General features: G+C 41.7%; 4 protein-coding genes across 5 annotated transcripts; 1 reads left to right on the forward strand and 3 right to left on the reverse strand.

Annotated features, from left to right (window-relative positions):
- The first annotated feature begins 456 nt into the window (after positions 1–456).
- On the forward strand, positions 457–8,961 carry RAB23 (RAB23, member RAS oncogene family). The gene is made up of 6 exons (XM_010228070.2): positions 457–655; positions 1,473–1,558; positions 5,074–5,230; positions 6,749–6,831; positions 7,683–7,775; positions 8,523–8,961. Exons 1-6 carry the CDS (start codon positions 501–503, stop codon positions 8,660–8,662), a joined length of 714 nt encoding a protein of 237 aa, XP_010226372.2. The 5' UTR covers positions 457–500; the 3' UTR covers positions 8,663–8,961.
- Positions 8,962–14,656: 5,695 nt separating this feature from the next.
- On the reverse strand, positions 14,657–22,462 carry BAG2 (BAG cochaperone 2). Its single transcript, XM_088531216.1, has 3 exons — positions 22,173–22,462; positions 15,849–15,958; positions 14,657–15,078 (listed from the first exon to the last, which is right to left on the reverse strand). The coding sequence occupies exons 1-3, from the start codon at positions 22,331–22,333 to the stop codon at positions 14,678–14,680; spliced, it is 672 nt and encodes a 223-aa protein (XP_088387342.1). The 5' UTR covers positions 22,334–22,462; the 3' UTR covers positions 14,657–14,677.
- Positions 22,463–28,441: 5,979 nt separating this feature from the next.
- On the reverse strand, positions 28,442–62,258 carry ZNF451 (zinc finger protein 451). The gene is made up of 14 exons (XM_088531223.1): positions 62,116–62,258; positions 54,066–54,149; positions 53,016–53,141; positions 50,132–50,243; positions 49,386–49,536; positions 48,479–48,605; positions 47,008–47,161; positions 44,640–44,787; positions 42,447–44,095; positions 41,379–41,513; positions 38,181–38,311; positions 37,616–37,802; positions 29,523–29,597; positions 28,442–28,552 (listed from the first exon to the last, which is right to left on the reverse strand). The coding sequence occupies exons 1-14, from the start codon at positions 62,215–62,217 to the stop codon at positions 28,497–28,499; spliced, it is 3,237 nt and encodes a 1,078-aa protein (XP_088387349.1). The 5' UTR covers positions 62,218–62,258; the 3' UTR covers positions 28,442–28,496.
- A 5,683-nt stretch (positions 62,259–67,941) lies between these two features.
- On the reverse strand, positions 67,942–90,212 carry BEND6 (BEN domain containing 6). 2 transcript variants are annotated; one of them, XM_088531222.1, is made up of 10 exons: positions 90,122–90,212; positions 87,801–87,971; positions 77,364–77,592; positions 77,106–77,251; positions 76,491–76,589; positions 75,932–76,106; positions 74,320–74,537; positions 72,488–72,680; positions 69,933–70,071; positions 67,942–68,228 (listed from the first exon to the last, which is right to left on the reverse strand). In XM_088531222.1, the coding sequence occupies exons 3-10, from the start codon at positions 77,557–77,559 to the stop codon at positions 67,964–67,966; spliced, it is 1,431 nt and encodes a 476-aa protein (XP_088387348.1). In that variant the 5' UTR covers positions 77,560–77,592; positions 87,801–87,971; positions 90,122–90,212; the 3' UTR covers positions 67,942–67,963. The 2 variants fall into 2 exon arrangements, with proteins under 2 accessions (XP_088387348.1, XP_088387347.1); XM_088531221.1 differs by lacking the exons at positions 67,942–68,228; positions 87,801–87,971 and having other exon boundaries at positions 69,917–70,071; positions 90,122–90,192.
- Positions 90,213–143,788: the final 53,576 nt, after the last annotated feature.

Below are 143,788 nucleotides of genomic sequence, written 5' to 3' on the forward strand. Positions count from 1 at the left end.
TGGTATGGTAAGTTATTCCAGTAGCAACATAATGCCTTTCAGTAAAATAATATGGGCTCAGAACCACTTACTGCTTTTTGTTGGTACTACAACATACTATTTGTAGTATGTTATTATCTGTATGTCAAAACAGACATAATATTACAGGGTGGACTCATAGGCAGTGCTTTTAGAAAAATAAAGAACCACCATCCCTCTCTTAACTGTCCTTTTGAAAATTTAGATTATTAACTGTTATTTCCATTTATAGTTAGTAAATAGTAAGTAAAAGTAGAGATTCAGTAAATCACTTGTCCACGGTCATTCACACAGGGCCTGTGGCAGAACTGGAAGTAAACTGTAAGGTTTTTATGTATCCTAGTGCATAATCATTTTTCCTCTTGCTTTCTATTTTTAGTATGTTTATACCTACTAAACATACTATACATACTAAACATAGCTATTTATTTACAGAACTGAGGTATCCCTGAGGTAGTCAGAAGATTGCCTAAGCTGCAAAGATGTTGGAAGAAGATATGGAGGTGGCCATCAAAGTGGTGGTAGTAGGAAATGGAGCTGTTGGCAAATCCAGTATGATTCAGAGATACTGCAAGGGCATTTTTACAAAAGACTACAAGAAAACTATTGGGGTAGATTTCCTGGAAAGACAAATTCAGTATGTATTGAACAGATGGCTTGTAATTTATTTGTGCCTTCCCTCTATTTCCTTTTTCTTATCTAACCTTAGGGTTTATGAAGACTTGAAAAACGATGTCTGTTGTCTCTAAAGCTAAGTAAAGGGAGTTGTTTCCTCTTTTGCAGAGTGGGCTAAAATAGCATTTCATTTTCTACCTAAGATTTAGAATTATAATTCAAACACAAATTAAGAGTGGAAGCTCTGTCATATTCAGCTTTTTAATCAGGTTTCATGCATCTTATACCACTTGTTTTTTGTGTGTTTTTTTTTTTTGTTTTAATTTCTTATCTAAAGTGGAAGAGCTTGTGATAAAATGATTGTACACATTTATTAACCAAAATAGGTAAAGTAAGTGTGGGGAAAAATAAGTTCAGTATAGATCTAAACTTCTTAAATACATAATACAAGCAGATAGAAGCCAATTATATTTGATAACAAAACAAAATATTGTAATGAGAAGCATATTCTCTAAATCATGTGAGCTGATTAAAAAGACAAAAAGATCATTATTCAGACACATAAGCTTATATTTTGATATCTTCATTTTTTTGGTAGGAAGGGAAGAGGTAGAGAAAAAGAGAAAAATGTAATGTGAATTGTCAAGAAATAGCACATGATGAAATTAAGGGCCTGTTGCCATGGCATGGAAACATCATATTAAGTTAATTACATTAAATGAAATTAAACTTGAATTAAATTACTCTTATCCAAATATATTGTGAAGGTGAAAGTATTTTTATGTCAGTTGTTTTGAATTGCTTTTGTATCAATGACAAAATTATGTCATTTATTTCAGAGTTAATGATGAGGATGTCAGGCTAATGTTATGGGACACTGCTGGTCAAGAAGAATTTGATGCAATAACTAAGGCCTACTACCGAGGTGAAAATACTGTTTGTTATTTGTTCTTTCTTTTCAGTCTTTTAAGATACTTTCCTCTCCCTTTAATAAGAATTCCAGTTGTTTGATGTATGTGGAAAGAATGTATTATTCACTTTTTTTTTTTTTAATTCAATTCTGAATGTTTTCTTTTTCATGCAAGATACCTGACTTAAATGCCACAATGCAGGATACTTAGTACTTCTCTTCAAAAAACATTGAACAAAATAAGACTAAAAGCTTAATGGAAACTGTATGTAGGCATTCCAACAACTTAATACACAATTTAACTTTATTGTTTTTGTCTTGTATTTTTGATCCAGTAGCCTCTTTAATGAATTTTAAGATAGGTGTTTTTTTTTTTTTTTAGTTGCAAGTGCAACTTCTGGTCCTGATGTGGAGTATTTATTGTCAGCAATAGGAGTGAGGAAATGGAATGAGAAATGAGATCAGAACTCAGGAATTTCTGTGTTCTAATTTTGATTTGCAGTTTCTGACTTTTCTGTCCTTATACTTTTCCTCTAAAGGCGCTTGCTTAAAGGCACTTGCTTACTCCTGTAAGAAACATACTAGTAAATGTTCCAAAAACTATGATTCTAGCACTTAAAAATTAATCCAAGGGGAAAAAAAAAATCCACCGGTCAGTCACCCTGAAAAAATACTTTACTAAGCTCCGTGCTTCAACTGCTGGTGCAGACTCTCTTCAGCATGTTAATGCAGCTGGGTAGTATTTGCTTCATATATATTTACTTCAGTATATTTCCCTATTTCAGTAAATATACTTCATATATTATGAAATGTATTTACTTATGAAGTATATTTACTTCATAAATAGAAACTACATTAGTCAGTTGTATAAAGGCAGCTTATCTTCTCTTCAATCTGTTACGGATTCCTTGCTTAGACTTCTTTGCATATAATTTAACAATGGTGTGAGTTTTGTTTGATTTTATATTTAACGTGACATGTGAATGACTAAGATAGCAAAAACTCCATGTTCCTCTCATAAACTAATTACCTGATAGCAGGAAAAACATATTTTGTGAGGTATAATATCTTAGAGAAATTTTCTTATTTGGAGACAAAAGTAATAGTTATGCCTTACTGTTTCACAGTTGTATAGTCTTCTGACATTTTAATATGATAGAGTTTTAACAATGATTTTTTTTTGCTAATGTTTCTGGCTGTCACTTGTAATTAATGATCATCATTTTTCAACAAAAGATACTTCCGCTTTTCCCATTTCTTTTTATCCTTATATGTGAAACAGGACATTCTCTTAGTGTACAGCTTACAAGTTGAACTTGTGAATTTAAAATGATTAGAAATTAGTACCTGAATATCTTTGAGTTTCCTTTTCACTCTCGTAACCTTCCGCTCAGGTGTGTGCTTTATTTGAAGGGTTTCTGAAGTGCTGAATTAAGATTGTCTTCAGTTGTTTCAGGCCAACATCCTTTTCTTCTTTCTTGCTTACTGGCCTCGCTTCCCAAATCAAAACTGGTGGTTGAAAAACATCTGTTTGGGAATCCTGAAATTCTGCTCATGGCTCAAACCCCGTGTGGTGCAGTTTGAACCCTGCCTTTAAAGTTCTTTATACTGATGAGATTGCAGTGAAGTGGAACATAAAAGTGCTTGCAGATGCACATTGGAGACAATGTTATGGATATTCAGCAGTTCGGGCTCTTTGGCGTGGTGACTGTTTTACAGTGAGCTTTGTCTCTGGAAGGATGAGGGACATGCTAAGAGCCTGGAACACAGTTTTAGTTTAGCAGCAGGTCTGCAAACAGAGTGGTACAGAAGTGCTTTGGGAAAACAAGGGTGTGCCTGGGATGCATTCCCGATTCGGGCAGGGTGCCGGTGGGTAGATGCGGGTTGTTGCCTCGGCCGTTGCCGTCCTCCTGTGCTGCAGCCTCCCTGCGGCGGCGCTGGGCCCGTCCCCTCGCGCGCGGCACTGCTGCTCCCAGGGACCCTGGCCCACGCAGGGACCTTGGCCCACGCAGGGACCTTGGCCCGTGCGCGGCATCGCAGCGTGGGGGCCGGTGCTTCACACGCTGCCCTGAGCCTCGTCTTGTCCCGGCACCGCGTGTGTTCGGCCTCACCCAGAAGCAGAACTGCAGCTGACAGGGCATTGGTTGTGTGGGTTTTCTTCAGGCAGGGGAACGTGGGAAGTAGCCCGTGTAGCTGCATAAGCAGTGTCAAGCACAGGAAGTCAAACTGTGCAGCAGCGCCAAGTTACAGTTTTGGGAAAAGCTTTGTATGTACTTTTTGTTGTGTCACACCTCCTCTTACTGTTTATCCACTTCTATCTATGTCAGTCATGCATTTCCTAGCTGGACAGGTACTTTATTCACATGCTAGCTATGCTCAGCCATGTGTTCTGGCCACGTTGCTGTCTTTCGAGGCAATATCGGACACACACTTCTCAGTCCGAAAAAAAAGAAAAGATAGAGGAAATTATGGAAGACTTTACATTGCTGCAGTTTTATTGGTAGAATTTAAGGTAAAATTCTGGGGGTGGTTCTTACCATTCTGTATAAAAAACATATCCAGCAAAACTAGGAAGGCTGGTGGAAGAATGTTAAAGAGCACAGGAAAACTTTTGTAAAACAAAACCAAGCTTGGCCCTAAACTGATAAATAAAATGAAACCTAATAAAAATCAAGCAATTTGTGTCAAAAAGATGCAAAAGCAAACAACACAGGAGCTGGGGATACTCAGTGAAACTTGTAGGTAAAATAAAAATTATATTGGTAAAATGAAATATTTTTTCAGACTTGAGCATTTGCCACAAGATAACACTGCTGAATCCCAAATATCATTTGTCAGTTTTTTTTGCAAAAATATAGAAATATTTTATTAAATACATTAAAGGAGTATAAATAATAGTTTTTCTCCATGTGTTTGACATGAAAAGAAAGTTATTTCTTGAGAATAGCAAAGAACAGTCAAAAGACCTTTATCATCTTTAGTACTGTGATAGAATGAGCATGAATTAACAATATACTTACTTTCTCCAAAGAGCTATTAAATGACATAATTCAACTACAACTTTCCCTGATATTTTTTGGTTATTTTTTAAAATCCAAAATGTAGCATTAAAAATAATCTGTAGTGAGTTTTACAAGTACTGTGAAAAAAATATTTGCTATTTAGCTTCCATTTAGCAATTTGAAACAGTAAAAATAAAACAGCGCCCTTTTCTGGTCCTTTCCAGTAATCTTTCTACTCCTTTTCCTTACATACCTTTCCTTACCTTGGAATAGCTTAAGGTAAGAGGCCCATAACCATAGTGAAGAATGAGAACAGTGATCAAAATAACATAGCAATTTATTACTTTACATTTTGAGAACTTTCTTACCTTTAGTCTGATACAAGCTGCTAATAAAAGTTAACTTTTACGTGAGAAACTGGAAAAACACTTGCATTTCAAATACACTTTATTTTGTGTGATTCTCTTTTGTTTGATTATTGGTTGATTTTTATATATTTCTCTTCATAATTGCGCTGTATATTTTCAGGTGCCCAGGCTTGTGTTCTTGTGTTTTCTACGACTGACAGAGAGTCCTTCAAAGCAATCCCTACCTGGAAGGAGAAGGTGGTGACTGAAGTTGGAGACATTCCCACAGTGCTTGTACAGAATAAGATTGATCTCCTTGATGACTCTTGTATAAAGAAGTAGGAATTTTATGATGCTGTTTTTTAAAGTACACCTTACATTCCCATATATATGTATATATATATATATACACATACACACACACTTTAAAAAAAAATATGAGATTTCCATGTGAAAGCTGATAATACCCAGGTTATCAAGCCTAGAACCTGTGTGGAAAGGTGCCATGGAAACAGTGGTGGTGTTGATCCTGTGTGAGTGTAGTTCCTTGGGCAGATGGGCTTGCCGAGCTAGGAACTTTGCTTCATGTTGTTGTCTTAAGAATCAGAGGAATGACACAAAGAGTTTGACAGTACCATGATAGGATTCTCTCCTCTCTTAAATAGGAAGCTCTAAAATTGTGAGTTTCCTGATAAAAATTCTAGTTGCTGTTAAACTCTGCTGTGCACCAGTGAATTTACAAAATCTAGTTTGGATAGTTGGCACTTGCTAAATTGATAAAAATAATTTTTGTTTTGCTTTAAAGTATCATAATAGTCTTCACCTTTCTTGAATTTCTTCTTTTGCCCATTTTTATCAAAACATAAATCTGCTATAGAAATCTGTCTGTTGATATTCTCAAACTGCACTGTGCTGATCCTTCTTCGTTTTATTTTTCTTCATAGATTTTACTGTCAGTCCGTTCTGCCTTACTTCTTGTATTTGTGCCTCATTCATTTCTGCTACAAAACCAGCTTAACAGCATACTCTGTGGAAAATACTTCATGATAAGGCTGACCATTCTCTACCTCTTTATTTCTGCCATCTTCCTGAGAGATTTAAATTATTTCTTCCTTTTGCTGTTTCTTCCACTGGCTCTCCCTGTTCTCTGTTTGCCATCACTGATGGTGTAAATCAGCTTCTACTCCCTCTGCACAGAATACTGAGGATTTTCCAAAGGAAAAGCAAAATTGCATTTGAGCTCCTCCTTTGTTTATGGTATGTCACTTAGGTTTTGTCCTCAAAATACCTCGTCTCCCTCAGCAACTTGATCTTTCTGGTGACATTGTTTCCCTTCATGAAATTCTTGTCACTTCCCTCAGCCTTTCCTTAAAATTTAGCACAAGTTGATTTTTTTTTCCTTCACAAAAAAGTAATTCTTGATTTCATTTCTATATTCATTTGATTGCATCATCTACTTTACTGCTTTACTAAAATATATCTAAGAACTGGGTGTTTTGCTTGGTTTTACTTTGCTGTAGTGGCCCCTGTTCTGAGTCTGTTGTTCAATATCGTACAGTTACAACCTCCTTTTGGTTTCACTGACACTTGTCTTGCACTTTTGGGGAATTCTAGTTGTTAAAATTAATATATGTTGAAATGCAAACACTTTTGGCCATAAGGAAATTGGCTGCAGAATATCTTCTTATTGTAGTGGAAATATTATAAAGCAATTAAGTATCAGGTACATCAGTACGTTCACAGCTTCTTAACCCGCCTTGCCATTTTTTGACTAACCACAAAGCATTTTGTCTGTAAATATTGATAAATGCTGACAGACGAAATCAGTATTTATAATGTCTTTTCCTTTTGTGCAGTGAAGAGGCAGAAGCACTGGCAAAAAAGCTAAAATTAAGATTCTACCGAGCATCTGTGAAAGAAGATCTGAACGTGACAGAAGGTGAGAGAGACGGCGAGCGGGTGTCGCTCGTGTCCCCTCCGCCCGCCGGGGCAGCTCGGAGCTCGCCTGTGCTCTCAGGGGTTTGGCCCTCCAGACACAGCCGTGCTGGGTTACCCCGGAGCGGTGCCTGCCGCCCCCGGAGCGGCTCCGCAGCCGGAGCTGCAGTGCCCGCAGGCGCTGCTGCCTGTCAGCAGGCACCGAGCTGCAGAAGTGCACCACAGGGAAACCTCAGTTGCTACAAGAGGCAATTGCTAAACAGCTTAGGTCATGATAGCTAATAAATAATTAAGGTAACTATTTAATAGTTTCATTAATAGTTAAACTGTATTTTAAAATGGGATCTGTTGCAGCCTTCTTTTCTACTGGTGATACCAACTCCTGAGTATCATTTGTTAATATATATATTTAATTTCATAACATTTATGCTTCAGCCCCTATCATTTGTGGAGTAGTTTTGAATAAGCATGAAATTCTGTCTCTGACTGATTTTTTTTTTGTTCCTTTATTTCTTTAATCAATCAGAGAAACTTAGAAATAAACTTCTTGTTTCTCCACCATTAATATCTTTCAAATCGGAAAGCAAAATTTCTACAGATTTTCTACATACACAAAAACATTTTTTTCTTATCTATTCTAAATGAGTTGGTATTTACAACTGTAAGTAACTGACTTATAAAGGTTCTGAAAATTCTCATATAAGTTGCAGACTATTAAGAATCTTAGGTCATTTATACACTTAGACATATAAGGGTCTGTCACCAAGCATATTTTGGGCATAAGGATATTTTTATTGATATGAAGACTTTTTTTAAAGCATACTATCACATACTTTTTTTTTTTTAACTTTTCAGTTTTTAAATATTTGGCTGATAAGTATCTTCAAAGGCTCAAGCAACAAACAGCTGAAGATCCAGAAGTAGTGCATACCAGCAGTAACAAGATTGGTAAGTACACTGGGGTAAGAAACGAGATGACAGTGTCATCTGCTATCACAGCACATGGTCTCTTCTGCATCCCTTTGGATTTAACAGAAATTAATTAATACTTCCCTGTCTTCGTATACTGTCTCTTTTCCTTTTGCAAAATAACTTTGGCGCTGATTAGAAAGCTCAATATATTGATTTGGCAATTTTTAAGTTCTTTTAACCAAGCATTGTGTAAGCACTTGAGATAGGATGCTCGTTTTTTTTTTTTTTTAAAAAAAAAAAGATTAGTATTAGTGTTACTGATCTTGGTGCAGGTTTACTCTGGGAAAACGTCTGGCACGCAGTCAGGGCTCTGTAAGCTCTGCCTCTTGCGAGGGAACGCTGGCCTGTTGTAGCTCTTCCCTACAGCACGCTGAAGGCAGTTGGTTTGTTTTCCTTGGGTCATTGCTGCCTGTGCAGCCTTCTCCCTTGAGCTCTCCTCAGCAAGGTTCTGACCTTGGAGCTGTCCTGCTCTGTTGCAGTGTGGTTTGGGGAGGGTGCCGTGGCTGCCCCAGGTGGAGGGTGTGTGGGTGCTGCCCCTCGGCTGCCAGGGGCTGCAGGCGACGCTTCCAGCTGCCTCCCTTCACGCTGAGGCGAGTGAGCAACCACAAGGAGAGAGAAAACCTCCAGGAGCTGGAGTTTGCCTTTGCCCTGCTGGGCCGTGGCTGTAGCGTGCTGTGCTGCAGGGCGTGAGGAAACGGAAGCGTTTTCCTTTAAACCCTGCAGGCGTGTTTAACGCGGCCCTCGGAAGTCCCTGCAGCCAGAATTGTAGCACCGTCAACGGCGGCGATGTCGTCAACCTCAAGCCGAACAAGCAGAGGACCAAGAAGAGCCGAAGTCCCTTCAGCAACTGCAGCCTCCTGTAGGTCGCTGCCGGGGCGAGCAGCGTGGCAGGGAGCAGGACAGCGAGTTGTGCCGCTCGCTCGGCGCAGGACCCCGCGGCTGCGGGGCTTTTACCGGAGCTTCGCGAGTCCCTTGTGCCTCGGGGTCTGCCCTCTGAGGTGGATTTCATTGGAATTGCTGACGCGATGCGTTTTGGTGAGTGGAGTGGGACACCTGGTGGCAGGAATATGGACCATGGCTGCCCCACGCACTTCCTGAGGATGGAGCCAGTGAGATTCTCCGGGGTGCGGGAATCGCTCACAGAGCCGGGAACTCGGCTTTGCAGAGCTACGAGGCACATTTGACATCAGGATAATGCTTACAATAGAGGTGCAGAGCAAACTGTTGTGGCCCGAGGTGAAGTAACCACTTCCAACTAAATTAAAAATAATAAAAAAGGGGGGAAAAAATAAAAACCATGACAGAATTGCTTAGCCGGGACACTAAAATGTTACATGAAGAGCACGATGAAGACGTCACACTTTACGCCGGACTGTATGTGTTCATACAGATGCTGGCAGTTCTGTTAGTGCAATATACTTGTATTATATGAATGTTAAGGTCTATGTGTAAACATTTGGTATGGATATTTAGGCTAAATTCAAGCATATACTTTATTTGACTTACTGTGCGGCCCAGCTAATGGCTTTTAAAATAGCTTTTCTGTTAGAAGCTTTCCATTTCAGATGAGAATTTCCCAGTTGGTACTGTGTAACTTGCTACACCTTGGGCCTAACAGCTTAGATTTAAAAATGTACGGTGCCAAAAATGTTACTACTTTATACCTAATGCTGCGCTAGATGTGCTTGTAGGTTTGTTTTTCTTGGTCTTAACAGGTTGAACAAATAACCCGATCTCTGACGCTAACAGTTATTCAGATCGAGCCTATAAAACTGGTCATATTCCTGTCCAAAACTTGGTGGCCAGATGCTGTTTTGTGTATGAAGAAAAGAACGTGCAAAGTGGTGTCACAGAACGTCTAAGTTCCTTGGAGAAATTTCTCTTAGATATCATAAACTGGACTGTGGGGGATCCAAGAAATTGGAGCTGGTGACTGAAATACATTAAAGAGACTTTCTTTAGTGCTTTCATGAATTCAGAGCTAGCTGTGGGCTAAGGAAAAGCTAATCAGCATCTGCAAGATGAGAGACATGGCAAAATCTTTCAAAGTGCTTAAGTAACTTGCAGAAGTGATTCAGACTTTTAGGAGCCCAAATCTAAATTTAATTTGTTTGGGCTGAGGCTCCTAAATCACTAAGGTGCTTTAAAAATGTAGATCAAGATATCTCTTATTTACCAAGAATAGACACTTTTTAATCTGCCTCCAAACATGCATCAATTTTAAAATAACGGTTTTGTTTACATGTTTCTTGAACAATTTTAACTTTCTGGGATTTGTATAACTAACTTGACAGTAACAAATGCAAAACACTCCAAGAAAAAAAAAAAAAGGATTTTTAATATTTTTTTTTAATTGTGTATGAGATTGCAGACCATTTGACTGGTCCTGTGTGTGTCGGGAGGAGAGGCTTTTCGCTGTGCGAACCCCGTGGGCAGCTCGACTTCTTGATGCCCGGGTCAGCGGGCAGAGCTGAGCGGTGCTCGTGCCCTGCAGCAGGGAGCCGCGGCAGGTTGTGCCCGACGCCGGGCGTCCCTCAGCTCCGTATTTTGCGACTTCCTGCCGAGCAGCCTCCGTGCGGACGGGCGGCCGCAGCGTCTCCCTGCGCCGCAGCACAGCCGGGGGTGCCGCAGCGCGTCGTGGGCATCGCCTGTGGAAAAGGGCCCTGACGTTGTCATACCAGTGCGTTTAGTCGCTGTGTGTGTGTGTGTAAATAGGGTTGAGTCCCTCCTGCTCTAGCAATTTGAGAAGCAAAGTATTGAGGATTTGGTGACCAAGAGACTTAAAACTGTACATAATGGGATCATCTTACTGCCTACGTTACTGCTACAGATGTTTGCAACATGGAAGCTCTTCCCTTTCACTGTCTGCTTGCCAGTTTTCTGTTCGTTTGTTTTTAAGCAAACAGAACCACCAAGTGTTTGAAACATCTTTTTTTGTTGTTTATTTAATTTTGTACAGAGTCCTGACAAGTAAGTCGCCTGAGCTTACGATGAACAGTTGTACTGTTACATATTATGCTTTAGACATTGTACTATTACATATAGTAGCCATTCATATTTGGGGTCTGTCATTATAAACCACTGTTTTAAGAACTGAAAACTGTATAGAAATGTTCATAGATGGAGACCTGAGAGACTACTTAAGGTTTAGGAGATGTAATTTAGTACTTACTGGCTTTAACCTAAGGATGTATTTGCAGCACCGGGTACCAGTCACTTAATTCTCACTGTCTTAATTCTGGAGTGGCTTTTGCTTTGTCCTGCCCAGAGCTCAGTCAGCACTGTGTGACAGAGCTGCAAGCTCCCGAGGTAGCATTTGTCAGGAGGCCTCTTGCATGCACATTGCTTAAAGTGTGTGTTGTTTCCTCCTGGCTGCAGCGTGTGGGTGTGAAGCGAGTGAAGTTCTCTGCGTGTTGTGGGCTTCTTGGGTATTCACATCCCTGCCTAGTGGGAGGTTGTCTTGACTTTCGGATGAGAAAGGCCTAAACTTTAGCCCTTGGGTAGTCCAAGTCCCTCACGAGTGATTTTTATCGTGAACATTGCCCCATTTCCCACTCAGTGCTCGTTAGCGTGTCCTCAGTTTACGTAACCGGAGCTGCTCGTCAAGGTGCCCTCCTTGAGGAGGTGTCTGGCTGGCGCTCTTGGCTTTTGGCCGGTCCTGCAGGTGGAAAAGGTCAGTGGTGGTTAAAGCCTTGGTGAGGGAAAGGTCCCTCATGGCAGGGGCGCTCGTGGGGCCGGAGGCTCCCCTGTCCAGCAGCGAGTTACCCACCTCGGGGCTGCGGGGTGGCTCGCACCGGACCTCTGCGTGTGGAACAGGTTCAGAGCTTTCTTAAGGCAAAGCTGACCTTTTTGGTCAAAATGCCCAAATTACCACACTGTCAGTCTGATTTCCTGTTTATTTCTTTTTATCCTTAAGTATGTTGTGCTTTTCTGCCACTGGGCTACCGCATACCTGACATGCAGTGTCCCTTCACGTTCCTCCTGCATCGAACGGAGAGCAAGCACGGGCCAATAAGCTGCATTTCAGCAAAACTACTCACCTTATTTCCATCAAAAGTATCGCTTGTGTCCATCTCCTTATGTGCTCAACTAGCATCTGAGGCTTACAAATGAAAATACTTCCTTCTTAAATATGGCACCTAATACATAATCAAAACTGGAAATAAAAAAGTAGGAATTATTCATTTAGGCCTAAACAGTGTTAGGGAAAAAGAAGAGAGTTTTCAAATAGTTTTAAGTAATAAATTGTGTTCTGTATGAGAGCTGAGACAGTCACCTCAACACCAGTCAAGTCCTGTTTATGCAGCACTAAATTAGCCTCATTCTCAGGGTACTAATACTATTAGGGTAATGCGTGGTTAGGGGAGTGAGTATTGTGACATTCCCCTTGTCTCTTACGGAGATAAATGTTCAGCAGAACCAACTCAACTTGGTCAAAATGTTTAAAGAAAAGAATTATCTGGACCAGGAGAAATGTTGTTCTCTTTGCTAAAATAAAGGTTATAAATTGTTCACTCTATTTTCAAGTCCATGTGAATTAGAATGGTTGAAACAGATCATGTATATAAGTGTTTTTATCATCTTCATGCACTCAAGTTAATGTAACATATTTTTAGAAAAACACATCAGTGTAACTCACAGTTAATCCTCAAGTGGAAAAATAAATGCTTAAAATATTCTGTGTATGCTGTTTGTCTGAAAACCCCCAGGAGTTAATTCTGCTTTTCTCTGTAAGTGACAGCGGTTGTTTCACAGCAGTGTATGGACATTTCTATTTGCTTCCTGCCCGCTCTGACACAGCTCCCTCCTTTCGCAGTCACGCTCCTTTGCGGGCAGTGGTTCTACCCCTGTGGCTGCTCGGAAGGGTGCGTGCCCCGTTCCGCTCCCTCTGTCCCTGGGTGCTGGAGCCGCTCCGGGGCGCCAGCGGGGGCACCTCGCTCTGTCCAGCCGAAAGGCCCTTCCGAGCTCCTGCCTCTGGGTTCCTCCTGCCCCGGGTGCCAGGGCAAACGCGGGTGCTCTGTTCCGCTCCTGGGGGCTGCCCTCTGCTTTTTCCGTGCTTTAGTGCAGCTCACAGAGTGCCCCGGCTGAGATGAGCAACCCTAGGAATGGCTGTAGGCATTGAAAAGGGCATTAGAATATTGCTGATACATCGAAGATACCTGATTGATTTTTCTGAAAATTAACAGGTGCCTAGTCCAGGGGCTTGAGGAGAGCAGAACTCACAGTGTTTGAGTCTGTGTCCTGTTGCCTCTCCTGTGTCCGGGTTTGCGTGCAAGCAGCATTGCTGGCCCAGGAGGGATTAACTTAGCCCAGTGTTACCTGTCGCTGTTCTCCACGCCACCCCCGCAGCACCTGCCATGTGGTCACCTCTGAGAGACCGTCCCATGCTTGCGGATCACTGGATTATACTGGAAAATAGAAAATAATCCCGCTGCTTTCCTCAGAAGCTACCAGAACCAACCCTTTGGCGTGTAAATGTAGTTCTTCTTTTTCTATACTCGACTTTCTCAGTTGTGCCTTACACCCGCTGAGTCTGATTGACTGCATGTTGATTTTTTTTTTTTCACGACATATCTTTTATATATATATTTTAAAACCTTCCATGTGTTTTTTTTTGATCCCTGTTACTTGCATGATGTCAAGCCTGTTTAGCCCCTTTATGTTACAGCAGTAGTAACAGATGTTGAAGACAACGGCTCTGAAAGGGCAGGGGAAGCCCTGGGAGCTGCCTACGGGAGGCCTGTTTGAGTAGAACTTTTTGTTTAAAAAGAAGAGTTGCACATACTGTAAAATTACTGACTGCTCAAACCAGTGTGAGAGTTAATGGATGTGGAAAGGCAGTCTCGTATCTTAGAAAAGCTTAGGAGAAGGTATTAAGAACTTGCAAGTCAGATGATAGATACAGATTTTACAAAGTTTAAGACAAACAGAAAGAACTTAAAAAAGCAAACACTAGTAATTTAGGCCAAAAGCAGGCTAATCTAGGCTCATCTCTTGTGATTGTGACTCTTCCCTTTTTTGTCCTTGAGAACAAAAATCCCACTTGAGTTATACTAGTAAATGGTGGAAAAAGTAGCAGCCATGAAGGGAACAGTCTGAGCAGGGCTGCTCTGCTCCCCTGAGCTCTGCGCGACTGCCAGGGCCGTGGACTCCGGCGCTCTGTTAAACGGCTGGCAGCTTCGTCTCCACCTAAAGTACAGGCACGAGAAGTTTTGTTTTTAGATATTTCTACAACTGTAATTAAAAAATCCATCTTGCTCAATTCTTAGGAACTCTTGGCAAACTCCGAGCTGAAGACCAGGGAGGTTTCAGAAGTAAAATGTAGCATCTTGCTTGAGTAGCTGCCCCAGGAACGAGCCCCCCCCTTTAACTGAAAGGTAACTCCTTCTAGAAAATACTGGACTCTACGAATTGTGCCAACCTCTTAAAGTTATAGTCAGCAAGAAGTAGGACAGTGTCTCATTTAGGAAAATACAATGCACAGTTTATTAACTGGTTTATTGCAGTGATTTGTCCTTTTGCCCCAAACAAGTTTCACACACTATGTATACAGCGCAGGAAAAGTTGTGGTAGTTGAAGTCTTAATATAGGACAAAGCTTCATTAAATAAAACAAAAAGAAAGGCTGACAGTTTCCGACAGCTCAGCAGAAGCACATTCCAAGCTGCAGCAGCAGTATCACCTCTACAGGAAACATCCTGATAGCCAGATCCTCATTGCCAAAATAAAATGCCACTAGTGCCCAAGCGCAGCAGCTGCGGGCGCCTCGCGAGGCTGTGGCGCGCGTGCGGCCGCACGGAGCACCTCCTCCGCGCCCTGGCGCTGCGCGAGTGCAGCCTTCGGCACCGGGTGCTTTCACGAAGGTAACCGAGAGGACTTCTAATCCTGTTTGCTGTTGCAAGATTGTCGAGTAGCTGATTTCTGGTGTTCTAGCAACGTGATGGACTTCTCGGAATTTTCCAAGTTTCTCAGCAGAGTCTCTAGCCTCCTCTTGATTTTCTTCTGATCCTCAATAGCGCATCCAATGACAACTGACTGGAACTTCTGATCGATGGGTCCCGCGGGCACGTCGGACGTGCATGCGCCGTACAGTGACAGCAGCCGGATCTTGGCATCTTCCAGGTCATCGAGGAGCTTGTTGACGATTTCATCGATCATCTTTGTGGCGTGCAGTAGGGATTCCTGCTGCTGGGCATTGCGGATCGTTTCCACAGAAACCTCCACTGTGAGGGTTCGGCCCATCAGACGATTAGCCGTCAGATTTAGCTCTTCCCTTTCACCTAATTTGAAAAAAAATCTAGGTTACCAACTACCACGCTGCAGTGCTGTTGACATCAAGATAACTGAAATACTACAAAAGTTAAAAAAAGGGTACAAGAGGTTGGTGCATTTTTAAGTAACTGACAATGACTAAAATTTCCAGAGGCCAGAAATGGGGTCCTTTACATCTATGTCCTACTTTCTATGGCTCATCCAATGGCTGTGCAAAGCAGGCAGTGCTGCCTGCAAACATCATTCATTAACAACACAAGCATGTTGAGGAGCCTCTGTGGTGCACAGGAGATTTATGGCACCCCCAACAGGCTGTAAGGAAAGAAGTGATTTCTGAGTATCAGTCTCAATAAGGGGATACAAAAAAAAAGTGTTTCTATTTTGTGAAAACACATGTGTTTTTTCTCCAAAATGCCAACTTGTTATATTTTATATGCTCTGAAAGAACCAATAAACTGGCAATTTAAGGCACGTCCTATAAAAGATTTGGGTTTGGCGAATATATTTAAACCAGTGTCACATAATCATGGGAACTGAATTAATGAACTAGCTCCCGCAGACTATGCACACTCTGTAACGTCCAGGTATTAAGCCATTGAAATTATTATTACTATTAGCTGAAAAACTTCTCTTGGTAGAGAGGCACTAGCATAATAAATATAAACCAAACAGTGAACTAGGCCTGGGCTTCACAAACTGGGTGATGAGGGGGTGCCAGGGCAGGAACCGCCGAGCGGCTGAGCTGCTCCCACAAGGCGAGTAGGGCAGCAGCTCCCACCTTCGCTGATGTGCCGCATGTCCTGGCTGTTCTGGATGTTGTGGATCATCTCCAGCAGGATTTCCTTCTCTTGCTCCATAGCAGACGCTGCATCACGGAAAGCCTCTACCCTGAACATGGAGGAAACAAACAAAATCTTTAAATAAAGCAATTTTTCATCTATACAGCTACCAAGAGGTTTTTTTTTAAGCTTGAGGTATAAAGTCATTTAGTTATCCATGAACAAAACAATCATGAGCCAGACTTCCGGACTTCACGCCCTCCTTCCATGCCTTGGTTTTCTTTGCTTTTCCTGACAGTTCTGCTCAGTGCTGCCCCCCAGACTCACCGTGTGGGCACGCAGACCATGCCCGTGCTGCAGGCCGGCAGCAGAACTGCTGCACCTGCGCAGCCATCACTACCCGAAGAGCCAGCAGGGCTCCAAGCAGGAGCCCAGACCCCAAGGCGGCAGTGGCACCCCCGGCGCGAGGGGCAGCGCGGCAGGGCGACGCGGGACAGGGGCCTCCTCCGCTCTGCAGGAGCTCCCGCGTGGCAGGCGCCCCCGGGCAAGCAGCACAGCCGGGCTGGCCCTCGTGCATCTCATAGGTGGCACAGCTCCTCCCTCCGGGGAGGCTCCTCGGAGCTGCTCCTGGGCTCCGAGTGAAACGTGAAACCCCGTCAGAACCCCGACACGGCCTTGTCTCATTCACCAGGCTGATACAAACCCAGGCCATGATGAGGGGAGGTGAGAGCCCATCAGAAGCTGCAGCCTCCTGTTAACTAGAGTCAAGTTCCAGTGCTCTCCTCTCCACCTGCTGCACCATGGAGAAACCAACGTGGCCAGCAGCAGAAACGCGAGCCAGACGCCTCTGGAGGTGCTCTTTCCGGCCTAGTTCCGGGCAGGTACCTTGGTAGCTGGAAAAGCGCCCAAGGGAACTGTCGAGGCTGGAGCCTGTCCCCCTGCCTGGGCCCCGCACCTGGAGACCTGGCAGGACTGCGGCCCCAAGGACTCGCCGAGCTTGGGTCCAGCGTGGAGCAACGGAGATGATCAAGGGACTCAAACATCTATTGTATGAGGAAAGACTAAGTGAGGCCTGTTTAGCCTGGAGAAGAGAAGATTGAGAGGAGATCTGATCAATATGTATAAGTACCTGAGGGGCGAATGTAAGGAGGATGGGGCCAAACTCTTCTCAGCGGCAGCTAGTGACAGGACAAGGGGTAATGGGTACAAGTTGAAACACAGAAAGTTCCATCTCCATATGAGGAAGAACTTCTTTCCTGTGAGGATGACAGAGCCCTGGAACAGGCTGCCCAGAGAGGTTGTGGAGTCTCCTTCTCTGGAGATCTTCCAAACCCACCTGGATGCCACCCTGTGCCATGTGCTCTAGGTGTCCCTGCTGGAGCAGGGGGGTTGGACTAGATGATCTCTAGAGGTCCCTTCCCACCTCAGCCCTTCTGTGATTTTGTAACTACAACATAAGTTGTGTCCAATCCGAGCGCTCTGCATTCTCCGGGCCCATGGCAGCCACGCAAGGGTGCCCCGTGCCCCTGGTGCCAGGTCTAGATGCCTTCGGAGGCTGTGTGAACAGGAGGGGAATCCATCTACCTGAAATCTTTATTAAACCTGGCCAGAAAAGGAAAACCACCCACAGTATTATTCATTCTCTTATACTCACTCCTTGAGTACAAGTCTTGGGGAGAAGAGTAACAAGAGAAAAGAGGATTGGAAAAGGCAAAAGAACAGACTAAAAAGCAGTCTCAGGGGACAGGGACCACACTGCTGAAACAGCTCGATGCTATGACAGCGTTAGTGAGAGCACAAGCTTCAGGCCTTTCCTTTAATATTAATTCTGAGGAGGAGTGGGAAAAGTTAACTCGATGCAAATTCTTGCCATGAGCAAATACACTTAATTATTATTTTGGACTAGTTTATAAGAGTAACTAGGCAGGTAGAGTCATTTCAGACTTCTGATGTGCGCACTATATAATTTAAGAAGTCTAACAATATTTCCATAATGCTTCGCCATGCCTTTTTTTAAACCTAATATTTTCACAATTAAAAAAAAAATCTATTTTGGTCACTAGAAAAGTTAACATTAAAATTCGGAAGCATCAAATTCTGATTTAATGATACTTTTATACCAACTTAGGTACATCACTGTACTATTTAAAAACTAAGGCTCTGTCTTCAGTGAGTGGATCAGCTGTTGACTTCCGAAGGGATTTTTCGAGCCCTGTAAAGAACGTGGGAAACGCTAACAGAGATGCATCTCCGACTGCTGCCACTCAAAAGCAGGCGCCTAAAATATCCCTGCTTCCAAAAGGGAGCTACTATCATGAGGGGTGGGACCTGAGAGCCAAATTAGCAAAATTAATGATCATCTACCGCATAAAAACATTAACTCAACAGTCACAGCTTTGATTGATAAAATACAAAATCCTATAGCGAATTCTTGGGAACTGTATTAGCCATTTTTGTCTGCGGCCCTACAGGCTCGTTCTACAGGGGACAGGGACGAGAGGGCAGCACGCCAGGGCTCCCCAGCCCTGCTGCCCTTCTGTGCTGGTTATTCCTGAGCGCTGCGCCAGGATGCAGTGGCTGAGGACGCAGCGTCTCGCCGTGGTGAGCGCCCCGGGGCAGGGCAGAGGCGCCGCGAGGCAGCCAGCGCTCTGGGGCTGTTGCACTCCTGGCATAAACTGTGTGTGACTTCTGTGTCCACGACAGGTAAGGGGGCCTCTGGGGACCTCTCGAATGTTGTCCTCACCGTCGAGGCCCTCTAAACTTCCACCATTTTTGGTTTCCAGGACTATTTCTGATGACATTATCATCCAGCAATACCAAAGGGGCAGGCCACCAAAACCTGCGAAAATTCATTCCATAACACGGCAGCTGTAGTTGTGAGGGGCCTAGATATCCAAACAAAACATAAAACAATAGGATGATTTCAGAACAGCAGTCCAGAAATCAAAAACAAAGCAAGCAGACCCACACCAGCCAAGACAGTCAGGAAAATACACCAGTGTTTCGTACAGAGAAGATGTTGGGCAGGATGCAACGAGGTGAGACCCTGAATTCCTACTTCTGGTTACTTTGGTGAACATTTTCCTTCCCCAAAATAAATAAAGTATTTCGATATAACCTAAACTGATTGTACTTCAACCACATTAAGAGGAGCCTGGAAAGGTTCACAGGAAGATAATCACAAACTATTCCTGCAACCCCTCTCTTTACCCTTCCCCTTCGATTTTACACCCTTCTCTCTGCTTACAGCAAGGCCACGAAGTCCACACCTCTCTGTCAGCTCTCAATTTCTTTCTCAAGTGCCTTAATTCACAGATTTGTGTAAAACTTCGCTTTCTCTGCAGGGCAAAAAAGGTCTGAAGCAAATTTCTAGCTGAAGTGACTTCAGGGGAAAAAGTGAAAACAGAATCCAAGTTTCGATAAAAATCAAACAAGAAATAGAAGGCAAACTAAAACATAAGATATTTAGATTCAGCTTGATGGAGTGGTATGGTGGTTTTCTGATAGCTGAAAATATCAGGTCATATTTTAACTCTTTGCTGTTTTGAATATCAACTAATAATTCACTGGTTTTCCTTGGCCTGGAAGGCCAGGGAGAGCACTGCACATGCCATCTACATGAGTGCAACATTCCCCTGGGGAACAGGTGGACTAGGCTCTGCTTTTGTTTCCACATGAGAAACTCGATATCCACTTTTTTTTTATATATATATAACAGCTGCAATAACTCTTTACTTTAAATTGTTGGCTTATTTAAATAATTCATTATGGAAGGCTGCATGATGAAGTTGGGGATGAATTTTCAAAGGAAAAGAAGGAAATACTTGTAGAGTGCGCCGCTGTTCAACAGAAAGAGTTAAGCCCATGATACCAAGACCAGCAGGGTTTCTCACTGTGGTGTGCAGAGCAGCTCAAAGGAGTTTCTGTTCTCTGGGGAGCTGCTCAGTGGGCATATAAAGAAATGGTGGGGGGAAGGGAGGCTACTCCAAAATTAAGACAGAATAAGTACAAGAAATAAAGGGAAGGGAGGAAAAAAAAAAAAAAACAAGCGAAAGCAGAAGCCTGACTTTGCACCTTACGAACTCTTACACTCAGAGCAACACGCTCATTTAATGCAACCACCACAACACTGTGACTCATGAACAGGGACTCAGGTCCTGCTTCCCACTGCTGCTGGGACCAGCTCTGTCCTGCACCATCTCCTGGATGATCTGGGAGCTCATCCGCACTGCCGGTCGACGGGTAGAGCGCCCGGCGACGGGGAAGGACGCGAGCAACCCTCAATGCCTTGCCCAAACACATTTCTCTGCTCACAAATACAAGTCATATTTGGCTCCTCGTGATCGAAGACCAGTTAACAAAGCTTTGCTGTGCAGGTGTGAAACAAGCTGCCCAGCGGCACAGCCACATTCACACTACTCCGGCACTGCCTCCTGCTCCTCAGGAGAGGGCATCCCGCTTCAACTCATCCCCCTTTCCTGGGGGATTTCAATAAGAAAATACTCAGCAAATGTCTTGAGGGAAGTACTATGCACCCCTATGGTGACATACCAGCAGATACAAGACAGAAATACCTTGTTACTGCTTGGGGCGGGGGGGGGAAACTCTCTTGGAAGATGGGGAGAGGGCCACAGGAAAGCTGTTCAAGAGCAGAAAATCGAGGCAACAAGGGCTGTTGAAGCATTCGTCCAAGCTTAAGTAACCTGACAAGTGAGGGTTGTAAAGGGAGTTAATTAAAGATCACAGTTTGTTTTGACAAATTTTCACTTATTATATTTACAAATAGCATCTCAGGCTAAAATAAACTGGAAAAGGAAGAAGCATGGAAGCTCTTCCTCCTGTCATTCAAATAATTTTCAAATTAGGCATGTTGATCACTCGCATATAAATCAAACACAAAAATGAACTTAGTTGACTTGAAACAAAATAGTTTCACTTCTTTCTCAAGAGCTTTGCAGTTACTAATATGCCTGTTCAAAAGACCCAAAAGAAACTGAAAACTTCCATTTGGGGTTTAACTTAGCACTGGAACAGGCTGCCCAGAGAGGTTGTAGAGTCTCCTTCTCTGGAGATCTTCAAAACCCGTTTGGACGCAGTCCTGTGCTGCGTGCTCTAGGTGTCCCTGCGTATGCAGGGGGGTTGGACTAGATGATCTCTAGAGGTCCCTTCCAACCCTAAGCATTCTATGATTCTATGATTCTATGAACTTTGGGTTAAAGTTTCTGCTTTGTTTCATTAAGTTGCTCAGTAGATGCAAAAGTAAAATTGCGCAGTTTTGCTGCTTATTTAGCACAATGTTTTGTAGCTATACATTCACACACTGGATCTATATGTCAGGAAGGAGACTGCAACCCTGCAGACAGTGACTTTCGTTAGTCAAATTCGGAGAAGTCTGCAAAGAACTTCAAAGAGATTTAATCAACCTAAGTGAAAGAATAATATAACAACGCATAAAGCTCACCCTTGATTAATGCAAAGTAATGCACGCAGAAAGGGAAAGACGCAAGTGCTGTATCTCACAGAGCTCCTGTAATTACAGCATCTTAGGGACCGGGAAAGTTCAAGGGTGGTTCTGCAAAAGCCTCTGATCAATACGTGGCTGTAATGAAGAAGGGGTGTGTCGAAATTTTTAATGGTTTTAGGTGAATCAGTGGTACTCTCATATAACCCTGCGCATCTCTCCACCTCGAAAGGGACACTGTAATTAGGGAGAGCTGAGAGGACAGGGAGCCTGATTAAAGGCAGGGAATCATCTCTTTATACAACCAAACTGGGAGAAAAAAAAAGCAATAAATGGGTTATTTGGGGAATGTCAAATAACAAGAAGAGGTGAGACGTGTCCTGACACAACAATGAAATACTCGGAATTAATGAGGAAAAAAACAGAATATGCAACTAAGCTGTGGGATGTCTGATCCCATCAGAGCCGGTGCCGGCTGCATTTCACGGGCTGCCAGGCGCCCACCCGGCTAACGAGCGCCGGGACCAGCAGCCCGCGAGCTGCGGCGGGGCCCGAGGCCGCAGCGAGGGCCGAGGCGCCGCAGAGCTCCGGGCCCGCCGCGCACCGCGATAACGGGGCTGCGGCCGCCGCCTTCCCGGCCACCACCAAGCGGGGCCCTTTCCGCGTCGCCCCCAGCTCCCAACAGCTCCCCGGGCTGCTCCCTCATGGCCCGCTCCCCACGCCGGGACCAGCGGCTCGCGAGGGGCCAATGGCTCCCGGGACACGGGGCGCTCAACGGCTCCCAAGGGGCCAACGGCTCCCGGCGCGGGGGTTGGTCAGCGGCTCCCGAGGGGCCGAGGGTTCCCGGGGCGCCGCTCCCCACCTGAGCTCCAGCTGGTCCAGGTTCTCGAGCAGGCGGCTCGAGCGATCCGCCATGGAGGTGGAGCGGTAGAAGCGGCCGCGGAGCTGCCCGCCCGCCGCCTGCTGCTGCTGCTGCTGCTGCGCGCCCTCGCTGGCCTTGGCGCTGATCTTGGCCTGGGCCATGGCACTGCCCGGCGGCTCCGCGCTGCGGCTCCTGGCGCCGCCGCTCCCTCCCCGCGCCCCGCAGGCGGCGGCCGAATGCGGGCCCGGCGCTCATGGCCAAAGAAGGAGGGCGGCCGCGCGGCGGCCCCGCGGCCACCCCGCCCCGCACAGGCGCCGCCCCGGGCGGCCCCGCGCTCCCGCGCGCCCGGGGCGGCAGCCGCGCGCGCTCAGCACAAACGCGGCGCGCGCTCCGACTTGCGGGTGAGTCAGGGAGCTCGGGCTGAGTCACGGCTCGAGCCCGCGCCGCGGCGGGGGGCAGAGCTTCTCCTCCCGGCCCGCAGCGCTGCCCCCAGCCCCCGCGCTTGTCTGTGTGTGTGGAGCACCCCTATACACAGCCCTATACACACACCTCCCTATGCAGAGGGCTGGAAAGACAAAGATAAAACTCCTCCAACACATGAAGGAGAAAAGAGGAAAACTTGAAGTGCCTTAAAAATCCAGAACCCCGTTTGAGGTGAGAAAAAAAAATAGAGCTAAGTAAACCAGAGACAGCACTTGCTACAAGCAGCACGAGAATAGTAGTTGTAAAACACTTACATGCTGCTACCAGTACAGCACATCCTTCTCATACTAAGGGCAGGAGTCACCGGGTTAGACACAGAAAACAGTTCTGCCAAACATCTTTTCCACAACAGGTTTACTGGAAAGAAAATTGTTTTAACGCTTCCTTGCTATGCCAAACAAACAAATCCACTATTTTATGATAGCAAAGACAGTGACTCTATACCTAGTAATGACTTTTTTCCCAAATCATGTTTAACTTCTCTCTATAAACCAGGTAACTCCTATCTCCCAAGAGCAGATCAAACTAACTTAGGAAACTTAAAACAGTGAAATCTTTTTTTACTCAGGTTTCTTTTGGTACCAGCAATTCAAAGCATATATAAAATTTACTTGCCATTGCTGTGACTATTTAAGAAGGAATTTGCTTAGCCCTAATTTCAGGTTTGGACAAATACTGCAGGTCTCTGACAGACCAGTCCTTGGCATCCAGTTAGCAGGGCTTTTATTGCACAGGGACGACGTTTCGATGCTTGCTCTGCATTTAGCTCTTTTCTCAGGCTTGTCTATTCAGAATGATATCATGTTCCCAACCTTCTTGCTAAATTAATTGCCTGATTTTTTTTTATTTTTATATGGCTGGGTAAGGAAGGGCTGTGGTCTGCTCAGAGAAATAATTTTGTTGTTCAACAATTGTCCTATCCATCTCACTGCAGCCTACACAGAAAGTGATTTAAAAAACACTTCTACCCCCAAACATATACAAACAGAAACCTGAGCAATAATGTTATACAATTTGCAAACAATTCCCCCAAGATCCTTCTATTCCTTCCATGCTAATTTATTAAGTATTACTAAGGTTGTGTTTAAAAAGCAACAGTGAGAATTGCTACTAGCCAAATGAGGATCTTCTGCCCTGCACAAGAGCTGAAATCTCTGCAGCTGGGATGTACGGTGACACGTGGACCCAGCACTGCGAGCTGTGTGCGACTGCATCACATGGGTCCTTTTTGATGGACAAACAGTATTTCACCCACCAACTGAAAACAGCAGAAGCAGTGCAAGCAAAATGCATTTCAAAAGCAGAAAAGTTTTTGGAAACAAACCTTATGGTTGCTGCCTGTGCAGCCTAGAATATTTTGCCATTTAGCAATTTGGAGGGGCTGCAGAAGCTGATTCTCCTACCCAACGGGGGTAGATTGCCCCCATTTTCCATTGGGTGTTTTATTGCTTGCTGAGATACATAAAGGAGCAGTTGTCACCACTTTCCCAAAATAACAGGTGCCTGGGCTAGCAAGGGGGCAGTCAGCTCTCTGGAGAAGGGCCGCGACCCACAGTTGCACTGGGGCAAGGAACAGGGAGCACAGAGGCAGGAATTAGGTGCTCCAGGGCTGCAAGGAGCTGGGGGAAGGAAGGGCAGCCCCATCTGAAACAGGACATGGATCTCATCCTCATCCTCATAGCAAAGAAAGGGGATGTTGTGAGACAGCTGCTGCCGCATCCCTCTCTTCTGGTTTTTAATAACAGCATCACAGCGAATGCACCCGGCAGCGCAGGGATTCCCATGCGCATGCAAGAGATCTACCCCCACAGGGGAGCAAAGAGCCTTCCCGGCCTTAGACAAACACAGTGAGATGACAGGCACCAAAAGCTGTACTAATGGTCACGCTGCTAAATGCCCCCTTAGTTCCAGTCTCACCTTTTTCCAGACTCCGATATACACCTTGTCACTGCCAATTGCATAGGAGCTGCCATGGGACTGGATCAAAGGCAAGTTCCTGCCCAAGAAATGCCAGGCCAGACCCTTCCTTCCTTCCTTTCTTCCTTCTTTCCTCCCTTCCTTCCTCCCCTCCATGTCCTGTTAGGAAACGCAGCCTGTCCCATGCATACCCCAAGGACGCAGCGGCAGCGCGGGCCAGTTGAGCAGGGCTGGCACTCGGCAGAAGAGGGGCCAGCGTGAGGTTCGGTTTCTATTGCACAGAGAATCAGAAAGCCAGCCTGTTTAAGGGCATGGAGCAGTTTATCCTCACTGAGAGGAAAACTGCTTAGCAAACAAGGCAGTAAATTCTTTACAGCTGTAGGTGCTGGGCAGGTTTCAGATAGAGCTCGCTGCAAAAACCACTGGAGGACTCCCAGAAAGTGGGATACTGGAGTCAGCGAAAAGAAACATCCACAGGGTTACAAACAAGGGGCACCTTACATTTACACCTACACACACAGTGCTTCAAGCACAAGCTTTGCACATACCTGCCATTTACCACACATTTTCTGATTTGTTTACGTGCATTCACATTATGTTGGACCAGATTATTGGGCCCAAAATGTTACAACTGAGCTGTAACTCTTGAAATAAAAATTCTTCAGAAGATTTTGGGGCAGTTTAGAACTGTCAGAGAACTACACAAATACAGCGTTTAACAGCCTGCATTTACATCTTGCTTCTCAACTAGAAAGAATTGCCAGAAAGGATCTCGGTGTTAAAGTCAGCCAAGTTTGCTAAATGAATTTTAAAACAATTTGTCACCCACCCTTCTCACCTCCTCCCAACTTACAGCAGTCACTATAAACATTGCTAGGACAACACAAGCAGACGACAGAACACTTTCCTTTTACGAAAAAAATGGCGTCACTTCATACCTCTATAAACTTGACCATATTTGGTAAAGATTGAGTAAAGTTTCGTGTGTTACGTAATATTTACCAGACTTGGTATTTACCTGCTGCTGAGTGTCTTAAAACTCCAATGATGTGACCACGATAGGTAGATGAGCAGCCGTTCCTGTACATTTTGAGAGCGAAGAAAATTAAACCATCATCAAATACATATCACTATTAAACAAAGCAAGTTGTTTACAATAAACTAACCTAATCCCCCCAAAATACCACATAAAAACAAAACTAAAACTCTTTTTAAGCACTTCAAAAGCAACCAGGCTGGGATGAAGTTTTAGTGCCAAGTGACTTCTCTGTTACGCTGATTTATTTGTCTTCTCATCTCCTCCTTGAACATGATCATGATTAAGCAACAAGGACAGGAACCCTGAAACAATTTTGACTTCATCTCTGAAGTTTTACAGAACTTCTGCGTGCACTGTACAGAAAACTAGAACATTAAAATGAAAGAAAAAGTGGTGGTAGTCACATAGAAATAGAGAACATTATTCTTTAAAGATGAGTGTGAAAAAGTACCAAGTAATGAATCTGGAGTAACTAAGGGTGAATTCAATCACGACCTTAGAAGCAAGTAATCTTAAAAAAAGGACAAGACAAATGACTTAGGTTCAACTGATGCTGGACAAGGCTCCTTTAACAAGTGAGTTGTTTATAAACGCAGACACATTTCAGAAGGCACATGGCAAACCTCAAAAATTTGAGCCAGTTAAGCAAGACTCCCCCAGCTGGAAACATTAAATTCAGAAACAGCATTTACAAGGCACCTTTTACAGGTGAAGAATCAGATGCCATGCCATGACATGATAGTGTCAAACATGTCACATGCCTCTACATACAATATTAAGAACTTTTGTTCTTCTGGAAATAGAGGCACCATTGGGAACTTTGGAAAGAAACACTCCAGATTGCAAGAACCTCAGAGAAAGCAAGAAAGTCAGAAGAAGTTTCAAGACATTGATCATTCTAGAGAATACTTTGAACATAAAAGTGATGCAGAGACTAGAACTCTCTTTAGCTGCTCTACAAAAGCCATAGAGGCAGAGTTCAGGATTTGCCACTCCCTTGGGGAAGCTGATGAAGAGGACAACACATGATACATTTCCATACTTTTTGGTTTCCTAATGCAACCGATTAAGCAATGACTCATCAAGCACAAAGCTTTTATATGAAAGGAATATGAACCTTTTGTGCTTGGGAGGAAGAAGAAACAAACCAGAACAAAAAACTGCCCCAAAAGCCACAACTTAAGAGTCTTTGTGGGGATGAAAATTCTCCTCTGTCCTATCTCATCCTTCATTAGGGGACACATTTAGTCAGTGAGAGGAATTCTGCAACTGATTCAGCTGAAGTATCATCAGCTAAAGGCAACTCAGACTTCTAACACGGTGCTTCCTCAGCAGCCAGGCATGCAGCACTGCCCAGGCACAGCCGGACATCACTCAGGGGAGATTCATCCTGGGAAAGCAGGCAGCAGAGACAATGGAAAGCGGAGCGTGAAGTCCGCTTTATTCTGTAATACTTCGCTTCAGAACTGCCTTTTTTTTTTTTTTTTAAATACACAGGAAATGTTCAAACTATTTTCTATTGGCAGTTTCTTCTTGCAAGTTGTGTGACTACCAAGGAGCTCTAAGCTAACACACTAGATTCTTCATCAATTTTGTTGGGCAAATGCAGGTCAATCATAATCTGAAACAAATCAGTGTCAATTTTCCAATATTTAACCATAGTGAAACACACCTGTGGTTATTTTGACTCTTTTGTACTGAGAGTCATTAAAATTTAGCTTTCTTTTTGTCTTATTCCCCTAGAATTAACTTTTTTTTTTTTTGCATAATGTAATTTATATTTACAGCAAACACAAGCAAAATCACATGCTAATGATTACAAAAATCAAATAACATTTTATTACATGGAGATTTCTTAGTGATTAACAACTGTCAACAAAAGTTAAATAAGCTGGTAAAGCTGGACAGCTTGCATAGTTATTTTTAAAGAAGGAACTAAGAAAGGTGACACAGGTGACAAGTTGAAACACACATACACACACAAAAAATCATTTACCTGAAAATAAGGAGAGTACAAAAATGTTTAACATGACTACAGTCAGGTATTCAAGGCCACCCCGCTATGAACAGAGGCAATAAAAAGCCAAGAGAGGAATGATGCAGCTCGAATTCTTTCACATCTGTTTCAAAGAGGAAATTGGAAGTTTATTTGTCTTCTGTTCACTGATAAAGTTGTTCCAGCCCTAGATTAGGGAGAGAGACTGAACCTGCCAAACTTTAAGATATCTACTACAACAGTATCACACTCTTATTAAAAAATATACACATTTATAAAAAGAAAGCTAGCAGAAACCAACCATATAGTCTGAAGTCCTGATTCTGCCATCTGTAACAAACAGGCCATAGACAAACCTGGGGTATATGAGGTGAGATCCCATCAGGGACAAGATTCAGACCACGTATTAAATTTGCAAAACTGGGACCTAACCTCTTTATAACAAGATTAGATAGGCAAGTCAGTCTAAGATCATCCATGTTCACTGGTTTTCTCCATCAGAAAGGCCACCCAAAAAGGTTTAAGAAAAAGAGAATAACCTTTTATGACAGAAGAATTAAATACAAGAACCAATAAAAAAATACATTGTAAGACCAGCCTACTTTTCAGGCAACAACTTATACAGCTAGACTGGAGAGACTTAGTCGTTGCTCGTTAGAAACAGAATTTGCAAAGACTTAAAAATTTATTTTTATCATATACAGTATATTGCAACATATATCCATAAGCCCCAGCTCCTCATCAGCATGACAGAGATCTTCAGATTATAACAAATCAAGACAAACATTTTTCAAAGCAGCATTTCTGAACTTTTGTAAATTGGTGAGCAAGCTTCTGTTTTTGCAGGCAGCTCTGATGACATGCAGTTAGTGCACACAGGTATCCTCGCCTACATTTCCTCCAGGCTCCTCTGGATAGCTTCCTCCATCTCTGCATCTTCGGTATCTGCAGGAGCAGAAGCAAATGCTTTAAAAGGAGTCTCTAAGAGGAAAACTTCAGCTGGTCCTGGCTCCTTGCCCTCTTGGGCTTTCTCCTCTTCGAGCAGCTGCCAGGGCCCTTCCTCCCTGGGGTTATTTTGCCTTCTCGCTGCCTCTCACTCCTGCCAGGGTCCCAGCGCAGGCCTCAAGTTGCCACCTCTCACACAGGCCAAACACCGCTGCTGTCACTAACACCCTGCACGAACACAGGGCAGCTTGCACAGTAACATGCAGTAATGGATCGTAGGGCTAACCGAATAAACTCTGGGAACATAACATTTAGTTATCTTAGCTTTATCACTGGCACAAAGTGTCTAATGATGCTTTAGTTCTTTTTATTTCCATCACATGGGAGGGGACAGCCAAGCCTTTAAACAGTACATTGTTTTTAAAAGGCCATCAGTCTGTCTCTAGAAATAAATGACTACACGGGCTGAACAGCACCACTAGAAGCACAACAGCAAAAGGATGACCGCAATTTCAAATAAGGTAAACTATGATGTGAGCACGTGAACAGCAAGCTGTGCTGCTGCTTCGAACTTGAGCACCAATCTCCAGCTTCCCCTTGGCAGACCAGAGTCCCCTGGTGAGATATAATACATACATCTCAACTATTATGCAGGAGTTCAATCACAGAAGTTCTGCAGGAGCCAGAGCCAGATTAAGCTGTTACAAAGTGAGCTCAGTCGAAGCCTTAATCTCACAATATTATGTGGTGCAGCAATAAAAATAGACTTTGAGTCTGCTGGCATACTTCTCAGGCTAGCTATTTTTTTTTTCAACTCATCACATGTTCTCAACTGCCTAGTGAAATACTTGGAATATTCCAGAGTACGCCCAAGATTTCATGGTCTTTTACCATGAGAATTATCTACACTTAATCTCTTTACCTTCTGTATTACTAGAACTTGAAAACAGAAGTGAAAACTAACACCCACCTTGCTGTTTCTTTGTTTCTTCTAAGCTCTTCTTGACTGTAAGTTTGATATCTTCATCCTCTTCACTGTCTGAACCTTAAACACACAAATCAAACATACATGAGGAAACCATTAACAGCCACCTCTTAACAATCCTCTTCCTACACTAAAGTTGTAGAAGAGTTTTGAAGCACTGTCCTTGTGACCTGAAATTCAAGATAAGATACATAATAGGTCAAGGCGGTAATCCAAGAAAGCTTTTTCAACCTCTTTCCTTTCTCCCTCCCAAATCCAGAAGGAGAATTTTATATTTATTTATAATTTTGTATTATTTTAAAGCAGTAGAAACTAATAATAGGTGCAGAAGCTACTGTTACAGTATTTGTTGCTTTAAAATATTTAGTTACTGGGAAGAAAGATAAACAGAGATTATTAACTTTCTACAAATTGTCACAGATTTCATTACAGGGTGAACTGCCTACATGTAGCATTAGCTAAGTTTTGCTGCATAAACACCATCCATTTTGAACAACAGAGTACTACACCTCTATTTGCTACACTGAACACTGCAATTCAGCAAACTGCTCAGTTCTTACAAAAACAAGAGACTGGATGCGCGTGGTTCAGCCTGCAAATTTCTCATTTGCTTTAAATGGAGTTTCAGGAAACTACAGGTCACACAAGTCACCAAGCCCATTAGTCACATCTTATACTTACTCTCCTGCTAGAGGTTAACTGGTATTTTGGCAGATAGTCTCCCTAATATTGGCTTACTATATTTACAACCAACTACTCTCCTAGGGTCACGGCAACATGAGAAGCATTTCTCTTAAAGTCATTACATTTACTCATATACCAATATAGTTGTGCTGCTGTTTAGGAGCAGAATACCTGGATACAAACATCTAAATTACAGACTTAAGGTTTTTAAATGACCCAAGTTAGGTTTTCAGGATGACAGGCACACTTCCTAAATTTTGTCTTCAAGCTTCTAATACACATACCTTATTTGAACAGGAATATTACTGACTCCCTCCTAATCCCAGGAATACAAACTCCCAACAGCTGGTATCGAGGGGGAGCAGGAGGTCACAGAGATGCCAGCAATGGTTGGATAGATATTGCAGATAAAATGGGTCTTTTTCCAGCCATTCAGCAGACCCAGTATGAATCATTTTTGGAGCTGCCCAGTACCTGTGGGTAGAACTACCTTCCTGTATATCTTATTTCAAAGCAAATAAAGCAACAAAAAAGGTAAACCTACAAACAAGCCTCATGACAGCAATTTCTGAAAGAGATAAAAAGTAGAAAGGAAAGACTTGGCACAAGTGGCTTCTCCATCACACTTCCTTAAACCTCCAGTCTGGAAGGCATCTCACACTATTCACATTTTTCATACCTGTCAGTGATGGAACAGCCAATGTAATGACTCTCTAGTTTCATTTTTTGGAATAAACATAATGGAAAGATTGAGACCTGGAAGGAAATAGGTGATAAGGCATTGGAGAAGAGTGTCTCTAGATTGCTACAGCTTTAAATGTAAGCCTTTTAAGAGTGCTTTACCAGCAGGAGGAAAGGGCTTCTGAGGCACCCCGATAAAAGAATGCTGGCAAACGGGAAAGGCCAGCAGATTGGCAACCTGCACAGATGGCTAAACAGCAGAGTCAGAAACGCAGCAGTTCCTTTCAGATACTATCTAAGGAAATCAATGAACGTTACCTGGTAGTCACATCAAGAACAGGTTTGCTTGCAGAAGGTTTAAGCAAGCCTATTTTATTAGTTCATACAGTTTGCAAGCTGCTGCCAATGAAAGCTCAGCTCAAACTCAGCTGGTGGTAGCTGTCCAGTCATATCACAGGGACAAAAACATTCCACAAATTGCATCTCAGTTTTATCAAAGTTTACATCGGTTAAGATGAATTCAACTAGAAGAGCTCAAAGAAACCAACAAACTTGAAAGCTACTAGTATATAAGATGATCTACTCAGTTTGAGAGGGAAGGTTCAGCTCGGAGTCACATGTAGTTGTGAAGCGTGTTCCAAATCTCGAGTTGCATCTTGCCTCCAGTGATCTAAAGCTTGGTTGTTATTTGCAAGACTTTTCTCCTCTCTAACTGCGCTAATGTGTATTTTCAGCTTCCCAAGAAGGCAGATGCTGAATTCTTCGAAATCTCTGCATTGGCGAAAGTTAATCTCTTACGAGACTAGCAAATGTCCAAACCTTAATTGGGACTTTTTCAAGCAGAAGCTTGTATCTAAGATAGCACTGACTTTCCTCTTCCAGTGCCCACTGTCTGCTAAGGCTGGTCACGGTGCCACCCCTCTACATACACCAAGAGCCAAGACCAAGGGAGTCTGGTGAGGCAGGCACGTCAGGGGCAAACACCACCACCAAAGAGTTTTAAAATGTTCCCGTAGTTTTATGGCAAGCAGGAATAAGATTGAAACAATCAGGAATTAGCCTGGCCATAAACAACCTATGGAGAAATATTTCAACAAATAAGGTTAAAAAGTGCATTTTCTTTAGGGGTTGGAAACAGCAAGAACTATGGTGCAGAACTTGGGCATCAGACAGAGAAGGAAGATCAAACAGATGGATTTTAAACCACAGGGGACCTGCTCTTTGGACAGGTGCTTCACCTATAGTGCTGGTGCTGTGCCTATATCCTGCGAGTGAATTTGCTCTCAAAGAGATCCTGCAACCTAATACTCTTCACCCCATGCAAATATACCCCTAGCACTGCTGGCATCTTCTGAAGATGAAGAGTAAATGAGATGTAACTTGCAGAAATCGGGTATGTCTGGTTCCTCTTGTTTTAAATGTTGAGCAAACTCTGCAGCTCCCAACTCCTCTGGGGTTAGACAGCAAAGGAGAAAAAGGAGAGTTTTTTTTTTTTTTGTCCAAGAAACCACAAGTTATGGCCTTTTCTCCAGCACACTTTATGAAGTACACAATAGCTGAGAAGCTCTGACTGAACCTCTTCTCTCAGAGATGTTACGGTCTCATTGTAGTCCTCATACACTGCCAAATTCTTCTGGAGAAGAAAAAAAAAAAAAAAAAAAAATCAAAACAAACAAAATCAGAAAAAAAATGTAAAAGAGCGAGGCAAATTATGCCAAGTATAGAGTTCAAAGATCAGGAAGGTTTAACTTACAGATGGGTGTGAATATGCTATTTTTCCTGGAGAGATGCATCCAGTGCCATTTCGAGAGTCCCTATTTCAGGGAAGGGACCAGTGAACTTGCGCAGACTGCAGGTGCCACCCCCTGTCCTGGACACCAAAGAGCCCCAGCTTTCGTTTAGATTCGCAGCCCACGTTACCTCAGGCTACAGCTGTGCCCCTGCTCCTGCAGCCTCCTTAGGTGCCATCATCCCCTTCACAGTTTCTGCTGTTTGGTTTCCTTCCTCCTGCCTTCGTCGTCGTCCTCCTCTGCTAAAAGCTTCTGCCACCTCCTGACAGTTCTTCACATCCTGCAGCCGCATCCCCTGTGCTCGTCGTGCTCTCTCCTGCACCACTCTGCACTTGCTCTCAGCCTCCCCGGCTTGTTTCCCGGCCCAGTGCAGGACAGCAGTACTGTGCTTCGCTCCCCGTCTCCCTCGTTGCTGCCCCACTGTTGATGTCTCAAGTTTTACAGAGCTTTTCTACTCCAAAAATACGGTGACAGTTGTTTCATTCAGAATGCTAGTGACCCCTTTGCCTAGAGCTCAGGATCAGTACTCTGTCCTTATTTTCCTTGATTTCTCAATCACATTCAGCACATGCCATCATGCTACTTTTAAAATATGCCTCTCTGGCTTGCTTAATCCATTTTTTAAAAAAATCTTTTTTTCAATATGTGCTTAGAGAATCCTCCTTTTTTTTTGTTGTTGCACTACTTACTGCTGTGATATCAGTTTCCTCATTACGTGACTTCACCTGCAATAGCAAGGACAGCCACCCACTGCTGAGAGCTCACAACCACACAAGACCTCTCTTCTTCCACCGTTCCTCCAGCTTCACCCTGGGCATCTCGCCAAGGATGTCCATTCAAGTGTAGTATGACTAAAACGAGGCTTTCCGTCTTCCCTCCTACTCCCATGGCATCTTGTGAGAGCTGTTGTCAGTACCATGATGGTCACTCAGGCTTCCACAGAGCCTTTATCTCTCTCAGAACTTCCATCCAGGTTAGCTTAAACCCTTTAGGTGTGTTTCTCTGATCTGGTGGTGAGGACTTCCCAGTTCATCCGCTTGGCTAAAGTCCTCCGCAGACTCCCAGTCTCACACATCAAAACCCTGTCTTCCCCCTAGAGGCACATGTACAAGTATGAAATGTCCCCACAGCAGATGGCACTCACACCACAGCTAATGACAACTTTCTGCGGCAGCAAAACATGAGGTTGCGACTCGACAGTGACCTTCTCATGGCTCCCTATAGCGACCTGCTGCAGCCACTGCAATAGCCGCGTAATGCAAGGAGTAGCAGGATCACATTCCCCCAGCGAGCAGCCAGGACACAGCGCGTTACCAACGCTTGCACCCTTCCAGCTCTGCCTGTTTGGACAGCAGGAGCTGCAAGCTCTTTAGTCCACTGGAGTCCGATGCCTGTCAGCAACCAAAGATCTGGGAGCGCAGGGATTGGGGTCATCCATGCCATACCACTACGCCTGCAAATGAAAATATAGGCAATTCTGCTCATCTTTTTATGTAAAACAGCTCTTGGTTCTTCTCAGATTCCTCTGTTCTCCGTATGAAAGGCTCTCTGTATGTGTAGGCTCTTGAGGATAGTGGGAGCTTAGAAACTTGGCTGCACTTGTTAGAGGGAAGCAGAATACTGATCTTCCAAGTATCATTTGTTGGAAGATAAATTCAGTGGTGCCTCACACCGTAGACAGGAGTAGTAGATGGTGCAGAGTTCTCAGCCTGCCTCTTCCCACACAGACAAAATGAACCTTATGGGTGAGTGCAAGAGGAGCACGGGCCATCAAAGAGCCCATGCGAGGCACCAACTTGCAAGTGACTGATTTTTACAGTCTCCTGAAGCAGCCTCACCCCTGAAAGAGGAGGGGATATTCTAAAACATGTGATCCTTTTTAATATATATTAAAAAAATCTGTTTATATCTAAGAGCTTGGCTAACTAGAAATCTCATGTGATGACTCTGTGTATAATATAAGTTAAAGCCTCAACTCAAAAAACTCACTTCTGTGAAGCCAGCAGGTCTGGCACTCATATTGGTGTCAGGGGGGTATGACGACCCCCGAGCCCAGCATGAGACTTGTCCTCAGCACCATCACATCAAACAGGAATCGTTAGAAGTGTGAGCTGCAGTGGGAGGAGGATAGCTAGACATCAAGTGTCAAGATATACATAACAAGTATGCTCTGAATCTCCTGTATTTGCAAAGGAAACAAAGGGAGACGTGGAAAACTCTTCTGTTCCATCCTCTCAGACCATTTTATTAATATACTTGAATCTCCCACCATGAGCCCTCCCTACAGCATTAAAGAAAATAGGTACGAAATTTTGGGGGGTTTAAGACCTCAGATTCAGCAGCAGAAGAACACAAGTAGGAATAAATGCCTTCCCTACTGCTTTCCTCATGAAAATTCATGCATCTAGAACACGCATTTCCTCAGGAAATTCACACATCTAGAACAACCAGTGGTCTCCTGAGACAGAGCTGATACCCCCCTGCAAGATTTGTTTTGTTTAAATGACTGCATGGTGCCCAGGTCCAGGAGCAGTTCTACTGAATTGGCCAGAGGGTTCACATGGTGCCACAGGCAGAGACTGCTGCAGTTCAAACATAGCCCGGCTACTTCAGAGCTACTGATAAGTAATCTGTGGAGATGATTTAGGGAAATAGCTTCTTCATTTTGAAGTTCTTCCAACACCAACAACCATCCTATGTTTTCAACACAACTATCTGTGATAACTGATTTCTCACTTCCTCTCCCATCAGAACCAACAGCCTGCAGGCTTAAAAGAGACAAAAACAAGATTTGTTTGCTCTGGAACTTGCGTGTCCTTAGATTCAGCTGCATCTCCGTAACAGGACAACAGGTTATGCCAGCCTAGAGCTTCCTGACTTGCCATCTCATTGCTACACTAGGACTCGCAAACGCTTACAGGTGCTAGTGATCCACAGTTAGGTGTGTATTTTGGGGCAATTACACCTTTTCAAAAAGACCTTCATAGACCCTTTGCAATGGTGTCATCCCACAGCACAAAGAACACAGGCCTGGTACCAAAAATTATTATTTTAAGTCTTGTGCTAATACAAGAAGACAATTTTACTACCTGGTTCCATGCTGCTGACTTGGACAGGAGAAGGAACTGAGGAAGGTTCAACATTACTATTTTGAACTTGCCTGGAAACCATGAGTGGCAAAGGATACGTGCATGATCCTGGTACTTTTGTGCTCAAAATATATTTGTTTTGATCACAACCTTGCGTGAAATTTAAGTGGAAGCACAATGATCATTGAGACATCAAGTTAAAAGGCTAAAGCCTGGGGTGTTTCCTAGTTGTGCCCATTACCATAACAGCAAAAAAAGTATTAGCATACTAAAGCATGCTGAAAGAAAGGGTTAGATTAGGAACTGATGAACGCAAGACCAATATAAATACACAAGTACAATATATACACAGAAAAACGGTTACATCAAATTCATTTCCTGTTAGCCAGGATACCCAAGTGAATAAAGCAAAACTAATCAACAGGGAACTACAGCACTCGAGTAGAACAGTCACTTCCCTCTTCCTATGCTCGCAGCTTAAGTCACACCCCCTTAACAACACCCTATAGAAGACAGTCTTGTTCGTGAATGTAAACTAACCAAGCTCTGCTGTCTAGAAGTCTGCCAGTCCTACCAATTTTCCGTAAAACCATGCAAAGCTCCCAAAACAAAAGCAACTTTCCACTTCAACAGTTCTAGCTCTAATTCTGTTCTAATTACATTAAAAAAATGCTTTCAAATCAGGAATTTTGGTATGCTTCTGGCGAGGAATTACATCCCCATAATTCAGCTAACCAATTGAGACCAGGAAATGTCTGAAGCAGCAGAAAACACCAAGGACTTCATCCCAGCTCACCGCACATCACTTTTTCAGGGAAGGCAATTCTTTATCCTGTGTTTCTGTTAACCAATTTATGTCAATTCACCACTCGGTGCTAGCACTCCGTTATAATCTTCCTGACAGAATAGCAGCAGCACACTGTCATTCTCACAAGCCTGCATCAACACTCAGAGCCTCCCTTCCCTGGAAGCAGCTTAGGGCTAATTCAGGAATGACTTCTGTAACAGGCTCAATTTGCAAGCCCTCAAAGTCAATACAGAAGCAAGGACCAGCAGCAGCCTGTAGAGAAATGGCAGGTTTTCCAGAAAAACTGTATTTAAAGGTATTTTGAAACACTCAAAGTATTTAAGCTCAACTCTGTTTCCAATATCCTTTGCTCCTTGGAAATGAACTGGATTAAATTTCTTTTGATTATTCTGCATCAAATCTCTATTTTGTATTTTGAAAGTGCAGTCACTTTAGAATATGGATTCTAGAGAGCCTGAAGGCTTTCATTGATATTCTTTCTCCATATGGACATGCGAGTCATGAAACAGTGAAAAACAAATATCAGATGACTGGTAGTCACCCAGAGGACAATCAGAATTAAAAATAGACAGAGAGATTTTTTTGAAACAGCACTGGCTCTAGCAGACTCTCTCTCAAGAACCTCATTCTCACATTTGTTTCAGACCCAGACCAAATAAAGCAAAGATTTGGGGGTGAATTAACCAAGACGTGCACTAGAGTGCTCTAAAGAGCTTTTCTTTAACCAGAAAGGAATTTACAGACTGAAATAAAATAATTTGTCTTCTCTATAAGAAAGGATATCAGGAAGACAGAGTTTGCCATAAGCATGCCAGAAATGCATAATTAAGTCCTGCTTCAAAATGGGCCATGAGAAAATTGATTCTCTGATCAATACACAATTGAAAATTGAGCATCTTAAAGAAGCACCAGAGATAACCATTAGACTCTTGTCAGCATGAGTATTCTGTTCTTTTATTGGAAAGACTACTGGTTTATTGGAAAGACTGTGCTTAATGTTTAGTTAATGTTTTGCGTAGATACTACCTTTTGTGGTATCTGAAATGCTGTTTAGCAAGGCACACATCATGTCTCCTTCAATGTGATGAGGATTTAGGATGCGAGCTGAACGCTGTGTCATTTTAAACTGAGCTTCCAGTTCTAGAAAGCTTTTGTCTCCAGAAAGTACAGTGAAAGGAATTTGTTTGGGCAGGTGCTCATCCAGACGACCAGCCTGTGTGGAGAAAAAGGACACATGTTTAGGAAAAGGAAGGATGATACCTACATTTAATATACTTAGCAATTTAATCTATGATACAACGTCTTTGAGCAATCCAAAGCTCAATCATAAGAACAAAGAGAAAAGTATGATCAGAGAATCACAGTACAGTTGAGGTTGAAAAGAACCTCTGGATATTCAAGGCACAAGGAGCAGGTTTCAAACCCACTCTTAGTAGCAGAAATACTTCTTGAGTGGCAGCTTTGTCATTCTTTTCAGTGGAAGTCATGTGTAGAAAGCCTAAGAATCTCACTTGCAACTAGTGATCATTAGCAGACCTTAGTTTTTCTAGGTGCAGAACCACAGCAGTGAAGAAAGCCTGTGCTAACGTACGTGAACGCAGAGGGCAAAGTCTACTGCTTCTCTTCGGGTGCCACAGCGTGGGTGAAGGAAGAAACATCCAATCTTCTTAAGATAATTATAGATTTTGCACTGCACTGGAGGCTTCCAGTTGCTATATCCTCCTGCACAGTCAAAGAAAAAAGAAATACATAGCAGTGTCACCGGGAATTAAGAGTTCAAGAAATCAAAAGCAAAAGTAAGTCGGGCCTATTAAGACAAATTTATTTTAATAATTGTAAAAATGAAAACAAACACTTACACAAAACCTCAAATCTCTTATTTTCAGATTAAAAAAAGAAAAACTAACTACATGGGTTAAATTTTACCTGATCATACAGAAAGCCTTTCATTCAAACTAGTAAGGACTTTTCTTCTAATCCTGAAAGAGTCATTTCCTAGAAATCCCATGTGTTTTTACATAAGCATGTATCCTTTCCATTTGAAAGGCAACTCATCTGAGCACAAAGACGAGAAAAGGTTAATGGTTGACGTGCAGAAACAGAGGAACCCTGAGAAAGGGCCTCACAGGGAATCCCATGCTAGTGCCAGTGAATTTCCAGCAAAACCTTTACAATTTGCAACAAAATCTTTATATGTCTGACATGTCAAGCCGGAACACTTTTAAAGAGAAAATCCAAGAACTTAGGCGGCAACTGAAAACAAATGCTAGAGCCCCAGTAAAGTCCTGGATGCAATGAACAATAAGCAAGACAAGGCTCTAAGGCTCTCTTTCTTGACTGCAGTGTCCTGAAACCCATGAAGAGATGAACCCATAAAAACATGTAGCTACTGGCAGAGGGATACTGACGGTATTATCCAGAGGCACTGGATAATGGAGAAGAGCTGAGTAAAGTTTGGTAGAGGATTAAAAGAAAAAACAGGTTGAAACAGGTAACAAAAGAAAGGAAAAGGGCAGCAAATCTCAAGTAGAGAGGGGAAAAACAGAGGAAGCAGCAGGGTTACTAGAACAGTATGAAAGAAAGCAACAAATGGAAGAAACTGCAGGACAGCTTGAAAGGAACAAACAGGAACTTCACAACATTCCCAGTCATGAGGAAGTAGCAAGTCTGGGGTGGGACAAGGGGTCAGGGAAGAATGGGGATGTGCCTGCCAGGAGAGGAAAAGGCAAGAAGAGAACGTGATTACACTTCATATGAGGACGTGCCATGCTAAGACTGTCACGCAAACACGCTATGGACGACTGTAGGCATTTTCCTCCTTGAGCTGACAAAGAAGTGGCAGCCCAAGGAATCTGCAACAGAATTCTCTCTCTTTTTTTTTTTTTTTTTTTTTTTGTTTCTGTTCTAATGACTAGAAGGTATCAAAAATGATTAGAAAGTTCAAAGTTTTAGTAATATGACGTGCAGAAAAGATTTAGGGGTATCTGCCCATGAGAAAAATGGCCTTTTATCCTCTCCATTGTGACTGAGGCTGTCACTAGTATTTGAGAGTGATTGCCAAGCCTGGGTTTTGGTTACATATGTTTTGTTTCATGTATAACATACACTTGACCATGACAGCTGAAAATGAGGGAGCTGTATTTACTATGGTGGAGCTGGACCATAAGCAGGTAGAGGACACTGGAATGACTGAAACCAGAAGCACTTTGGAGCCCCAGCATCTCTAATAGGGGTTCCTTACATAACACTGCATTTATGAGCAGTAGACAAGCATTTTGATAATGCAATTCAGACACTCCTGGGTTCAACCCATATTTCCTAACCAAATCAAAACAGAGCATATTAAGTTTGTTTCCTCCAACAAGCTCTTCTGCTATTGCAATCTTGAGTCAAATAATGACAAACTGGTTTTGGCTAAATTAAACAGAAGGACAAACAAAGGATGATCGAAAACAAATGTCTGAATTCAAGTGGACAAAGTTTGACATAACTATGAAAAAATAATTTACTAAAGAATACTCTATAAAACTCAGATTAGCCTTTAGATTGTTCCTCGACCAGCTGGCTTGCATAACAGTAATCAACTAGCCTTCAGCAAATGGGTAATTAAAGTAGCCAACAAAAACAAACCAAAATCACAATATTGTTATAAATCAAGGAGTGCAGAGACAGAGGGGGGAGCTTTAACTGAAAAGACCAGAAAATCCCACCCCAGGATTTTCAGGAAGTTCAGGAATTGTTCAAAATTTCTGAACAACCAGACATTAAACCACAGGGCCTGCTGTATGCCTGGCTGGCTGTTTGTAAAGCTCATGTTAATAAATGCACATACAAATCCTGCCCTGTCCTCATCAGCTAAATGAAATGCCTAGCTCCAAGAAGAGAAAAAAGTGATTCAGGCATCAACAGGCCTTTCTGTCTGACCTCAGCAGCTTATAAACTTTCAGTACATGCTTGGAAAAAAGAGGCAATAAAGAACATTAAGTAAAAAAGAGGGTGTAAGTGAATGAGGTTTTCTAAAGATAAAGCATGCCAGACAATTTTATAAGTTGGCTTGGTGTGATGACGCAGGTTCCAGGCAATAGATCTCTGGAAGCTGTTTTTTATTGGGACGTTACTGACATATTCGATGTACTACAAGGGAAATCAAGGCAGACGGTAGCAAAAGTGGCACAGTAGTGACTGACATCAGAATAGCCACGTAATGCAAAGTATCAAGTTAATGGGATGCTACTAGGGAGCTTCTTGAGAAATTTTCTTAGAAAACCTTAAAAAGGTGAATTCCATCCGTCATATGTTCCAGATGTGAGCCAAACTAATTCATAGTAAAGCATGACCAAGGGCATTCTCAAAGGCAAGTCAGAAATGGCACAAGTACAAAGAGGTAGAATCAAGTCTTTGTGACTAAGAACATTAGGATGGCAACCTGGCATTTGGAAACTAGCTATAAAGAAAATAATCTCCAAATATTACAGGTTTCCTAGCAACTACAAAAAACTAACATGGTAGAGCCTAAGTAAGTTTAGTAGCAGAAAACACCCCCTAAACTGCTTAAACAATTTTGGAACAATATTCTAGGAAACATAATAAGGACAGAAGAGCTTAAGACTGAATTTGAGAAGTTCAAAGCCACTTCTGTTGCATAGCACCTGTGACTTCGTGACTTAAGGGGCCCTACGGGCTGATTGCTCCTTTTCAATATTCTCTCAGATCCACAGAATCTCTGCTCAAGTATTTGGGTGGACTTGTTAGCGTTTTCAAACTCCTATCTCCTTCAACTGTTGCTTACCTTGAAAGCCCCAGATAAAGGTTCCCTGGTTAAGGTTAGCTGGCAGCTGCGTGAATAGGCTTCCCCAGTTGTCTAGATCCACCAACACAATATGAGTCATGGTACTCAGGTAGTCAAAATCAGGAAGTTCACGGTCTTCAGTGGGGGAAGAAAAAGGAGGCATTTTAAGTTTGTCTTACTTTCTGGGTCAACCTATGAACATCAACTCAGATATACTTTTAAAATTCCACATATTTAGCTGCTGTACGTGCTAAATGTGATCCAATTTAGTGACAGCACTGTTCCAGTACTGATTTTAAGTCAACTGACACAGCATTTAGTAGGGCACAAACCAGGCAGAAGACACAGCACGATCTGCTGATTTAGTGGAGATGGATGGTGTTTCATGGTAGGCACAGACAGCTCTTGCCCTGCACCAGGACCTTTACCAGCCCATTCACCTTTCCACTGTGCACTTTCTATCATGGCCAGTGCCTACAGCATTTAACATCTTACACACATAAAGGCAGGTAAAATGTTTAGAAACATTTTGCTGTAGAATGAACAAAAGTGTCAACAGCTTTTACCCAAAAAGCTGCCTTTAGACACCACAAATAATTAAAAAGCCCTCCACTTTTGAACATTTAGGGTACTTCCTCTTAGAGGAGGAAGCTAAACACATAAAAAGGAAGTTTCCCTTGAACATGTGTGTGTTATAGAGCGCTTGGGCATTTGTAGGAGTTCAACCTCTTTGAGATCCTTGATTGCTCTCCTTTAATCCTAAATCCATAATCACACTTTAATCCCAAATTATGCTGTCTTGTCTTTTGGGATTTACATGTTTCAGTCCCAAGGCTCTGAACTCTCCTTTTTGTTTTTGGAAGACTTAATGTGTAAGACATGTAAAGATAAAGTGCTGAATTCAAGTTCTGGAAAACTAAATACTGAGAATTCAAACGGCAACTCTGAGAAACAATGTACATCGAACAGACCAGGTTCAGGGAAATGGTATGTTACCTACTTGCACTCACATTCGAACAGAGCGTATTAAGACAGTAAGATTTTTCTAACGTAAAAAGATCTACAAACCTTCACCAGATTCTTCCATGTGTGCCAAGTTTTCTTTTTTTTCTTTCTTTCCATGTTTTGGTCCCCACAGAAGAGGAGACTGCAATCCTTCTTGAGCCCTGGCTGGATGTGCTGCAAACTTGGCTTTATCAGGTTTCTTGTCCACACATGCCCCACTAGCAGTGAACTTGAACAACGTATTTTCTGGTTCTGCCGCAAGGTTGGACAAATCCGGCTTCTGCAGGAAGCAGTGCTTCATGTGATAGTGCTGATGGGCGCTTGCGAGATCATGGAAGTTTTTGTTGCACGCAGCGCATCTGACAACGTACATCTCACCAGTGCGTTTCACAGAAGGGTGGCTACTGAGATGGCTGTTCAAATCATCAAAATTCTGCGCAGTTGCAGAACAGAAGCAGCAGCGAAACCATAAACTTCCATTTTGCAACATGACCTTCTGACAATTCACATAATCATTCCTTCTGTTTAGTCGGGAGACATAATTTGCCCGGCAACCACAGGTTAAGTAGTCTCCTTTCTCAACTGGGAGGAAGTCATCTTCCTTTTTTATTGATACTTCCACTTGCTCAGGTACAAATGCATAGTCCGTGCTATGAAGCTCTGTATAATGAGCTAGAAATTCTTCCTCCATGTCAAAAAAGAGATCGCCACAGAGGCCACAGAAGTATTTAATGTCTGTCTCATGGTTATGATGCTCTTGGCAGTGCCGCTGCAGTGTTTCCATTTTCCGAAAGTGGTTTTTGCACAGGCCACAGCAGTACCTGTGAAACGCATGGCTTTCTAAAGACAGGCAGTGCTGTTTAACGCTGTCCTCGGAGTCAAACATCTCCTCACACATGTGGCACTGCCATTTTCCCAGCAAAGGGCTTCTTTCAGGGGACAGTTCCACAGGACTAGCAACATAATATTGCATTTCCATCGAGGAGCTGCATGCTGTGCCAGAAGCAGAGGGCACAGGCTCCTCTTCTAGAGCCTCCTGCTCATAATAGTAACTGTGTCCACCGTGAAATTCAGTCACGTGCCCCATAATATCCTCTTCTCTGAGGAGATCTACAGCACATGCTCTGCACCAGAAAAGGAAGTTAGTCAGGTGTGCTCCCCCATGGAACCGGCTCATGTGCAGGCGGATAATGCTCGAGGTTTCCGCAAGCTTTCCGCAAACGGCACACTTGTGACAGATCCTGTTCGCTGCTAAAATGTGTTTTTCGACTGAGTCTTCTGTAAGAAACTTCTGAAGGCATTCACAAAACCAGGCTTTCACTTTGCTACCTTGACTTTGGTTTACTACATGACCTTCATTTTTCCCTTTTAAATCACTTTTCCTTTTCGAAGGAGTAGATCCATTTTCACTGCTGGAGTCCTTCAAATTCAAAGGTCTCTTAAGCAGTGGTCTGGAGCGATCCACGATATGACACAAATGAGACGGATTTTTATTTTTTTCACTGATATGACAGAATGTCAAGATGGACTCTTCCATTGTAGAAATAACTTTAATTTTATGTTGAGTGCTTTGCTTATGCTGAATGATCTGATCCTCATCAGCAAAGAGTCTATCACATTTCTCACAGTGACCTTTTGTTTTAAATATTTCTGCAACTTGGGAGATGCTCTTCTTTGACAGGGCCATGGGGCCAGAATTACGACACTGTGTTCTAGATAGGATTGGAGGAAAAAAAAAAGTTTATATCATAACTTGGAACTCTTGAAGATTTTCAGAGGTACTTTGAAATATTCCCTAGTAGCTACTGCAATTGGGGTGTGGAAATAGTGCCCCCTGGATACTTTACCTGGCCTATTAACTTTTCAACAAAAATATACAATGCCTAACTACTGCCTAAGTCTCTGCACTCCATAAAGAATAAGGTGCCAATTTCCAAAACTAGTAGTAGGGGTAGTTCCAAAATTACCCCGAGATGGATGTTTACATTGATCACTAAGTATGCTTTAGAAACTAAACACTGACAACTGAAACATACTGGTATAGAGACCAATAAAGTTCTGTTGTTCTGTTAAAAAAAAAGTAACAAAAATAATATGGACATTGATCAGCATTCTCCAGTAGATCATGTGGAAAAGCGAACACATGGAGAAGGGGTTGTTTGGGTATAGCTTCCCCTGGGAGTCCCCCCATGGGCACATATCTATCACTATCTACCTATGGGTGTTCCTAGCTTGAAGACATTGCCTCTCACAAACCTGAAATGAGCTGTTAATTCCATGTGTGAGCGCAGTACCTGGTAGCAGGATATACACTTCACCTGGAAGGGGACCTCTTTGCACAACGATACCAAGAGCTTCTTTGCATAGGATGGGAAAGGGAGAGGAAAGCCGCTTTTCGCTTCATCTGTAAGAGGGAAGGGCAGAAAGAGCCGAGCTGGGATTAATGAGCCCTTTCACAGTGTGTTTAAACTCTCACTTGTGCTTCAGAGGCAAGGCTCAGACATCATGTTTACCATGTGTAATCTGAACCACACCTGCTGGGCAGTAAAACTGCATTAAATTTAACAATCTGGCATTCATTTGTTAATCAATAAACTGCATTAATGTGTTAAACAATCCCATGCCTGAATGTTAGCACCTCGTTTCTCCCTAATCAATGATTTACTCCCCTTCTCCTACAAGTTCTGGTCACAAGACTCTCTCACAAATATTAATGACTTAAATTCTCTCAATCTATGATGATCTTAATCTATGATGACATTAAATCATGAAGATCTAAAAATGTAAACGGAAGAAAAAGAGTGCTTCTGCATTTTGTTCTTTATGTGACTAAATGCTATTCATCACCAGCTCTGCAGAGAAAGACCTGGGCGTCATGGTGGACGACAAGTTGACCATGAGGCAGCAGTGTGCCCTCGTGGCCAAGAAGGCCAATGGGATCCTGGGGTGCACATTAAGAAGAGCGTCTCCAGCAGGTCGAGGGAGGTGATCCTGCCTCTCTACTCAGCCCTGGTGAGGCCGCATCTGGAGTATTGTGTCCAGTTCTGGGCTCCACAGTACAAGAGGGATGTGGAGCTGCTGGAGAGAGTCCAGCGCAGGGCTACAAGGATGATCAGGGGCCTGGAACATCTGCCCTATGAGGAGAGGCTGAGGGAGCTGGGCCTGTTCAGCCTGGAGAAGAGAAGGCTGAGAGGGGATCTCATCAGTGTCTATAAGTACCTCAAGGAAGGCAGTGAGGAGGATGGTGCTGGCCTCTTTTCAGTGGTGGCCACCGACAGAACTAGAGGAAATGGCCACAAACTGAAGCACCAAAGGAAACCTCAGGAACTTAAGGAATTTTTTTTTTTTTTTTAAAACAGTGAGGGTGACAGAGCACTGGAACAGGCTGCCCAGAGAGGTTGTGGAGTCTCCTTCTCTGGAGATCTTCCAAACAAACTAGATGACCTCTAGAGGTCCCTTCCAACCTTAAGCATTCTATGATTCTATGATCATCAAAGAAGAAACTGCCCTCTTTGTTTTAATCTTTTCACAGCAGTGGCAACCTTTCTATTTTTTTCCCTAAATGCAATCTTTTCAAAAACCTACAGCCTGACTTCCATGGAATTTGTAATAAACATATAAGAATTAGTAATCTATTTGAAATCAAAGCCCATTAGAGTTAAAACAAATGAGAGAACTCAGAAGGGGGCAGCTGATTGTCACTTCTGTGAACAGGGCAGCCCAGACTCAAATTGCAGGAAGATTCCTTCAAAATCTTTTTCCATCCTACGCTCTGAGGAAAGGAAGTGGCAGCACATATTGGTATGAATATCAGCTGTACAAATCCTTTTGGCCACACAGGTCTAACCTGCAAGCTACAGTATGTGGCAACTGTTTAAGAAAGAAGTCAACTCCATTCATGTCTCACCTCTTTAAAACATTTACCTGACATTAAACTAAATGCTTTAATACCCACTGCTTACGTCAAAGCTAAAAAGTCAGTACAGCTGGTAACACAGCCTGACAGGGCACTGACAGTTTTCCAAGATAATGCTCACACATCAGCTGGGTCATTTCTTACAGAGCATTCAGGAGGCTACAAGCTCACAGCAGAGCCAACAGCTCAGCCTTCACCAGTTTGTGCAAGACTCTTCCATGGAGAAGAAACTTCCACAGGTCTTTTCCATTACATGTGATAAAAACACAAGCCAGGAAAATAACCTGCCACAGATTCCAGGCAGAACAGCAGGGGGCAGAAACATCCCAGGTAGATTCACAAGAAATATTTACGTGGTTCCATCTGTGCTCCTTTCAATATGTTAAATACAAACCTATTCAGGACAGTGATCACATAGGGTCAAATGCAGGATGAGAAGCTTATGTGTGAAAGCTGCCAGCACGGGGATAAGAAGTCTGCTTGTCAGTAGAGCAATTGTAATAGAGAATCAATGATACATAAAAGCATGACTTTAAAAACATCTACGGAACATAGTAACATATAAGATCAAGAAAAAAGTACATCAAGAACACATTAAGAGCTTTTCTTAAGCTCTTAATTCACACTTCATTCTTAACCTCACATTTCACTCTGTCAGGATCCATTACCAGAAAGAAGGAAAAGCAGTTCACTTAGGTTGCAACATACCACTCAGTTTAAAACAATGGAGGAAGTGGTTCTCTGCAGACATATGCTGCGAACATTCATCTCTTCGGGTGAAGAGGAGGAAGCAGCTTGGGCACGCATAACACTGGATAAGCTGAGGAGGGAGATCTTTTCTATGTCCATCATTTTCATTCAGCTGGAACATAAAATGGTCTACGTTAGGAAAAACATGAAGGCAACAGATCAGTCCCATCTCTCCGCATCTTTCTCTTCCTCTTTCTCTCCACAGAAAGATTCTTCCCTAGTAGGTGTCCAGCTACCACATCTATGTTTATCTACAGCCTACAGCTACAGTTCTGTTTGAGAGAGGGAACTGGACAACCTGTCTCCCTTAACTCAGTTCCTTAACCTTGTTGCTTGAGCCAGTTTTCTGTTCCTTTCTTCCGCACCGCTGCAACTACACTTTCCTCGGAATGACTGTATTTAGCCACCAGTTCTTACCTAGTTCCTCTGAGCAGGCTCTCTGTAAAAGCTCTCTTTCCATCACTACAACAGAAAGGCTTTCCTGATACACTGTGTTGTTTCTTCATTAGCATTTCTCACCTCCATCTTCTCAAAATGCCACTCCTCAGAGCAGCTCGACAGACTGTGAGCCTTACCAAAGTCCTGTACATCTCAGATCCCTTCTTCCTTACTCCCCCCACCCTTCTTCGCCTTCCACATCAAATGCAAGTCTCTGCCTTCACTGTAGAAATGCTCTGGCTTTGCTTTGGACACTCTGATTCTGCTTTTTCCTTTCACTTCTCCCACAGTATCTTCCTGACAAGCTTTCTTCCACAACACAGCTTTGCATCATGTCCTCATCTTTTATACCAATGTTATCCTATCCTTATGCCTGCTGCAAGAGCCTTTCCTTTCACCAAACATGTCTAACAACTCCCGTTGATGTCCTTGCAGCTGAAAGAAATGGATAAAGAGCAGAGACAAACTATGGCGTAACTGTCAAGCTTGTGAGGTATGAACATGAATCATCTGAAAGCAGCCTGATTTTGAGAGCATCTAAAACTTCCCTTGATTTAATAGGCTAAGTGGGTCCATGTGTGGGTTGGTGATTAAAATACTCAACTTTGAAACTGCCACCCATTACCCATTTAACCAGTAGGCTGCTAAATAAAGCACCCTGAAGATAATATCTAAGCATCTTTCACTGAACTGAAATTTTACACCTTAAGAACCTAAGGAAGAAACAGATAAAGAGTATAATTAACAGAAAGAAGAAATGCAGAAAAGGGAATACTTTCTGGCAACAACCAATACCTTTTGTCCCACCAATAAAAAGTTCAAGACAGAACTACAGTCCTCAGAATAAACTGCAGAGTACAATCTAATGATCACATTTTATAGGAGTATTGTTCAAACACCCCAAGTGTCTGAAACATAGTAGAATAAGATGACTGAATGAAGGAAGGAAGGGAAAGAAGAGAAAAGTCTATGCATGACTTGGTGATCTTGCCTTAGAAAAAAGATGATCACTGTACTGCTGAGAAGTTGAAAATTTTTTGCAGCATATCACACAGGCAACAGAATTATTTGGAGGTCCATGTAGTGTAATCGTTGGATCACAAGGAGAATGATCAAACCTGTAGAAGAAGAAATAATTAACAAATTAGTCCCCTCTACACAGTCAAAATGTTCTTAAAGGCAAAAAAAAAAAAAAAAAAAAAAAAAGTCCTTCAAAGCTCTTGGGAAGCAGTCTATCAATTACAACTGTTAGGTGAAGTTAGGTGAGTTTTACATTAGCTATATTAGCCGAAGCATCCTGTACAGAGAGGATTCTTTTTGCAGCTTATCTATTGAATTTGCAGAGGATTAAGTGTTTCTAAAAAACAAAAGGACTAATGAAGCCACAGTTTCCTCATGATTTGCTTACCAGTGAAAAGACAGGAGCTGCTGGAACTGACTCAGAAACAGTAACTACTGACCAGCAACAATCAGCTCTGGACAAATGACTTGCCAATAGCTTCTCTCTGCTCATCTTTCCCTTCTTTAGGGACTTACCCCCCCCTCCCCCCATTGTCAGATTTTATACAGCTTTTAGGCATTTAATTTTACATTAACTTTTTGCTATTTTTAAAATCCAGATGAAAAGTTGACATAGCAAGAGCAGAAAAATCTTGTTCCTTATAAAAAGCAGATTATTAAAACTGCTTAACCAGAGGAAGAAATCAAGTTCTGAACGCAAAAATAATCAGAAGATTACCATATCATCTATATAAAATTCCCAGAAGACTTATTTTCTTTCCAAATGGAATTGTGTTACTATAGGCAGTTTAAAGATAGACTCAATGAGGATGTCTGAATAATAAAAGAATATTCTTGAACTTATTTCTTGCATTGAGATCTAAGGTCTATGGCCTTACCTTTTCAGGTGACCTAGGAGAAGGTGCCCATTATCGAACTTCCTGTTACAGTTCATGACAGGACAAGAAATTGGACTGCTCTTGCTTGGCGTCTGACCTGCCCTCTGATAACTGCCCCTTCTTCCACTGTTGATGGTGCCTGGTTTGAGACCTGTATTATAAAGCAGAGCGCTTAACCAGAATCTCAATTACAGAGGCTTTTAAAAAGTCACATCCCGAAGCATTTAAAATGCAGGTTACGCTGATTTTTAAAAGCCCACTAGCAATGACATGCATCACAATCCTACAATCAACTTTTACTTAAAGCATCTATTTTCTTAGTCACTAGCAGGATCAGATTTCTGACACTTGGACACCCTTTCCCAGATTCATGCATGATAATGATGCTTCCTACTAAAGGTACTGTATTCAGTGGCACTATTTTAAATTGATTCAACATCTGGAAATTATACTTCTTTACAACAGTGTATTCTAATATTTTTCCTCCTAGCAATTTTGCTTGTTAAAAGTAGTTGACATTACTTTTATACTTAGCATCAGTTAAATTTACTAAACAGCACATTCCATTCTGCAGTGCAGCACTTGGTAATGATTATTTCCAAGTGAATTAACAGTCACTTAGAAAATGTATCATGTAAATCTAGTTTCAAAGTATGTGAACGAATGCTCATTACTCCTCTTAAGTATTTATTATTAATCTGTGGTCTCTTATTATAGATTTGAAACCCCATCATTCTTATTATTACCTGGCATTTTTAACCACTGGTCCACACATAATCTTGCAGCTTCTGTGTCACTGTGCCCCCGAATAAATTCTAGTTCTTGCAGTCCATGAGCATACTGGGAATCAATTTTCTCCTGGAGCAGAAAACATATTAGGCAAAAGTCAAGATTAAGTATGCACATGAAGTTACCTTTTTAAAACTTATGTAAGAATCTCTATAGAGAAAATAAAACCTTAAGGTTTTAGACCTTAAATAGAACCTTAAGGAATAAACCTTAGAACTTTTTAACTGACTTTCATATAAAACAATAAAGATGGAATAAAGTTGTAGGAAAAAGTATTTTCAACACTGAAAATGGTTGAGAAGGCTCCTCTGCTCCAGGTCCCCAATGCTAACACAGCAATTTCAATATTCCATGGGCTTCGTTCACTGGCTCCAGACAAGGTGCTGAATACCTGGCTTATGAGAAGGTAAAAAAAAAAAAAAAACTCACCTTGACATAAAGCCCCCTGCAGTTCAATTCAAAAAGCCATTCCTGGTTACAGATATTATTCTAAAGGCTCAAATGGCTACAGTTTGCATTGTGGTACTGCAAGCCCCCAGCTCTTATGGCACCTTTTCAAGGTACATGCTCCTCCCAAAGCAAAATTACTCTTTATTATTTAAAAAAACCTGCTGTCCTTGCTGTTAGATTCTTGCAAGAAACTGTAGAAGAAAAGATCATCCAATGCGACCTAAGGCAGCCTGCATCAAAGCAGGCTGTTTTATTTTTGGTTTGGACCGGTGTTTTCTGGCAGTAAACTTAAGACTATTTCTCTAGGAAGCCAAGTAACAAAGCATGGCAGGAGAATCATTTCTACTTAAAACATGTTGCTTCATTTGAAGGAATAAATATGGCCTCAGGAATGCAAAAGGACTCCCTCCTTCCCTTAAACCATGTGCTGTGCATGGAAAGGATGCCAGACCTCCTTGCAAGCCTGCAATGGTGAATCTATGAGGCACACACAGCTGCCTTTTTGAACAAGACAGATCCAGGCTGGACACAGACTTCCCCTTGCTAGAGAAACTTTGCTCCCCAATTAGATGTGGGGCACAAGCTGAAAAACGACTCTCTTTGTAACAAAGCCTAACACTGTGCACTAACCCTCCTGAAAAGTGAGGGAAAAGGGTATCAGGTGAATATTTTTCCCTCTGGTAAAAAGCTGACTAGTTTTAACCCCTTGTTTCTGTTGTGGCAGATAAAAATATCTGCAAAATTATAAATTACTTGATTATGACAACTCTAGAACATTCTCAAGACTTCTTCCCTATGTGTATCTTCAAAGATGTATAAGGCTTAGTAAGATGTTCTGCTTTTGAATTGCCAGATTAAGGAAGGGGCACACCTCAAGAGACAAAAAAGCATAATATCTTCACTTGCTCAGTAATACAAAAGATTTATTTTTCAAAGTGGGAAAACACAACCTTGTTTTTGAGAACTGAAGTCAACGTGAGTCTGACAAAATCCTCCAAAATGGGTTAAAATACATTATTTCTGTGGAAAACCCCATGATCTCAACTAACCCTCCCTACCAGGCTACAAGGCACCAGTACCCCTAATAAAGTCCCAGGGCAATGGGGAAGTGCCCAGAAAGCGGCTCAGACTCAAGGCTCAGCTCAGCCTGAGGCATCTGCAGAGCTACTCTTAGCACCTCCTCTAGCTGTGACCATGATGCAGAAGGCAATGCAAGATTTTATGCAGTAGAGGCAGCAGATTTATATAGACTTAGCATCAGGAAAATTCGCCCTGTCGTGAGAGGAGCTAGAAAGTCTGAAGAAAAAGAATACCAAAAGCCATAATGTAAAATATGGTTACTGAAATCAAACCTCCTTCTACTGCCAAGACAAAAAGTCTGGAAGTTTCATTCTAACTCTGCAATTTGTATTATCTTGTGTTGATAAGTGAGGAGCTGCATAGATGAAAAATATTCACTATCTACAGAAAGGCTATTAATACTTTACTCAGGTTATTTGAAAAGCTACATAGCTAGCTCTTCCACTTCACAGCTGGAAAGCTGTACGTGGACATATTAACAAATCTGCCAGATTCTGAGTGGCAGAGACAGGAGAGGAACATAGGCGTCTTCGAGGCTTCATTGCATTGTATCTTTTTTTTTTCCCCTCTCTTCTCTGTTATTTTACAGTTGCAACAGCCTTAACCACTATAATTACGTAGCCTATTGTAATGGCTATTAACAAGGTTCAGCAATTTAGGTTAGAAAGTCAACACATTTTCTGGGAAGCAATTTCTGGAAAATGAGTTCAACCTCCTGCTCAAGGGAGGCTCATCTATGAGACCAGACTATGCTGCTCTGAATTGTATGCACTCGGGCCTACAAATCCATACCTTTTGAATGACTGCAGACCCATTATAAAAATACTGTCTGATTCAGAGATTGCATAACAAAAGCATTCCAATAATCTAGTCCTGTGTGTAGTCCCAAACAAAAGCAGGTAGACAATTTCAAATTTGCTGTAGGGTTGTGATCATTATCATTTTTCTGTTTGATTATTTAAGTACCAGAATCACTCATGCTAAGGTCCCTCTGCTATGTACCCAAACAAAGAAATAAAGAATAATTACTAACCTCATGCAAATCAACAACAAAAGTTTAAGAAATGTAATGAAACTAGTGAATTCATTAGCTAAGGGGCACTAAACATGCAGTCTTTATTACATTTTACTCTAGAAGTGCTCCAGAAGTAAAAATTTCTGATTGCTAGTTCCCGATCTGTCTCACTTATGTGAATTAAAAATACAAAAAAAACACTCCACACTTAATTTACTTTATAGTAAAAACAAACATCCATCTGACTAAAAAGGCTGGTACTATGCACTTCTACTGAAACGAAACAGCTCCAGTACCTTAAAAGCTTTGTTGTTCTCTTCTTTTTGCTGCTTCTCTACTTCAACATGGCGTGCCAGACGATCTAAGGTTGATGCAACCCTTTCCTTCTGATAGTCAAGGTGATCTTTACATTTAATGTTTCTCTACAATTGAAAAGTTAAAGTCTTATTTGGTAACCGTTAGGCAACTAACAGGTATTAAGAGAGTCAAAAGTTACATCGAAGTGTCAGGACAATTCATCCCACATGCTCCAGTCTTGTGTTCCATGAGCTACCTTGCCAACTTTCAATTCAGTAACAGCAGCTTATGTTAAAAAAATAAAGAAAAATGAATGTGTGAGGGGTTTGTTGATTTAAGGTATACAAGATGAACAATGTTACCGTGCCAAAACATTAGAAGAGACAGCAGTGACTGTGTTGCATTTGCAAGAAGACTCAAACATTAAAATACACACCCCCACACACCCCTTAAGATTTTTTTTTGTCTTTTTATGTTACAAATTCCAAAAGACTTCAAAGCCAACCCACATCTGCATGGAAAATTGAGAACTGATAATTCCCATTCCAACTCAGTTCCTCAGAGATCCTCTAAGGAATGCTGTCCAGTCATTAGCTTATTCTAGAAGGGGGTACAGTACAAACACTGCAGTTTGCTCCTGCAACACAACCAGCTCCAGTGAGTGTCCAGTAGCCTGTGCATGCATACACAGATCTGTCCTTCTATTAAAACCAGGCACATCATCTACCGCACTACTGTCACACAGAAGTCACTGCAGGGCCACTGCTTCCAGCCTCAAACAGCCTATGCCCCATCACAACCCTCATGAAGGCCCTTGGTGAGGGTCCAAGCAGCCTGAGAAATGCAGGAGCTGTTCTGGTGATGACCAATCTGCTTCTGACTTACAAATTCTTAAATACAATTTTTAGCTGTTGGCTTATTTATTACTTCCTCAAAACACTTCCAACATTTTTTTTTCTTCAGGAAGAGTAGCTGATGGTAAATACACAGGAGGTGGTAATTATGTTTTTTCAAATGAAAAGTTCCAAGACACATTACAACATACTCACAGGAGCATAAGAACTGCTGTTAGGTTCTTCATCCTCACTACTCACAAGATCAATGCATTCAAGTACAGGTCTTATAGGCCCTTCCTGAGAAAGGATCAACAACAAACAAAAAGCATTAAATTATTTTTCTTGAGGATAAAATGATACAAACATTACAACATGTAGTAGCATTACAACATCCAAAAGAGAATTTCAACACCATTTCAAGAGGGTTTATTTATAGGAATCCTACAGTGCAACTCTTCCACTTATAAGGCTAATGCCTAACTAAAACACACAAATAAATATCCACAAACAAATAAAATAACATCTTAGCAAATATAAACTAGCAAAAATAAAGTGAACAGGCTTGGCCTGATCAATAGCTGTATATTCTTCACACACTCACCATTTTTCCAAAGGTACTAGGGTGTCAGATTGCCACCAAGGCAAAATGGTCTTGGATTTCACTAACCAAAGCTAAGTGTGTTTAGCTTGTGAAGATACAATTTAAATTGAATGTCAGCTCCAAAAGCAATCGGGCTCCTTAAACCCTTCAGACATTAAGGCGGCAGAAAACAGCCTCATACACATATACGCTCTAAAGTCCATTCATTTCTAAGCAGAGAGTCCACAAGGAGGTCATAAAATTCTATTTTTATTAAAATCATAAGAGAAAGGGAAAATGATTTTACTTTAAAAGAAATCACTTTTCACTCATTCATGCTAATAATGACATAGGCGTAAACACTATGACCTGTGCCCAAATAGGCTGCTTAGCATTCAGACACTGAGACAAGCATCCAGCCAGCCTGATGAGGGCTCCCTCAGCCACACCGAGGACAAAGGACCCCAGCTGCCAGGTACATCCTCTGTACTCTCCCTACTTTGGCAGCCACTCTTGGATACTTAAGATTTTTCCATTGAGTCCCTCCCTCCTCTGGGAGATTTATTCATTGTCTTTTGTTCCCTTCTCAAGTGCCCCAGTCTGATGTCATGCAAAAACCTTATTATCACATGTCAACTAAACAAGCCAAACGAACACGAAATAGGGTAAGCAGCTCCACACAGACCAAGTGAGAATATTTCCAGTTACTCTAATTCACATCCATGATCATTGCTTAGGAGGGTACCTACCTTTCCTGGCAACCTTATCAACAACCTTGGTAACCTTTCTTGTTTGCCTCATTTTCGTAGCAACTACACAGTAAGATCAACCAAAGTTGACTTAAGTTTAGTTGATAAGTCAACCGAAATCACTACATGCTACAAGAAGTTTCCCACCTCTGCTAGACTATGAAAGTTATTGTCCAATATCAAAGCAAATACATCAAGAACAAATACGATTTGAATTTTTTCTTTCTGCTTCAGTTTGTATAACATTACATAGATTGCATTGCATGTAAAGTATTTCACTAAACTGCAGAATTAGCCTTTTGTCTAGCAATGGTGCTGAAAGATGCAGTAGAACTGCTATATACTCAAAAAATATGCTTTTTAACAAGTTAAATTCTCCACACAAAAGAAGGGCTTAAGAGACTCAGCAACTTACTGAATTCTTGAAGACTTACAGTTTTTCAGTCTCTGGACCATATACTTGGTAGCGTCATAAAATGTCCCAAAGCTAACCTGACTAGGGTGGGCTAAAACGATTTATTGCCCCATAGGCAACTGCAGTAGCACCCAGTGGTCTCTGCTGGGCTTGCTATATCTTATTCTTTCCATTCTTCCAGCTTTCAAGGCTCTAAAGCTGTTCAGCTGGCCATGCCTAACCAGCCTTCACATCTTACTGGGGAGAAAGAGGAATCAGAGAGATATATAACAAAAGCTAGGAATGGAGGTGCAGGCCACCAACTGGCCCAAAGGAGGGCCTAACTTGTTATTTACTTAAATGGAGAAAAAAAAAAAAAAAGAATTTATTTTCTAAATGAAATCTAAAAATTCCAAGGCAGATTTGGTTCTGTAGGAACCGACAACTTACAAGAAATTAAATCCACATTAGAAACAACAGGTGTTATGTGACAACTTAAAGACAAACTCAGCCCATCTGACTGTCCAAACTGTTAAATAAGCAGCTGCAAAATGTTCAGGTCTGATATAATAGCTACAGTTTCTTCAAATATACATAAGTTTTCCTCACTTCTGTTTGACTAACTCGGTTCAGCTCAATAAATAACTAATTAAAAGCTAGGAAACTGCGAACTGAAAAGCAGGGAAATACCCAAGTCAGGGTAGCTTTAGTGACCAAAGTAGTAAATTCAATTAAATTGAAGTAATATCATTTCCATACATGAAACACATGCTAAACTTTTCCTTCTGTATCCTATAACATTAGCTGAAAACTTTTTACTGCCTTTTTTTGTTTGGACTGCAGTCTAGGTTAAACACAAATGCAATATGGCAACTTTTTAAAATGACTTCTCAAGAAGAAATATAAGATATCTGACTACAGATGTGAAATATGAAAAATAAATGACCTTTTTATATACACCTCTGAATAAGGCAAGTCCCAAGTAAGGCTTTTGGGCTAGCTTCTTTTTTTAATGGTTGTTAGCTTAACTTTTAGAAAAAGGAATGCAATCTTTAAAAATATATTGAAATTAAAGATGTAAGAACTACTGTCCTGAGTCAGATCAAAAATCCATCTGGGCTACAAAAGATGCTTTGAGAAAGTTTAAAAATCAGGGTATACACAGTGCAATCCTATAGTCAGTAAATCTATTCAGCAACTGCATTAAGTTGATGCATGAGTAACTTCAGACAGACCTTCTAGATTTTTGAGCTCACTTGGAGAACCGGTGCCAGGTGAAACATTTTTTCAGAGGCACAGCAGGAATTACTAGTTATCATTGCCAGTTAATATTCTGTTACAACATGAGGGGAAACAATAATGTTCATTACAACATATTACAACAATTTCTTCTTTTGAAGACATTCAATTTTTGTTCTCCTAGCTCACCTCAGGACACAACTATCCCCATACTTAAAATTAAAAATGCCAAGCCTGAGAATTCCTCTTCAGTGCCATGTGAAAACAAGAGCTTCATCCAGCTCTTCGTATTTCCTCAGGAGACCAATTCCACCAATTAATAAGCCCATGATGGGTGTGCTCCTTCCCCTGCCCAACCCAACTTTTCACATGTAGCCCTGTTCAGCTGTTAACCACCAGTTACATTATCTGATCCTGCTGGTTGCCTTCCTGATCTCTTCCCCCACTCAGACATTAACCATCAATAACAATCCTGATGGCTGCATTCTGATGGGGAGATAAGGGCTAATTGTGCATACCAGCAAAAATTCCACTGAAATGAAAGAATGATTGAAGTCAGTCATCTTACCCCATTGCACTGCCATTCTGAGAGACCTAGACAGAATGGAGAGTTGCCAGAGAGGAACCTCATGAGGTTCAACAAGGACAAGTGCAGGGTCCTGCCCCTGGGGAGGAATAACCCCAGGCACCAGTACAGATCAGGGGTTGACCTGCAGGAAAGCAGCTCTGTGGGGGGGGATTTGGAAGTCCTGGGGGACGACCATGAGACAGAAATGTGCCCTCATGGCCAAGAAGGCCAAAGGGATCCTGGCCTGCATCAGGAGGAGCATTGCCAGCAGGTCAAGGGAGGGGATCCTGCCCCTCTCCTCAGCTCTGGTGAGGCCACACCTGGAGTATTGTGTGCAGTTCTGGGCTCCCCAGTACAATAGGGACGTGGAGCTTAGAGAGAGGGTCTAGAGTAGACCATGAAAATGATTAAGAGGCTGAATTAGCAAAACTATAACGTCACGATGTTATGCAAAACACCAACTGTAGCTGCAAAAAAAAAAAAAAAAAAAAAAAAAAATCAAGCTTTAGTCAGCAGCTGGTAAAGATGAAGCCTCAGATTCATCTCCAAAGAAAATTTACTTTCAATGAGTTTTGCAAAATCCTATCTGTTACTTTAACATATTTTTTCAAAAGTCACAAGCTCTGGTCTCATTTCCTTCCCCCTTTTTCACCTGTGTGTGGTTATCAGACCTAGCCAACAGCTACCTAACCCACCGATATTTCTTGTGAGCTTTTGTTTGTCTTTTTTTTTTTTTTAGCTTTATGTGCATTCAGATCATGAACCCAGTTTGCATAAAAAACACATGCAAACTTCTGCATAACTGTATACACACTTGCATATAGAAAGCATGAAACATACATTAATTCTATAGTACAGTGCATTGGAAGTATCTTTGTCAAAATAGTTATGTAAGCATAGATGCATATACGTATATAATCATACTTCCTATTGTCCAGCATGTAGGGACATAAAATCTGACCCAGGCTGAATTATTTACGCGCTAAATTTTTGTCCCAGCAGACTTCCTACGTCAGGCCAGTTTATTAACTGATTGAAGTTGTAAACCAGCATGCACTTAGAAAGGTTCCCTTTCTCTAATATGGTAAATATAAAAACATAAGTGCTTGGCTGACTTGATTTGGGGAACAAATGTAAGGATTCTTCAGATTCTTCCAAATACCTGCAAAATTTTCTTCAGTACCTACTACGATGTAACTGAAAGCCAGAGAGATACGACCATGTAAAAATGCAAGTACTCAACAATTCATATAGTAAGGAAACAAAACGAAATCTTCAAGTAACTACTAAGTTTCAGCAAATCACTTGACTTTGGTACATCTTAGGGCCAAGTGTTTTTCAAGTTTTAGGAGACCCTGCAATTGAAAGAAAAAATATAAAGTACTCTTGTTCCTTATGACCTATGCAGATTTTTTTTTTAATAAATCAGTTTTCTTTGTTTTAATATCATCAGCTCTTAGTGATTCCTGCTCTGTTTTCTCCACATCTTTCAAGACTTGTATTTCTGATCTTTCAGCTCCATCAAACACTAAACAAGTTTTTGCATCTTTCTTGTCTGTATACCATTCCAATCGACTAATAACATAGAAAAAAGTTTGAGCAGTAACTAGAGATAATTAGGTCACCTCTGAGTTTCTGAGCAAGGTAGTTTCATGCTGTCATATCATATTCCTTCTTTCAATCTCTGCAGAAAAATTCATATTGGCTCTCTTAAAATTCTGAATCCCTACAGTCCTGAAAACCACTACGGTCTTGATATCAGGATGATAAAACACAATATGTAACAGCACTTGTTTTTCTTCATTCGCAGCCCTTCGAGGCGCATTTCTTTTTGTACAAAGCACCATGTGATTTTTCTGTCATATCCAATATTAGACCCCTTTGCTATTGTACTCCTCTGCTAATTACAAACATTTAGTGACTATTTACTAGCAAAATAAACATTCTGCAGGGGCTATATGGAGTCACTATTTTTCAGGATAACTAGTAGAGATTCCTATTTCCTCTCTAAGGAGTAAGAACAATTTCAGCAAACAACTTTTGAAAATAAAAATGGTTAACACTGTTAACCATTATAACACAATCTATGGGAGTAGTCAGGGCAAGGATTAGCAACATTGTTTGATAGAATTGTGCAGTATTTTGGAGCCCCACACACAGCAACAAAGATAGGAGGAATCCTGGCTAGAAAAGCCTCTAACTTCCTCGTGGATAAATTATGTTTCTTAAAGGAGCATCGGAAATGAGTAGTGGTTATGTAAGAATAAATGTCTTAACATGTTTACAGGAAGAAAGTTTGATTTTAATAGATTATAAAAATACTTGCTTCAAAGTAAACATCATGAATCTAGCTTAACTTGAATATTCAATATTAAGCTGTTCAAACTTGTCTTTCAGACAACAGCCTTTATTTACACTGTCTTGTGTTTGGTTGATAAAAAACAAACAAAAAACTAATAATTTGCCATTGAACAGATTTGCCTGAATTGAAGGTAAGATTCAAAAATATACACAAGTAATTTGGCCATTTACTTTCATCGACTTGCATTCAAACTGGGTACCAGTTTTTGAGGATGTCTTTCAGAAGGTCTCATCAATAAAGCAAAAAAAAAAAAAAGTTAGCAGAGATCAACACTATTTAAAAAAAATGAGGAGTCTGATACTTTCTATACAGAGTGGTAACTAGAAAAATCTGTCTACATACAGCTATAAACCATATTAAATCTGTGAAACTCTTTATTCTTGCCTCATACTTCCTCAGGAAAAAGAATGAAATTCAGAACATCCTATCACAAAGTATTAAGCCATTAACAATCATGGAACACACTGTAGATTCAACCACCTTTTTCTGCTAGTCTGCAAAGTTTGAACATAATGATTGTGAGCGGATGAGACAAGTTGTAATGTAGAATTAAAGGGTAGAAAATTATGATAGAACAATTGGAAGCTTCTTAAAAGCGGATGAGCCTGACTTTAGAAACTGGAAAACTCTAGCAGCAGCCGAGACTGTTTTTAAAGAAACAGTTCAGAAGCACCAGAAACAAAACAGAAAATAAAGAACTGAGGAAAGAGGAAAACACAGAAGGCATATGGCCTACAACTATTTGCTCTCAATGCAAATGATTGTAGGCTGAGATTTCCACATGGCCTTTTCTAACTCAATCAGTATTGAGTTACCAGTATTAGTAGTGGTCTGGGCATGTTGGGTTCTTGGTATGTGCATAAAACTGTACTTTAATGCTTGGGTAGCATTCATGTACAATATTTATAAACCTTGTACATTTCTAGTCATGCACACATTGTACTGGAATGCTGATTTAAAGCAAAGGAATAGTTTAGAAAATCTTTTGCAAAACACAAGTTCACTTTAGGGATGTATGATAGCAGGAATAAATGACATATCAAAGAGAGGAAGCACTGCTGACATGAGGTAATGGCCAATTCTGGACACCTTTTCCCTCCATGTATTCAATGACCGAAGTACTATCCTTGCCCCTTGCCTTGCAGAAATGAGCTTAAGAAACTTGCTTTCCACATACAGTTGCCTCTCAGCATTAATCATTACTGGCACCAAAACAGATCCCGATTATACATATGCATAGCAGGAAAACCAGTAGCAGACTGATGGTTTTAATAAATCTCCTTTCTTTTAACTGGTGCTGTGGGTTCCTCCCCCAGTCTTTCAACTGCCGGGCATCCAAAAGTGTATTAGCTATCTCAGTCTTGGCCTTGTCTATTAAGAAAGTGAAGTTTATACAGTCATGCTACATGTGAAAACACAGGAATCCTTGTCTGCATATACAATTAATTTTGAACTCATTAGTCAGTGTCCATCAAATTCGTTTACAAGACTGAGAAGTCTCAGATATCATCAACCACTTATAGTATTAGCAAAAACATGCACATGCCTCTCATACTTGAGCTCTTAAAAACCTCTGGAGAAGGAAAGTCTGCACCTTGAATTTAGGCTTTATCAGACAGCACACAAGAAAAAAAGATACATGAGAGCAGGTGCAAAAAAATTCCACTAATGTCCATCACTATTCACCACTGAGAACAATACAAATCCACAGGAAGCCAGGCATTATCAGTCCTGGTATCATATAAGTACCTGGTCTTATTTGCATGCCTTGTTCCTAGGGGAAATCATCTTTCTGTTTTTGCATGTGTCCTTCCCATGCAGCCGGACACCACTTCACTGGTGATGCAATAATCTGACAATAAGCCAGAACACAGGCTGCAAAAAAACATTTGACTTCTCTTGCCTTATTTTATGTGCTATAATCGTGTCAGCATTAAACTTATCCGCTGTACTACAGCTATTACACTGTACTCGAGCATACTCTTTAAGGCCTTTATCCCATTATTTCCTTCCTCATTCTCCTGCTATAAACATATAGTGTTTTTGACCTTTTGTTTGACAAGCGAGCAGCACTTGTCCATTAATTTTAACAGGACTATTCCCGACGCAAAATGCCATGCCATATGATTACAAAACAGAATAAATAACTAAACCCAAACAGCTACAACCATTAACAAGCTTTAAAATGAACTTGCTGTCTGACACAAAGATTTTCCATCTAAATCACCTGCAAAACCTCAAACCAGTATTTTCCATTGAAACATAATTAAACTCGTAAACAAATAAATAGGAAAAAAAAAATCTATTTCATACAACTACTGAAGTATTCACGACTATGGGCACTATGTTCCCATATCCAAAATATACTTACTCCAACGAACTCAACCTCATCTTCACTTTCATGCTGATTACTACTTATTTGTGCCAATGGCGTTTCACTCTCACCAATGTTGCCAGAGCTGGAAGACTCCATTATCTAAAGAGAAACGAAACAAAACGCACTTCACCATATGTAAAAAAGTTTCTTTGTTACAGTTTCAGTTTCTTTTACAGCTACTTTAGCTTTACAAACATTTTGTATTCAGCAAATCTCTTCATATCATTGACACAACTATCGATAGCAACAGAATAAGCGATAACAAGGAAATAATTTTGCTTTGAATCACGTTGCTACATTTTCCAAGTACTACACGAAACATAGCCTGACCTCCAAGACCTATAAGCCTGTAGCAGTCACCCCGGTGAAAGATTTCCTGAAGAGAAACCTAGCTGAGTTTATCCCCTAATTGATTAACACGTTTAATATGAAGAGAGAGAGCCCCTAACGTGCTCCCGTGAGCTCCTGATTTACCTGTGCCTTGCAGCTGTGCCCCCCATTAGAATACACAGGTTTGCTTAGCAAAACACACGTCTTAAAAGCGACGACTTTAGCGCATACTTAGCAGGAATGGGGACTTTTGATGCTTTGGGCCACTTGCGGCTGGCAGGAGGGTCAGAAGACGGCGGCTCTCGCTTCACAGCAGCGTCGCCCCGCCAAGCAAAGCGCGCGGTGAGCAGCAGGCCCGGGCCCGCCGCAGCGGCGGCCGCAGCAGCAGTAGGAGAGCGCCCGGACGGCTCTGCTGACTCACTTGCACGGCCCCGTCCCGCACACGAGCCCACGGAGCGCCGCGGCAGCCCAGGGAAAGCGACGCGGCCGAGCGGCGGCAGCCACCACCATGCCGGCCTTGCGGGAGGCGGTGGCAGCGCGGCCCGCGGCGCCTGCTCCGCTCCCGCCACGCGCAGCGGCCTGGCCCGCCCCGCGGCCGTTGCCAAGCGATGGCGGCGCCGCCGCCTCACAAAGCCCCGCGCTGCGACGCCCTCCCCATGGCGCGGCCTGGCGGGACTTGTAGTTCCCGCCCTCCCCCACCGCAGGTGCCGGCGCCATCAAGGACGTCATGTCGCGCCTGCCCCTGCGACGGTGGTTTCTTTCCTTTTTTCTTTTTTCTTTTTTTTTTTCCCTCCGTTTTTACTTTTGATACTTCAACACCTCTCTTGCCCCATCCCTCCCGCCTCCGCCATCGCCCGCTCTTCAATAAAGCTTCCGAGGCGGCGGAGGGACATCGCGGCGGGGGAGGCAAGGCGACAAAAACCCTGCCTGCCTCTGAGGAGGCCGCGCGGACCGTTAGCGGCGGCCGTTAGCGACCGTTAGGGCGGCGGCGAGGCGGCCGCTGCGTCTCGCGGCCGGCGTGCGGCGCTGCCCCGCGGCGGGCTCTGCTTCGCAGCGGCATCCCAGTACTGCTTGTTAATTTGATTTGATTATTTATCTTTTATTTATTTATTTATTTACTTATAGTGTTTCCCTGTGAGGGTGGTGAGATAATGCCACTTCGCCTGGGAAATATTTTTTTTCTTACAAATGGCTCTGCAAGTGCCAGTCAAGTCAGTGGCTGCATGATAAATAAAATGATTAAATGCTCCCCCGCGCTCCTCCCCCCCCCCCACAAAAGAGACACAGCTAATACTAATATTTCGTTTAGCTGCTCAAGCCCTTCTCTGCGTCCAGGGTGGGTGAATCTGAGTCCCCAGGCCTCTCCTGGGCTGCCTCATCCTGCGTTTGCACCTCTGAGGCGACACCCAAGCTAACACAGACCAAGAGAACTGCCTTTACCCCAGCATCAAGGCTGAGGAAAGGGCAGAATATAACATAACTTTTCAGTTGCAAGTCTATAGAAAACTACTGCTTGCACACAAAATACTTCCCCTGTACAACCTAGTCACTATTTTTGGACTGTAGTAAACACCACTTCCTAGAACAGTTTTATTTTATTATCAAAATGATAGAAATGTCAGAAATTTGGAAAGTTAGTCATTGCTGCTGCCTAAACTGCGCTCAGATTTTGCATCTCTAAGTTAAATTTGCTAATAGATAATGCAAGCAGCCCTTCTATTGGTACCTTGCCTGTGGCATCTAATCCATTTCGATACCTGAGGACAGGTGCCATGAAGTGCAATACCAGTGAGTTCCTAGAATAACTTTCTTGAATAGTAAGGTGTCTTTTTTTTTTCAAACTCTGATATTCTCTGAGAAACTCTGAGAAAATGATGCTCATCTGAGTATGAACCTTTCAGCAGTAACTGAGATAAATGAGGTTTGTTTCTTTTCATGACTCATCCAAAGATCTTTCCCATAAGTGAACAGTACAGTTAATGAACAACGACAACAACAACAAAAAAAACAGTAAAGTGGTATCCACAATTTTGTTAAAACAGTACCTTAACAAAGATGGGGGAGGGAAATACTCATGGTCTGCTGTTCCTGAACTAAATCTCAAAAAATCCAAACCTCCTGAAGGAAATCTGGGTAACTGAAGGATATAGAAACCATTTCTGAGGAGACCTGACTTCTCAGCGAACTCAGCAATACTCTGCTGCCGATTCCATGTAATATGTACCCTAAAAACACTTTTTTGTTTCATTTTCTTTTACATAATTTAAACACATTTCAATTTCCTTCTTTCTGTCAGTGCTTCTTACTGTACTTTTTTTTTTCTTATTTGCTTTTTAACCATTGATTTGCATCTCATGGTCATCACAAACAAGAGCAAGCAAACTGCATTACTCTTAATCTAGGATATGTAGATACAACAGTTTTTTTTTTTTTTTTTAGTTTTACTCATAGTCAGTCAGTATACTAGATTTGAATAAGAAGGGACAGTAACCAGACACATGCGAAACTGATTTATTCAGTAGTACTATGTTTTTCAGTTTTTTTTTTTTTATCCCAGTCTTCACATATTCCAATGTTCTTTATTCTTTAGAGGACAAATATCATAGAATCATAGAATCATAGAATGCTTAAGGTTGGAAGGGACCTCTAGAGATCATCTAGTCCAAACCCCCTGCACACGCAGGGTCACCTAGAGCACGTGGCACAGGACTGCATCCAAGCGGATTTTGAAGATCTCCAGAGCAGGAGACTCCACAACCTCTCTGGGCTCTGTCACCCTCACTGTTAAAAAAAAAATTCCTTAAGTTCCTGTGGAACTTTTGGTGCCTCAGTTTGTGGCAATTACCTCTAGTTCTGTCGGTGGCCTCCAGTGAAAAGAGGCCAGCACCATCCTCCTCACTCCCTTCCTTGAGGTACTTATAGACACTGATCAGGTTCCCTCTCAGCCTTCTCTTCTCCAGGCTGAACAGGCCCAGCTCCCTCAGCCTCTCCTCATAGGGCAGATGTTTCAGGCCCCTGATCATCCTTGTAGCCCTGTGCTGGACTCTCTCAAGCAGCTCCACATCCCTGTTGTGCTGTGGAGCCCAGAACTGGACACAATACTCCAGATACGGCAGTATTCTCGCTATATTCTATATATAAATATTCTCACTAACCTATTCATAATAAGAAATGGCCACATTCCTTTTTTTTGCAAGACAATTTTCAAATTTAATCTAAAATACAGTACTAGAAATGGGTTGTTCAAATGATTGTTTTCAATGCTAATTACTTGCTTTTCAGTACTGAACTGGTTATTAAATACTGTAGAGTTATTTAACTCTTAGGTTCACCTCCAGAGAGCTGTCAGCCTACGCTGATTCTGAGTAATGCCAGTAACACATCCTCTATCAATCGAGAACAGATGGATTTTACACTTGGTGACACAACATATTTACATGTCACCAATTCTGATTCTTGGGCAAATCTTGGGAGAACCAGTGTTAAACTTTTCTGTTCTTCCCTCCCTTCCCTTGTTACTTCTGTAGTGTCTTGTCTGTAATTATTTAGTCTTGAGTTTTGCATTCACAGAGAGTTATCAGGATCTTTTGGAAAACCGCTTTTTATCTTCTTCGTATTCTAGAAGGACCATGGCTTTTCTGTTAACAGAAAAGCACCTAGTGCACCAGGATCTTCGGTGCTGGCCCAGAGGCGGAGGGAGCAGCACTCAGCTCCGTGTCCCAGCTCCCGCCCAGGGGCTCTGAGCTCCAGGGCTGAATTGCTCCGTGACACCAGGGTCACGGACACCGCAGCTCTGCTCTGTCAGCTGGCAGGACCTCAGCTCCCCAGTTAAAAGTTGAGAGTTTTATAGGAGCTCTTTTCAGAAGCAGAAAAAAAGAGCAAATGAGAAAGAAAAGCAACCTTACACGCCAGGGTGTAAAACAGTGACTGATTAAAGAAACGGCCCAAGAGAGAAGAACTAAGACATTATATGTTTCATTTTATTTGATAAAAAGTTGCTTCAAAAATACAGATTATATACATTTATGTACGCTATACATAGAGGTACATTACAAAATATACATAATGGCATACATCTTTCTGTTACATTTGATGGATGATAGCGAACAACGTAAGATAGAATTTGTCGTGTTTTCATATCTGCTTTCATCTTAATCCTATCTACAAGACATGAGAGACAAAAAAGGCCAATAGATCCATATCCCTGCCCATGCAAAAGTCTTCCCTACAGTGCATTTTATTATTGTTCCAGTAAAACGAAGGCTTGTAGCATCTCTGTCACCAGCCATCCAGCTGCTAACCTTGTCCTTCACCCCAATACTACTTCTAATTTATTCCTAATTCAGATATATCTCTCCTCAAATCAAGCTAAATTTCTTCATTTTCTTTCTTTTTTTTTTTTTCCATCTTCATTCATTATTTCCTTGTATGCCAAGTACAAAATATATTTAACTGTTGTTAGTATTCTTTTCTGGAGGAAATATACCCCACTTGAAAGTTATGGTCTCTACGTCCCATCCTGCTGGCACAGTGTAAACCTAGAACCAGTCAAAAATAAACTTAGAAGCCATAGTGGGGAAAATGGACCCGTCCCCGCTTTCCAAGCAGTCTCAGGGTTGCCCATTGCCCTGCTGAGGCCAGTGCTGTGAGGTCTCCGGAGGAGCTGCCACGTTCCTGTGGGATTTCTTGTACAGCCTCCCCCAGGCCACCCTACCTACCAGACCCAAAAAGCAGCATGCCAAACCCTAGGCACAGGCAGTAGGAGCTGCCATCTCGATCCTTTCTGGCCACTCTGCCCTTTCGAGTGGCTGAGGACTGACTCGCCGGCGGGCTCGAGCTCCCTCAGGCTCTGGAGCTGACGTGCAGGAAGGAAGAGGCAGTGGGAGCTGCCAAACTGCAGCAAAAAGAGAGGTGCCCTGGCCGCCCCAGCCGAACAGGCCATCCTGGAGCACCTTTCCCAAAACTAAGAGGCACCGCGGCTTCCTTCCTGGCCTTTTCCAGTTTTAGAGCTTAAAACTGAGCTGTTTCTTCCTCACGCACATCTTGGGGAGCTACATCTTCCTTCACTGCTCGTGTTTCCCTGCTTTCCAACTGTAACTTTCTTTGTAGTAATATGCAATAGCTTTCTTGGATCTCGCTTTTCCATCAGCTAACGTGGTGAATGCATGGGCACTAAAGTTCCTTTTATACTTTATTTTGATATTATTGCAAATACTGTGCTGTTTATCTAACTAAGGGGAACTCTTCTCACGTTCTTCAGGACAAGTTCATATTTTTTGAATTATAGCATAACGTGCAAATATTAATAATACCTTAAAGCCAAAGAATTTCATATACCTTCCTTTTTTATTATTATTTTAATACCATGGGATTTGAGAAAATGGTCCCTGACTTCTGTTCTGCTTGCAGTAACTTTAACCACTGATGCCAGGCCCATTACATATCATTTCTGCCTGTTTATACTGTTTCTTAATCTCCACAGGCAGCTTGAAGTGCTGTCAAATACCTTCTGTTACTCCTTGTGTGAATTCCTGAGATCCTGTCCGCAGTCCAGGGCGGGAGAGGATGCTGAGCTTCTCAAGGGATGAGTCTCCAGGTGGGAAGCAGCAGATGAGAAACATTCCTGCGGCCCTCGTGTTGCAGGAGATGGGGGAGTCGAGCAGCTGTGGCCTTGCTGCATTTGGGCATCAGCAGCTGGTGAATCATCATCCTGCTGGTCCTGCGTGCTGGGAGGGAGAGCCGAAGGCAGGATGCCCTGAGGAGCGGCTGTTGAACCACTGTTGAGGCAATTCATAAGTAAGTTTGAGGTATTAGCAGTAGGCACATGATTCCTCCTCTTCTAAGTTTCTCAGCACTGGAGTTTATTGAGCTATTTAGCTAGTTTCTTTCATTGATAAGTTCTCTTTTTCCTTGTCTCACCTCAGTCTGACGGATCAGACATAATGATTTTTTCTGTCCCATTGGACTTGACTCCAATTTGGTCTTTTCAATTGTACTAACTTATGCAATTATTGGAGGGGAGTTTGGGTGGGAAGGAGGAATAGAAAGGGAGGAGTTTGAAACCACGCTATCTTCAGCTTGAATTTGTTAGTATACATAACATAATTTGTTATATACATAACAGATTTTTCTCTTGACTTCTCTCCTCTTGCACTTCATCTATGGTGAACTGAAGGAACTCTAATATTTTCCTGATTTTCTTGCAAAAAAAAGTGTCATCTGAGGTAAAGAAAACAGTAACATTTTAGTAACATCTACAGGATGATTACTTACATGATATTTAAAATTTTTTACCTTGAGGAAATTCTGAATAGTTGTAAAATGATCAATTATTAATATATTCTAATAAACATCCAACCAAGAGAGTCAATTTAGACGATATCTGCACTGGTTTCCATGGATATTGAATTGGCTTTTACATATGGACACCTCAGTAGCAGACATAAAGACACTTTAAAATACCAAGTTTAAATTGGAAGGTCTTCAGGCACAATTAAAAAGCAACTCAGAATTGTGCTTGTTGTATATATTGTGTATTTGTACTGTTGAGCTAGTGCTCAAGATGCTTCTGTTAAGACTTCAGGAGTATTGTGTCGGTGCAACAGGATAACAGTGAAGAATTAGCAAAGTTTATGGATTCATTTGCAGAAGATTATAAAAATAATATGTACCATTATACTTAAGCTATAACACTCCAAAGGAGTACAAGTCTGTCTTTCTGTGCTGTTATTTTTACCTGTGTCAACTAATGCCAGTGTATTTTCAAATGTTTATCTTTCATAATGCTGTTTTTATAGGACAAGGAAAAATACAGTGAATCGCCCCGCCCCACTGATTTTACACTAATCTTGTCCCTCTTTGCATTCCTATAGAAGAGCTTTCTGAAGACAAAATAAAAATGCTGTGGAGTTGCCTTCTACACATGTAGAGGCTTCTTTATATATAAAATACATATACACGTACCTATCTCAGATATTTTTCCCTACATAGTTTTTTTTAAAGACTTGCCCTGTCATATTTTATATGAATAAGTTTTAAAGTATATACATATATATATGTTTGGTATATATGTATATGTATATATGCAAATAGGTGACTTCACTGTCAATAGGGCTGAGTTCAGCAATTTTAGGCTAGTCTTATTCACAAGATAAGTATGCCCATAATAGGAAAGTAAATAATGTCAAATCTGAAATAGATATACTGATCAAAGTAACTGCATGTACTCACTTCTGTCTTCTCTTCCTGTTCTTTACTTACCTTGTGCTGCTTTGTCCAGAATGAGCAATATTTTTGAGCTGTAATGTTAAGCTGAGCTGCTTTCGTCTAATGTAATCATTGCACAAGGACATGATTCACCTCCTGGGTAATGCAAACCTGAACACACACCTTAAAGATAACTTTAAGATTGCTTTTTGTTTTATTTGCCATGGGGAACATAGGCAATGACACACTGTATAGTTCATTTTTTTGAGACTTACCAGAAGCCATGATTCTGAAAAGCACCTGAGTTAAGATCTTTGCTTAAAATTGGTTTCTTGGTGCAATTGTTTAGTTTTTGTCCCATCATTCTTCTAATTAAAGCATCATCTGTGTTTGGAAACAACTGTTTTGTGATTCCTAAAAAGCAGAGAGATGACATATATGAGGCTTCCAAACCACGGAAACCACACATGCATGATCTAAAATGCATTTATGGCATCTTTGACATTTTCAGCTACCTCAGCTGCAGCTGTAGCTGCTTTTCAGCCTTCACTGACTGCTTGACAGATCTCTCCCACCTCTCTCCCATGCCTCCCATGTTTCTGTGCCTGCTCTTGGCCTCCTCAAAGGGAGCTCCAGGGCCAAACATCACTTACAAGTGATCTTGCTCCCTTCCTATGTTCTGTTCCTTAGAAGACATTCCCATTTCTGTCCTCCACAGTTCTCACCCCTCTGAATCCTGCAGTTTCTGTTCATTACTCTTCATTTGCAATTCACGTCTCCTTCTCCAAAATTTCTCTTCTGTTTTTCCACTAGCTGTCTAACATTTTTTGAAGGCAATATTAACAGAACTGGGCATCAGGAATGCAATTCCTGCTCCCCTCTTCTCCACTATCTTCGCTTTCCTTGGTCTGTTTTATTTTCCTTTCATTCTGAAGTCTCACAGCTTCCCTCATCTTTAAATAATCTGATCTAACTCATTTTCTGCAGTCCTAGAATTCTCACACTTCCTTCTTAATTTTCTTCATCTGCTGTATAATGTTATTTTAACTCCTTTCTATTGAATTCTGGAAGGCTTTTGTTTTGCTTAATAATATTGCTTTGACTTTGCTGTAGGTTCCCTTTGTCACTGAACTCTTCTGCAGCAGTCTGTGTGCTGTGTTCTGATTATTCTCTACTCTCCTTTTCAGTTTTACTTAGACCCTTTCACTGAATCCACCTCTAAGAAAGCTGCCAGTAGTTTGTCAACCAAGAAACCTCTTCTTAACACTCAAGCTGTTTGGTATCTGGTATCTTAAATCCCTGGCTCTTTATTTCTTACAACTTGGTTTCTTACACCTTTCTTGAACTTGATGAATTTTCCTTCTTTATTTTTCTCATCTACCTGAGCTTTGGCTATATCCACCTCTCCTGATAATACCCCGGCAGAGGGAGTATACTCCTCTTCCTATCTGGCACTCAAGACACAGGCAAAGTTACCAAAAACGTTATTATCCTCATTACATATTTTTGAGTATATTCAGTTGCCCTTCACTTATAGGATGCCTTTTCCTTCAGCTTTATGTTACTTTATTGTCAAACTGTCCTAAATACATTTTCAGCACCTCACTGTCTCTTTCTTCTTGATTTTGGCACTTTTTTCTCTATCCAGGCTCCTAAGAAAAAGAGATATATGCAACTATACCCCAAATACCCTATTGGTAACTCTTGAAACTGATGGCCAGCTTCAATAAAACTTGTCAAAGGGGTGCAAGAACTGGAGGCAGGTTGGGCAGGGAACTTACAGTACTGGGGAAGGCTGGCAGTGGGGAAAGGATTACGGTTCAGAAAATGGGGCTACATTAGCAAAATATTAAGGACCGGGTATTAATCCAAAAAAAAAAAATGGTGCTAACAAAATACAACTTTCTTTAAAGCTGCTACTTGCATCTGTAATGATTTTCTCTTTCTGTCCCTCTGAAACAATTTTCTCTTTCCTATGCACCAAATGTTTTCTGCCTTAAATCTCAGCAGGAAACCCATGTTCCTTGCTTCTCTGATCTGATAATGATTTTTTATACTTTTCCCCTTGTGTTGCCTTGTAGAGGGATGGCTAGAGAGCCGCGTACATGGCTGCCCAGCAGGCCTGCTCAATTCCAGCCTTCAGGTTTCAGTGAAAGAACAAAGGGAGTGCTAACTAGGAGATAAGAAAGTAGACCAAGGTCAGAGGGAATAAAAGAGCTGTTGAACTAAAAGGATGAGCTAAACAAGTAAGGGGGGCTGTAAGGGTCTTAGTTAGATCATTGTCTACCAATTAGGAGCCTGTGTAATTACATCACTAACTGTTAGAATCATATAAATGTACTGCATGTAAGCTAATAGACGAAGTCAGTTCCAGCTTCTATGAAGTTGATGTCTGGCATTCCTGACCCGCTCCAAGCTGCAACATTGCCTGAAACACTATTTAAAATGCCCAAATTTCTAATCTTCACCAACTACAGAATAGAGCGGGCATTATGTCAAATCTGATCGTCTGTTCTCTTTGCCTCCCTTTTATTTGTTACCTTTGTGTTCCAGGCATTACTATTGTATATAATTCTTGCAAAGGCTAAAAAAAATTACAGTGCTCCTATGCTTTAGCAGTCACTATGAAATGAAAATACAGAATTTGCCCAGTTAGCACCACTTAGTGGTGCTATAAGTGTTTATCACAGATGGGTAAAAAATGTGAAGACAAAGAAAAAAAGTGCAACAGCCCATGACCTGGGTTACCAGATGTAATATTTTACTGCTGCCACCAAGAAAGCCCTCTGTCAGTTCAGTGCCATATTGAGTAATGTTAACAAATCATCACCTATGATTTCCTGAACTTCATTCTGATTCATAGCTGGTTTTGCTGCTTTATCCCTCGAAGAGGAGGACTTTGCACCTGTCAGGCTGTGTGTAGCCATATATTCGTGTGTATAAAGTGCTTGCATCAAGTCATTTATAAACTTTTGAGGTTTGCTCTTGTTACAAAGTGCGATCTGCCACTTCTCGATCTTGAACTGGAAAACAAAATTGGTCATAGGCAAAACTATTTATCTGGAAATATTACACATTATTTTAATTAAATATTTTACAAATATATCTTTTTTTTTAACTGCAATTTCAAATGCAAGCTCTGCAGGCTGTGTGTTGGAAGCCAGTGTCAAGTTTGCACGGCGCTCAACATTTGGAGCAGTGTGTGCAGGTCAGCAGGTTTCTCAGAAGCCTGTACAGCCTACAAGCAGGCGCCGTGCCCAAACTGACAGCGCTGCCTCTGAACACTCTGGTGACCGACTGCGACGTCTGCCCCAGGAAGCTTCCACGCTGCAGCTGTACGCGAGCTCTCCTCTCCCCACATGCGGGTCTGAACTATTTCTATTTAGCAGTAAGGTTCGGTTACTCAGATAACTTGTTCTTTTTCGTTCTTTGGAGCCAGTCAGATCTTGTGCACTGGGATATTTAGTGGAAGAATCACACCTTGACAATTCGTCACAGATTTCTTTTGGGGGTGGGACCCCAAAAGAACACATGACTTCTACAGACTGGCATGACTCAGTGCACAAAAATGCTTACGTGAATTATGAATGCAGAAGCTGGAATTATTCTTTTCATTATTATTATTTTTTCTGTACAGCCTCTGTGCCTGAGGCTTCTCAATTCTGTTTTGTTATTATGGAGAATACAGAAACATCTCCGTTCAGTGCAAAATATGTACTTCTACTGACAGCTGGCTGGCGTTTGGAACAAGATCAGAAAACACACCATCCTGCATTTTACTTATTAACAGACGACGCTGGTGTTTTCCTTAGATAACCTCCGAAATGCTGTCATTCCCCTCTGGTACCTGAAACACCAGAGGGGAACTTATTCTTGGATCTCAGTGCTTCCTTCATGCACTCACATTCTGTTCACGATGTGTGTGCCTGTGCAAATCCACAGAAATCAAAATAAGTTCCAGGATGCATCAGCACACTTAAGTATGTCTAGTGTGCCCCATGCAAAGGTCCCTCTGCAGAAAAGAAGCTCTTTAGTCACTTCATCAAGTGAATGAAGATAGAATGATTTCACAGAATCACAGAATGGCTGAGGTAGGAAGGGACCTCTAGAGATCATCTAGTCCAACCCCCCTGCTCCAGCAGGGACACCTAGAGGATGTGGCACAGGGCGGCAGCCAGGTGGGTTTGGAAGATCTCCAGAGAAGGAGACTCCACAACCTCTCTGGGCAGCCTGTTCCAGGGCTCTGTCACCCTCACAGGAAAGAAGTTCTTCCTCACATGAAGATGGAACTTCCTGTGTTTCAACTTGTAACCATTACCCGCTGTCCTGTCACTGGTCACCAGGGAGAAGAGTTTGGCTCCACCCTCCCTACATTCTCCCCTCAGGTACTTACACATATTGATCAGATCCCCTCTCAGACTTCTCTTTTCCAGACTAAACAGGCCCAGCTCACTTAGTCTTTCCTCATAGGATAGATGCTCCAGTCCCTTAATCATCTTTGTTGCTCTACGCCGGACCCTCTCTAGAAGTTCCACATCCCTCTTGTACTGGGGAGACCAGAACGATTTTTACTAATCCTTTTTATATTCATTATACAATTACAATAAGCAGGTATTACATCAAGTTTTTTTTTTTTGTGCTTGAAATTGCCTCTTAACTGACCTGTTTTTCCATCTGTTGCTCCTCATCTTCCATGTTCAAAGTTGTGGGTGAGCTGGAGTTACTGTTCATAGTTGCATAGGGATCTGCATAAGAATTGCCAGACGCTCTCCAAACAGCATGCGAGGGAAGGCTGGACCCAGCTGTGGTCACTCCCCCTTTGAGCAGGGCTTCCGCCATGCCCACCAGCTCCTCAAAGTGGCTGACTGCCTGTGGCAACACTGAAATTAAATGGACAGTAACGGCTAAGGTCAGGGAATCTTCCAGACTCCAACTATGTCAGCACGCATATTTTTGTCATTAAAGTCCTATCACACGAGCAACGAGCGAAAGTAGTCAGCAAAGATGCTTTAACAAGTTTTTTTTTTTTTTTCCCAGTTTCTCAAAAATTTCCTGTCATTCTCCTGCTCTCACCTTCTGTGAAGTTGTGGCCTCTGCTTTCACAATATGCTAGATCAGTTCTCTCAAACTAAAAGCAGATTACGTCCCACACAGCACTAAGCTAGATATTTTTCTTTTCTTCTTTTTGCTATCTCCAAATCTGAACAAGCCTTCAGAGATAGGGCCTGAATATGGGCCAAATAGTGATTTTTCAGCTGTTTCAAAGGATTTACACCTTCCTATGCATAAAGTATATTTTCCTTTTTTAATCTATAGAGAATGTCTTTTAAATGGCCACTTCTCTGACTAATATTTAGTTTCAAAAATAAGTTTTCATTGAGTCCATTAAAAAACAAATCAATACAGTGAGTTGAAAGGATGTGAGACACAAAGAATCAGCAAGGTGCAAAATCATTAACTTACTGGAAAATTCTGCAAAAATGCTCAAGATGAAAGGACTTAAATGTCTAAGTTGTGTGACTATCAAAGCTTGGCAAATGCTATTCAGAGAACTGGAGAAGAATAATTCAAAATAAAGTGAAGGAAATATGGGATGGAATCAGGTGGAGAAAGAAAATAATAAGCATTTACGAAATCATAAGACAACAAAAAAACAAGAGATATAGTAGGTTGCACAGGAGTGCTGTCCTCTTTGAAAATTTGTTCACGGTGGTTTGAAATACTGGATTCAGTCTTTGGTGTGTCAGAAAAAGGCTCAGGGTCAAGTAAGAGGGACTTCAGAGATGGTCAGTAGGTGATTAAGGATTCATTTATAAAAGAAGAAAATAGAAAACATCTGGAAAGGATTAATGTGTTAATAATAATTAATAATTAAAAAATAAAAGCACTCCAAAATAAAGACAATTTCAGTAGATCAAGAATGGTTGCTTAATAAATAAGGTCTACTTGGACTGGTCAATTAAATATTCAAGTTTAGTCTGTGGTTACATATAGGAAAGAGAAATATTCTCTCAGGACTAACTGGCAGGATTTAGATATAGATTTTTCTATTTTAACCCTGTGATCACATGGTCTCCATTTAAGATGATTTTTTTTTCTAAGTGTTGCTGGAATTAAATGTTGCTATGTAACTAAGACTTCTGTACTATCAGTAGGCCTTGACCTTGCCAGGTGCTTGAGCATCCATAATTCCCATTCAAAGGATCTTTTATAAATCGAGCTTTTCACAGCCTTCAGGCTCTCTGCTTCACCATAGCATTTCCCCTGCCTTTACCTTGGAGCATGACCAGGGACTGCCTCAGGCGGCAGTTTTCTCTCACGGTGTCTGCCAGTTTCCTCTTCAGACTTTTTATTTTGGCACACAGTTCCACCTTCGATAGTTGAAATAAAGGCTCTTCATCCTCACTGCTTTCACTGTACAAAAAGTTGTTTCCTGAATATGGTTCTCTCTGAAAATAAATAAATAAGTAAATAAATAAGGTCTATCTCAATCAACAAAATAGAAAATTAAAGCATTAAAATTATCATTGAAAATATCTGGCTAAATCAGAATATTCTCTTTGTATACACAAAATATACAAATAGACTTGCTGTATTTTATTGATAACTGCTACAGAACATGGATATTACTGTTTAGATTTGAATTCAAAATGAAACTTCAGAATAACAGCTGTTAGATTTTTTCTTTATGTTCTCCATTCACTGATTTTCTAAGGTGGTATCTTTAAGAACCAAAACTTCACTAAACCAAAAGTCTTATATCTCCCTCAAACAAATAAATATCAGTTTCCTTTTGCTTAATAGATTAAAATTATTCCAGATAAGATGTTTACCTGTTTGTTAATTAAAGATGTTTCAAGTTGACTCAGGATGTTAGCAGAAGCAGATGCCTGTAATGATTTCTTCCTTTTTATAGGCTTCATCATTTTCCCCTGCAAGCAAGAGCATCAAAGTACCTCTCCGTTTCTATAGAACCCTCCATCAGAGTATCTTGTGGTATACTATAAACTCCTCTTCAGTTTTTCTGTGACGTTCTCCGTTGGTATTTTTGAATAACATATCTGCAACCTTTTGTTAATCTCGAGCTGTATGTCTTCTTTCTCTCAGTTGTGCCATTGCAGTTCTTAGAACCAAGCAGAGCTCAGAAATCCTGGGCCCTGCCCTTGTCTTATGGCAGAAGATACAATGGAGCTACAGGGCACCCAAAATCTTGAATAATACTTTTTCTTTAAACAAGCCTAAGTTGGCCTAAATGCTTTCTCTGACAGGTTATTGTGCTGAGGCATCATGTGAAGTTTGCCTCTATTCCTACCTTCAGTACACGTATTTTGTGTTTTTTTTTTTTTCTGTGAACCACAAAACCATCGTTTTGTGGTTTTTACTGTGAAGCAATAGTTACAGTCTATTTGGTTATATTAATAGCTTACCACATAAAGACAGAAACTCACCTGTTCTCGATCCAGGTCACTGTCTTCACTTTCGGAGAATATCATTTCTATCTTCTTCCTCTTGCTTTTTCCAAGGACTTGTATTTTTGTGATTTCATCTGCTTGCAGTATCTTTTGCATCATTTCCACCAGCTCTTGGGGGTCATCTGAAGTGAAGGGAAAGAAAGGCCCAAGCAAAGAATAAGCAGCAAAATTAAGCACTGATACTTTGTAAACAGAGCAAAATCTGTCAGCCACAAGCTCTGCTACTGTACTCACCACTCATGTACACAACCTTCACCAGGTGCTTTTCTGTCTTTCTCTCTCCCACAGGCCAGTTTACTAGCACATGCTCATTTGGTTTCAGGAGTCTTTCCAGTTCCTTATCATCACTGGGAAGGTCCTCTATCCAGGAAGTCTCTCCAATTTGCAGTGAATTATCATTTATAAAATCAAAGAGAGTGAATTTTTTCATTGTTAAATGATTTTCTTCTCACACAGACACAACCTGCAGAATAAAATAATAGCTGTATCATGTCACAGGAATGCTATGAGAATAATTTAAAAGCTCTGACTCACCCTGTTATTCCTAATTTTGAAAATTATCATGTATGAAAATATTCCAGATAAGGAAGTGACAATGAGCCAAGTGGCATGTTAAATCTCCCTTGAAAGCTGGGAGGCAGTCTGCTCAACACGTGTGCATTGGAAAGACAGTTCCCTCCAAAACTGTAGAAGCTGCTGCTTTCACTTAGAGAGTCCTTGCTTCTGTACTGCTACCATGTCTCATCTATCTCCTATCCCACATCTCTACTGTCACCATATCTGCCTCAACAGAAGTTTTCAATATGTCCAGAGACTGAAATGTATGGGTATGATAAGAACTTTCCCTACAGTGAGGGAAAGTACCAAATCTCTATATATGCTATTAAAAGGGCTGCATGACTCCCAGGACTATATTAATCATCTTGGGGGAAGCAAGATGTACAATGGCAGCCTCAGGAAAACAACCCAGAAAATCCAGGACAACTGACTGGATGAAGTATGATGCATTCTGGCACTGGAAAATTTGATCTATATAAGAAATGACAGGCTGAGGCCTGGAAGAGAGTGGGGCTGCCTTATGAAGAATAAAGAGCAACACAGAGAAGCCAGACCAAATATACAAATAAATCCTTTCCTTATAACAATATACTTAAATAAAGGGCCATTTTAGCATTTTTAATGCACTGAAGTTGAACACTAGAAAAAAGGAACAAGTCATACTTTGTATTTCGTTTTTCTAATTAAGCTGATATGCCATAAATTAGAATATGAAATGTGAAATATGTTATTGAACATTACTGCAAGTGTTACCAGTTCAAATACATGTTTCTATTATACTCTGAAAATGAATTTTCTACTTTAAAATTATGAAAATATATAAGAGACAAAAAACAAGTTATGTTAAATCTTGATCTTATTTCCAACACACATAGAGTTTGGCCTGTCAGTTCATAGAGGTGAATTAATTTTACAGAGCTGCAGACTCATGAATTCCCAGCTGTAACAGGGTGATTTCTGACTTACTTGGCCTCAATCAGTCAGGAGCAAATCCAGTGCCTCATGCAGAGGCTGTCAGAAAGGTAACTCAGAGCTAGGAAAGAAGAATTACTTGGGGCTATTATGTCAAAGCGAGAAAGTCTGGCTCTAAAGAGCAGTGTCAACTCTCTCGTAGGAGCCCACATCACTGCTATTCCCCATGTCTATGCTGTGCTTCAGAAGAGCTGGCTTTCCACGCACAGGTGAACTCGTCCATTTGCAAGACATCTGTGCTCTTGTCAAAGGGTTTATTTGATACGATGAGGTAAGCAGCATAAGAAACTACCATTAAAAAGAAGAATACTAAGTAATACTTTTTGCAGAATGCATCCAGTGCAGTAGCATTATTAAGCAGTGGACTGACATGCTAAAGAACTGGGATTTATTTCCAAAAAATTGCATAAGTTTCTCTAAAAAATGAAGAGAATTAGAACAACCTGAAAAAAAATCCATGCCCTGTAAACTCTAGAGAGGATGCAGCTTTAATATTTATGTTAGCATGAGTCGCTGGAGGTCTAATTCTACCCTGTGCATCTTCGCCCCACAGGAAAGAATCATCCAAATGAATAAACGTATAGACAGAACAGAATGAAAAGGAACAAAAGTTTGATCAATTCAATAGAGAATTTAATAGGTAAGACCCAGGATGAAATCGGGTATTTGTTCAAATCACAATACACCTGATTTGGAACAGCTTGCATATGCAACCACATTAAACATTAGTATCTTTTCTTCATTTTTAGACTTTTTGTATACTTATACTTGCCTTATTTTCATTGTCGCCATTCACCTTATAATTTCTCACTGTGCATAAAGCTGTTAACTTCCACTTCCACATGATAACAGAGCACAATAATCCCCATCACCCAGTCCTTCAATTTTCAAACAAACTTGTGTTCGCCCCCCCAAGAACTGGGAGGGCCTCCGAGATACTTCATTATACTCCAGAAAGCTCATATGACAGCACAGGGTCTCAACACAGCCAGGGCTGCCAATGTGCTAAGGCTATCTAAGATGCTACTGACTATATCCTGTAGTCCCCTAGCAGTCTGTAACTTTGTTGTCTAATTTCGTACTGACAAACGTCCCCATGGAGCGTATTTGTGTTTTGTGGTCGTACAGAACTACCAAGTCAGAAAATACACGAATTGTTCCATGCATGGAAGCAATGGTTCCCTAAGGCATTGGGACTATTCGCATACACATTGTGACCACAAGTATGTATGTAGTAAGTCTAACAGTTTTCTGAAAGCATCAGATGTGTGTGTGTTTTACAGCTTCATAAGCTCAATGGATACTGGGAGTCCTGGATGTTTGGAGCTCATGGCAGGAGCTGGATGTCACTCATAGACACTGTGAAGCACATGGCCAGTAGAATCTACTCTTTCATAATGAAATAAATCCTTCTTGCAGTCTTCGTTACACTATTATCCAAATTATCCAAGAGTGGGGGAAAAAAAAAAAAAAAAGAAAGTATGCATGGGCCTCTCGCACCTAGATCCATGTGAAGAGCTCCAGGCCGTGATACCAAGGCAAACAGCAAGTGCCAACCTACCCATTCTGCCAGTCAGTGAGAGTTACAGCTTTTACCATGGGTATTGCAGGACTCTTGGGGTCCAGCAACTCATCTATGTTAGCTACAGAGTTATCTGACGGCTGAGCTGGCAAGACGCTTGCCTGCAGTGGGAGGATGTGCTAGTAAACAGCTAGACTGATTTCACTGAGAGCCTTAACAGCTGCCAAACTGTAATATAAGCTACATAGGATGCAGAAATAAATCAGGCAAGGGTTTCACAAATAGTCAATGGGAAAAAGGATGGGCCTCTCCATCCCTTTAGCTCCTGGAGGGAGGGAGAAAGCTTCCTTTTGGGGCCAAACTCTTCTCAGTGGTGGCCAGTGACAGGACAAGGTGTAATGGATACAAGTTGAAACACAGGAAGTTCCATCTTCATGTGAGGAAGAACTTCTTTCCTGTGAGGGTGACAGAGCCCTGGAACAGGCTGCCCAGAGAGGTTGTGGAGTCTCCTGCTCTGGAGATCTTCAAAACCCGCCTGGATGCCACCCTGTGCCACGTGCTCTAGGTGCCCCTGCTGGAGCAGGGGGGGTTGGACTAGATGATCTCTAGAGGCCCCTTCCTACCTCAGCCCTTCTGTGATCCTGTGATTCCTAGCTGCATTCTGAGCCTCTGCATAGTTAGTCCTGCTGATCGTGCTGCTTTCGGGGAGGCAATGGCAGGAAAGGGGAAGCAAGAGAGGCTGGCCAGGCCCCTCTGCTCTGCCGCAGCTCCGCTGGGCACCAGCTCAATTTCTTACATTACATAAAGTGAGTGGAAATCGTTACACTGCCAAATAAAAGAAACACTGCAATCATTAGTATTTTTTCAGTTATGGAGCTATGGCTTCAGCTCCCTCAACATACTTTAATGAAACTATGTCTTTCTACAGAATTCACTGTGACATTCCAAGGGCCCTGGGGATAATACCCAGCTGTCTGCTGGCATCATCTGTAGCTAGCGACTGAAGGGATTAGAAAGGTAGAACAAAATGTCTCTAATGAAGGAAGGGAACAGTCAAATACTTCGCTTACCAGAAGGTGAGTCCTGCAGTGTTTTCTCACAACGTTCCCTCACTGGAGTTAATGTGAACCTTACATGAGCAAGGACTGCCACAACAGAAGGTAAAATGTACTGTATATATATATATCCAATAGAAAAAAAAATATATATATATATAAAATAAAAGAACACGTGGGGAGGGATTAATCTCACCAAACTACAAAACTACAATTATCTTAAAAGTATGCTGCTGGCTAGACATGTTTGGCTCATTTCAGTCAAAGCAGAAAGTGAGGTGATTCATCCCATCCTAAGGCAGACAGATGACTTGCTGTCTGGGTGAGCCTATTCGCCTTTGGTGACTATACAGTGAGGTGGGTAGCTATATATGCTTAGGCAATCTGCCTTGGTCCAACCCTCCCAAGTTAGCTGTTTCTGCTTTTGAAATTGTAGAGTAGCTTCCAGTAGATCTTCTGCTACAGAGAGTTGAGAGGATGGAGTATAACATCTCTGAATGTGCATCTGGTTTTCTCTTTAAAATCTTTCTCATATGGTTCTGAGAGTCATCAAGCTAGGTTCCTGACATTGGGAGATAAGTAATCGCTGACAGATATTATCCAGCATGCACCTAACCACATGGACAGAATCATATGGCCTTCAAAAGCCACTTCGGTGCTTTGCAAGTTACTTTATTCTACTACATTCTCCATGTAGAAAGACCAGCTACTTTTTCTTAGAAGTACTGAAACTCAAACTTATGATTTCTCTCTGTTCTGAGATGCAAATCTGTCTCTTTTTATAAAAGCAGGTGATCTGCAGAACTAAAAATAAAAATAAAAAAGAGGACATAATTTAGAAGTACCATAGAGGAAAACATTAACTGGACTCCTAATTTTTATGAACACATTAACATCTCACATTCTGCACAGATGCTACAAGTTTACATGCAGAATATTGTTACTAAGCAACCAAAAAACCATAACAAGAAAAATAAACACAAAGTAATTTTAAAAAATATTTTGCCCTTTGACTGACATAGTCTGTTCCATTCTGTTTGAGAAGTGGCAGATGGCATGGTGAGATCATTATTTCCCCTTCCTTTCAGTAAATGCAGTGTAAAGTACTTCAAATTTACAACATGAGATTGTAGTGCTACTCAATGGCTCTGATTTTCCTGTGGCTTAAAACAGAGGGAGCTTTGCCATGAGTTTCAACAAAACAAGATCACACTTCAACTATAGCATAACCACAAAACACAGAACCATATTAAAGTATTAAAGCACTAACATTTTATACTGTCTGTTCTCTAGTACTGTCTGTCCTTTCATTATACTAGTTTTCCTTGGAAATCCCTCTGTTGGGATAGAATTTCATCCATCTCACTCAAAAACATTTATTTCCATTTCAGCAAAATGAACAGTAGTGATAGATTTGGTTGGTGTTTATTTGATGATAGCATTTTAATTGAACTTGGTAGGACATTACACAAGGCTTGTATAAAGCCCTTGGGCTAAACTAAAGTCTTAGAATTTCTAATTTTCTGTGTTTAATTTATGATGGAAAATATGACCTTTTATTGTAGGTTCTGATCTTATTCCCCTGAAACCAGTAAGAGATCTACTAACGATTTCAGTGAAATTAGATGCTGTCTGTGGAACAAAGTGTTGTTATGGTTCAAAATATTTACAGTGCGATCTGAGTCATTTTATGGGAAAGGATGACTTAACAGAAGGAATCTGCAGCTTTGGGTTGAGAATGGCACAGTGCAAATTTTCCAGAATCATCTAAATTCAGCTGAGGATCTAGAGGAACATCAGAACATTACTGCAGACTTCCAAGAACATACATGCATTCCACCTGCTTTCCAAGAACAGCAGTAGGATCGAGGTTCGTGATTCTCACTAATACCATCTGTCAGTTCACCTCCTGCCTATAAATTGTTATCCCCGTTGTAGAATAACCTGAGATACCTCTCTAGAAGTTATACTATTCACAGAAAGGCAGTATTTTCTGGCCTTATTTACACAGGTGGCCTGACTTACTTCAGAATCTCAGAGCCTCTAAATGCACAGGACAATGTGCAGAATTTGGTCTATACCTTATCCCACATGATAAAATCCATCTGATGGGCCCATTGACTCCCTGAAGCAATTATTTTTCCCAGCACTGGCCTGTGATTTAGCAACGTGGAAGTTCTGTAACATAACATCAATACCTAAAAAAGACAAAGTCCTTCATAGGAACATCAGCTTAAATTATAAAGTCGAAGAATTTTACTGGAAATGTTCTTATTTCTGAATGAAACCATTTATTTGTATTTTTAATATTAATTGTCAGTAAAGGAAGTAATGTAACAAGCAGGTATATTGAATATATTCAAGGCTATCCAATTTTTTAATTTGTAATTTGTCTAGGTAAGATGTTTACATTAAGGTGTCACTGGGTGCACAAGGTATTTAAATTTCCACTGTAATCATTGGAGATATAGAGATATATTTGGCTGCCTAAACACAGGTTTCTGGTGCCATCAGGGCTGTCCTACTTGGCCTTCAGCTGCCACTCCAGAGTGGCCAAGTCTCCCACAGCTCCGTTTTCACAACAGCCACTCCCTTGTAGAAATCTTAGCTTATAGCATCTCCAGTGATCAGATGAGTCAAGAGCGTAATTAATACAATTAAAGCTACTTGGAAAGCAACTCAGCTTATTTCAAAGATATTTTGGCTTAATTACCCCAAAATAAGTGTCTGGTGCAGTCTTAGATGCCATAAATTACTGTGCCTGGCCTCCAACTGCCACTTCTTGTGGGAACATCTAGGGCCTGCATCACCTTCCAGGCTCAGGTGGATATACTAACTCCAGGCACCCATACAGCACTAAATGTCATTTTGTCCCCTGGCCTTCAGGGACTGAGTTGAGTTTAAATGATAACTTAGGTACCTTGTATACTTGTAAACCACATACACTTATTTATAGAAGTGAATCCCACACTCAATGAAACATTCACAAAAACATAGCAAGATTTCAAAGAGAGAGAGGCAGGAAGTTAACCCAATTCTGCAAAACAGATTAGTATCTTAATTAAATAGCTATTTCACAGCTGACAATACTAATATCCAATTGCTTGTTTGCAAATGTTATGCCTGCTGCAACCTACTGCTACATATATCAACAAAGATTGGAATATTTGTTGAATGGGCTGGGATACCTCAGCTGCTGCAAGTGGATAGTCAGACTACAGCTTTCTCCATGGAGGTTAGTACAACTAAATTTCTGGGAGCAGTAATTAGCCTGTGAGGAAAATCAAGTCAGCATGGCTATACAGAGGCCAACATTTGGACATTTGGCCTTCCACATTCAGATCTATCCTGCATAATTTAACAGAGTGTATCCCCACAACTCTAAAATTGTGATGGCTAGAGATGAGCGAGGCATTTCTCTCTCTTTTTTTTTTTTTGTCTGAAGATGCTAATTGGAAGACAACATCATTAGAAAGAGTCTGACCATGTGCAAATCCATCCTGAATTACATAAACTGGGCACTTACTCTGTTTAATTGCCAAGCAATCAAATATCATTTTTTCTATAAAGTATGGCTTAAGATGTATCCTAAAAACCTGGGTAAAAGGCTGAAAAATAACAGAAAAACTTTCCATATGCAACAACTGTACCTACAAATTTGAGTGGTTCCTGGTACTACTTACCTACTGTGAGAATTTATAAGCAGTGGCATCTTGCTCTTTTTGTATGGTGGCATATACTATTCTACCTTTTGATAAATTGTGCTGTCCCAAAGCATTATTAACAGTGAAATTCTCCTTTCAATTATAAGAGCATAGAAGAAAAAGAGCAACTAGCAAATTCCAGGCTTGAACTATGGCTAATATTAAGTAATCTAGTGGAATTTTAACTCTTTACTCCTATGTCTTTATTGGCCTTCAAAAGCAATTAGAAGTGATAGGATAGAAGTGACTAGAATAGATTAGGAGTGATGCTTGGTGGTACTTTAAGTGCCTGCTCTTTTACTCCAAACTTCTTCAGTTGCTCTGGTTTTGCTCACTGTTGGTAGGAGGGAATGAGCTTGATGATCTTGAAATGAAAAAAATATTCTCTATTAGTAATAAAGGTCATGAGTTAGAAGATGACACATACATGTCTCAAGTGGCTCTTACTCCAGGAGATGTTACTGCAACTAAGAACATTTCTGCATGCACAGAATTTACAGAAGGGCATCTTCCTCCTCTGTGAAGGTAACAGTCTCTAGCCTTATTAGAGCTATTTTTTTCCCTCATGTAAAATTAAATGACTTTATGTACACAGTTCAACCTGACTTTATAAATTAATATAAGAGCTGAAAGGCCAACATTCCATATTTACTATGATTTGCCAATCCAAAACAATCCTTAAGCAACTTCCAATTACATACATATGATATTAATGAAGTGTAATTCCCTCTGGGACGTAGGGTCATATTCAGACTGACAACTACTGACAAAAATGTACAGAGAGCAAATTTCAATCAAGGACGAAGGGGCATATCACTGTTGTCATGAAAAATGCCATAGGAGTTGCAGCAGTGTATTTCTGTCTAGGCTCAAGATCAGCCTCTCTGTCTGCAAAGCCAATTTATGCCCCCAGAAGTCAGGCCAGCATTTCTCCAGCAACACAACAAAGTGCAAGGGGACAGCTCCATGGCTGATACTCTATTTGATTTACATCCACCGTGTAATAAGCAGAGGGAAGAGAAATGTGCAAGTTAATGAAATCTGCCAAACAAGGACAATTACAGAGAGTGAGTAGGCAGGAACCTGATTTTCCATTGCCACCTAAAACACCTGCAGACTGCAGAACGCTCCAGTGATGGAAGGGTCTAGTCTATAGCACTGTGATCATGTGGTTTAGTTTAGGGTAAGTAACTTCTACAGTTTAGCTTCTCTGTCCAAATGATTTTACATAATAATACTTATGTACCTTGTTTCAAGGCTATTTTAAGAATTAACTAATGCCAAGATGCCCTTCAAATATGCAAAGTGCTGTATGGAACAAACAAATTAACTAGTTTGGCAGAACAAAGACTTGCAATGACCTTCCTGAATTTGGAACATATTGTTTCATATAACAGGCTTTTGAAACTTGATGCTTTTATCAAGCCGAAAAAAATGTTATTTTTTCAGCCAAAGAATCTTATGTATCTTACAAGGTTGAATCAGCTACTCCCACAACATATCATGCTTAAGCTGCTAGAAAGCACATTGAGGACTAACAGGTGAAGCAGACTACCGAGGAGAAAAGTCAATTATTTCTTTGTACGAAGGTGCTAGTATCCAGACACTGTGGTTTTTTGTGCATTTACTTGGGTTGCTTATGGACTCCTGTTTGCTTAAAGAAAACCTTTCTTTACACGACTCGAGAATCCTTCTAAACGGTTAAGCAACCATGAGTGCAATATTTTAATTACAATTTAATAGGTAGAAACACTAAAATCATATCTACATAGCAGTGAGAGAAAACATTCTTACTCTTTCAAATACCCAGCAACTCAGTAACTCTTCTGAAATTATATAATGCATAATCTCTTAATCATATATTCACTGGATCTACCATGCGAGCTTCTCATTTGGCTCATTAACAGAGGGCCTCCTACGGCGGCACAAGGAAGCCCCACAGCTGAGTGTGCAGGAGCAGAGGTGCCTTCTCAGAGTCATTGTGTGTCCTTGTCTGCTCAGACTTAGTGAGCTCAGCACATCTTTGAGGATGTGGTTTCTCCACTAAAATCACGTATTTTCTTCCTGCAGTTATTTTTTTGCCTTTCAGCCTAAACCACTGCACTCAGATAAGGTTTTTAGTTCTACTAAAATGTTTCTGAACCTCATTTAAATTATCCAAGACTACACAGCAGCCCTCCGAGTGAACTGCGCCTCTGCTTGCGGCAGCCGCGAGGGAAGGAGGGATCTTGGCCAGCAGCACTGCTGAGCGGGCGGCTGGCGGGAGATGTTAGGTCAGTGCTGACTGGCTTCCCTGCAGGAGGCAGCTGCTCTTGTACCTGCTCGAGACCCCCTATCAAGCTGCAGAAATGTGACATAATTTCCTGCCGCTGCCCCCACCCTTCAGCAAGTTGTAAATAGGTTAACAACTACTAGAAGGAGGAATAGGGAGCAGAAAAACACCCCCTGCACTGTCCTGTCCCTTTCCACAGCAAAAATCTGCTCTTCGCCTCTCTCCTGGGGAGTCTCTGAAGCAGAGATCGTCATTTTCCTTCCTCTGCCCAGGCACTTTTCACCATCTCCTCCTTCAGTGCCACTCACGTCAAATGCTGCTTCCAAGACGCCTGCTAGAAACGTCAACGCTGCCTGTGACTTCGTTGAGGCTCCACTTCTCTGTGACCCTGGTCAAAACAGGCCCCTGTAGGATGGTTTTCCCCATCACCTCACAACTCTTCAAAAGCCCGGCAACATCACGCACCCTCTGGAGCTGCCGCTACCCTTTATTTATTTCAGGGCTAACATCCCCTCCAACAACTTCCCTTCTTTAACCTCCTTGCCCTTCCCCATATTCTTGCCACATTTGGTCTTAAAACTTAGTTACCTTCTTTCACTTCCTCTTCTCTGAAACAGCTTCCTGTGTCTCTCCACCTCCCGGAATCTCCTTCTGAGGTCAAATCGCAGCTGAGCGCCAACAGTTTTGCTTTAACCTTGTCTCTTCATTCCTTTTCTCTGTTCATTGTTATTTAGACTTGTAAGTTCCCCGAAAAACATTCTGTAAAGGAGCTTCTATTACATATAGAATACACATATTCTAAATGCTATATATATAAAACTTCTTCTTCATTTCTCATTACCATTATTTGGAAAAATCCACCCACATGTTTTTGATCATAGAAAGTTGATCATCCACACACCATGCGGCACGATCATTTTTAATGTGAAACGTACTTCACCACGGAAGTAGCTGACCAACCACAGTACCAAAAAGCACTGAGTGGTGATGGATACTGTGAAATGCATAGAGGAGCCAGATGAAAAAGAGACGGCTGACCGGGGCTCCAGAGCAGTGACTCTGACCGATGGTACACATCAACACTCCTTGCACTAAACTCCATTCTCGTGTATTTGGAAAAAAAACCAATCAGTTACCATGAAATTTATCATAACCCCTTGACAAAATATGATCCTCACTGTAAGTCTTAAAGTTTATGGATCTTCCCTTCTAGCAAATGGACACCAGAGATCTCCTGTCAGTCGGCTGTTTTCTGTGCACTTGTCCAAGAGCAGTGTGAGAAGAACCGTGTGCCCTGGGAGTCCCCAGCAGCCAGCTGTGCCCTCACTGCTAACACCCCTTTCCTGGAATCTCCCACAATGAAAAAATAAACTGGGGCCCCAGGAAATGTCCTGGAGTTTCTCGTTCTTATGCTGCAGCAAAGCTCTGCAGCAGGGCACTCTGCTGCTGGGAGCACTGCTCTGGTTTGCCTCAAGTCACAGCGAGCTATCAGGGACCATGTGAATAATGCCCAGGTAATCTGCATTAATACCATCTTACTGCAGTGTACTGCGGTATTAGGCATCATTTCAATATTGCATCACTCAGTGCAACACAGCCCAAGAGCATTTGACACTTTTTAGGTAGTAATGAAAAGCATTTTATCATATGCTGCAGTGTATCAACTTTCCATTTACAGCATTCACAATGCAACATGACAGGCTTCTGTTTCAATATGCTGATATATGAAAGATATAATATACATTTATACAACATTCCTGGGATAAAATATCACAGTCCTAAAAGCCATTTTCCCTCATTCTTATTCAAGGCACCACAAACAGAGGCTTCCCTCTATCTTTGTCCTGCCAGCACATACATTTTGTAGTTTTACTTAAATTCACATGTATGTTTTTATATATCCTTTTTGGCAGACATGCAAAGCAGTAGCATTCCCATGTCATTCCAACATTTACATAGAAATCTTCAGTATTCCTATAAAGTTTCTGAAATGTTCCTCTCATTCATGTGTTTGCATTGATGGATTGTGGAAAGAGGATGAGTTTTTGTCACAAATTAGTCTCTCTCTTTTTCAGTTATACAGGCAGACTGCTGTTGCAAAACATATGCAGGATATATTTCCATTGTGAGAATCGATTGTAATAACGTAAAGACAGCAATTTCAAATACCCCTGAGATAACTTTTGAGAGCAAAGCGCTGGCCAAGTACCAGCTCAAAGGGGAGCTGCCTAGATGCATACCGTGCAACGTGCACATGCTGGTGGCTTTATGCCCCACGCGATGCACGTGCTCCTGGACAGCGGCAGGATGCATGGAAGGCAGCGAAGCTACTCCCTCGCTGCAGCGCGTTGCAGGTTCCTGCAGCAGGCCAGCACGTTGGCTCCAGCTGCGTAACTGCAGCGGCTGCAGCGCTGCGCCGGGCTGCGCGCGGGGGCTGCGGCGCAGGAGGCGCCTCAGGAGCGCGCAGGGCGTGCGCAAGCAGCGCGCACCGGCTGCGGGCAGCGCGCGGGGGCTGCTGCCCGGGCTCTGCTGGGCGCCCCCGGCAACGGGCTGCAGGGGAGCCCAGCACCGCTGTGAGCGAGCACGGGCACACGGGGTGCACAGACACCCACAAAGGCAGACACCCACGCCAGGTACACAGCAGGTACACAGACACACAAAGACAGACACGCACACCAGAACATGCACACGGACACACCAGATGCACACGGACACGCTAGGTGCACACGGACACGCTAGGTGCACACGGACACACACACTAGATGCACACGGACACACACCAGGTGCACACGGACACACACCAGGTGCACACGGCACACACACACACCAGATGCACACGGACACACTAGGTGCACACGGAAACACTAGGTGCACACGGACACACTGGGCGCCGCGCCCCAGCCCCGTACCTCGCCGCAGCCATTTTCTGCCAGGCTCCGCCGCCGCGCAGCGCGGCCGCCAGCGGCTCCGGCGCCCCTTCTTCCTTCTCCCCCTTCTCCCCCTCCTCCTTCTCCTCCTCCTCCTTCCCCCCCGCGGGGCACGCGGCCATCCCGCCGCCCTGCGCGGCGCCGCGCGGAGGGGGCGCCCCGCGGGCGCGCACGGGGAAGCCCCGCGGCCGCCGCTGCTGAGTCACGGCGCGAGCCCGGCCCCCTCCTCCCCCTCCCTTCACCCTCTGCCTCCTCCTCCTCCTCGTCGCCGCCGCCCCCGCGCCCGCCCCGCGCGCGGGCCAGCGGCGATGCCCGCCCCGCAGCGCGGCGCGCCCGGCTCGCGGCAGAAGCGCGCCCGCGCGCGGCCGCCCGCCCGCCCGAGCCATGATCGCCGCAGCCTTCCTGGTGTTGCTGAGACCCTACAGCGTGCAGTGCGCGCTCTTCCTGCTCCTGCTGCTGCTCGGCACCATCGCCACCATCCTCTTCTTCTGCTGCTGGCACCGCCGCCTCCAGAAGGGCCGGCACCCCATCAAGTCCGTGTTCTCGGGGCGCTCCCGGAGCCGAGGTACGGGATACTCCGCGGCCGCAGCAGGGAGAAGGGAGGGATGCAGGAAGGGATGATGGGGGCGACAGCACCTCCTCCGCCCGCCATGGGGCCATGGGCGCACGGGGCGCCCTCCCCCGGGGCTGGAAACTGAAGCGAGCGCAGGACTGCGGCAGCCTGGTCCCCACCCACCACCCACCATCCACCATCCATCCCTGCATCCCCGCATCCCTCTATCCCTGCATCCCGGGCAGCGGGGGCCAGAGCCCCGACCCAGCGTCGCACAACTTCACGCTCAACTTCTGCGCCCCGCGTGAAATGTCCCCGTGGAGCCGCGGCCGGGGCGCACGGCGCCGCCGCGCCGGGAGCGGGAGCGAGAGCGAGATGCAGCCGCTGTCTCTCTGTTTCCCTTGCAGATGCTGTAATGAGAACTCACCACTTTCGCTCTGAGGTAATTTATTTAGCACGCAATTTCAAGGTCAGAAGTTGTTCTATTTACCTGCTTACAATTCGTTAAAGTCTTTTTTAATGAAACCACATACAAACTTTTTATTTTGCATGAAAGATACAATGTCCTTGTATTTATTTTTACCGTTTTTTGTTTGTTTGTTTTTTAATGAAATGTGCCGCACAAAATGTTAGCTCTCCATTCGCATTCTCCTGCCCGGCCTACAGTATTACATCTAGAGCAATTGGTTACTTTAAGCAGAGCTGGGCTTATTTCACATGCCCGCCTTCCCTGTGCCCAAAAGCCGCCCCCAAAGCCAATTTTTGCGGCTCTGCCAGCACATGTGGTGCCGGGGCGTTTGGCGACTGCAGAGCTTGCGTTTCTTTGCCCCACTGGGGTGCTCACCTGTGTGTCACTCATGTGCTGGGAAAGTTGGCTGCTTCACTCAGGTGCTGTGGCGCTGGTCCCGGGAGGATCCCGGCTTTGAGCCTGTTAGATGCCTCATTTCATCACCAAGTCTTATTGGGTCAGGGGAACTGAAGCTCTTACATGCAGCATTAAAAATACAGCATGAAAAAGAGTCACTTCACGGTGACTCTGGAGGAGGAGCTTAATGGCTGGAATAGGGGTGATCATATTTATTTTAGCAGCTTATTTTTAGTTTCTATGCTGCTCTGGAGAGCTCCTGTGTAGCTAAATCTGCCAGGTTTCTGGCTGCTGATTTAAGGCATAACTCAATGCCTAGGCCTGTTCTGGAAGCCTGTAGAGAGTTTTGCACAAAAATGCTCTCCTTCTAATCTTTCACTTATTTATTTTATATTACCTTGTGTGGGGATCATGGGCAGTGCTTTCATGTGATGCGTTTTCTGTGACGTGTTTCATTTTGGAAATTAAATTTAAAACTCCTAAATATTTTGAAATTTGCTCCATTGGGGAGAGGCCTTGTACCTCTAGACCTTAAAAAAATCTCTTTTTTGTTTCTTTTGTGATTAAACAGTTGATGTTTGTTGTGAAGCAGACAAACTTATCCCAGCATAAGCCAAAAAAATGTGGATGATTTAGTTCCATCAATATAACATATTTCGTTTCCATGGAGCTTGGATAGAAATTAAATTTAATGTGTTATATCCTCTGGAAAACTGTATGGTTCTATACGATGAGTTGCGATTAGTCATTTTGAAAACTTGCCTTTTGTTTCTTTATTATTCTAGTATGTGTTTATGTATCACCCAACTAAAAGTAGACATATTTGAAATACTTCCTAGCAGTTTTCATTTACTGAGGTATATTACAATAAACCAAGATAAGCTATTATCTATAAACCAAGCTAAACAGAATATTTTCTTAATTTTGTTAAGATAGCAGTACCATGGCTAACGCACTCAATCCCCCATTTAAGAAACTGATGGAGCTGTTTTCCTGTTCGTTATCAGGTGATGCTGACTTTTGATTTGTAAGAGAAAATGATGACTCATTTGACATCATAAAAGTTTCATTTTCTAAAGTGTGTTCAATAAGAGCAACTTATTTTAATGAATCTAACTGAATTTACTAATAAGAAATTATGGCTATAGGCTCACGAAAATGCTAGCAGCAGCACTTGAAGCAGAACTTGGCATTCTTTTTCTGTATCAGCACAAATCGTTATGCACTTCCAACTCCAATAAGGTGTTAATGAAAGCAAAGCCTGATGTGAAAATATGGGCTTTATATAGTCCTTTCTTTTCTTTTTTTTTTTTTTCTGCAAAACTGAACATCACATCTCAACTCCAAGTTTTGTAGCACAAGGTCTAGCTTCTGCTATGCTTAGTTGTTTGTCAGGCACAGTTTTAAATGGTAGTTCATAATGATAATAAAAGATAATGAAAAATCGCTCCATCAGAAATAGCAGGGGGGTGGTAATTCATCTCCTGAGAGCTGGCTTCAAATATGACTGGCATCACACGTGAACATGCAGGTGGTCTAGTGGCAGTACACAGAGAATTATAATTGCCGTTATCTACAGAGCTGTGGGCAATTTCTGCGTGATTGGCTGCCTGCCAAGAAAGCCTTATATTCGGAAAAATAGATGTGTAGCAAATTTATGTTGAAAATCTTTGCCAGAGCCACAGCTCTCATGGTGCATGCAGACATTGTCCTCTTCTCCAGTGTCATTAATCCCTTCCCTTCCTCAGTACTGAAAAATTAACCCCCCATTAAAAAAAAAAGACCTCATGCTCTAAAGTAGTTCTGATCACGCATCTGATGAATTGCAAAAGGGGAAATGCTAAGCATGAAATGAATCCCTGTAAGGATGCTCTGTTTTGAGTATTATATACCACAGGGAGGTTTAGTCCGTAGATACTTTGTCCATTTCTGGGCATCTTCATTTTGAGGGCCTCTACAAAGCATCTATATGGTTACTGTATTACAAGGATCTGTATAGATATTACTTACTGTCTGAATAAACTTGAACAATTGACCCCCTGCCTCAATAGGCATGAATTCATGCAAAATTTGCATGAATCATTAGGAATATAAAGTAGGTTAGAGGCTGTCTTTGTTAGAGGAGCTTTATAATAGAAAAAATAGCCAGCAAGAAAATGGGAGATTTTAGGAGATAAAACAACGATGTTTCTACTGCCCCACTAACTTTATTATCATCTTAGGTTTCTCAAAGCTATTTTTTAAATATATTTTTCGCCTCCGTAATTATTATATTCCTTTAAGTCCTTAAGGACTGTAATTACTCTTAAATTTCACTCCATTTTACAGATATTAAAGATACTCCGTGAGCTACCTTTAGGAATCACCAGAATAGTTAACGTTTCTAAATTAAGGCAGGCCTAAATATGCCATCGTTGTAAAAAGAGAACAAGTAAATTTCTAACAGAAATATTCCTTACGTGACAAATCAGGCTTTGATGTAGCTGTTTTAACTGTTCTCTCTTTTCTTTGTTTGGAGAGTCAGTTGTAGACCGAAATGTCTGTGAAAACATACCAAAGTAGCAGTACAGCTCAGTAAGAGTTTCACCAAAATAAGAGATTATGATTTGATTTTTTATAAATATTCTTATTATGTATATATTCAAAAATGAAAATGATATCAGTCATTCACTTCATTTTTATCTTGGTCTATGTAGAGGTTTGGGTTTTCCTAAAGTGCAGGAATTTTATCTGGGTGCCTTGAGTGCTGGGGCTTGATAGAGCAGCTTACGCTTTACAAAGAGCTTTGAATGTCATCCATGCCTTACAGTTTAAAAGTATTTGCTTGATATGTTTGTGTTATTGTTACTTGATGTTAAATTTCTTAATTTTCTTCATTGGCTAAGCCCATGGGACTATGTGAGATTTTTGCCTTTCGGTTAAGAAAGGAGTAAGCTCCTAGACCTTAGGCTCAAACGTCTGGAATATATGAAGGCTTCTCAAAGGCTTTTAGAGAACTAGCCCACTGTAACTAAGTGGCTAATAGAATTAATCCAAACACAAATTAATAAACTCTCGTGGTTTGTGGGTTAGAATTCTTGATTAGGAAGGTTCGGAATGCTTCTGTTCTTTTTTTTTTTCTTTAATACTTGCTTTTTGGTGGGATAATCTGAAGGGATAATTGTGCTAATCGCTGAACCAGTAGTTGATGATTTTCATATTTGTAGGAGAAAAAATTGCTACACATAGATCTTTTTGTCTGAACATCTCTCTCAGCTTTACAGTTTCCCTTTATCTTCTAAATTAGAAATATTCTGAGCTCAAAGAACCATATCATAAGGATATATGTATGTTCAGTTTCTATAGACAGGAACAACATAGAATATTCTCATTTTTATGTTATTTTAACTAATATATTTTGGGCAAGTTTCCTGGGAAGGAGTTCACGGGAACCTGTCAGTGTGCTCCTGCTCCTAAGAAAATCCATGCAAGTTTTACAATCCCCTGTAAATTCTGACTTCACTCAAAGCCTGTGCCTGCCTAATGGGACTTGTCACGAGAGCAAGGCAGGCCTGGGTGGACCCTGTATTGAAAGGCTCTGTGGAGGATGGCAGCAGCGTGGATTAACCATGACTGTAGCAGAGGAATAACTCTTTTTTGTAATTTGGATTTTGCAGACCTCATTTTCTCCCTAGAGTACTGAATAGTCACTACAAGATTATATAGTTTCAGTCGTGTTTTGGTAAGACAGTTGTCTGATGCTAAAATAGGTCAGCCAAGTCTGATGACATTTTTTAAAGAGGAAATAAATTTGCTAAATCAACCATTACAGCAGAGTGGGTACAAAGCTGCAGTAAAATAATCCCTAGTACATGTATATATTATATTTACCCGCAATCGAGGCTGTTGCTCTTACATTTATCCCTGAGCTTGTGTTTGTCACAGTCATCCTGCTTCTCAGTCGGATCCTGAGATAAATGCAGAGAAACACAATTCTGGATATTTTTCAAAACAATAGTGAATAGTCTCTGAAGACCTGCGCTGTAATTTATCCTGAGAGCTGTAGACTTATTTATAAACTGCTGTAGATACGTACAGCTGGAGTGTCCGTATCAGGTCCAGCAAAACCCCTCAAGCTGAGTTGTGCTGGGCTGTTTGATGGGAGGGAGCTCATTCAGAGAGCAGCAAAAATGGTCAAGCATAGCCACAAATATACATTCGTTCCCTTATTCAGAGGATGTCTCCCTGTCTTTGCAAAGTTGAGTCAAACTGAAAATATTCTACTTTTATGTTTGATGTGTTTTTCCCCTGGGATATTTAAGCTGTTGGGTTTTGGGTGTGTTTTTTTTGTTGTTGTTGGTTTTTTTTTTTTTTTTTTTTTTTTTGCTTGTTTGTTTGTTTGTTTTCCGTTAGCTGTCTAAGAGTTAAGGAACAGGGTCAAGGGAAAATAAATTAGGGACAAAAATAGTTTTCTTTTATATATGAAAGCATTTATGTGTAGAAATGGATACGGAAATATAAATACAGGTTATATTGTATGAGGTCAAATCCATTTTTCATGACACATTCAGTAGTATGGCCCAAACAGATGGGCTGTAGAGATGCCTGTGTCTGTGCTCAGCCGCTGGTGTCTGTAGCCTGGCTCCTGGCAGCACATGGAGCACGGACATGCTGAGGGCATCCCTTCCCTGGAGCAAGGCATGTTGCATGGATCCATTTGCCACCACGGAATTGTACCTTTGTATGGAATGGGAATTTCTAGCTGGCGTTTATTGTCCAGAACTAACCTTAAATTGAAACAGCTGAGGTCATACGTGTGGTGATGCTGTGTGTTGCCACAGAATTGCCACTCCAACTACAGAAACTACCTTCTTGGGCAAACAGAAATGATTTTTGGAAGGTCTGTAGATCATGTATGTCAGAGAAACACAACCAGTGCTCCGTTGTCAGTGCCGGTGGGTAGATTATGAGGGTGTCAGCCCAGGCTATGGATGTGCATTCAGAAATAGCTCATCCCTTGCGAGGCTCTTGGGTGGAGAGCACCACCAGTGGTGGCACTGCCCACAGAGCAGTTTTAGCGGCAAGGAATATCCCTTCCCTGGTGCCCCGCTCCTTGCCTCAAGGAGACTATGTGCTTTACTCTTCCTGACTCATCAATGGGAAAGAAACATGAGTTAAGGTTGAAGCCCGAACTTGCCACGTCAGCTGGGGAGGCTGCCTCAGGCAAAGACACATTTCTTGCAAGTTGTGCCAATATCCTTATCACTGCTGTCCACTTGGCTGTGTGAACACAGCACTCAGCTTCAGGATGGCAGGGTAAGTGGTAGGGCAATCTGAAGTGAAGCATGGGTTTTGCAAAATTTATCAGCACCTAAATTGATAATGCTAACTACCCTGAAATGCATTTTCATGTCAGATTAAGGTATTATATTAATCCTGATTCTCGGTTTTAGAAAGGACAAAATGATACAACTGGGTCAGGGCTTCGTTCCCTCCTGAGCTGTTGTCCTTCCTTCCACCTGCCTTAATTTGCAGCAGAGTGGAAAAGTGACTCTGCAGAAAGAGGCTCCTCTTGCTCAGCAGGATGAGGTCACCAAAAGCATGTACAGCTTCTAGTCTGCGGAGCTTTTCAGCTGGCCTAGTGTAGCCGTCAGGATGGGCTGCATAGCTCCTCAGGCCTTGCTGTCTCTGTTGCCTGAATTTTCCATCCATGATAATGGGAGCTTAGATGCAGCTCCCCAAGCAGAGACCCATTCAGCATTGCTGGTATTTGAATGAAGGTATCTAAATAAATATTTGAATCCCACTCTAGCTACTTTATATATATACATATCTGCTAAATTGCTTATGTATCTACTTTGTGTTTGACAAAGTGGATGCCCCTCGTCATATGCTGGGGTAGCGTAAATTCTCTCACCGGTTTATATGTCTGCTGAATATGTATGGTGCTGGGCAGCAGCTGGGTGGGTTAGCAATCTGCATGTTCTTGCTTACTCCCCTTACCAGTGTATTTTTAATTCTCAAAAGGCCATTTTGGACAGCCTGGACAGTTAATACCCCATTGCAGGTTCACTATCTGTCTGTAGTGTTTTCCTCCAAAGCTGAGAACAAATGATGGGCTGGAAAGGGAGAAAAAGGGAGAAAAGAAGAAGCAGAGATAGCAAAAGGACATGCTTGGGAAATGTGCTAAGATATTTTCAGTTCAACTGTCCCTTGCAGACTGCTGATCAAGGTTTATTTTTGTTCTTAAATAATTGTCCAGTTCCTAATATAGGCTTGGAGTGCCCTGAAGGAATAGGGCAGGAACTGGAACAAGCTCTCTCGAAAAGAAGGGGCGGTGGAGGGTGGTCAACCTCCTCCTCAGGCCAGGACAGGACTGCCCAGAGAGCAGGCCAACTCCTTGGGTTTTTGGCATACCTGAGGAGTATCTGAAGGCGTGACTGGGAACCTTGTTTTGTTATCTGCCCACACATCTTCACATCGTCCTAGTGTTACTACTTACCTGCTTTGATAGGAATCCAAACCTGGTGATCAAAACCACATTGTGTAAAGCAGCAGTGCAGTGCAATAAATAGTCTTTTATACAATATGTTACCATGTTTGTGTATGAGTTATTGAAATAATATTATGCGTTCACATTTAAACCCTAGGATCACAGAAGGGCCCTATTTCTACACTTGAGAGCTCACTGAAGAATTGGAAAGCAGGCTATTGATACTGTATTTCATCACCCTAGCTGCAAAAGTGATCTTATTCAGGTTATGATGTGAGAGACTATTCCTTGTAATTCCTTCCAATGTTTGGACTTATTTGGAAAGCTGAATATGACACGTGCCCAATCATAGTCTTCAAAATTTGAGAAATGGTTCTATCATTACTTTGTATTTATGCTTTAGGAGTTGAGAGTAAAATCCTCTAAGCATAAGACATGCAAAGAAACGTCAGAAAAAGCTTGCTAATGGGGGAGTGGAATGAGAAATTGAATGCAATGTCTAACATTTCATGTTTTAACTCTTCATTCAGATCTTTATAGGAGTAACCCTTATCCAAAATGAAGAAAACGATCAATAGAACCACCAAAAAAGATCATTTATTTCTTCAGAGCAAATAGAACTCGGAAAGAATTTTGCTTCTTCCTTCTGCATTTGGGAAGTAATAAGTCAGTCTTCCTGCTGTAGAAAACTAAGACATAGCTTTAATTAGTGATCTTGATTATCAGCGAGGAAGTATAAGTAGTTTGGAGGACTGAGCTTGAATCCCAGATTATGAATTGGACTGCCAGAACTGGCAGTTAAATAAACTTTGGGTTTTTTTCTGTTTGTTTGTTTGTTTGTTTTTGTGAACTATGGACGTCTGGTATGCAAATTGCTATGGGAGAAGAAAAAATGAAACAACAAAAGGGAATAAAAATAACAACTTTGCCTTTTTAAAATTAGAACTATTCTTACAATATAGATCAATATATACTTGTGTATATGCATATATGTGTAGCATAAGGCCTCTCAAAGCTCTGTTTCAGTAGGCAGGGGAATTTGATACAAAGAAGTTATTTAATATTTAATTAAACCTTAAAAAAAATCAAGTAGGTTATTTCAACTGCAGGGTTTACTTCTATTTCAGCCTGTCTGCTGAATAGCAGAGATCTGTGGCATCTCGAGAATGGCAGTGAAACTATGCATGCTAATATCTCCAGGCTTTAGGAATTTGTAGGTTACATACACAGGAAAATTCTGGAGCTTTAAAGAGGTGGTAACTGACAGTTCAAAGACTCATCTTGAAGCCATTAATTGGCAGTGGCAATAGATGAAAATTCTTATGTGTACAGAAGTACTGTCGGAAAGCTTTAAAGCAAGCACGTGAAGTTGGATATCCTCGTAGCGCTTCCTTTGACGTCGATATTCATTAGCACACTTCCAAAAGTGCATTTAATGCAAGGGACTCGCTGCAATATCTGTAAAAGCATTTGCAAACAGAGCTGAGCTCTGTTGTCATTCTTAGCAGTGCCCTGGATGCCTGTTCCTGCTTGCTACTGACTAGCAGGTTCTTTTCTGCTGAAGTTCTGCCAGAGGTAACCTGGGCTGCAGTCCAGTTGCCACTGAAGTTGATTAAAAGACTTCAACTGGACATCAGATATTGCCCCCTGGCTTCTCTTAATGTTGTTGTTTAGTGACTCTGAAAACGCATATCAGCTGGGAAGATTAGATTGCAAGATTAGGATTCTGTTATGCAAATGAATTCTACATAAAGTACTTTTATACTGGAAAAAAATAGAAAAAAAGTTTGGATTCAAGAATAAAATCATATATACCATATGATGAAGGCAGTAGGGATAGCTAAAAAGGTAGAACCAGAAGACAAAGGGCCTGATAAAATAAAAGGGCCTGTAAATAGATAGATAGATAAATAAATAAATAAATAAAGTTTCTTTATGAAGTTTCAAAATCTACTTTTTTATTTAAGATTGGGAATGGGAGTAGTCAGTGATATTAGAATACTTTCAGAATGTGACACACTTGGTTATCCAATTACTGGAGGGTACCAAAGAAGCCCTGAGGGATGGAGCACGAGATCGCACGTGAAGTTCAGTGTTCAGAAATGCAAAGCTGGGTATATTGCAGAGGGGAATCATGTATCCATTTTATTAGTTTCTTAGGGTATGCTTTCAAGAAAGGACTAGAGAATTCATGAAGGCCAGTGTCCAATGTACAGCTTGATCATAAGAACAAAGCAGAGTGGAAAATAAAATGGAAATCCGAACAATGCCCTTATCTGTATCAGTAATACAACCTTATATGATGCACTGAATATATGAATTATTGGGTTCTAGGAAGAGTGATATCTATGAATAATGATATACTATATAATAAGGGATTGAAAAGACTGAAATTATTTAATGTAGAGAGAAGAAAACAGGAGGAAATCCAATAATAACATATGTGGAATGATGATTACTGTATCAAAGGTGGACCAGAACCTTCTGGCCATCATGGGTGGGATGATCTTTAATTTTGGACACTTGCACTATAGATGTGTACAAGTGAGCTAGTCAGCCTGGAGTCCCATTATGGCTGATGCAGAGAAACAGATAATGTTAGGGAGCAGCTCATCTGAGTTTTCTCCGGGACATCGCTGACTTCAGTGGTCAGCGTAAGGTAAGCCCCTAACCTTGGGGCTTAAGTTCAAAGAAATTCCAGCCTATATGTTTCCATATAGTGAGACTCTGGCACATGCGGCCCGAGTTTGCAATATTCAGAGCTGGTTGAGTTGTATCTTTAAGGAAGAATACCTGACAGTGTATATCTTCATGCAATTATATTAATGTTTAGAAGAAAAGATATGTTTTAAAAATATGTGTTTGAAGTCTTGCTTGTTTGTTTTGCCTCCTTTCATAAGTTTATCGATATAACAATGCACCAGGCACTAGGGGCTAGGAATGAGCAACTCTCTCAATGCAAAGAACAGGGAAAGTTTGTCACTGTCTGGTGCACAGTGTTCACATGACAGTGGGAATTGCAAATTGATAAACAGCAGGAGAGCAGCCCTGTATTGCATCGATGATTTTAACATCTCCAGTGTTTTCTCTGGTGCTTTAGTCCCAGACAGTGTGCTGTGAAGTCTCTGAATATTTTCTTATATAATATATTTTTCTGCTCTCCTGTGAGCTCTGGCTTAGCATCTAAAATAGTGTTCTGTTTACCAAATGGGTACTTGTGTTATTGTCACAGTTTTAGTTTGATTGCCTTGCTAGTGTTCAATTTGGAGTTCTCTTGAAGGATAAATAACGTAGGTAATGTCACAAAAGGTGTCTCTTCATTTCATCATTGCAAAAAAACCACTGGCTGTTCCAGTTTTGCATTAAGCACAGCGCAAATGTGAGCACAGCTCGCATACATTACATCATTACTTTTTGACAATGTATTCCTCTTTACTGTTTTCTTCATTTTTTTATTACCAAATTGTAAGGTCTTTCTGATTTGAGTTTTTGTTTTGGCGAACTCTCCCTGCGGGAATGAGTAAGCATTTCAGGTATTGGCTTAGGGATTCTGCCCTTGTAACATGATCTTTGCGATAAGGAATTAATTTCCCACCTGAAATCATGATCTTCTGTCTTTATCACATTATAATCTTCTCTAGGGCAACAACCATTCATGATACAGCAGACAGATTATGACTTCAAGTGACAATTAATCTTCAGTGACAGAAGCAGATGAACTTTTAAAGAGATAAAGATCCCATTTTCTTCCTATCAATAAACAGCAAAAGAGAAAAAACAACCTCATAAAATACAAATGAGGAACATGGTCTATAAGCAGACTTTTCAGAAAGTCGGGGGTGAGTTTTTAATATTGAAACCCAATATTCAATTAGTAAACCATGAAGTATTCTGAGGTGAAATCATTCAGTGAGAGAGATCCGCATTCTTCAATCCCTATTTGGCATGTGGCTCTAAGCACTTTTAGAGCTGCTTAGCTTCAACCAAAGTCTTCTGTTACATAAACATACTTCCCCAAAGAGTTTTATCTAGCTAATGGGGATGGGTATGTGATAAGGCAGTAACTGAAGTGCAGGCTTCATCTAAAAGCTTTTATCTGGAAAAAAAATATATATGTATGGTTTTGCCAGATATTTTAGTCTGTTAGAGAGTATTTTCTACTATGAAATAATCCCTGATGCACACTAATGCTTTGTTTTTGCAAAAGGAAAATTTCCACAACAAGTAAGCTATATAATAGCAGGCTCTTTTATTGTAATATTTCCTGTGATCCTGAATGGCTCTAGTGTCATTAGAAATGGTTTGACATCCTATTCGTTGTTTATTTCACAGTTTACATTAAAAGCAAATTGTGACATAATTGTAATGGGATGACAGAGTAGTCTCAGATATGCATCTTTGCAGGGTCCTGTTTTCATTAAACATGTAAAGAATCAAAATCTGCTCCTACCCTGAACAATTCTTCCTTAGCTTAGGTAAAATAGGAGGGATCACAATGAAAGTTTCAGGAAATTATGGACATATCAGTTTAATAACTGAAGTCTCTTTTAAGGGCCCAGAATAGAAAGTAGCTCCCTTCCCTTACAGTATCATGAACATTGGAGCAATAAATCCAGTTTGCACAGTTTGGGCCAGGAGCCCAAAGTCTGGCATTTCTGCTTTCTAATTTCTTGAATCTATGAACTTTATATTTTCACATAACTTTTGTATGCTGATTACCTAAACAAAAAAACCCAAAAACTCTAAAGCAGAGAAAAAAAATCCCAGTGGGTTCATATGAAAATATATATATTGCCCCCACATCCTTTCCAAATGATAGGGCCTCAGGATATTTATATTCGTTGCCTCAGTTTTAACTAAAAATCTCAGCTTCATGTAAGGCTTTTATTTTTCTATGGCCCAGCCATTCTGGGGTGCCGAGTCTGTTGCCTAAGGCTTTAGTACAGATATTTCTTCTATCTACAAATAGAAGAAAGAAGAAAACTAGGAACTGTTGCATTTGTTTTTGGTTCTAAAGGGTTTTTTAGTGCTTACACTACAGACAGCATCATGGAAGATATAGATTTGACTCATTTTCTTTGTAAGCTAAGTTTGACTAAGTGAATGAAACTCTTATTTACAGCCTGGCCAGGTGTAGTAACATTCAAATTATATTCAGCACAAGTGACACATGGCAGGTTCAAACATGCTCGTGATGACTAGCAAGTGAAAAGAGAGGATCTGTAGGCAGCAATAAGGGGCTGGCATTATGCATTATGCTTGTCATTAAAGGAGGCATTCTGGATGATGTCCAGAGCTTTTCACAGCAAACTTTAAAAAGCATCTGTGAAGGGCAGTTTTTCCTGCATTTACTAATTTGGCCAGATATGCATGTATTTCCTGGATGACAGCAAAAGACAACTCTCTGTCTTGTTATTTTATTCCAAATGGTAGGGTCTTCCCCCACAAACTGGCAGTGTCAGAACTCTTAAAATGAACAATTGGTCTCAATTGATACTTGCAATCTACCAATTTTCGTTTACATTTAATCATAGAAAAAAAATCTGTCTTTTTGCGCACACTCCCTAGAACAATTCCTCCTGAAGCCAGGAATAAATCTGGAAATGTTTAATTATAAAATTTAAATTGCAGCTATTTAGTTATAAATAACTATAAATATGGGCTCACAAAGAAAAGCAACATGAGGTATTGCTGCTGGCTGTGTCAACAATGTAGTGAATTGAGATATATAGAGCGAGTGTTGTATGTATGGCACTCAGCAATGTCCCTTTATTGCTGCTTACAGTGTGTCTGAATGTTATTTAAAATGGGAGTGCTCGTATCTCAAGTTTTTGTCATCTTTGCGATCCTGTGTGATGTTTCTGTTGTTGCATGGCTGCATTCTGGAAGATGTCAAATGCTGTACTTGCTTTGCTGTGTCACAGGGCTTCAGATCGAGCCCTCGTCATGCCAGAAGACGGGTAGCAGCTCGCCTTGAAGAAAGCCAGCCTCTAGTGGAAGCTCACCATCTGAGTGAGCAGGAGACTTCCGTGAGGAAAAGAAAAATCAAGAAAAGCAGCCGAGTTCAACCCGAATTTTATCATTCTGTTCAAGTGACGCCAACAAGAAAACCTGTAAGTATCTTGCTTCTAGGCATAAATGCTACTCAAAATACATTATAGAGGTATGCGCTATAATTCTGACTTTTGCACCAACCATATTCTATTCCTCAATTTAAAAAACTTTTCAGTCCATGTTTGGTGAATGTAGCTCTAAATTTGCCAGACTGTATTCAGATGTATGATTCCTAAAATCCAAATATGAAGAGGGTTTTATTTTTCTAGTTTAATATTCAGTGTAAATTTAATATTTAAAGCAGGTATTTAATTCGATAGCTTTACACCAGTATTATTTAATGTATTTTTAATTGTGATTTATATAATTTCCTCTCCCAGGTAGATTTACCAGTGATTCTATGTCCTGAACCAAATCAATCCTAGGTAAATTTTTGAGGCCTCTTCTGCAGTACCCAATATTGTCAATCTTTTTGCTCAAAATATACAATTTGGAATGTGGATTTACATACTTTTTGCAGACAGCATTTCTTTTCTGAGTAAGAATTGGTTCCTTTGATACATTTACTAGCATATCTGTGCCAATGGCAAGTGGCCTGAGTGACTTCTGCCAAGCCACTGCTTCTAAAAAGTGAGACACGCTCTAATAAACATGATCTCCAGGCTTCTCCAGCCAAACTTAGTCTTCCTGAGTGCCTCTTAATCCAGCACCAGAATGATCAGTAAGCTCTGAAGTCAGTTTGAAAAATGACACCCCTTGCCATAGTCATTGCTTGAGAGAATAAGAAACTTTAGAAAAGAGAGAGAACTGGCAATGCCAGCCATAATTTCTATCTTTTAGCTGATACTCTTTATTTTTTTTCCCTTTACTTCACTGCTCCACAGTTTTCATCTCTCATGCTTCTATTCCTCTTTTTCATTTAAGTTGGTCCTATTTCAATCATCTGCTTTGATTTCAGTGATTTGTCTTCTCTACCTATTCTGTATTACGTTTCTTTTACTCCCATCCTTGTCTTGCTCTCTAGTCTACTCTGTATAACTGATATTCCTATTAGGTCTCCAGCTCTAGAGACTTGTATGTGTCTGTTCATTACTTCCTTCGGGTCCTTTCCCTCTTTGTTGTCCTTCCTTCATCTCTTCTATCATCTCCTCTATTTAATTTTGCATTCCTCTCCCTTGTTTGCTTTCTTTTTTTTTTTTCAATTCCTTTTCTGTTTGTTCTTAATTTTCTTCTATGTCTATGCTGAGACTATTTTCAACTGCCACCGATGACCCGCATGGGGAAAAGAGCATCAGTGGTGCTGAATTAAAGAACTACCAATGTGGAAATGGTATACGAAGCAAAACAGGATTGGAAAATGGTTTAGTGCAGTTCTCAAGTTTTCCACAAGGTTTTTGGCACCTATCAAGGACCTTGGGACCAGCAAAGGTAAAAAGAGTAACAGAACAGAGAAGAAGAAGTTTTATTGTATAACTCTTCTTCAATCTTATTTCATGGATCTGTGTTGTGTTTGATAAGACTACTACTGAAACAGTATTAAACCCCAAATTCAAAGAAAAATTCCTTCTGTGCTGTCACCATTATGTCACTCTTTCAGGATTGCAGTATACCTTTTACACAACCTTATATGGCTCTTTTAACAGCCTTTGGTTCTAAAGCTTTGACAAACACACTTTGACATTATACAAAAAAAGATTAAATCACTGTCGTTATTAGACTAGAGTCCAGAAAACCTAAATCACCAATTTCCTCTCTTCATGGTCATTCGCAGTTATTTTGAAAGGGCTATGACATCATGATGACATATGAACAAGGTTCGTGCCCTGACCAACCTCTGTGGCGCTGCAAAGAATCATAGGATTCATCCACCCTCTTGTTTTGACCCATATAGTCTCGAAGTTCAAAGATGACATTTGGGGCCCCTGTCTTTGTACAGTGTAATATCAGACTGATTCACTGTCAGAAATGTTCTTGTTGCTCTGCATACATTTTTTTTCCATTATTTTTTCCTGTAACTCCTAGTGATAGCCACTTGAACCACTTTAAATAAACCATTGTTGCCTTAATATTTGCACTATAGAAATATTTGTAGGCAGCTATGGCCATATCTTGCTTAGTCATTGCTTAAAAACCAATGTATGAATCTCTGCTTGTTAGCAGATCTAATTTATCCTCATAAAGCATTTATTCTTCTGATCATTTTCCTTTTTCTTTTTTTAAAATCTTCTACTTTTTCTTTTTTGCTCCTATTTTCTGTCGGGAGAGAACTATAGAACAGCCATATGGAAGATGGTTTTATTTGCTCCAGGTCATTTTGAGTGTTCAAGCCTCAAATATGTTAGCTTGCTTTGCTGCCATATTAAGGTCTATACTTAAACATTTTGCAAATATTTCTTCTAAAGTTTTGTTGTATGTTTAGTCACTAGTTTTTTTGTTCCTACTATTTTAGATTTCTTTTTCTCTACATGTAGTTGATTATTTTTCTCTACATGTACTTACTTGATTTTGTTCCATATAAGTCTTGGTTTTGCAGTTTCCTACACATGATTATAATTATTTCAGTTTGCTCAGATTATTTCTCACTTCCTATGCAGTAATCCCAAAGCTTTCCGTCTGCTCCCTGATCTTGTCAGGACTAAATTACGCATAAAGATGTGTATGGGAGTAATCCCACTGAAGACAATAATTACAGTCTATGAAAGTCTGTACGAACGGATGTTTTCAGAAATGTAACGTTAGTTTCCTGTGAAAATTTTATGATTTTTACACCTTCCAAGTCATGAACAAAGTCATTAAATACATTTTGTCCTAATACCAATCCTTATCAGACAGAGTTCTTTGCCATTTTTACTACATATTATTCATTTTACTGCAATGCAACTGTAAAATATGGCAGTGTAGCTTGTCTCTTTTGTGAAACAGCGTTAAATCCTGTGTCCTGAGGGTCATCTCCCCAGTGGCAGCTGTATTTCCTGAGCTGACTTTCTGTATAGGTGACAGTTTTATCTTATGTCAGCTTCACACTAAGAAGGGCATTCAAATTTGTCAGCAAATTTTACTTTGAATTTTTTATCATAATGAAGAACTCTTGGAAAAGAAGCAGGACTGTGTTTTCTAGATTAGCATAGTCTCATACAAGTTAAAGGAGAGATTCTTAACACTCCTTTTGAGAAGATAGCAGTTATCTTTTTCTAAAGGTATTGAACGATATGCAAAAAGTCTCCTGCTGTGGCTTTACTGATGTCTAGAGTTGCTTCTCAGAGCTAATTTTAGACTGTTACTTATTTATGTGTTTATTTTGGTAAAGATATTTGCCTTATGGGCTGTGGAATCAGAAACACAAATATCCCAAACTGTAATTTCACTTCTATTCCTAAATACTTAGTTGCAAACAGATGGTGTCAAAGCCAGGTGTTTTGACGTCTCCATTTTTAAACAGCTTGAAGGGCTTCTCAATTACCTGACTCACACAATCCAGGATTGTTTAAGATTGTGAGACGTAGTACCAAAATTTGTGCTTGAGTTTGTCATAACAGGATCATTATAAGGAAGGAAACGGGTGAGAATCTAGAGTTGGGAGCACAAATACCCCGGTCCTTTCATTTTCAGATGCACTGGGCACTACTCCCATGACTGAAGTGAAGCTCGCAGTGCAAGGACTCCAATGATGCAAATTTGAAAGCAAATCAGTTTGTAATGACTTTAGAACTATGAGCTGTCCCATCCATAGCCTTACTGAGCTATCCTGGGTTTTGCTTTTATGTTTTTTAAATCTAGATTTAAAAATATATGAGAAAAGCATTACAATTCTGTAAGCAAAACACTTTTGGGAGTTTTGAAACTTCTGATTATAGCAGAGATGTGATTTGAAAATTATTTAATGATACACATTCTACAGGGTTTTTTTTTTGAATTTTTTTCATGTCTCAATAAATAATTTTCATTTAATTTTGTTTTTTCCCCTTTATTCTTAATTTGGTGCTATTAGTTTCCCAAGGCATGATGGTGGGTTACGCACACACACGCGCACATACACACACACACACACACAGGGTGATCTGACTGCCACCACAATGAAGAAATGCAGGGAACTCATGAATATAAAAAGGGAAAAAGGAAAATAAGGATTATATTTTTGCTTTGAGACTTAAAGGGAATCTATGTGGATTTTGAGAAGATCCAAAGACAACGGTATAGGTGAATGATTCTTAAAGGTTTTAATGAGTTAGGCATCTGGACATCTTAAGCAATTTTGTAGATGCTTCTAGATACTGATTTTAGGTGCCTAAGATCTTTGCAAATATGACTATAAATACTAAATCCTGTCACCTTTGAAATAAGTGAAAAGCCTTCAGTGAGCATTGGGTTGACTTCAACGATACATCTTCCATTTCCAAACAGATGTTTATATCTGTTTCTTGGATTGTTGTTTTTTATTGCCTTTTTTTTTTTTTTTTACAGCAAATGACTCTTCATTTTTAAACTCTTTTCTTGAAAGAGTCTTGCATAAAGGCCTTATTTTCCTGTGGTTCTGCTAAGGTCTGTGACCTCCTGCCTTGTTTTATGCCCCTGATTTCCTCTTGGCTGGTTTTTGCTCCCCGCCCTGCAGCTCATCTATTGCAATTGTAGCAATTATGTCTTTTTTCCATTCCCTTTGCCCAGCTCCTGGGTAGCTGAGATTTTTTTAAGGGATTCATTAAAGTTGCATTGCCATGGGTTTCAGTAGGCCAGGGAGGTGATGTCTGTACATTTTTAAAAATACACTTTTCACTAAAACACCATGATAAAAGATGTTCTGGAATCAGATTTGAGATTTAAAATAATTGTTGAGTTGCCTTTCCAGTGATTTTTTCCCTATTGATGAGTTATAACATTTATTTAATATAGTGCAAAGAAACAGTAAATTGCACCAGTATTAATGATTGTTCACATATGTAAGTAAAAAGAAATGTAGCAGTATTAACACTCCATAATCCACATTGGAGGATTTTAATAGACTTGTCACTGCTACCTCTTATTCAGAGAGTTAGGATCATTTGAATTAATTGTCTCCTGTGGTGGGATGAACATGCCTGGCTTGAGAGCATTTGCTTAGACTTACGCTTGTGTGGTTGAAAGCAGGAGCAAGCCTACATTATATTTCTATATGCAACTTCAAATGCTCTTGCACCTATCACTAATGGCAAAATCCGCTAATATAGCAGGTTTTGTCTTGATAACTATTTCTGTTTAATTTCCATTCTGCCTGTATCTGTGTTCATTCCTAGGACAAATTCTTATTTACTGAGAATGGGATTAGAGCTGAAACCAGACTGTTTCTATCTGAAATGTTGAAAGAGGATCAAAGTACACCATTAGCATGAAGCCAAGACTGCAAAACTTGTAGGATATGATTTGGACTTCCATTTTACCTTGTCATCTCAGAAAAAAAATCATCATAGAAACAGCATAGTTAGGCTTGAGGGGAAAAATAAAAAAAAAAGAAGAAGAAATAAAATAATCCAAAGAAAAGAAAAAAAAAGGCAGCATAGCCAATTACATTATTTTGATTTAAAATGACACCTTTGACATAACTTGCCAGTATGGCAGTTTGCCATATCTAAACTGCAGGTTACTTTATTGTTCATATTGCAGTTGCTTCATGATGAACCCGACTTTGCATCACACTGCTCTCAGCGTTGGTCCTGAGCTAGTTTTCAACTAAATTAGAAGACAAGGAGATATTATTGAGTTAATATATTAAATAAGTAGGGTTGTAAAATTCTGTCCTGCAGTATGTTTAATAATATATTTTTGCCACTGTTATTTTGCTATGATTTCTATCAGATGGGCTTTTATGCTCACTAATCCTATTCTGCTGTATGTATACAGTATAGCCTAAATGAAAAATCGAACATTTAATTGTTCAGATTTCTTGGCTTTTAAATCCCAGTGTCCTTGAGAGCTCATAAAATAAAACAAAGCTGCTAAAATGTGCTTGCAGTCCTAGTTTAAAAAAATATATGTATATAAATAGACAGTAAATTCTCCAGAGGGTAGGTTAAAAAATTCTTATGTTAGCCGTAATTTTGTTTTGGTGATGTTTGCACAATTAAAATGGTCAGTAATTGTCTCGCTGATGCACAGTAATTACAAGTCTAAATGCAGATGTTTCCTTTTCCTTCACTGCCAGAAGAGTCACTCTTCAGAGTTGTATTGTGTAACATCCTACTGTGGCATATAAACAGTATGTCTTTATATAGCAGGGGGCTCCCTTCTCTATTAGCAATTATAAATAACATTGCACATGGCTATTATGCTAAAAGAATAGTTTGACAAAGGCAAGTATTCAAAGATAGGGAATGCTGCAATTTAGGTTACACGTGCAGCTTTAATTCAGTCCTGTTATGCAATGTCATATAGAAATGTAATTGTTTGCTAGCATGCTGTTTTTCTACAGGATGTATGCTGCATTTGCCCTAGGATGGAAGTGCCCTTAGGATAGCTGCTCCATGCAGGAGTGCTGGTGCAGAAGTTGTGAAATGTGTAAATGAGTAACAAAGGAGATTGCAGTGTGGGAGGCAGACCTTTTGTTTCTTTAAAAAGCAGTGAGTGCTGCCTTGGAGAATTAAGGGTAGACACAAGGTCACTGGGTGATGTTGAACGAGTGCTTTAAAACACTTTTTTTCCTCCATTTTCTGAGTGCCTGCCTTAAAGTACATATTTTATAAAAGTCCTGGATCTGCCATTCACCACTGAACTCCATATGTGATGTAACCCAGGCATTAACAATATGTAATTTTAATAACTCTGAAAAAAAAAGTTCCTAGGATCTCAGTTTGACCTAGGTATCAAAAATGACATTTTAATCCCAGTATTTCTCCTGTGTAATGGGAAAAAAAATTATTATGAACCAGTCAGATACTACTGTAGTGATGAGCACAATAAAAAGCTTTTGAAAAAATAATAAAAAAAATAAATCTTTTTTTAGATCAGTATTTCAATACTGTGAAATAATTTAAGTCCTGGGGCTGAATATAGGAGGACCAAGCAAACCCTTGAAGGGGTGTTGATTGACTGAGCATCACCCTTCATTTGCACAAAATGCAGGCAAGACGTGGAGGAGGTAACAGGATACGGCCACATCCTTATGGCTGGACCAGGAAGGAGGCTGAACTAAGGCTGCAGGATGAAAGGTGAATCTGGGATTTGGCAGCATTCTAGCGCTTGACTTGGCAAGCTTAAGGAAAGTGTTTTAACAGGAGCTTTCTGCCTTTAATTTCCTAGCATGGTAAAGCGAGAAACTTAGAAACAACATTTTGCCACGTGGCTCATCAGGAGGTTTGGCCACAGGGTCTTTGACTGTTGGGAGTGAGGAGATGGAGAGTATTTGGATTCCCCTGTGGTCATCACTAGCATAGGATAGGAGGCATTTTTCCTAGAGGCATTTTCGGATGTTTGCTAATGGCAGAGCCGAGGTGAAATGTTGGTTTCATGCCAAGCTGCTGAGGGAAATGTGCATTTTTGGTGTTGCCAGGCCATGTTCAAGGAGACGCTTTGTAGAGAGAGCTGGTAACCGCACTGCCCTGTGGAGCCGATTCCCGCCGGGGCAGCTCCTCGGCTGTTGCGTCCAGCCTCAGCCACGCTCGGGGTTTGTCCCTTGGTGTGTCAATCCCAGTGCCATTCCCCAGCCCTTTCCTGCAGCGTGCCTGTTCCTGTGTTTGTCCTCTCTCCAGCCGCATCCCACAGCTTCCTGCCCTGCCCGCCAAGGGACTGCGGGCCACCAGCTCCGCAGCCGCCTTGGCTTCCTTTCCCTGCGCTGCCATCAGCCACGATGCAGCAGGTGACCCTCCCATAGCGGGATTAGCCCCGCTCCAGCCTGCATGGGCTGGCAGGAGGGAGCCCCGCGTGCCCTTGGCTCCTGCTCTGCGCTCCCAGGTAAGAGCCACAGGGAGGCGGCTGCGTCTCCATCTGCGTTGGCTGAGCACAGGGATCCTCCCGGTGCCCCAGCCATACTGAGGGTTTAGTGGGTGGTGAGGACCAAGAGGTGAGGAGCGATAAAAAGGAATAAAGGAGAGCAAAGTGAGCTGGGAGGAGGTAGAATGCCCGTGAGGAATGCACCAAGGAAGCGAGAAAAGCTTGGATAGCATTCTCTTGGATAGCAAATGGACAGCGTTGCCGCAAAAGCAAAAAGCCAGGGATAAACTTCAGGTGGCAGCCAGAGGGACGTTACATCAAATCAGGAGAACATCAGGACCTGGAGCAGCTTTCTAGCTGAGTAATGAGGTTAAACCTAAAAATTATGAGCGTTACTGTATCCTCCCTGACGCCAGGGATATCAGATGATATTTAATGTTTTAAGGGCTCATCACTTGACAAATTTAAACAGGTTTTTGACAGGGATGGCAATAGGGCTCTGTGTAGCATGAATGATATTCAGATCTCAAGCATCTATTCCCAAGCAGAGAGCCCTCCAAAAAAAAAAAAAAGGTCATAGGGATTATTTTTAGCACTAGCAAAAAAAAAAAAAAAAGTGTATACTCTCATTAGTCTTGATCTCAGGTTTCAGTGTCAGCCTGTGACTGAAAATTTTCAGGAAAATTCAATACTGGGCAGGGCATATTTTCAACCAAATGTAAGATTTGGCAGCTGAAAAAAAATATTTTTTAAAGAAATTAAAGGGATTTTTTTTAAGAAAAAATATCTGGCAAGTTAATGATTGACAACTGTATAATGATAAAAATGTATATTTCCAAATGGTTAATGTTGATTAATTGCTGGATCAAGTCTTGGGTTATAAAACATTGGTTTGAAACAGCTTCCAAAGAATCAATGGATGTTTAATTCTAAAAGGAGAGGAACATTTCAGTCAGGAATGTTAGCAGTTGTCCTAAAAGCAAAATATTGGTACAACTGTTTTAGATTTCCATTATGTCATTTCATTTTATTTTCTAAGTCCTTTTATCTTTTTTCTTGAAAACAACCTGTGCACACTGGAGATTAAAAAGCTATGCAAATATTCAATTTGCTCTTCTCTGACCAGAGTACTTTGATGCTTGGTCATACCTTTTATAGCGTAAGTAATTTGGTTTGCTATTAAAAATATATATAATCTACAATGAGCCATGTAGATGGCTGAGAAAAGCACTTGAAGCTAAATGGTTTCCTGCTTGGGGCTCTTTCTCAGTTACATTGATGGGGCCTATGGGTTTGGTGAGCAGATGCAACTCCTTGCCCTCCTCACACCTTTGTTGTTCAGTCTTGTTATTTTCTCTGGGTCTTGCTTACAAGGGGGATCTGAAAGGATGGAATATAGGTGCAATTAAAACATTAATACAAAATTTGTTACCAAGTAATGGGAAGGTTTTGCACCAGCTAGACAGCAGGTAACTATACAAAAATAACACAGTTTTGAGACCATGAAATCCTGACAGTTACTTCCAATATTAATATCTATGCAGCATTAGAAAAGCAAGTAACAAGTAATGATAAAACTTAAGTAACATTTCTATTTTACCTGTGATTTTAGCATAAACCACAACTGAAATACCTGTCCCTTCTGCTGTAGCTTCCCAGATGCTCAGAGCTCAAAATATTTTTTTTCTGTCTGCAAGGTCAGGACTTTTCTGTCTATTTCTATAATGTAGGCATGCTATTTCAATGTTAAATGCTGCAATTCATTTTAAAAATCTGAACAGAGAAAGTGTAAAATGTATAAAATATGGAAATAACACCAGGAATGTCATGCTGATTCATTCTCAGGTTACCTTTAGTAAGAATCTTCATTTTTGTTAGCACAATTTTACAAAGCAGCTCTTCAGGAGAAGCGATGGTTTTGACCCAACATGACTAGCTTTAATGGTATTGGCTCGGTCTCATTTATAAACAGGCCGCAGTTACCCAACACGAAGCATGCATTGCTTTTGGCCTGCACAGCAACATTCCACAAGTGCACTCTGGGGAGCATTTTTCTGCCTTATTTTTTCTCTTGTGGTGGTGATCTTGGTTGCTGGGGGTTGCTGAGATCTGTGGGGGTTATCTTGGCAGTACTTGATTCCATCTGCTCATCTCACAGTTAACAGGCAAATGTAGAGTCTCTCTACTTCTTGCTGAAGTCAATGAGACCAAAACTGTTTATTGTGGATGTGTCACTAATGTCTTTTCATTGGGAACAGCTGAAAGAAGGCGATGTCGCTTCAGACCAATAAATACTTCATATTTGATGCTATCTGTGCAGTAGAGAGAGATGGTACCCAAGCCACATAATTTGATGCACTGTGCATTGCTCTTTCTTCTGCTTCCATTGCAGATGACTCATCCAGGGACTATTGCAGTATCTTACCCAATTGCTACTTAAGGATTTATAATAGTCATTGGAGTAGGGATCAGCATCCAGCTCTTTCTTCTCTCCAGAGGGAGCCTGCTTGCCCTGGTGCAGAGTCCTCTGCTCTCTCCTCTTCCTCATCACGTCCTACCAAGACATCTTGAATCCCTTGCTAACCTGTGTCACTTTAGCCAGAGGTTCTCACAGAACAGTCTCCAGGCTGATTGCCATGAGGTGAAGGTCTAGGTTTTGCACTTCTTAACACACTAAGGAGAAGGCAAACAGATTCTTCTCTTTCTTCATGGTTCGAAAGAAGACGGTAGTCTTTGCTCTGCTATGAGGTGGACTGAAGACCCATTCCAGGAGAAGGTTCGGGGGTGTGTTATGTCCAGAAGAATGAGATACTGCATCATCCTGAGTCACCACACTTTCCTGACAAATCAATTCCTGCCAAAAATGCAATTTTGCATCCCCTTAGAAATATAACTGAGTAGTTACTAATAGCACAGTTCAGTGTTACAAACTGCAGTGCACTGTCCAAAGTACATTCGCAGACCTAGCCCTTTGTCCATTTTGAGTGTTTTCTCAGAAAGTTGCCTTCTTAAGATGATTTTCAAAGTGGGAAAATGGTAGCATCTGTTTGCAGATGCCGTTACCTGGAAAAGAATCTTTAAAAAGCCCATGAAAATACCCAAATTTGCTTAGTAATGTTTTTATAGCTATAATCAGAGTCAAAATGCATGTTATGCCCATGGTGCAATCAACACTGAGGGCTTATTTCCATCTTTTCTTGCCTTGAGAAAGAAAGACAATGTACATTGTCTATACAAAGCAGTAAATTGCCTCCATGATTGAAAAGCTGAAGTGTTTACAAAGGTAGTTTAACATAGAATTAGACCAGTGATGCTCATGAGTTTAAGATGCAGTGTGTTTGCCTTCCAGCTCTTTCCTTCTTGCTTTATGAAATGAAATGCAAAAGAAGAAAGCCTGTCATTCTGCTTGTATATGCTGGAAATGCAGCCACTCTCAGTTATGGAGATTCTCGTAAATGCCTGGCACAAAACCAGGGAAGAATTTCCGTGTAATATGGCTCAGTCCCTAATACTGAAAGGCTTTATTTATTTACTTTTTTTTCAGCCTAGTAGTTGGCTGTACATTGCTCTTCTTTGTAGCTCTCATTCATGTGTCTGTTTAAAATGGTAGTTAAAAATGTGTAATTTAAACTGCCGAAAACATGCAGTCCCAGGGGGCTCATGCTGCTGATTACATACGTTAGTTGTTTTGTATCCTGCACTGCATTATCACGTAATCATGTTAAAGTGGTAACACTTTACTAATGGGAAGGTTCAGTCACTCTTGGTTTTGACTTGTATTTACTAAATGATTTTGTTTTCAAAGATGATCCACACAATATTGTTCAATCTGGAATGATAAAGGACAAAAATAGCATATGCTATTCAACCACTATACTTAAGAAAAAAAGTTGAAATACATTCAGTTTAGTAAAATTAGGTAAAATTCAAACACTGACGCTTATTTCATACATCTCAATCATTTTTATTTTTTCTTTATTTCTGTTCATGTTTATGCATTGCCTCCCATAAATTTGAGAGAAAAGGAAATGTGTTCAGGGAATTTGAGCTAGCACTGTGGAAGTGAAATCAATGATTTAATCTCAGGAACATGAGGTAATGTTGAGCTGCACTGCCCAAAAGTGTCTAAAAGCCTAAGCCAGCAGGCAGGGTCTTACAGCAGTGAAAAGTTTCCTTGGCAATAGGATGTGAAAGGACAAGATCCCTGTTAACTTATTAGTTTGGTCGGCACCGCCTCAGCCATGGGCCATAAGCAAAAGCTGGGGAGTTTTTGCCTTGTGACAATTCCGTGTTAGGCTCTGGATGCCTTTTGCTGCCTGGCTTGACCCAGCAGAGTTGCAAACCTGCTCCCTGCTGGTGTTTCTGTGTGGGGAGCGAGGCACAGAGCCAGGTGCCTTTCAGGAGAAGTGCCCTAATACTGCTTTGAAGTCATCCCCTGTGCTGGAAAACAGCTTGGCTCTCTCTCAGCATGGCCCTGACTGCACAGAAGCCCCGAGGTCCTGCTGGGAAGGACTGGGGCTCTCCCAGATGCCTGCCCTGCCAATGACCTGCCCTCCAAGAAGCTGCCATGGGGCTCATGCTTGCAGTTTGCACCCCCCTGTGGCAGTGATTGAGAAATGGCCATTAATTTCACAGAATCATAGAATGGCTGAGGTGGGAAGGGACCTCTAGAGATCATCTAGTCCAACCCCCCCTGCTCCAGCAGGGACACCTAGAGCACGTGGCACACGGTGGCATCCGGGTAGGTTTTGAGGATCTCCAGAGAAGGAGACTCCACAGCCTCTCTGGGCAGCCTGTTCCAGGGCTCTGGCAGCCTCACAGGAAAGAAGTTCTTCCTCACATGGAGATGGAACTTCCTGTGTTTCAACTTGTACCCGCTACCCCTTGTCCTGTCACTGGCTACAACCAAAAAGAGTTTGGCCCCATCCTCCCTACATTCTCCCCTCAGATAGTTGTACATATTGATCAGATCTTCTCTTCTCCAGGCTAATTTAATCTACTGCTTCAAATGCAGACAAACTCTTCTTAGATTTGCTTATCTGTGGCCAACAGATGATGTTATATGCATAAAAATTGCACAAATTCAGCCGTTTACCACTGGCCAGCAATACAGGCTACGTAAAAATCTTTAGTTTAATGAGCAGGGGGATTGCTTAAAGGTATAGAATAAGCACCTATACATCTGAGCTGCGACCTTATGGACCTGCAAGGTAAGCAGGGTCAAGCCCTGACCCTCATTAAGTGTCAGAAGAAGCTAGGTAAGGATATGACTGATCAATATTTTAGCGGATATGTAAGACAGCTTACTCACCTGACCAAAAAAGATTGTGTTATTAAAAACGAATGTTTTTCATTTTCATACAGCAATGTGCTTATAGAATGATAACAGAAGTGACTTACATAGCTTAGTTTTAACAGAATATAGCACATTTTTTTCACCTACTAACTAGTCAAGAACCTTTTTCAGGATGTTATAAATGTTCTGTGTCTTTTTTACCAGTTAGTGTGTTGCTATAATCATCGAAGGTTTATTCAAGACTTACTGTTATGGCATGGAAAATGTATTTGCTAGGAACAAACAATCCAGTGGGAGGAGTGTTAAGCAGGTTGCGAACTGTGGCTGGGCAAAAGAGTAATTACAGACTTATCAAAGCTATTCATTTACTCAAAGCAAAGCCGTTGTTCAGCCGCAAGTGTCCCTGGAAGAGCAAAGTCCAGATTCTTAAAAATACTTAGGCATTTAATATGGTCTGTTAGAAAGTTTCTCCATGCTCAGAAAAATGTAGATTGTAATTAAGTTGGCATTACTATGATTCATTAGATGCAAGTTTGCTAGATTTTGCTATTAGGAAAAATTGCTTTCCAAGCATCCTACTTTTTTTTTTTTCTGAAAATGACAGGATTTCTGAAGAATTCTTAAGATGAAGTGATTTTTGTTCATTTGTTTTGTTAATGCACACATGAAATAGATAGAGGGGACAACTTAAAAGAAGACAGCTAATGAGAACACATGCAGATACCAAAGAGTGCTCTAGCTCTGCCTGTTCAGTTTAGTTTCTCTGACATGTTCTCATGTGGCTTCTCTTCCATACTGCAGCCCAGCTGACCAGAAGGACAATGTCCTTTTCCCTAAAATCGGCATTTCAATAGAGGGTGTGGACTGTTCAGTGGAGTGAATGGGAAAAACATTTTACAGGGGGATTTTTTTTTGATTCTTGGGGTAGGAGCAACTATGAAAGTAGATGCTCTTATATGAAGCCACCAGGCTTTGAAGGAGATAAAAAGGTAACATTTTTATGTCCTCAAAAAAAGACTGAAAAAAGGGAATCTTGTTGAGTTGTTGAGCAGGCAGTGGGTGATGTGGGTCTCGGGCAGGACGCACAGAGCTGGGATTAAAGGACATACTTTCTCTTTTAAGCGGCATCTGAAGCTAAGGAGAGGCCACAGGAGAAACTTAATCCTTGACTAAGCCCATCAGGGCCCCATGCGCCCCCCCCCCCCCCCCCCCCCCCGTCCTCTGGGTGCTTCCTGCTGCCATGAAGAGGAAACCTGCAGGTGGCCGTCCAGCATTATGCAGTGGTACAGAGATTTATCTTATTTTGAAAAATGGCAACAAAATGTACCTTGTGCTAGAAGGCAGCCAGAGCTGGACTCAGCCCTCTGATGACCTCGTTTCTCTATGCTTATCTCATGCTGTTTCTGTATCAAAATGCTGTGAAGAACAACAAAAAAAATCAGTTACTTATTTTTATCCGTTCATTCCCTCTCTCCCCTCCTCAAACTATCAAAGTGCTGTAGAAAGAAAGGAGGATTGGAATAGGAGTGAAGGAGGTGAGGAGGAGCAGCCATGATTCCCTCTTATTTAGCAGATTGCTTAAGTGATCTCATTGGCGGTTCTATGCACAACATATAGCTCACCACAGTGCTTCTTTGCATTATGCAGCTCCTCATTTTAAAACAGGCAAAATGCTATAAAAGTACAAAAATAACCCCTAGCATAATAGTAATCAAAGTTCATTTGTCCGTCAACTGAAAACCTGCAGTAAAATTGCTTAGAGAGAGTAGCAGTAAGTTTCTCAGATATCAGACATGGTGCAAATGTCTTCCATAAGCAAAGCCCTCCTGAAGAGAAGGAAAAGAGAAGGAAGAGAAGGAAGAGAGAAGGAAAAGAGAAGGAAAGAAAAAAGAAAAGCAAAGAAAAAAAGGGGGGAGAGTACAGAGTTTTTAGCACATGTATATATATACATATGTACTATAAAGGAGTCGGGATGCCTGGCAGAAGACCACCTGCACAAAACAGCGCGCAGGAGGCCCGAGCCTTATGGCTCCTTGAGAATGGCGCCACTAAAACATTAATGCCACTCGCGCAGCGGCTCCAGCGTTGCGTTGCCCTGCTGTGACATCGGCACCGCAGCCCCATCTGCAGCACCACATAAACCTGTGGCTGAGCACTCGCGTACTTGGGGGAAACAACAAGTGTCTTCGGTCAGAAGGGAGCAGCCCCAGTTATGTCCTGATCGCCTGTGCCTGATGCTCTGTTCTAAAAAATTGTTCATCAGTTCATCAATTATGTTGAAATATTATCAAGCATCTGGATTTACCACTTCCAAAGGAGGGCAGAGATGGCAGCAGCCTCATCCCCGCAGTGCATCGTCTGTGTTTACATGCCTGGAAGCGTTTCTGTTATGGTGGCTGCTGGCTGCTGGCTGGGAAAATGAGCACAGAGTCTGATGCCCGAGTTCAAACATTCGTTGACTGAAGTTGCCTTGGCAAAGCGCGGCTCGAAGCCGTGTTTGGTGCCCTGCTTTCCAAAGAGGCTATGCTGAGAAACCTCCCTTCTTTCTTCCCCTCTTCCTTCCTCCCTGCTTCCTTCCCCTTCCAGGCAGTTGCTTCCATGGGGAATTGGCTGTTCTGGGGAACATCTGGACTGGGAAAGGGCTCCTGGCTGGGGAATGGGGACTTGGTCTGGCCTGATGCAGGGCCTGGGGGTGCCCGTGGTGCTAACAGAGATCCAGCATCATCCATCCTCCGTCCATCATTCTGCATCCATCATCCTGCATCCTATCATCTTGCCATCCAGCATCCTTCATCCGCTGTGGCCGGTTGCGGGCCTTTGCTAGTGACAATTTACGTTAAGGATCTTACGAGCAGCTCGGTGGCGGCAGCTCTTGTCCTCGCGGGGGAGCCAAATACTATCGATCTGCAGCACGGAAGGGTTTTTTGTTGTTGCTGCTGCTGCTGTCGTCGCCGCTGCTGGTTTATTGTCGGGAAGCCGGGGGATCGTTCGGGAGCGGGCTGCGGAGCCGCGGCCTCCCGCATCCCTCCCTGCGGATGCACCTGCCCTGAGGGTGCCTCTGAATTTTGGAGGATCGTGCCTGGGGCGGGGGGGGGGGGCTCCGCACCCCGCAGCGATGGTGAGAGCGGCGCCCCCCCTGCATCCTCGCTGCCGGGGACGTCCTCGCGGCCGAGGCGCCCGTGGGCTCTCCTCCCACGCGCCCCGTGTGTGTCTGTGTGTCTGTCCGTGCAGAGCTCCGGAAACACCTCCTACCGCTGCTCCATGTCTTCCTCGGCGGATTTCTCGGACGAGGACGAGGCGAGCCAGAAGTCGGGCACGGTGTCGCCGGCGCCGGGGGACACACTGCCTTGGAACCTGCCCAGGCACGAGCGCTGCAAGCGCAAGATCCAGGGCGGCTCCGTGCTGGATCCCGCGGAGCGGGCCGTGCTCCGCATCGCCGGTAAGCGCCGCACGGCCGCGGGGATGGGGACGGGAATGGGGATGGGATGAGGACGGGAAGGGGATGGTGCTGGAGACAGGGTTTGTACCGGGGACCCCGGCGCGGCGGCGGCGGCCTCAGCTCTGGGCGAGCGCCGCAGCCCCTGGGAGCGGTGACTAAGCTGTTTGGCTTTTATTTATTTATTTACGGCTTTACTTATTTATGTACCGATTTTCCCGGCTGGATACAAGTGCTCTCATTCAACTCCCACGGGAAGCGCGGCCGCCGCGGGGGGCTTCGCGCCTTGGCCGCGGCACTGCGCGGGCGCCAGCCTCCCGCGCAGGCCGGGGCATCCGCGGGGGTCGCGGCTGCCGCTGGGCGCGGGCGCTCGCACTTTCCCCGCTGCCCTCGCGGGCCTCCAGCGGCGGGGCCGCGTGCGCAGCGAGCCCCCCCTCCCGGCAACGGCCCCGCGGCCGGCCCGGCTCCCGGTGCCCTGTGGCCGCCGCGTTGCGGCGCCGCGGGGCAGCGGCGGGCGCGGCCCTGGCTCTGGGGCCGCCCCACGGGCCGGGCCGGGCCGCCCTCGGCGCGGTGGCAGCGCGGGGCGGTGCCGCAGCTCCCGCCTCCCTCCCTGCCTGCTCCCTCCTTCCCTGCGCGTGTCCCTCCCTGCGGCGTCCCGGCCGCCTGCCCGCGCCCCCCGCCTGCCCGCCCGTCTCCTTCGCTGCGCGGCCGCGTCTCTCGCGGCTCTGGCCGCCTCGCGCAGCCATGGCGGGGCCCGGCGCGTACCTGGCGGCGCAGGAGCAGGAATACCTGCAGGCCTACGAGGACGTGCTCGAGCGCTACAAAGGTACCGCCGCGGGACGCCCTCGTCCCCGGGCCGCGGGGCTCCCTGCGCCCACATGCGCGCAGGAAAAAGCGCGGGGGTGGGACGGGATGGGGGACGGGGACGAAAGCGGTTTTTACGCAGCGCGGGGGCGACTGGATTTCTCATGACAGCCGCGGATTGCACTGCCCTCTGTAACTGGGACAGGAGGCGTTTGGGGGGACGCGGTTCATGATGCGTCCATGTGAAATCCCTGCTTGTCGGTCACATTTATTCAGGGTCTGATTTTAATTAAAGCGGCAAAGCGGTGGCGTTCACTGCTGGGATTGAGCCTCCGTTGCCAGAATAGTTCTGGCAGCGTATTTAGCATTAGCCGCGCTGAGCCCTCCTGAGATATTTGGGGTAAAGGTGGGCTGGGCTTTAGAGAGGACCTTTTCCTTAGCGCAGGTGCAATTTTTCAGCGCTGGGTTTCCAGGCACCCGTGGACGTTTTTGCTAAATGCTTCCCATCGATGGGAATGGGAGTGGCAGAGTCGAAGACAGCAGGATCGGAGGGCATCGATAGCTGATTTCATTTGATCCACATACGTGTGTTATTCCCAGTATTTTTTTGGGGAAAAATACCTCCACCAAACTTGTGGTTACTTTGACGTGAGAATGTGTCGAGGCTGAGACGACCCTCTACCTGTCTCACGTGTGATTCCGGTGCCATGTGTCATTAGCAGGATGGACTAATGACTCCTTTGTGTCTGCTGTCCATTGTTTTGGTGCGGCGGGGAGCGTGTGCACTCGTGCCGTACCGAAATGTGCTCGGGCGTTTTAGATGAGGTGTAATTGTGGCTCGTAAGAGATCATCTTGAAAGGGACATTTTTATGTCTTTTAAGGTAATTACGTGTAGGTGAGCTAATTTTTGCACAATTTTAAAGCAAGGAGACTTTCTTAAAATAAAAGCAGTGAGCAAATTTTATTTTTCTGTCCTGGTTCTAATCCAAAATACTGCTCTTCTGCTTTAGATTATCTGTGATTTAAAAATAAACTTGTGAGTAGGCTGTCATGTTTAATAAAGATCGTTTTCATATCAGTTTATGTACTTACTTAAAGCCTACGTAGGTAGGCAGGTATTAGGCCTAATTTCCCCTATTTCAGTGAGAGTTTTACCAGGATAAGGAGCAAAATATTTGGCATTTTAAACTGTTGGCATGCCAATGTATTTTAATTAAACTGAAATATTTTTCAGAACTTGTTTTATTTCTAAAGAAGATGTAACTGAGTTTTAGAAATTTATCACATTACTTATGGGGGAAAGCATCAGGTGCATTAACGTGCTGTTCTCAATGACAGCAAAATCCCAAAATTGTTCAAAGGCACCCACTTGCTGCTGCTCTCATTTTTAGTGTTGTATTCACTGCTTTGGTATGCTCTGCTCTGCAGCTTCAGATTTACTTTATTCAATCACTGGGAGAAGGTAAAAATTTGGACTTGTTTTAATTATGATCTATTGGAAACCTGGAAAACGCATTATTTTCCAAAATGTGTTTCCAAGCCGCTCATGATTTCCTATCAGAGCCCCAGCAGGATGACTTCACTGCAGCGATTGTTGCTCTGCTGACTTGCTATGGGAGCTGATCTAACCAGAAAAGAATTGCTACAATATATGCTTTGAAGAGGGAGTGCTATTGCTCTGCATTTCTCAGTTTTGATTACATTGCCTTCGTTAATTTTCTCTATCGAATGCGTAACATCCTCACTTGTGTTTGTAAGATGAGCTCCAATAGATAGTTTTAATGCTATATACCTATACATATATTTCTTTTTTTCCTTTTACAGTCTGCAGAATGCTCTTGTGGTCACTGAGGGCATTACGAGGGTGCCAAATTATCTATGTCCCAGCTGTTGAATACTGTAACTAGCAGGGTCAGCTGTACAAAATTCATTGCCCGTCTTGGAAGGCTTGGAATCATCTGATGCTGCATCATTAAGACATTTGTGCCATTTGATTTAGGCAAACAGCCCTATGTAAATGTAGAAAAACAAAGTTTCCGTCTTCTCTCCTCTGTATATATAACCAAAACAGGCCACAGATCTTCAGGATCATGTGAAAACAAGAACTTGGTTGCCGATGAAACAGAAGCATTTGTGTATCTACAAATTCGGTCTGCTCACCATGCCTTTAGCTGTGACAGTAAATAATTAGGCAACTGTTTGCTCAATCTGAGAGCGTTTGCTGGGAGAGAGAAAAGAGTGTTGTTTTCTGATTCACAGGCAGCTCAGTCCCTGTCCATCGTGTTTTTTCCCTTGATGTACATAGTAATGTACAGGCAGTATTTCTGAAGCATCCTGATGGAAGAAAAAAAACAGCAAGTCATATTATCTTGAATGGTTCAGAAATCATATTGAACCAGTGCACTTATTAAGTGGAAAAATGCTTCTTTGTTATTAGCACCTCTGGAAATGGTCAGAGGCACCGCCTTTGTGTGGCAAGGCAATACAATGTCCAGGATATTTTATCTGAACTGTGTGAGTTATTTCACATGTCTTGTCAACCAGGAAGATGAGAAGTGATCCGAATACATGTTAGCTTGTTAGCCTAACTACCAGTGGTTCAACTTCATTTTGAAAACCGTATTTGACTTGTTTTGGAGTTTCGAAGATGACTTGAAAAATAATCATGTTGGTTTTTAAATGATTGCATCTTTGCCTGATGATAAAAATTACTGAAATTATTGTTATTGGCAGCTTTCCTAATGAGTGTGTCCTGGTGGTTCCCTCTGACATCTTAATAAGAAAATATCCAACAGTATTTCATATGCATTTAGCTTTTATTGTATTGGATGGCATCTCTACCAAATAGAGCAGATATGTTGCTCCATCCCCATGTTATTTGAGTGTTAAAGACTTAAAAATTGTTGTTGTAAAGATCACTGTCTTTAAACGTAGTGCTCTTATTTGATATACCCAGTCTCCTCCAAAGATGTATTTTTTTCATTTTGAGTAGGAAGTGTATTTAAATAACAGTTGCAACAAACCTCTTCCCTAAATTTTGAACAATTATATAATATAACAAAGTTGCCTCCCTTTGACATCATTCTTGAAGTGGAAATACTCAAAATCCTTCTGTGATTGTTTTCCTCTAGAAAAGTGATAATTCTTAGAATTAAGTATTAAATAAATCACAGTTATTTGGAAATGTTCTCACAACCGTGCATACCGTAAAAGTTTAAAATATAGAGAGCTTTCCAGTCCATGAAGACCTTTTAGTGCTTTGGATTTTGGCTCTGTAGGACTCTGATCTATCTGACAGAAATTTCAGCTTGATGTGACTGCCCATAAAAAACCCAGCCTTGCAGCTTTGGGACTTGACTAAGTTGTTGTTGCTGATAGGGGAGGTATCACATGAATGTTTTCTTTGGATTGAATGCCCCATTACTGCTTCCTTCGGATGCTTCTGGCTTGCTGCATAGGGAGAGAGGTAAAACTAAGCTTGAAGTGTTCAAACTCCATTACATTGCTCATATGCTTTTTTTTTTTCTCTCTCCTCTTTTAAAAAAATACCTTTAATACTGCAGGTTCTGCCCAAGGCATGGGAAATGAGTTTTGTTTTTTGTTTTTATGCTCCAAGAAGCAAAGTAGCCGAGACAGGAAGGAGCTAGGAGGTCTTCTGCTGCATTTTCTTGCCTGTGCAGGGTTCGGGACGGTGTGATTTGGATATTCTCAGTGCTTGTAGCTGCACTAAGCGTATGCAGGAGCTGAGGAAACTGTTCGGACATTGCCAGGACACTATTTCTGAGTTAGTATCAGCAGTGCAGGGGACAGCCACCTAGCTCCTTTGGGTTCCCTTTTGAAGAGAATATGATGGTTTAAATAAACTGAGCTTCTCTGCCCATGACTTTAGAAGATTTCTTATTTGGATGAGGAAGGAGGGCAGAAATCAGCCATTGACGGAGTTATCTTTGGTATGTAAATTGGCAGAGATCTGATAAATGTTCAGTTCATGGCTCTTCTGGTACTTCTCAAATCCCATTGAGTTGGCCTTTGAAATGAAGACCACGCAACGATGCAGTTGTGGCCAAAATCATGAGGTGGGAAAGCACGGAGGGGAGGAATGAAGAAAAAGGGGGGTGGTGCAGGGAAAATAAAATTTAGGCATTGTTTTAACTCTTGTTTTAGCTCTTTATTTTTAAGTGGTATGGTTCTGGTTGCTCTCTAGGATCTAATGCACTAATGTCTAGTGATCCTTTGCGTTGCAAACCAGAGCATGGATACCTTTCTTTCCTCTACACTGCTTAAAATATGATTCACCTGAGAAAAATCTTGTGTCATTTTGCTGCAGTTAAATATGTATTTAGTATTAAGTAAGTGCTTTGTAAAACAGAAATGGGATAGTTCTCCTGCTGAAGGCTAGGCACAAGTATTCCATGAAGTTCAGGCTTAAAAGAATCAAGTTTTGTAAATGTCAGTTGTGAATGCAGATTATTGCTGCATGCCTGAAATGCTTCTTGCAAAACATCACTGGAGCTGCTCGGCTTAACAAAGCCTGACTTTTTCTCGCAGCAAGGGCAAATCCCAGGGTGCTGACACGCTCAGCGAGGGCAGCACGCAACCAGGTGAACCCGCTCACAGAGCTGCTGCAGTCCGCGGCCACTTCCCACACATGAGGCTGTGTGGGCAGATTCCCGGCACATTCCCTGCCTTCGGGCAGGACCCTGGCTTCAGGCATCCTCCCACGCAGCCTCTCCGCAGGCCAGGCCCAAGCCTTTAGTGAGGCACTTCTGGCTGAAGTGGGTCGTCCTTAAGCACGCTGTGATACAGCCAAGGCTACATCCCAAGCAAGTAGATGTGTTTCCTCATTTAATTTTCTTATATTTTGTTGTGAAAAGTAGTCTCAACTTTTTATTATTATTATTAAACTTTCTAAGTGAGTACAGTTAAACTGACAGTACCTGCAAATAAATCACTAAAATGAAAAGACTGTTAAGAAACTATGTGGAGGTCTACTTTCTGCACATCGCAATTGCACAATTAGTGTAACTATTTATGTGAGACAAGGAGGATTAGGCCTCTGATGGGCTTTTCAGGAGCATAGGCCAAAATCTGCTCTTGATTATAGCCACATGGCCCTTTTGAACTTCCTTTGCTTTTAAATATACTTTAAGAATTGGGTGACAGCGTTAGTTAATAGGTGAAATTATAGCATTTAATAATGCATTCTACGATGCATATTAAAACAAATCTGCACTTAATTGCCACTTGATGGTCGAATTGTGTTGGGAAACTTTGGATTGAGATTCAGGTATCCAGTTATCTGACAGCTCTGACACTTTACACCACTTGGATCTAAAATTAGTAGAGCTCTTCTGTACAGGGATTAGGCAGAAGGGTCTGTGCTCTGCTTCACAGAATGGGAGAGCAAAACAGATTTGGCTCTCTACGTGTGTTTCAGACTGTGATTTTGGGCAATTTACAGATAAAAAATGTAGGTGAACGGAGAAGCTGGTGTCCGTCTTTTGCTGGGTGCTGACGTGGGAATCCTGTCACCGCAGTCCCATTACAGCCTCCCTGTTGCTTTTGTGACCATGTCGCCTTGGCACAGCACAAGCAGTGTTTCAACCTGTGTGTGCTAGTCTGGGCAGAGATTTTATTATAATATTGAGCTTTTTTGAGGAGAATGTCACTTGTGAGACTGTGGTTTTTAGGCAGACAAGACTTCTGTTAATTTTCGTAGCAGGAGCTTAGCTGTAGACATTTATAGATATTTAATGCTTTAAATTACCTCAGTTCTACATAAATTTTTAAAAGAGAAATAAAGGATTTATATTATGTCCTAGAAATTAGAAAGTGACTCATGCATTTGTCTTGAGGAGCCACTGCTGTGTAGTCATTTATAACTTATGAGGGGAAGGTATTTTTGCTAAGATAGTTCTGCTTCTGGAGCAGAGTATTTTCAAAAGCACATGCAGTAATTAGATTGCTGGCCCCAGTGGCTTTCAATAGGAATTAGCCTGTGCTTTTCCCTCCCAGTAACCAAACATTGGTCAGGTGGCAACCTGATGCTTGAAGCCATGTGATAACACCAGCTCTTACAAATCAATTATGCATTTAAGTCCAGATTTTGGGAAGCTTTTTAATATGAAGTTTTCTCTAGAGGAAAATTCATAATTTTCAAAAGGAAGGTTGATTACAGAGGAAGAAACGCACCTTCAAGCATATGAAGTTTTCTTGGTATTGCAGGCTGATTATATTTTCCCCAGACATGGCTTTATGGCTTCTACTCTCGGTATTGATTTATTAACAAAACAATTAATTTCCAGGAAATGTTCCGTTTGGGGGTTTTGTTTTTCTTTTGCCAGATGTAGTTTTGTTGACTTTCCATTTGCAGTAGAACAGAATTTGACTTAGTATCTCTGCAAAGGAGAGAATTCTTCTTCTGCAGGAAGAAAGCCAAAGTTGATTAAGTCCCTTGATGAAATTATCTTACAGTTCTCACACTCACCAGGGTGCTTTTGCATTGTTCCATTTCCCTTTGTTAACATAGACCCCCTGTTAATAAAATCTATGCACTTTCCAAGGCCAAATCTAGCCGACCTCTGAGAATATCAGCCCAAGTTTAACTTTCTGCTGTCGATGCAAATTGTGTTAAACGAGATCGAGTTCCGTCATGTAAACCTTATGTGTTTCTACTTAAATTGTATATTACTTTTTGCTTTCACATGAATGTACATTTGCTTCAGGTCCCGTGGTTCACGGAACCAGGCCAGCAATCCAATGCACTTGTGTTTCAAGTAGGTTTGCAGGAGCACCAAACAGTTATCTGTAGTTTGCAGCATCAAGTATTCATGATCTAAGGTATAATCTAGATTATAAATATTAAATCAGTGTCCTAGGAACAATATATTGCTTATGCCCTGATGTTTTGACTGTCATATTGAAGCTTTTTTTTGATGTCGGTAACTGTGTAACACTCGGGAGAATTTGAGGAATTAGGTTTACTATAGGAGAGCATGCATGTCTTCACATTGATTTGCAGTTTTATAGCCATATATAGATTCAATAACATTAGAAAATGGGCGATCATCTTTATTGTAACTATTAGATGTATTTTAATTTTGGTGCAAGCAGAGTTCTAGATTATGCTAGTATCAGTGAGCAATGTAGTGAATGGCCCACTGGAGATTTGAGATGTATGACAAACTTTTTGTATAGTTTGTGTTGAATGCCAGAGTTTTTGCTTTTCTTTCCTCACTGGGTGAGTTTTCTTGAGTGTATCCACCCATGATCTTCATCATTCACCACTTTCTTCAAATCATAGTTCTTCCTTGAAAGATCCATATCCTATTTTATTTTCCTAGTAAGAAATACCTTGGGTGGGGAAAAAAAATCTTGCCCTCATGTCCATATTGAGTGAATTTAAGGTGAGTGAATTTAATCCTTGACAGTGGAAGTGCTGAGGGAGACAGAAGAAAGGAGAGGGGACAGTGGCACGAATTGGGAGCATGATTAATGTTGTGACTTCTTCTTAAATGCTTACATTTCTTTTGCTCTTAGTTTTGGGACTCAACTCACACATGCCTGTGTAAGCACGATCTCTTTCCTTGCTAGTACCTCATGCTGCTAATGGAAACAAACTGGTGCTATAGGGAATCTAGCCAATTAAGCTGTGCACTAAAGAAAACATCTTCTCTATCTTCATTGTATTGTAAGCTCCCGAGACTTGTTTTCCACAAATTATCGTAATGGCTCGACTGATAAGCAAATAAATCAACTTGAAATGATTTATTTTTCTTTCTCAGTAAATAAAATAGTCTGTTACAGCATTTGTCTCAATGACCTACCTACTAATGCTTAGTATTAACAAGAGGCTTAGATACTATGTGAGATAGTGGATTTTGTTTGCAAATTGTTTTTTGTCAGGCTAGCAAGAAAGATAAAGGGACTGTAACTTAACAATTTTGATCCTTTCATATTTTCTGTATATCAGCAAAATGCCGTTAGGCCAGTATTTCCTGTTAAAAAATCTCAGCTTTTGCAACCTCTCTACAGTTGTAAGTTCTCCATACCATAGTATTAAGCATTTGGTGACTGTGTGCCCTTTAATACTCCTTCTACTGATGCGCTTTGTGAGATGAGACAGCGTGATTGTATTCAATTTGATTTATTTTTGGTTAGCTGCAGTATTGCGGGTCTGTATTGATCTTTGTGCAATTAGTAGGCAATTTTCTGCTGATGGCTTTGGTAGTTGTGAGATACTGAGCTTCTGTTTATTGGTCTCAAGCATTTTTTATTTTTTGTTTGAATTTCATTTAATTTCCAGTCACTCCATGTAGTAACTTTACGGTTTTGATGGATTGAGTGTTAAAATTCTGGAGTTCTCCCATTCTGAAGCAATTTGTGCCATCAAAAAATATCTGATTGCTTTGTTTGCTTCCATCTTCAGGTCTTTAATAAATGCAGAGTGTATTGATGAGTTCTGGAAAGCCGCACCCTTCTCTTCACATTGGAAGGCAGCCAATTTTCAAGACTTTGTTATCCTTTAAGTCATTTGTCAGGCTACAAAAGGATTACACCCTATACCTTTGTTGTCTTTTTAGTTCTTAACAAAAAAAAAAAAAAAGAAAAAGAAGATTATAGAAATATATATCAATTTTATATTTTCCTTTTTGCTTTTAACTTAGAAAAATCTTTAAAAAATACAGGGAAATTTGATTTATCATTGCAAAAATGATGGGAACTTGGCAATATATATATACTGTCAATATCTGCCCTAGTATTTTGTTTGTGTCTTAAGTTACACTTTCCTGTCACTTCCCCCAGAACTAATGTGAGCTACATTGGTAATTTTTCAAACTCTTTCATATGCTTTCTGAAAATAACCAGGAGAATGTTGATGTATTTTAGGGTATGTATGTAAGGAGTTCTTCTCATGGCTATTTCAACTCATTCTTCTAATTTATAAGGAGCTGCCTGTGGTTGGTTGTGTATAGGTTTTCTGTGTTGCTTTCCATAATTTCTGGAAAATGGTAATTTTTGTGTAAAACATGTGGTGGGGAAAGGGATAGCCGATCATCCTCTTAGAGAGTAGGTCTTTACCTCAGTAAAGCCTTTATTTAGGTTCTTCAGAGCCACGTTACTCACTGAAGCAGCTTCCTCAGTCTTTGCTGGTCCCAATGAACGCATACGTTGTGGTCCTCTTTGCAACAAAACTCTGGTAGGTTTTGTAGCTCTCCATTTATGTCTGTAGCTCTCTGTTAACCTGATTTTTCTGAACATTGTTGGCAGGGCTTCTCTCTTGTTGAGGAAACGTTTCTGCCGTGGAGAACTTCTCCAGCGCCTGCCTATTGGCTCGGTGGGAGCTGGCGTTTGGGCTAGTAGGCTGCTGCCTCGATGGTAATCATGGTAATGCCCATGTGGAAAGGGCACTCTTTCTTTGTGGCTTTGACTCTCTCCAATCTAACGATACACTTACTTACTGCTTGTACAGGTGAGAAAGTTTTAGAAAAATAGATGCTGTTTTGTTACGAAGCCCAAGTCGTGCTTACGTGATTTCTTGCACTCTGCTGTTCACATATGTATTGGAGTAACGTTCTTGTAGATCTAGTTTCCACTGCTTTCTTATGACTTACCTGGTACGCTTTTACTCTGCTTTGTATTGATATAGCTCTTGGTTATTCCTAATATAAGCAATTTATAGACCTGAATATTTGTCTTCCTGACATCCAGTATCACAGTTTTGTCTTTTGAAATCTTACTGTGTTACTTACTAGTAACACTACTAGTGTTACTTACTAGTAACACAGTAAGTAACTTACTCGAAACACAGTAAGTAACAACTAGTTACTTATTGGTTGGCCATACCTTTGCCTTCTGAAAATCTGTTAAAACTTCAACAAGATCAATTCAGGAGTATCTTTTTTACTGTTAAAATAATTAATCCACAAACTTGTCCAAGAACTAGACAGCAATTGCTGTAATCATGCAGTTAATACTGCAGTAATGCAGTATATATTAAAATGTATCGTGAGACAGTTCATCAAAATAAGAACGGAGTGAACCTTTTAAAACTGTTTTACGTATACCTTTACATTATATCTGTGTGTTATTTCTGGTATGGAAGCTTTCACTACGAGGCAGTACTTGTGTTCGTGCGATGCTGGGTAGGCCAGCATGGCCCTCATTGTGCTTCCTGCACGCAGCATTTCCTGAGGGAGCTGCTGGGTGCCACAGGGAGAGGGACATCTGTCCCGGGCCTGCTCATCCTTCCTGTGAGGGCTGTCCAGAGGAATTTCTGTGGATCACTTACTCCTGATATTTTTAGTATGACCACACTTCTATCTGCAAGCAAAGCTGCTTTTTATGTCACTCAGTTGACCATTTTTCACTTCTGGCATCACAGAAAGACTGTTCTTACGGTTTGTTTTAATTGGTGTGATGGTTTCACATCATTTCTCCCTGCGGGACCTGCTGTCCCTCCTACCCTGGCCCCATCCCGGCCCATCTGGGGGCTGTGGGTCACTCAGTGCCACCCCCAACCCCACCACAGCCTTGACTCTTCTCATGCTTTGGGTGCAGTTTGCACCTGCTTGAGTCTCTGCCGGTTCCTGGTGTCTCCAGCAGCACTGCTTGTATCTAGTCATGCCATAGCTTGGTGTGTTGAACATTACACATTGTGGAAATGATCTGAGAGCTGAAAACCTTGCTTGGCTGAAAAACTGCTCTCTGAAAATAGTCCAGTTACTTCTTTAATAATGTGCTGAGAAACCGTTGTTGAAGCAGTTTCCTTGCATGTAAAACTAATTCGCTATGCAGCTTTGATAAAGCTTGTTTCAAAATTTATCATAAATTTCTGCATGGCACTTTCTGGATTACGGATGTTTGCTTACTTGGAGGAAAAAAAAAAGTTTTTTTTTCACCTCCCACTTGCTCTTTGAAGCTCCTAATCAGAAAGGGGTACTAAGAACTTGGGCTCTTGGGTCGGTCAGTGATTTTGGTATTTGCAAGGCACAGCCAGGGCCAGCGCGAAGCTGCCATAGGTCTCTGCTGCTGGGCAGTGTCCAGGCAAGCTCAGCGGCTGCAAGCAGCTCCTCTCCTTCCTGAGGACTGGAGATGAGTTTCGAAGTGTCTGAAGTAATTCTTGATTTATTCTTAAAGCTTCACAGCAAAGTGCTTCAGTCAGAAAGCTCAGATCTTGGAAAAACAGTTAAGAAAATATGAAGCAGTAAAAGCATTCGAGCATGAAAAGATAAGGATATTGTCTTTATATCAGGCTTGATATGAAGGTCAGTTGAACATCTCTTTGTAGGGTTTTTTTTTTAAATTGGGGTTTGATTAGTTTAGCCTTTGGCCTTAGCAAGCCAGTGATAGAGATGCAGCAGCTAGAATAAATTTATTGCACTGCTTGGAAGTTGATAGTAAGCAACTTGAAGGAACATTAAGGAGCTAGGAACTTCTCTGCTCTGCTACAAGCTTCATGCACCTGTATCTGTAGATAGTGAAAAAATCAGTTAATATTGAGAAAACACTAGGATCCTTGGAAGAAATGCTCTGCAGTGTCTGCAGACTGTGCAGTATGTGGCAAAATGTTTTGCTCCATGTAACCCGGAGATGAAGCCTGAGAGATGCCTTAGAGCAAACTGCCTGAAGCCTAGCAGTAAGGGTTGATTTAACATGATCTGGTAGATGACCAAGACCAAAATCCAGTCTTAAATCATGCCTGCACTGGGATGTTTTCTGTGGCTGTACAGCTTGGCTCCATACTGCTCTGTGCTGTACTACTTGGCTGCCAGGCTCTCCATGTATCTACATTTATTGTGTATGGTAACACTTCCACAAAGAAACAGAGCCAAGAAAATGTCACTGATGTATTAACACTGACAACCCCTATTAAATATAGAGAACTGTTGTTGAATTCAAAATCCAGGACTTTCACTTAACCTAGGCCTAACGAGGGAGCCAACAGGCAGGCAGCATGATTGTGCACATGCTCCCTCGGAAGCTCCCAGGGATTCTATTTCTGCAGAAATGCACTGTATGTGTCTTGCTCTCAGCTTACGTTTCCTTGGGTTTGATTTTTAGTAGCAGCAGCAGCTAGCAGAGCAGCCTGTGCATCTTATTTCTCATCTTGCCCTTTGCAAGGCCATAAAAGATGAAGTGGCAAAGTGCATATTCAGTTTCTTCCTACCACAGGTGGAAGCAAGATGCACACCAGTGACTGTGGTATTTCTCCCAGATTTCAGCTCATTTCCTGGAAATGTGTTCCCCCAGCTACTCCTTTCTCCTCATCTCCAGTTCTTAGTGTAGCTTAAGCGTTTCTGGTGTCAAACAGGAAGATGCTGTGGTAAGGATGGGCGAGCACCGTGTGCCAGCCGCTGTGGCAAGCCGTGTTTTTATTTGTGACTGCTCCTCTGCCCTGGTTTTGAGCACAGCCAGCGGGCTCCCCACAGGGCCAAGTACAGGATGCGTGGCTGAAACAAGAGCCTACGTTTGCTGACTGCTACTGAAACGGTGTTTTTGAGGCTACTGCCAAAGCTTCAGCCCAAGAAAAGCTTGAGTCACTGTCAGAGTCTTTGCCTTTAAGAAGGCAAAGCCACGTCTCGACAGATAATATTGAAGGGGACAACCTAGCTAACCCAGCAGGGTACCTGCTGCCTGGGAGGTTCTCCCAGAGCTCTGCCTAGGGCTCAGGCCTTTGCCCCCGCCTCCAGCCACTGCAGGGCAGAGGGCTGAGGCGGCAGCACTGTGGCCTGTAGCCCCATGCGAGCTTCCTGGCCTGCCCCTGGCTCGGGCTGCCTTCGGGAGGTTGCAAGGAGGTACAGGCAGCCCTGCTCCTGGCTTCTCAGGTGCTCCTGCAGTGTGCAAGCTGAGGGGAATGCGGCGGCATTCCTGTCCCTGGGAGGACCCAGGTTTATGTGCTGTCTGCCTCTGAAGGAGCTGCAGCTACTGTATGATGCTGAGAAGCAGATGTGTTACTACTGTAAAGTAAGATAAAATGAGAGCTTATGGCACATTAGCTAATCTGTATTAACTAACTGCTTTCAGTGTTTGGTCCTGCTTCATGGGAGATGGGATGTGCTTTGCCTCCCTTTCAGTGAGGGTCCTGCCTTGTATATTACAAATATTAAATTGAGAAAACACTTTTTTTTTTTCTGTAAATCTTCTGAGCAGCTGGTACTGTTTTGGTACTTTGTATCATATTCACCTAACCTAGGTGTAGGAAATGCAGGCTTTTCATTACGCTGATGTTGCTCTGCGTACCAAGTTTTGGTTTCTGACCCAGGCATTTGGCTACATATAACTTGCTCAGGTGCTTTTATACATAATCCCAAGGCAGTATTTTTACTGCATATTCAAGTTGCTCAGATTACTTCCTTGCACTAGCCCGACTCAAGTGAGAGCAGCCACTTTTTTCCCCTCACCTCAGCCTTCCGAAATGTGAAATAGCATTAAATGTTCATGAGAACCGAGTGGCAGAGGTCATGTCCTGGCTGAAATGTTGAGCTCACATGAATACCTCATTCCTCTCTTCCCCAGAGGCACAGAACAGAAATGATGTGGGGTAACTAATTTTCTAGCAGATAAGCATCGAAGGCAATGCTTACTTTACAAAAGTCACAATAGTTTCCTTTATAGCCCCTCCAGATTTTATGCGTTAGGTAAACCTTTGAAATATGGAGAATATCTTCATTGATCATTTAATCTCCTCTTAAAGCAGGATCCTCTGAAAGTGTTGGTGGGAGTTTATGTAAGCATGGAATTAAAAAAAACAAAAAAACTCATGTAACCAAGGGGTAATTACTGGCTTACTAGTGGTGATAAAGTGACTTACCAACACTTCCAGTATAGCCATTTCCTTTATAGCAGCTGCAAGAAATCTGTTAAAATAAAGTGTGTTCCTTTCTCTGGGCCTTTTCTCCCATTTTGGTGTTCTAATTAAGTTGTGTAATTGAAAAATCCTTATGGTTTGTTCCCTAAATTAATGGAAGAGTTCATAGAATGGAAAAAATAGTTAAACTTATCTTTTTTATTTGTGAAAATTTGACTTTTAAGAAAAAATTCAACAGTGCTTTCCTGTGAGGAATAAATTTATGAAAAGGAACATAGTGGTTTCTCAAATTGGAAGCATTTAGGGGACAAGAACACAAAGCTCATTGTAGAAATGGTGGCTGGCATCCTGTCCACCTAACTGAGAGCCCGGAGTTGCCCTGGGTGCTTGTGTATCCTGTGCGATCAGTGTGAGGGATGAGAATCTGTGGAAGGTTAGTAGAATTAGGCATTTTGCTTTGCTTTGCTTCCTTTGAGGAAAGGGAGATATTTTGCCTCTACTTCTTCCCTCTTGGGTTTGGAGAACGAGCGTTTCTGGAGAAGTGATCTGGTGCAGGCAGGTGAACCTCTGTAGAAGGAGCTTCAGATATGCAGCTTGGGACTGCTCTTCCTGAGTGGAAAAGAGGTGAGGTACAGGGGCTCTGGTCTCTCCTAAATAGGTGGAAACTATGTATATATAGATAGATGCCGATAGACAGATCTCACTAGATGTTTTAAAAGGACTTCTACGATCATATAAACAGACGAGGAATTTCGAGAACACTTCAGGACTGCACGACCCTATGCTTCATGCTGCTTGTGCAGACATTGAACGTTGTCAGATTCCCGATCAATGCTGCATGAGGAGTTGATCTAGATAAGGACTTGGTTGGAAGTTATTGTGTATTGGTAGGTAGCTGATATTTGAGTTTAGATAAGAATTGTTTGCCTTTGATATTTCTTTGCAATGAGTTACTGCAATGCAAAGCTTAAGATTCAGGTGCTCCAAAGTGCTGTTGCTCTATCTGATGGCAAATATATTGTGTCATCTGCTGTCTGTCAGTGGTAAGAATATTCCAAGATATATGCACTTTTTATTTGGGAAAGAATGCAACTTGAATTCTTGAACAAATGATTATTCAAGCTGGTATGTTAAGTAGCCCTGCTGAGAGATGTGCTTGAAGGGCTCTTATTCATAATTAGGAAAAAAAAATCCATAAGCCTGTTTCAGACTTGGATTTTTAAAAATATCTTTGTGATACTTGTTATAGAGGAATTTATAGTAAATCATCCCCTTGCAGAGTTGTTTTCCCATAAGTCATTTAATTCATATTTTAATCTATTTGAAAGTTGCTTGGATATTTATGTTCACAGTAGTTCTAACAAAAAGTTGCTGGCAGAATGCTGAGGGATTCTGCTTTAAATAATACAAGGGGCTGGAAGGAAAGGCCTTGTCATGTCTGGTGTTGTTGTCTATAATCAAGACTATTATAACATTGTCGAAAAATATTCCATTGTGTTCATGCCTTAGTTTTTATTTTTCCTTAGTAAATGAGTAAGAAGTTTGGGCTTTACTTTTGGGCTTGATCTTGTACCCTTCCCTCCTCCCCAGAATCACAAAGATTATGAAGAGATGTGCAGAAGGCTAAGATATAAATGTGCAGTTCAAGAGTCATTTCCAGATCCTGCCTCACAGCCTATGTCTAGGTTTATTATTGGGGTAAGCCCTGTCCATGCACTATATATCTGCTGCTTCGGCTGCTGCTGCTCCCTTCCCCGGGAATCCTGCTTTCCAGAGGAAGAAAACCATGGTTTGCTCAGATCAGGTCCTCAGGCTGACAAGAGGGCAGGTTAGAAGGGAGTAAAACGAGACACATCCATCCTTTTCCCATAGCTACACACTTCACTGTCTGAATTTCTGCTTTTTTACATCCTTTTTAGCAAATGTGGGTTCAATTCTGAAATACCTGCTAAATAACACTTGGCATCGCTTTGCTGTTAACAGTGCAGTCTCTTATTTAGAGGAACTGATCTCGCGGATTATTTTTGATGCATCATGAGTTGCGTGTGTATTTTTGATGTGTCATGTTGTTCTTCAGGCAGGACGGTCAAGACCAAATGTCTGCTAAGCCTCATCCCATTAGGATGAGGAATATAGAAAGGGGCACTGTAGAAGTAGGCGGTGTTGGTGAATTTTAAGCGCAGGAAGCAGCTGATGTCCAAAGAACACCAGGATGTTTATGACAGAAATATAATATGAAGAAGCAAGTCTCCAGCACTGATGACACCAGCCCTGAAAATCTGATGATATTTCTTTGCTACCCTAGGACTTCCTTCCTGAGAAATAAATCTTCATATGATTAGCAATGCTTCTCTACTCTACCTCTCTCAACTACCTTTCATTTAGTTCAGCATCAGTCACTGCTAGGGGTGTCAAGTACAGAAAATGTAGGATAGAGCTGGGGAAATCAAGATATTTTAAAATCATGATTTTGTCGTTGCTGTTAGCTCACATGAGTTTTGTAAGTATTCTTTTGTGCAGTCCTTCTATAACCTTTTAACTCTCTTCAAAAAGCTAGCCTTTGTGGTGTTTTTGACTTACCTGAATTCTTTAAGATGGACTGTAAAAACAAATAAAGAAAATAGTGAAAGATAGATAGGAATGTGTTCTCTGAAATGTGTTTGTAAGACAGTGATGAAAAGCACTCGAGGCTGATTAGAGCTGCACACAGAAATTGTAAGTTTGGACCATATCAGAAGAAGAGAAGGGCTTTCTGAAGAAAGCTTGTGAATCAGTTAATTTCAAAAAATGCCAGGTGATTCCATCTTGAAGCAAGAAAAAGTTATTTTACAAACAGAAATTTTCTCCTGCTTTGAGGAAAATCGGTTCCCAAGGGAAGGAATTGTACATGTGGGCTTTTCCACTGGGCACATCTAACATATCACAGAGAGCTTCCATATTTTTCTTGGTTTATGGAGCTCTATGAAGCAGATGCAGAATTAAGCCTCATGAAAACTTGGAGCAAAACTTGAGTCTTTAGAATAGAAAACTTTGCTGAAACAAAGTGGACTTTCCATTGTCCCTGGAGAGGTAGCTCTCATATAAACATCTAAATGGTGGATATCTAATTTTGGATGAGATTAATGCTACCCTATGAGCCTACTAAGATGATTTCAGGACAAATGTTTCTTACATTACGAGATTTGTGAGTTGTCTCTATAATCTCAAAAATGTTGTGTTCTACAAAAAGACTGCTTGGGTTAGAAATAATATTGGGTGAAAGTGTACTACGGCATGTGAACTAGAGGAACTCCAGGAAGGTGGAGAGAAATTCAGTCATATGGTGGAGAGAAATCCAGCCATAGAAGAGAGAACCGTGAAGACCCAGGTGGGTCACTGAGGACCTGGCAATGTTCCCTCTTCCCACCTCTGCTTTAAACACAGGGACAAAAAGCAGCATCAGGGAGCTCCTCGTGGCCACCGATACAATGCTGAGCAGCTCTGCCAATTTTCTAAAATACCAGAGGATGCTTCTGGATAATTACGATCTAAAATTGTGCTCCGTATTTTATATATCTGTTAAAACAGTGTTTCCAATTTTGTACTGAAGCATTTATTTTTTTATTTATTTTACTTGTTTTATACGTTTTCACAGTATGTGTCATTATTTTCTGTTCGTATTTATTTGGGATGTCAAGTTAACTTGGGCAAATCTAGTGGACACTACTTCAGTGAGCGGGGCTGGTAGAAGTGAAGTGCTGCAGCGAATTGGCTGCTTGCAGTATCTGTCGCCCTGGGGGTAAAAAAAAAAAGCCTTAAAAGCTGTTACAGGAAAAAAAAAACATTAAAAAGACCTTTAATATTCTCAGCTAACAAAATCTTCTACTAATGGGTCAAGCGGCTCAGTGTGTTACAAGTATAAATCAGTGGCTAAAATGCTTTCCCATCTCTACTACCGGCAGCCCTTCATGATTAAGCATTCAGCAGACTCTGGACAATGTGTGCTCATTAATGTCTGTTTTTTAAAAATGTTTTCACTTCTGTTTGAAGAGGAGGTGGTGCTTAGTCATGCCATTCCAGCAGTATATCTACCTTTTCTAAAATAATTTTTCTTTAAAAAAATCACTATTTACAAGCAGGAAAAAAAAAAAAGAAAATGATAGAAAAAAGAGAAACCTTGGAAATACATTGGAAATACAGCTATTAAAAAGAAATGTTATTTTCTCACAGTTTTCTGAGGTTCTGCTAAGTGATGTTCCTCCTGCGTGTCTTTATGCTAGTTCAATTACAGTGCAATTGGATTGTGCAGGGCATATACGTCGGGTGGGCTGTAATCCCCACCAAAAGGCTGTATTATGTTTTTCCTTGCTGGAAGTTAAGTTTTGACCTTCTAAAAATCTGTGTTTCATTATAACAGGTGTGTTGTTCATCAGGCAGTATTGGTAGACGTGTTTCTGGTGGGTTGACAGAGCGCTGGATTGTTGGCAGCAAAGAAGAAAATGTGTTTATGTGTTTTTTATTCTTTTGCAGTGAAAAGAAGTAATAAGAAAACTTTGAAAGAATATTCCTGTTGGCTATTTTTGAAGCATAACTTCATAGTGAAAAGTAAAGAATATAGTAAGGCAGAGAGAGGGAGGGAGAACACACGGACCTATTTAGTTTGTATTTCGTACGATTGTGGTAATCCTGAATGATACTCTCTAATTCTACTAAGGCTATTTACAAGAAGCCGTGGTCTTTTTTTCTTCTTTTTTTTTCACTTCAAAAATTATTTAAAAGTCATCAGGATTTTGGAAAATAGTCTTTTCTTATTTTTTTGAGAACAATAACTATAAAATGATCAAATTCTCAAAACTGGGAAAGACAGTTAAATGTTCTTGAGGTGAAAGAATAGTTGCCTGGATTGTAGGTACGGTTGTAGGGCTCTCTCAGTGTTTTTTTTTTTTTTTTTTTTTTTTTTCCTCCAGGAATAAACCGCTTTACCTATTGTAACCATGACAGCCCCCTTGGCCAATCTGAGTTTTACTAAAATCATATAGTGGCCGTGGGTAATTGTTTGTTTCCAGTGAGTTTGACAATGAGATCACCACTCATCTCTCCCTGTAGTTGTTTTGACAGAGTAAAGCAGCTTTTGCCATGTGAAACATCTCATCCTAGGCTGAGGGCCCACCTTTGGAAACTGAACTGAGAGATATTGGGTGCCCCCTTATTGTGCCGGGGGAGAATGGCAAAGAGCAGTGGTGCCTGAGGTGACTCACTCAATGGGCTCAGTAGTTGGGGGTGAAGAGAAGGATGCTGATATTCTATATAACCCTTCTGCTCTTTGGGCTAATGAATTTTCAATGTGCGAATGAAAAGTTTAGGAAAATTGGAAGGCAGAAGCTGGCCGATAAATATGACAAATTTGTTTTGGCTTTTACTGTTGGCCAGAATTGGGCTTGAAGAGGCAGAGACTGCCAGACTTAGCTTCCTGGCGGGGAGAATTGACCTCTTGTACCTTTGGAAAATGCACTTTATATGAAAGCAGTGATGCAGGATTGCTCCACGCTGGGTCTGGGGAGTCATTTGGAGTCTGTTGCCATTGCCTGGGCTAAAACGTTCCCTCCCCTGCAGCTGATTTACGTCTTGGGCCAAGGCTCCATAAAACAGATTGACGTAGGAAGGCATCAATGATAGCCACCCATTTGTGTTGCAAGATTGATGATTACATAGGCTTAAAGTGGATTTTATTATCTTAAAAATGTTCTTTTTTAGTAAAAATTATTGTTCTCTATTTCCTTCCTATCTACATGTTCCAGATGAACCTTGACTCCTCACATTGCATTAGGCTCTGGATGAACACACCGTAAGAGGTCGTCTTAGGCTATGTGGCAACAACGCAGACTCAAAGGTGGATTAATATCTTCAAAAAGCTCAAAACAAATATTATGAGTGGCTTCTGTTTTTTTCATTTAGGCTTATAAATAATGCACTCCTATTACATCTCAGGATACTACATCATTAAATCTTTCTGCTGTGTCTCCTGTCTTTGCTTTAGTGGAAGAAGGGTGTGATCTTTTGACCAGTGAAATAACCGTTGTTTTTTCAGTCAGAATTTTTCCCCATTTTTCTGAAAGGGCACAAGATCAGGGAGGTCAAGTTGGCTGGGGGAAGAAAGTTTATTCTGTACGTCATTCTGTAATGTTGAACAGGAAATTAAGGCAGTGGAAAAAAGGCATTAAAATGGTTATTTTTATGTTGAGCAGAGTAGTAATGCACCGTGAGGCAGTTCTGAAGTACGAACTAGGGGGAAAAAACGTGTCTTGGCATTTTTACGTAGGTGTAACTAGACATAGGTAATAAGTACTTTTTTCATGAACTTTTTTGCACAGTTCTGAATAAATGGCACCAACAATCAACCTAAATGGCTATAATCAGCATAAATCAGCATAAATGGAAGATAAATGTCACTAGTGTAGTACAGAGCACAATTGTTAGTTGTCATCAGTGTTTTCTTCATATTGACTGTGATTTTTACCTATTCAGTATAATTTTTTGTTTCACTGTTTGAATGTAACGGATTAATATGGAAAAGACAAATGAATTCCTCGGGGGGAGGGGGGGAAAAAAAAAAGATAACCTCATAATTATACTAGATGTTAAACTTCAGTGTCTGTAGTTTTCCAAAGATGTTTATGGCACAGTGTAGGTCTTGATCAGCGGTCATCCCAAATGCCTGCATTTCCTCCGCTTCTGTCTCCCATTTGGGTTTTTATTTTGACATTAAAAATATCAGGGATCCCAAGGCAAATCCTCTTCATCAGAAGACTATATTGAAGCTATAGCAGGTGCTTTTAATGAAGCATTATTAGCCAGAAGGAGTAGAAGAATTAAGTGTCTAGCAATGACATCATTTCTTAAAGCAATCTTTTAGTCAAATTAGAAAATACTAATAAAAGCAAGAAGAATTTTAAGCTTTCAGGTAAGACAGTTAACAAGCTTTTGTTTTGAGTCCGCAGAGATGCCCAGGGTAGGCAGTTTCTGATGAAATTCCTATATAAAATAAGCAATAGCGCATTGCTCTATCCTCACCCGTGTTTTTGTTCCTCTTGCAGGAAAAGGAGCCAAGAAAAGGTCCCACTTTGGCCTGCCCTGCTCTATGGGTGCCTCTGGGGCTGCTGGGGTCCTGGTGAAGGAGTTGGGAAGCATGGGAAGGATGACTGGTTTGGGAAGAGATGCCCGTGTCGCTCCTGTGTGGAGGCATCAACAAGGGTTCCTGTGGAAAGTGGGTGTCCCAGAGCCCTGCGGTGATGCTGGAAGCTCTGCAGCCAGTTGCCACTTAAAAACAATTAGGCAACGAGGCAAAACCTCCTGACATTTTCCAGTTGCTCATCCTGGAGAGGTTGAAGTTGGCCATTTCAGCTTCTTTCTGGGTTATTTTTACGCTGAATCCCTTGTCTTGGTGGGAGCACGGAGTGATTCTGGCAGTGCTACTGCACATACAGCTCAGGAGGCCCAGATCAGGTTCCCGAACATGGAATTAATCTCATTCCCTGGCTATTTCTGCATCCCTTCCATCATCCTGTACTGTGTCAGATCAATGTCAGGTTTCCACTGGATGAAAATCTGCAGGAGTTTGATAATACTAACTCTGTTTCATAGATTTCTACATTAAAATTGTTGAACAGTGTTTTTGCATTTCATTTCTAGAAAATCAGAGGCACTAAATGGACCAGTGTGTTACTAGATGGTAGCAAACTCAGTGATTTCGTGTAGATTTTCATACAGTTACTTATATTCCTCATCAAGTCATTCCCTGCTGAAGTAACACCAGGTGTAATGGCAATTGCCCCTGTAAGAAGACTTTTAGAAGTTATCAATGGTTAATAGTTTTGGTATATTTGAGAGGTTAACATTGTTAAGATTAGTAAAAAAGGAGAGGAATTTATTGATTAGGAATGAGTCATATAAACTTTTTAGAGATTCTTTTCTCAGATTTAGGCATTGCATTTATATTTGAATATATATTAAAGTGGAACTATCTAACCCCCTCTCAAACTACAAAATTGAATTTTGCTTATTCTGACACCCAAATTTTAGGTATGCAATCAAAAGGCTCAATATTAAAGATTAAATTGTCCAAGGTTTCATTTGAATCCGATGTTTCTTCTTGGCTGCTGTGTTGGATTACAGTGTGAGCTCTCAACATTTATTAATTCTTCGTGTACAAATCCCTGTATGTATAAATAGAAATAATTTACAAAAAATACAATAGAAAGAAACAGAGAAATAGGTGATAAATCTTTGTGGTGAAAAGCTTTCCCCTCCATGTCTACTAATTCTGAAGATACTGAGGGTCCGGTTCACTGGAGATGTATCCCCATGTAAGGGAAACTCTTTGTCAGGAGGCATTTTGGCCGCCTCCTTCCAGTTTGCTGTCAGATGCCATTTGTGGAGGTACACAGGCAGAAATGCTGCCTGAAGGGCTTGAGACTCTTAGAGTT

Source organism: Tinamus guttatus, unplaced genomic scaffold (genome assembly GCF_059628265.1).
Source record: "Tinamus guttatus ecotype Peru unplaced genomic scaffold, ASM5962826v1 Tinamus_guttatus_pri_ptg000402l, whole genome shotgun sequence".
Lineage (NCBI taxonomy): Eukaryota > Metazoa > Chordata > Aves > Tinamiformes > Tinamidae > Tinamus > Tinamus guttatus.

What these genes read in the sequence shown, in the direction of transcription:
- RAB23 (XM_010228070.2), top strand. Translation starts at nt 501, where the DNA reads ATGTTGGAAGAAGATATGGAGGTGGCCATCAAAGTGGTGGTAGTAGGA. An exon ending in AGATCTGAACGTGACAGAAG is followed by an intron (nt 6,832 to 7,682) that starts GTGAGAGAGACG and finishes TTAACTTTTCAG; the next exon opens with TTTTTAAATATTTGGCTGAT. An exon ending in TACCAGCAGTAACAAGATTG is followed by an intron (nt 7,776 to 8,522) that starts GTAAGTACACTG and finishes TAAACCCTGCAG; the next exon opens with GCGTGTTTAACGCGGCCCTC.
- ZNF451 (XM_088531223.1), bottom strand. Translation starts at nt 62,217, where the DNA reads ATGGAGTCTTCCAGCTCTGGCAACATTGGTGAGAGTGAAACGCCATTG. An exon ending in GAATTAACAGCTCATTTCAG is followed by an intron (nt 44,096 to 44,639) that starts GTTTGTGAGAGG and finishes AATCCTATCTAG; the next exon opens with AACACAGTGTCGTAATTCTG. An exon ending in CATTTCAGATACCACAAAAG is followed by an intron (nt 29,598 to 37,615) that starts GTAGTATCTACG and finishes TGTGTGTTTAAG; the next exon opens with GTTCAGACAGTGAAGAGGAT.
- BAG2 (XM_088531216.1), bottom strand. Translation starts at nt 22,333, where the DNA reads ATGGCCCAGGCCAAGATCAGCGCCAAGGCCAGCGAGGGCGCGCAGCAG. An exon ending in CTGGACCAGCTGGAGCTCAG is followed by an intron (nt 15,959 to 22,172) that starts GTGGGGAGCGGC and finishes CTCCATGTTCAG; the next exon opens with GGTAGAGGCTTTCCGTGATG. An exon ending in CATGCGGCACATCAGCGAAG is followed by an intron (nt 15,079 to 15,848) that starts GTGGGAGCTGCT and finishes TTTTCAAATTAG; the next exon opens with GTGAAAGGGAAGAGCTAAAT.
- BEND6 (XM_088531222.1), bottom strand. Translation starts at nt 77,559, where the DNA reads ATGAAAAAATTCACTCTCTTTGATTTTATAAATGATAATTCACTGCAA. An exon ending in CATCTTTAATTAACAAACAG is followed by an intron (nt 76,107 to 76,490) that starts GTAAACATCTTA and finishes ATTTATTTTCAG; the next exon opens with AGAGAACCATATTCAGGAAA. An exon ending in AGCAACAGATGGAAAAACAG is followed by an intron (nt 72,681 to 74,319) that starts GTCAGTTAAGAG and finishes TTTGTTTTCCAG; the next exon opens with TTCAAGATCGAGAAGTGGCA.